At 46.9% G+C, this 144,179-nt stretch overlaps 1 long non-coding RNA gene across 2 annotated transcripts; it reads right to left on the bottom strand.

Annotated features, from left to right (window-relative positions):
- Positions 1–41,682: 41,682 nt before the first annotated feature.
- LOC141166316 (uncharacterized) lies at positions 41,683–92,961 on the bottom strand. 2 transcript variants are annotated; one of them, XR_012251276.1, is made up of 5 exons: positions 92,383–92,960; positions 60,530–60,582; positions 54,747–54,857; positions 53,796–53,880; positions 41,683–41,961 (listed from the first exon to the last, which is right to left on the bottom strand). It is a non-coding gene; the product is annotated as an uncharacterized lncRNA (long non-coding RNA). The 2 variants fall into 2 exon arrangements; XR_012251277.1 differs by lacking the exon at positions 41,683–41,961 and adding an exon at positions 51,963–52,052 and having other exon boundaries at positions 92,383–92,961.
- Between the last annotated feature and the right edge of the window lie 51,218 nt (positions 92,962–144,179).

Here is a 144,179-nt window from a genome sequence, read left to right as displayed (position 1 = left end):
CTCGCATCAGGTAAGCTGGTGTACAGTTGGTGGAATTCACTGGGATATGATTGTAGAGATCCACCAGGTCTGGCAACTTTTCTGGCCACAGGCTTCATTCCTCCAGGGGCAACGTCTTCAGTAGGTCTATCACCACCTGGTTCATCTTTTCACACATCCCGTTAGTCTGGGGGTGATAAGGCATTGTCCTGATCTTCTTGCAGCCGTACAGATTGCAGAACTCCTGGAACACTTCTGCTTCAAAGGCCGGACCTTGGTCAGTTAGCACACGTTCTGGGTAACCATGCGGACAGCAGAAGTGCTGCTGGAAAGCTCTGGCTGCTGTCTGAGCCGTTTGGTCCTTGACTGGCACTACTACCAGGAACCGGGAGTAGTGGTCTACGATGGTGAGAGCGTAGACATAGCCTGACCTGCTTGGGGATAGCTTCACATGGTCCAGGGCTACCAGTTCGAGTGGCTGCTTGGTGATGATGGGCTGCAGGGGGGCCCTCTGGCTGTCAAGTTCTTTTCTTCTCAGGTTGCACGGTCCGCATTCTCGACACCACCTCTCGACTGCTTTCCTCATGCCAACCCAATAGAACCATTCGCGTAGCAGGACTTCCAGCTTCTTCCATCCAAAATGTCCCGCTCCATCGTGGTACGCTTCCAGGACCATAGACGCATCTCGCCTCGGGACTACCACCTGCCAGACAAGCTCATGTGTCCGGGAGTTGACAGTTCTTTGACACAGATTCCCTTCATAGATGAACAGCTTGCTTTTTTCTTTCCACAGCTGTTTGGTCTCCTCTGGAGCATCTGAATCAGGGTATGAGTCAGCTTGTGTCAGCAACTCTTTGACTAGGCGGACAGCCGGGTCACTGTCTTGTGTTTCTGCCCATCCATAGTGGGGCAATGGATTGAACGTGGCTTCTCTGTTGGCAGAGCACCTGTTCTTCACACAATGGGAGCACTGCTATATTCCATGGCGGTGGAACGCGGGGATTTCTATCTCTTCCAGCTCCTCTGGGTCTTCTCCCCCGTCTGGCAAGTTAGGCCTTCTGGACAGCGCATCTGCGTTTGCATTCTTGTGCCCAGCCCAGTACTTGATGGTGAATTCGTAATTAGACAGTCGGGCCATCGATCTTTGTTCCAGGGCACCAAGTTTTGCAGTGTCCAGGTGTGTCAGCGGGTTATTATCCGTGTACATAGTGAATTTGGAGGAGGCGAGATAATGCTTGAAGCGATCAGTCACGGCCCAGACGATGGCTGTAGTTTTCTGGGTTTCTTTCGCTGGGCCGGAGCTTCCTGCTGGCGTAGGCTATTACCCTTTCTCTGCCTTGTTGGATCTGGGACAGCACCGCTCCCAGTCCCACGTTGCTCGCGTCCGTGTGAAGGATGAAGGGTGTAACATACCTGGCGGCGTCCTTGCATAGTGGTCCATCTCCCACTGTGCAAGAGCGCGCACTTGATTTCCAGTCAAGACTATCACTTTGGCTTCTTTCCATATGGTATGCTTTGCTCTGCTCTGTCTGCTTAGGGCGACGCCCGCTGAACTTCCTGTTTCTTGTAGCTGCTGCAGACACACCCCTGATGCTTCCTCAGCCTATTGCTGTCTGTCACCTGGTATTTAACCCAGCTCCTCCCTGGAATCCTTGCCTGAGCATCTTGTTTTGTCAGTTGGCTTCTTGTCACTGATGTGCCAGGTCCTGTCTATGTTTCCTGCCTTGCGGTATCAGTTCCCGTGTCTGAACTGTGTCCTGTCTGTGTACTCTAGCCAGCTGCCTTTCCTGGAGGCTGTAATTCCAGGCCCGTGTGAACACGCTCTTAGCCTGTTCCTTCTGCCCTCTAGGGGCCGCATACCTAGATCTGTTGTCTGTGTCTTTTCCCAGTGTCTGTTCCTGCCCTAACTATCTTCCAGCCTGTTTCCTGTTTCTCTCTACACCCATATCTCCCCTTTTTCTGCAGAGTCTGAACTCGTACCTACTCCTGCTCGTTGTCTCTGTACTTCCGTTTGTGAGTTTGTGGTCCACTCGCTACTTCACTGCAAGTACCCTGTGGGTATCTGGTTCTGCCTTTCCCTTCCTGTCTGTTCCGTGTGAACAGATCCCAGTCTCGCTCTGCTCTGACCCTTTGCTCGCTGCTCCGGCAGTCTCGCTCTGCTCTGACCCTTTGCTCACTGCTCCGGCAGTCTTGTCCTGCTCCACTCTTGCTCACCGCTCCAGGCGGCCTCGTCCTGCTCTACTCTTGCTCACCGCTCCATGTGGTCTCGTCTTGCTCTGCTCTTGCTCGCCGCTCCGGGCGGCGTCACTCTGCTGTGTTTGTCCATCGCATCTGCGGTTCTGTTCCTGAGTCCCAGTCTGTACTGGGTCCTATCTACTCTGTGCTCCAACCTGTCGTACCTGCCAGTACCTCCCTGGCATACCAGTCGTGCTTACCAACATCCACCTGCCTGCATACCGGCCGTACCTGCCAGTATCTCTCTGTCTGCATACCAGCCGTGTCTGCCTGTACCCACCAGTCTGTGTGCCAGCCTAACCTGCCTGTTCCTGTATTCCCCGGTGTGGGTCAACAGCCGTGTCCGGGGTCTGACCTGGAGTAGCACCTGGTCCCTCTGCTCGGTTCCTCCTTGGTGCACTGGCGTCGTATGCCGTCGTTCGACCTTGGTCGGATCGGGTGGATACACCCCTCCAGGCATTCACTCTCCGGTACGGTCCAGTGGAATCACTACATATACACGCACACGCCAGTCAGTCCGGGCGTGTGCATTACAGCATGCTCAGACCATGGTTCCCGTTGAGCCCCACGGCCTTCGCTCTCTGAGACGTTTTTCAGCGAATACGTGCATCTAGAAGAAATTTATTTTTTTTGCTACCAGCTGAGTTCCAGGCGAATTACGCACCCGTCCAGATGGATCTATCAGCACTCGTTCCTGCGGATCCGCCACGGTACTATGGGGATCCAAGACTGAGTCGTGCATTTGTGGAGCAATGCTTGCTACACTTCAAGTTCTACCCTCTTTGTTTTCCCACCGATCGGGTTAAGGTGGGGTTCATGATGTCTTACCTAGCGGGTGATACCTTGAAATGGATCACCCCCCTATGGGAAGCACAGGATCCTATTGTCCTGGACCTGCAGACCTTCCAGGTGGCCTTTCTAATGGTCTTCGATGACCCTAACCTGGAGGCTCCTGCTGAAGCTTCACTTCCCAATATCCCGGAGCAGCCCCGATGGGTAATGTGTGTGGGTAGCGCACTAGTCCTCCTGCCCGAACAGACTACTGCCCATCCAGAATCCACACAGGATGACTACGCTCTCCGGAATACTTCTCCCAACCTCAAGAGGCAGTCTAGACGTGCTAGGCGTAGAGGCAAGCCATCACGCCAGGGTCTGTCCTCCCAAAGACCTCCTGATCCCAACCTTGAAGTCCCGGCTGAAGCTTCATTTCCCTGTATCCCGGAGCAGCCCAGACGGGTAATTACGCGTGGGTAGCGCACCAGTTCTCCTGCCCGAAGAGACTTCTGCCCACCTAGAATCCACACAGGAGGACTTCCTGCACCCGGTATCTGATGCTTCACCCACTTTAACCGGTGAGCTTGTCCAAGGGTACTCCGAAGCAGTGATTACCTCCGAGTCTGTGCACCTCTACTACCTGGCGGAGGACCCCCTGTTGCCTCCTGAATCCTCCAGGATACCACCTGATGACAAATGGAGAGAGACTTCCCTACACCCGGTACCCGATACTTCGTCTGCTCCGTCCTGTGAGCCTGACAATGGGTACCTCAAAGCGGTAGTTAACCCCGAGTCTCTACACCCCTCCGACCAGGCGGAGGACCTCCAGTTGTCTCCAGAACCCTTTGGGGTGCTACCTGGTAGCGAATGGACAGAGACTTCCGTATACTCTGTACCTGATACCTCGCCAGCTTCGTCCAGTGAGTCCGACCTAGTGTACTCCGAAGCAGAGGTTACCCCCGAGTTTCTACACACCTCCGACCAGGCGGAGGACCTCTGGTTGTCTCCAGTACCCTTCGGGGTGCTACCTGGTAGCGAATGGACAGAGACTTCCCTATACTCGGTACCTGATACCTCACCTGCTTCGTCCAGTGAGTCCAACCTAGTGTACTCCGAAGCAGAGGTTACCCCCGAGTCTCTGCAGTCTTCCGACCCGGCGGAGGACCTCCAGTTGTTTCCTGAATCCTCCGGGGTACCACCAGATAACAAAGGGACAGTGACTTTTCTTCACCTTGTACCTGATACCCCGCCCATTTCTTCCTGTGAGCTTGACAAGAGGTACCCCAAAGCAGAGGTTACCCCCGAGTCTCTGCCACCCTCCAACCCGGCGGAGGACTTCCAGTTGTCTCCTGTACCCTCTGGGATGCCACCTGAAAATATGTGGAGAGAGACTTCCTTGTGTGCTGTTCCTGGTACTCCACCCGTTTCGTCTGTTGCGAAGGATGGCTGGATAGGAGGTAGCATCCTAGCTACCCAGATGAGACCAGTTTTTTCTGTGGACAGTAGAAGTAATCTCCTTGAAGTGAAGGATTGGCCCTCGAATTCCCTGCGAAAGATTTTGGCAGGCCTGAAGAAGAGGGGGCGTAGGGGGGGGTACTGTAACATACCTGGCGGCGTCCTTGCATAGTGGTCCATCTCCCACTGTGCAAGAGTGCGCACTTGATATCCAGTCCAGACTATCACTTTGGCTTCTTTCCATATTGTCTGCTTTGCTCTGCTCTGTCTGCTTAGGGCGACGCCCGCTGAACTTCCTGTTTCTTGTAGCTGCTGCAGACACACCCCTGATGCTTCCTCAGCCTATTGCTGTCTGTCACCTGGTATTTAACCCAGCTCCTCCCTGGAATCCTTGCCTGAGCATCTTGTTTTGTCAGTTGGCTTCTTGTCACTGATGTGCCAGGTCCTGTCTATGTTTCTTGCCTTGCGGTATCAGGTCCTCTGTCTGAACTGTGTCCTGTCTGTGTACTCTAGCCAGCTGCCTTTCCTGGAGGCTGTAATTCCAGGCCTGTGTGAACACGCTCTTAGCCTGTTCCTTCTGCCCTCTAGGGGCCGCATACCTAGATCTGTTGTCTCTGTCTTTTCCCAGTGTCTGTTCCTGCCCTAACTATCTTCCAGCCTTTTTCCCGTTTCTTTCTACACCCATATCTCCCCTTTTTCTGCAGAGTCTGAACTCGTACCTACTCCTGCTCGTTGTCTCTGTACTTCCGTTTGTGAGTTTGTGGTCCACTCGCTACTTCACTGCAAGTAACCTGTGGGTATCTGGTTCTGCCTTTCCCTTCCTGTCTGTTCCGTGTGAACAGAGCCCAGTCTCGCTCTGCTCTGACCCTTTGCTCGCTGCTCCGGCAGTCTCGCTCTACTCTGACCCTTTGCTCGCTGCTCCGCCAGTCTCGCTCTGCTCTGACCCTTTGCTTGCTGCTCCGGCAGTCTCGCTATGCTCTGACCCTTTGCTCGCTGCTCCGGCAGTCTCGCTCTGCTCTGACCCTTTGCTCGCTGCTCCGGCAGTCTCGCTCTGCTCTGACCCTTTGCTCACTGCTCCGGCAGTCTTGTCCTGCTCCACTTTTGCTCACCGCTCCAGGCGGCCTCGTCCTGCTCTACTCTCGCTCACCACTCCAGGCGGTCTCGTCTTGCTCTGCTCTTGCTCGCCACTCTGGGCGGCCTCACTCTGCTGTGTTTGTCCACCGCATCTGCGGTTCTGTTCCTGAGTCCCAGTCTGTACTGGGTCCTATCCACTCTGTGCTCCAACCTGTCGTACCTGCCAGTACCTCCCTGCCTGCATACCAGTCGTGCTTACCAACATTCACCTGCCTGCATACCGGCCGTACCTGCCAGTACCTCCCTGTCTGCATACCAGCCGTGTCTGCCTGTACCCACCAGTCTGTGTGCCAGCCTAACCTGCCTGTTCCTGTATTCCCCGGTGTGGGTCAACAGCCGTGTCCGGGGTCTGACCTGGAGTAGCACCTGGTCCCTCTGCTCGGTTCCTCCTTGGTGCACTGGCGTCGTATGCCATCGTGTGACCTTGGTCGGATCGGGTGGATACTTAGTTACGCCCCTCCAGGCATTCACTCTCTGGTACGGTCCAGTGGAATCACTACATATACACACACACGCCAGTCAGTCCGGGCGTGTGCATTACAAAGGGCTGTCCATAATCAGGGTAGGCCAGGACCTCGTCTCCTGTGAGAGCCATCTTCAGCCTGGTGAAGGACTCATCTTCCAGCTTGTCCCATTTGAATGGTGGTTTCTGGTTCTTGGCCTTTCTGGACTGGCCTATCAGAAGGTCCTGCATGGGTGCCGCCATCTTGGTGAAGCCTGGTATAAACCTTCGGTAGTAGCCTACCAACCCGAGGAACTGCCGCACTTCTTTGATGGTGGAAGGTCTCGGCCAGTCCTTGATTACGGTGATCTTGTCGGGGTCTGGTGCTACACCGTCAGCGCTTACCACATGCCCTAAGTACTGTACTTTGGGCTTCAGCAGGTGGCACTTTGATGGCTTCACCTTCAGGCCAAAGCTAGCCAGCGCTTCAAACACTTCCGCCAGGTGCTCCAGATGATCCTCATATGTCTTGGAGTATACTATGACATCATCCAGGTACAGGAGGACTGTCTCGAAATTCTTATGTCCTAGACAGCACTCCATCAAGGTTCCTGGGGCGTTGCAGAGCCCCAATGGCATGCAGTTGAACTCGCTGAGGCCTATCGGGGTGGTGAATGCGGTCTTTTCCTTATCCACCTCTGCTACAGGAACCTGCCAATAACCACTAGTAAGATCCAAAGTAGAGAAATAATTAGCAGATTTTAGAGCAGCTAGTGACTCCTCTGTCCTGGGTAGCGGGTATGCATCTTTATGAGTTATGCGGTTAATTTGCCTGTAGTCTACACACATTCTCATTGTGCCATCCTTTTTCTTTACAAGAACTAATAGAGCTGCCCAGGGGCTACAACTGTCTCTTATTACCCCAGCCTCCTTCATCTCTCGTAACATCCCTTTGGCATTTTGGTAGTGTGCTGGCGGTACAGGTCGGTACCTTTCTTTAATGGGTGGATGGTCTCCCGTGGGGATATGGTGTTGAACCCCCTTTACCTGCCCGAAGTTGAGTGGGTGTTTACTGAAGACCCTCTCATACTCCTGGAACACCCGGTATACTCCTTGTTTTTGATGTGGAGAGGTGGAGTCAGTGCCCACATGCAGCTTCTGACACCAGTCCTCCATTTGTCCCTTGGAGCCGTTATCCTCCACCTGTTGGGATGGAGGCAAGGGTTCCACTGTCTTTATAGAATTCTGGTTGACAGTGAACAGTTTGGCTAGGGTGGCATACCGGGGCAAATGGACTTCTCTCTCCCCAATGTTTAGGATGCAGACGGGTACCCTCCCATGGCAGACATCAACCACCCCCCGGGCTGCTAAAATGGTGGGCCTACAGTCAGAGTAGACGGGCTCTACCAGGGCCTGGTAATCCATACCCCTTAGACCGATGGCTGCCCGACACCATATCAGCATTTCACTAATTGGGGGCATGGCAATAGGGAATGGGTCACTCATCCTAACACTGCCAATCTCACCACCAGACAGTTCTACCTGTTGTCTTTTCTTCAGGGCTCTGATCTCTCTTTGTAGAACCCGCTGCTGGCTGGAACTGGCGGACTCTGCAACCTGCTGTAACAAGACAATTGTTTCTGCAAGACAATCTTCAATGACATTAGTGCCTAAGGTTATCAATGTTGACAATAATCAGTCCCTGTGCTGGCAGTTCCATTTTGCCAACCTTTATGGTCACTTCTTTGAACCCCACTTGAGGTACGGGTTGACCATTGCTGGTATAAATGCTCAAATGTTCATCTGGACGGCGGGTGATGGCAGAGTCAGTCCAGTACCGTTTGAAAAGAATGTAGGGGATGGTGGTCACCTGGGATCCAGTGTCCAGCAACGAGCTCATTGGAAAGCCGTCCAGCACGACAGGTAGAACCGGTCGTCCTCCCACATATTTGTCTCGCCAGCTTGATGGGCCTGGTGGTCTTATGCCTGGGGGTTGGCCCTCTGCCCCATGTTTTGCTCGTTTAAATGACAGTACCTTGCATAATGTCCGGGCTGGTTGCAGCGGCGGCAGGTGGGTTGTCCGTCCTGGTCATAGCGGTTGCTGTTCCTCCCTCTGGATGGTGGAATCCTCTTCTGTTGGCGCCACGGGATGTCCTCCGGACTGGAAGCCAGCTGGATCTTTCCTTTGGGAGACACCTGCAAGGACTGCACAGTTTTGGTTAATGCAGCTACACTTTTAGTTAGCTCTTGGACCTGATGGTGCAGGTCTGTTGACGGGGCATTGTCCAGAGTCTGTTCATCAGCTCCTACAGGCTCTGGGGAAAAGGGTGCCACCTCCTGGTGGTAGGTGATAGCTGGGCGGCGGTGAGCTGTAGCGCCACCTGGTGCTGGTTCTCGTAGCACCCGGATGGCCCTGTCCTTAAATTGAGCAAAGTCCAAATCAGGATTTTGCAGAGCCATTATGCGCAGCTGGGTTCGGTGGGCGCTGGACAGTAAACCCTCAATAAATTGTTCAGTTAACAGTCTGTTTTCATCACGCACACTGTCAGGGTCTACCTGTTTGATGGCCCTCAGCGCCTCCTGTAGGTTTAAAGCATAGTCCCGTACACTGTCCTGTGCCCATTGTTTGCACCCATAAAACTTCATCTTTATCTCTGCTGTAGTACGGGTGTTAAAAGTATCCTTTAGGCGGGCCAGTATCTCTTTTACAGTCCCTTTTTCTCTGGCTGACCAGGATTTTAGTTCTCTCTGGGCTGCACCAATCAACTGGCCTATTAGGATGCTCACTTTCTGTTCCTCGGACAGGGGTTATACTTTAAATAAGCTATTGAGTCTCTCCTTGAAGTCACTCAGGGTGTGCGACTCTCCTGAGTACTGGGGCAACCACGCTGCACCCGGTACAAAAGGCATGGTGAATGGCATTACCGCGGCAGCGGCCGCGCCGGTGGTTGAAGTTCCCTCCATATCAGGCGCCTTCCTCCCCCCTAGTGAATCGTGGCCTACCTTCATTCCGTAGGCCGCAGTTCTGCAGGCGATGGTCTCCGTCAAGGACCTGGAGTCGCACGCGTCTGACGTCAGCGTTCGCTGTGGCTCCTTCCAGGACCTGGCGCTGCGTCGGTGCGTGGGGCAGAGCTTGGGCTTTGCGCGCTTCCAGAGGTTACACCCCTCTTCTTCCTGCGCGGCGACCCGAAAATGGCAGAGAATGGCGGGAAAACGGCAGCAGATGGCGGGAAATCTTCACCACGGTATGCGACACAGTCTGTGAAGGCGCGCAGTACCCGGTGGTAGCAGGCACGTAATCCTGCCAACTATGCCAAAGTTGACGCGCCCCCTGCGCCGTGGGGATAACCGGAGCCGGGCCTTGTAGATGCTGGGGGTTGTAGTCACCGTGGCGGTGACCTGGTCCGTGACCCAGGGCGGTCAAACCAGGGTAGTCTATGTGTATCTGGTTTAAATAGTCCGACTTATCCACCTGTGGAATGCGGTTATTGGGAACCGCCGCTGCGGAGCAGTCCACTGAAGCTGGTGATATGCGCAGCAAGGTAGTGTAACTCCCCAGAGGAAGAGTGTAGCTTCAGGGCAGCATGAGGAGATGATGGTGGTGATAGTACCTGGATCAGTGCAGTCCTAGGGTCTTTACTGGTGGTAATTATATAGGCCTCAACGGGAGTACTTGCTAGGAATGAGGGCCTGGTCAGTCTGGGAGCAATCCTAAAATCCCCTGGCCAGGTGGAGTTGTAGGCTTGTCGTTCTGACTGTACACTTTTGGCTATCCCGTTTATAGTCGTGTTGTAGCCCACGTCCCTGAGTGTAACGTGCTGCTCACCCGTATGGCTGGCAACTCGGATCCCGTGTATTCCTCGCTCCTCTGTGGTGGTACTGGTCCTTTCGTGTGGCTGAGCCTCCGGGCTTCTGTTGGCCAGGAGACCTACAATCTCCTGCCGTGCGGTTTCTGCTGCTGGGCTTGAAGGGTCCCACAGCCTCGGACTCTGGTGTCCGGTTCTCGGTGTGTACCCTGGCTAGGACGAGCTCTGCCAGCTCCAGTCCTCAGCTCCTTGCTCCTTTGTGTCCTGCTTGACTCCTGACACTGACTAAACTAACTAACCCCGCCTCCAGACCCAGCTATAAAGGGCAGGATCCTCGCTCTCTGGTCTGGAGCAGGAGGTGTTGCATGTTGTGTGTTCCTGACCAGGAAACTCCTGTTTTGCTCCCAGACATGATATTACTACCACTGTGGCAAACAGACCCTCTGGGGTGCCACATTGTGACTTATGAAGGTGTTTTACACCGGAATTCTGGCACAAACACCTTAATGAATTGGGGCGTATGTGTCTTGGATGACGAGTCCGAGGTCGGTCCCTGGTAGGCTCTCCCTAAACCTGCTTACCTAGACTGGCAGGTCTCTCCCTATACATGCATGACTGCAGTAATGCAGCAAGTGCCTGATTCATGGAGCATGTGATTTGACTAGCAGTAATCTCATGTCAGGTTCCCTTTATAAATGCTAAGAGAAGTTGTTTAGTCATATGACATTGATAATCTACCCATTGCATAGGTCATCAATATCAGATTGGGGAGGTCTCATACTTATCACCCCCCATTAATTAACTGTTGTCAGCCACTGCCAAGTACTGCACTTCAACTCCAATTCAAGAGCTGATAGAAATTGTTTGGGGTGCCAGATGTCAGACCCCCAGCAATGTGATACTGATGATGTATCATACTGCCCTATCCTAAGGATAGGTTCTAAATGTTATATAACTGGACAACCCTTTTAAACAAGTTGGCCACAACTTTTGATTATGCCCCCAATGTATCCCCCCCAGGACCCATAAGTGTGTTTGTAATTACCTTCTGTTGCAGGTTCTGCCTGTGAGCGGCACTATCGCTGGCCGCTCACAGGCATCACGTGACCCGCCATTGAGGTCATGTCAAGTGAGGCATGACTCAGCGCTGGGGTCCCCGCGGTGGCTGCTGGGTTGTGGGCTGGGTTACCCCGTGCGTCACACCCAGCATCCACCGCGCTCTTTCCCGATGAATGAGGAGAGGAAGAGCACATGGTGGATGCCGGGTGTGACGTGCGGGGTAACTCCGCCCACAACCCAGCATCCACCGGTGGAACACGGAAGAGGGACCCTCGGCTGCAGCCTAGACTTGTCGTGACGTCAGCGGATGTCAGAGCCGGCTGCAGCCGGGGGTCACATGATGCCTGTGAGAGGCCAGAGATAGCCCCGCTCACAGGCAGTAACTGCAACAGAAGGTAATTACAAAAACAGTTACGGGCCCCGGGGGGATACATTGGGGATGGGATAATAAGTAGTGGACAACTCCTTTAAAGGGTTCTTTCCAAAATAGTAAGTTATCCCAGGTTACTTACCGATTGCTGGGACCTCCAATGATCCCAAGAACAGGACTTGGGTTGGAAACTCGGTCGTTCAGAGCACAGTCTTAAATTAAGTGGTGATGTGTATGTTCGACCTCCACTCCATTCATGGACTATGGGACTGCACTTGTGTATCCGGCAGTTACATACACAATGAAAAATCCTCAAACCAGAGACCTGACATCTAATGTGCCCCAAATTACAGTGCCTCATAAATGGTGTTCCCAAACACAGTTCCTTCATCAAAGATTGCTCCCTTATACACTGCCACAGTCATAGTAGCCCTATCAGTAGTATTCTAAAGTTATCTCATTCTATCATTTGTGGTGCACTTTAGAGCAGTGATTTTCAACCAGTGTTCCGTGGCACACTAGTGTGCCGCGACACATGGTCGGGTGTGCCGCGGGGAAAGTTCCCCAAACTATAGTGCCCCCTGTGTTTTGTTTCCCGGCAATGCGCTCGATGCGCAGTCATGCCTTCTTACAATGTAGGAGACGTGTACAATAACACATGCGCAAGCTTTGAACCTCGCGCGACTTAATGACGTCACCGAGGCCGGCGCGTCATCCTGAGAGCGGAGAGACTCTCGCATTTGCCCGCCGCCAAGGTAATGCCCGCCAATAATGCTGACTGTATGAGCTTTTGCCTGAGTATATGAACTGTTGGCAGAATACTCAGCATATGAGCTGGTACTTTTAGTACTCCAGCAGTATACTGCATATAACAATGAGAAATGTAAAATGAGAAATACTATAGTCATGAGGCTGGAGTACTACAAGTACTAGCTCATATGCTGAGTATATGAGCTGGTTCTTGTACTCTGGCCTCATGGCCATAGTACTTCTCATTGTACCCCTTTATATTGCAGTATATGAGCCACATAATAATCAGCACCATATACTGTGGCGCTGTACAGTGCACATCACCACAGTATATGATGCTGATAATCATGTGCTCATATACGTGGGACTGTATTTATGAGGTTACATGGGATTGAATATATGAGGGGGTTATCCTTTTTTATTTCACTTTTTTAAAATAAATAATTTATTGAAAGGACCTCTGCCAGGCATATTTCACTCTTGAGGGCTAAAAAAGTAGCTCTTGTGGTGGTAAGAAGCTGATTTAAAACCCCCAAGAGTGAACTCCGTGAGAGTTGTATGTATGGAATAATAAATGATATTAGTACCGTTCTTCAGCAGTCATGTCCTGCTTGAATTGACTCTAGTGGCGTAGCACTTGGCAGCCGGCTCTATTCTACTTATAGAGAAAGCTGAGTGCTACGTCACTAGTGTCAATTCAAGCAGGAAATGCAGACCGTAGTAATATAAGTTATTATCACACACATACAGCTCTCGCGAAGTTCACTCTTGGGGGGTTTAAATCAGCTTCTTGTCACCACGAGAGCTGCTTTTTAAGCCCTCAGGAATGAAATATGCCTAGCAGAGGTCCTTTAAGTGTGGCAGATAATGTAATACTCTTCTATTTTAGTGTGTGGCTGCGCACACTATCTCAGCAGTGATGGAGAAGTATTTGAGAATGGAAAAGGCAAATGCCGAACAGGACCCTGGACACAATTCTAACCCAAATGAAGGCCCTAGTATGAGAGTTCGACAAAAGAAAAAAGACAAGACGGTGAGCTCAAGGCAATACAGTGAAAGCTATCTTTTATTTGGATTTACTTCCACTAGGGATGCGACAGCACCAACACCACTGTGCTTGGTGTGTGGTGAGAAGCTTTCCAATAGCGCTATGGTGCCAAGCAAACTTAAACGCCATCTCCAAACGAAACACCCTTCCGTTCAAAATAAACCGATGGAGTATTTTGTACGCTTACATACAAACAATGAGAAAGGGGCAACTTTTTTGAGAAAAAGCACAAAGGTAAATGAGAGAGCCCTCAAAGCTAGCTACCTTGTTGCTGAACTCATAGCTAAATCAAAAAAGTCCCACACTGTGGCAGAAACATTAATACTACCAGCTTGTAAAGCTATTGTAAATGAGATGCTTGGCCCTGAAGCAGCTAAAGAGATAGCTAAAGTGCCTCTCTCTGATAACACAATTGCCAGACGGATTGATGACTTGTCTGCGGACATTGAAACAGTTGTTTTGGAAAAGGTGCGCATCAGTAAGAAATTTGCCTTGCAACTTGATGAGTCGACGGGTATCAGTGGACATTGTCAGTTGTTGGCCAATGTGCGTTTTGTGGATGGTGAAGCCATTAGAGAAAACTTCCTATTTTGCAAGGCACTGACAAAAAAATCAACAGGAGAGGCAATATTCCAAGTCACATCGGAATATCTTGATAAAAGTGGACTTACATGGGAAAACTGCACAGGTGTCTGCACTGATGGAGCCGCAGCCATGGTCGGGCGCATCAAAGGCTTTTTAAGTAGGGTTAAAGAAAGAAACCCAGATGTTCTTGCTACCCACTGTTTCTTGCACCGTGAGGCCCTCGTTGCAAAGACCTTACAAGCAGATCTATCTCCTGTGTTGGATGATGTTGTCCGCATAGTGAACTTTGTGAAGACGCGACCTTTGAGATGTTGCTTATTTGCGTCTTTGTGTACAGAAATGGGAGCGGAACATAAAATCTTATTGCTCCACACAGAGGTCAGGTGGCTGTCACGCGGCAAAGTGCTGGCCCGTGTGTATGAGTTGCGAAAGGAACTTAAAATATTTCTTACAAACGAGAGGTCCGATTATTCAAAGCTGCTTGCAAGTGATGAGTGGTGTGCAAAGCTGGCATACCTGGCTGATATATTTCAATATCTGAATGAACTAAACACACGGATGCAAGGTCGAAATGAAAACCTGCTTACAAGCACTGATAAAATGAACGGATTCCATTTAAAGGTGCAGCTCTGGCAACAACATGTGCAAGGTGGCAACCTTCAGATGTTCCCACTCACCGAGATACTGCATGATGACAATACTGCTGCAATGTGCGAAGCGATTGGCAGACATTTGAAAACTCTTGAGGAGAAGTTATCGTTCTATTTCTCTTCAGCCTTCACAGAATACCTTGACTGGGTTAGGGACCCATACAGCTCATTATCCGTTGCTGGAAAGGACATGACTTTAAAGGAGCAAGAGGAACTCGTTGAACTGAAACAAGATCGCGGTTTAAAGCTAAAGTTTGCTGATCTTCCTTTGGACAGTTTTTGGTTATCTGTTGCCAAGGTGTTCCCCATTCTGGCCAACAAAGCTATTTTGACATTGCTCCCATTTTCAACCACATATCTATGTGAGCTGGGCTTCTCAAGCTTGACTGCGATAAAAACTAAAAACAGGGAGAAAATGAGAACTGTTGAGGAAGAGCTTCGTGTGTGTCTTTCCACCATTCCTGCCAGGATATCTCTTTTGTGTTTATCGAAACAGGCCCAGGTTTCACACTGAGTGAGTAAAATAAATTTAGAATCTATATTATTAACTATATGTATAATATGACTGTTTTAGTGTCATTTTGTGCTATTTTGGTTGGTGGTGTGCCCCAGGATTTTCTAAGTATAAAAAGTGTGCCGCGGCTCAAAAAAGGTTGAAAATCACTGCTTTAGAGGACCATAGCATACTGTCTTCATGAGCAGCGAGACTGCAGAAGTCTCAGACTTTCCCTAGGAGACAGCGAGACTTCTATGAAGCAAAACAATGTCACCATGTGGCACTGACACTGCACATGGTGTCCATTGTGTTAAATAGGACTGCATTATCTGTACTCAGTTATCATTGTGTTATCTGTGGTGTTACATAGGACTGCAGGTAACATTACTACGTTATCAATACTCAGAAATATCACCGTTTTATCTGCGGTGTTATAAAAAAAAATGTAGAAGGGGGTTGGGAGTCTAATATTTGTCGTGGGGCTTGAACTCCTGATGTTTTCTGACCCTAGCAATGGTAAGCCCTGCATACAAGCACAGTTCACAAATTGTACATGTCACATAAGCATAGCGCACACATCAGACACATCACACAAGCAAAGTGACATCACTTAAACAGAGCGTACACCTCACACATATATCAGATAATCACATCTCACACATAAGAAATCACACAAACACAATGCACACATCAGACACATCACACAAGCAAAGCACACATTTCAGACACGTGACCCAAGCACAATGCTCACATCAGACACGGTACACAAGCACAAGCTCCAGGGGGACCTGGAATACATTTGAGTAAAAATGTAGCACTTTTTTGAAAAGTTACAATTAATGAATTAGAAAAAAACATCTAGAAGCCTCAAGCCTCACACACAATAACGAACATAAAAACAAACAGCTAAATGCATATAAAATGGCACAAATGAAAAGAATTAGTCACAAATGAAAAACACCAAAAGCTAGTTAAAGAAAGGTGCAAATGCAATGATGAATCGGGCTTGTAGAATATTTTTTTATGAAAGTCTATTTAAAATATACAGTATAAGAATCACAAGCAGCTTTTTGGTGTATTATAAAAAAAGAATTGTCAAAAAGTATTAATCAAAAAAGGGAGTCAAAACAGGCGAACATATATTCACTTAAAACTAGATTATTTATTAAATAGGATTAAAATCTCACCAACACAAAAAAACCCGTATGTGCATAAAATGTTAAAATATACGATATCTCCATAGTCAAGTTAACTTGAGATGTTGGTACGAGCTTTTGATGACTGCTGTATGTTCTATACTACAGAAAAGGAAAATGAATTGAAAGAGAAATAATAACAAGAAAAAGAAAGGATATCTTGGGGAATGGACAGAGAGATGATCATGGTAAGCGTGAGAGTGAGCAGAACATGATCGTCAGAATGACGAGTGGAGTGGGGTGAGAAGCTGCCACAAGGCCAAGAGATGACACTTTAAAATGGGAAACATCGCAAAAATGTAATGGTATTTACCAGCCAAGATCTCACTGAAAATGCACAACAGGATCCAGCAGACCTCCTTAATAGAGGTAGGTAACACAGGTGCAGAATGCTGATGAACAATCACTCTCAACCTCTCACTCCATGCCATGGAGGGGATGATTGCCCAGCATAAAAACTGCACACAGGTTAAACTTGCAATAAGTTACTTGCAATGTTACTTGCATGGGGCTGCATGCTGGAAGTCTGCATGGGGAAGGAGGGGGTCCTGTGACTTGCATGGGGCTGCATGCTTTGGGTCTGCGTGGGTAAGGATGGGGTCCTGTTACTTGCATGGCGCTGCGTGCTGGGGGTCTGCGTAAGGAAAGAGGGGGTGCTGGTATTTGCCTTGGGCTGCGTGCTTAGGGTCTACGTGGGGAAGGAAGGAATCTGAATGTTACACGCATGCTACTAGGTTCAGATAGGGGCGATACAGGTTACATGAATTCTTTGGAATCCTGGGGGAACCGTTACTCAGGGCGACCATAGACCATGTGCTGCAGCTTCTTTCAGGCACACAGGGGTATTGACCCTCAGACACAGACACGTAGGTTGTTTCACTTGCTGACCAGACACACTTGACAAGAGTCCTCATAAATGGTAGAACAGTAGAAATAAATAAGAAGCCGCACAGCCAGTGCAAGTTAAGTCTTATGAGCAACAAGCTCCAGTGACAAACAGTACAGTTTCCTTAGCAGCACAGCAGTTCACAGTCTTCCCAGTAGTACAGGACCGCACAGTTCTAATGGAAAGGCACGTTAATGAACACAGTATTCTTTACAGCACAGTGAGATGGAGGAGAGGGGAGGGTTTGCTGAGGGAGTTGATCCCTGTGACACCATTTCTTCCAGTCCTTATCTTTCTGCCTGACAATACTCTGCACTGTTAGTTCAGGAACTCTACCTGACCTGTGCTTAGCTTCACTCCTGACTTGAATCCTTTTCACTTGCAGGGGCGCTTCTGTGAGATACAGAACACACACCACCTTTCTCTTTGGTTCTAGCCAGACAGTAAACAGCTTCCCCACAATTCCCCTGGGGCTCTGCTAAAACACTCCCCTTCTCCTGTGACTGTGTTAACCCCTCTAGTTGCTGGATGCTTCTGGAACACAACACTTCCTGTCTCATGTGCTTATGTTCCTTCTATTAGTTGCTGAATGCTTTTAAAGCAACAGCACTACTTCTGCATGTCACACTCTTCCCTCCTTTTTGAATGTCGTCCTCAACATTCATCTTAATTGGTCAATCTGACCAATTGTGAGACAGTGGTGAAAGTTGGATAATTTTATATACAAATTGGCATTGCGAAATTTTTATATCGTTCATAAACATTGATAACAACCTAATCTTACGACCTTTTTCTTGTAGGACACATGTAAGAAATAAACAATTAACACAATTAAAACAATCACAATCTCTTCAGCTGGAGCTTTTCGTATGTCTTCAACCAGCTCTCTCTCTTTCTATGCTTTAACAGTTCTTTATTTCTACAAAGTCTTTTAAGGAAAATCAAAGCATGAAAGAGAGTCTTTCCACCAGACAACATCTTCCATACCGCCTCTCGGTGGTGGATACCACTCAAGTGGGCTTACCTGGTCCGCAGGCAGAGATACCTGATTCCAGTCGACAGTCCTTGGCACTTGACTCGGTTCACCAAGTGTCTCATATGTCAGCATCATAGGTCTCCTCACTTCTCCAGTCGATATCCTCCTGGTGGGTTATTCCTCAGAGACCACGGGTTCTTCAGTCACAGAAGTTTCTTCCGCTGCACTCATTTCCCGTGCTTCCTCAGATTCTCTTGGAGCTGCCTCTGTAAGTTCCTGTACTTGTCCTGGGTCGCTTGTTTCCACACAGTCTGGTAATTCTGCTCCTCCTGAGTGTCGATAGGTATCCTCAGGGGCCATTGTTTGATCATCAGATCTGAATTGGACTTCATCTGTACTCCTTGGTACGAACTCTGGAGCCTCTCACTCTCCTGAGGCTAGTACATCCTTCTCCTTGCCAGTCCGAGAAATACAACGGTGTGTTCTTCTCCACCGGAGCTTTCAAGGTCACTATCCACCTCCGGAGCATCAGTTTGTGGTGGTCCCTTAGTCGATCTCAGATGATGTCGGTCTACTTCTGGGAAGTCTTGTTGTGGTGGGAGATAATCACAGGGTAGTAGTAAATTCCGATGGACTTTTCTGGTTTTCTTGTCTCCCGTTTCCAATCGGATTTCATACACTGGGCTGTCATCAGCTTGCCTCCTTACGACCACATACACCTTGTCTTCCCAGTACGAACAAAGTTTCCTGGACCGCCTTTCTCACGTACGTTCTTGACTATCACCCGGCTTCCCGGTGCCAATTCTGCTCCATAACATTTTCGATCATGGTACTCCTTACTTTTGCTCTATCCTTGCATAACCACTTTGGACGCTATGTTGTATGCCTCTACCATCTTTTCCTTCCATTTCCGAACGTACTTCCGATATGTTCTGTAAGTCTCTGACACTGGTGTATCCAACATGATGTAGATTGGCAGTCTTGGCGATAGTCCATACAATAGGAAAAAGGGTGAGTAACCCGTTGCATCGCTCTTTGTACAGTTATAGGCATGTACCACTTTTGACAGAGAACTCTTCCAGTCTTTCTTCTCATCAGCTGATAAAGTGCGCAACTTCGACAATAATGTCCGGTTAAAACGTTCCAGTTGTCCATTACCCTCTGGGTGATAGGGCGTTGTGTGGGATCTCTGAATTCTACAGTACTTTCCTAGCTTGGCAAAGAGCTGGTTCACAAATTCTCTTCCTTGGTCGTGGTGTAACCTCGTAGGGTTACCCAAATTTGAAAGCAAAATCATTGAAAATCTTCTCTGCTGCTGTTCGACCTGATTTATTTGTGGTGGCATATGCTTGAGCAAATCGAGTGAAATGGTCCATCACCACCAAGATGTATTCGTAACCACCCTTGCGTGTCTCGAGACATAGAAAGTCTATTGAGACCATCTCAAATGGATACGTAGTTTGGATGTTGCCCATAGGTGCCCGGGTTGATGTGTTGGGACGTTTAATCTTTCAGACACCCACACTCCCTGGTCACGTACCTCTCAATATCTTTCTGCATGTACAGCCAGAATAAACGTTCATGGAACCAATTTGTTGTCCTTTCTACTCCCAGATGTCCCATGTTTTCATGGAGTTCTTTGAAGACCAACCTACGGAATACTCTGGGTAGTACCAACTGCCGGTTTTGTCCTCCTTTACGATGCAGGATACAGTCTTCACTGAGGTAGAGCTTCGTCCATTCTTTAACTAAAACAGATACTGCTGGTGTCTCATTGTCTCTATCCTGTTTACTTGGAAACCAATTTTGGTCCACATAAATTAGTATTCTACCAATTATCTGATCTTCCCATTGTGCTCTATGGATTTTCCCTTTTGGTAGTTGTTGAATAGACTGGGGGTGATCTTGTTCTCTCGCTTTTATGGTGGTTTCCACCGTCAACGGACACCACAATGGTGTGTCTTCCTCCTGATAAGCTTGTACTGCTTGGGTAGTGCTCTCAATTGCTTCCAGACTGACTTCCTCTGAGCATTCTTGCATGAACTCCTCAGGCTCTAGTGGCATTCTTGCATCCACATTGCATTTGCCTGGTCTGTACTTGATGCTGAAATTGAAGTCAGCTAGTTCAGCGACCCATCTCTGACCCATTGCATTCAGTTTGGCTATAGTAAGGACATAGGTCAAAGGGTTGTTGTCAGTGTATACCTCAAACTCTTTGCTGTAGTAGAGATAATCTCTAAATCGTTCACAGATAGCCCATTTCAATGCCAGGAACTCCAATTTTCCAGAATGTAGATGGTAATTCTTCTCGGCGTCTGTCAGTGTTCTAGAACCATAACCGATGACCCTCAATTTTCCATCTTGATGCTGATACAGGGCAGCTCTCAGTCCAACTTGAGAAGTGTCACAATGAAGAACAAATGGTAAATTGAAATCAGGATATTCCAAGATGGGTGGTTTTACCAGGTAATCTACTAGTTCTTCTAATACCTCCTGGTGATCTGCTGTCCAGAGAATGGGCATTGTTTCTTTTAAGCCCGGTCCTACCCGCATTCTTCTTTTTCTCCGTGGGTGTTGTACTCTCTGTCGTTGTCCCCCCAAGAGGGGGTATAGTGGGGCAATCCTGGAGAAGTTCCGAATGTAAGTACGATAGTAGGAGAGGTATCCTAATATCAGCCTCAACTCCCCGACGGTAGAGGGCCGCTTGTCTTTTAAGGCCAGTACTGGAGCGATTTCTGCTGGGTTCATGGAATATCCTTCTCCGAACACAATTTTCCCTAGAAATCGGACTTGCCTTTTGAACAGTTCACATTTCTTTGGGGTCAACTTAACTCCATGTTGTTGATACCGTTTTAATACGGTCCTCACGTGTTCAACATGCTCCCGGATGGTTTTGCTGTGTATCACACTGTCATCCTAGTACGGCTGACAGATATCATCCCTCAATCCTTCTAAACATGTCTCCATGCTCCTCTGGAATTCTGCTGGAGCTGAACTGAGCCCAAACGGTATGCAGATCAACTCATATAATCCTCACGGTGTGATGAATGCTGTCAAGGGTCTACTGGACTCTTCAACAAACCCTTGGTGGTATGCCTTACCATGATCGAGGACAGAGAACCAGGTACTTCCTGATAGGCTATCCAGCATATCTTGGATCTTTGGTATCGGGTGTCGATCAGGTACTCAGGTACTGACTTTCAGTTTAGTTCCCAGTAATCACAGCAGAGTCTCAACGTACCGTCCTTCTTCCTAACACAGACAATAGGACAGGAATAAGACGACATTGACTTTTGGACCCAACCTCTGTTGATGAGATCTTGTAAATATTCTTTCACTTCCCGGTGTAATGGTTTTGGCACAGACATGTAACTTCTGGTTACTGGGGTCGTGTCTTTCAAATTGATTTTCAATTGCAACGACGGGATACAGCCTATATCAGAGTCACCTTTAGAGAATGCATGACACTCTTCTCTCAGCATCTGTTTTGCTATCGCTAAATCTTCAGCACACAAGTGTTCCAGGGATACTGGGGGATCCCAGGACCCTGAGGTGGGTCTTGCAATTTCCTCCCCTGGGCAACTCCTGTTCCTTGGTGGGGAGACTGAATTCACTGTAGACCCCTGGGCTGGTCTCACACTGGCTGGATATACCGTTTTAAGGGTTTCGATGTGATCTAGCACAGTCTTTGGATTCAGTCTAATTTCGGGTTTCGTAGTATTCATCACAGGTACTGTCACTCGAGCAAACCCACCAGCAGGAATCGTAAGCACAGTCTCAACTTGAACTAGGCCTTCCGGAAGTTCTGAGGAGTCTTTTGGCACTAACAGTCTTTTCTGGACTTTTCTTGCCGGTTCTACCCGGACTCCACACCTCACCCCCACCATTTGGTTTGCAGGGATGATGGTTGGGCGCAAGCCTACCTTGACTTCCTTTAGGTCCATTGTATTCTGTGCTTTCTTTACTCTATGAATCACGTTTTCAGCCATGGCGTTGGGTATGACGAACGATGTGGCGATGCATCCACCACCATCGCCCCTGTCTTGTGTTTCGTGATGACCTCATTGATTACATTATAACCCAGGATAGGATGCTCTGCCACATTCTGATAACTGGTCACGAGAAAAGGTACCAAAAGCTCAATGGTGTTGCTGTTCTTTCTGGCCCTGAGTTGGAAAGTCACTTCCACCCAGCCTATGAAAGGGATTCTGGTCTGGTTGACGGCTTTGCCGTGGAGTTCCACTGGTCCCAAGAGTTCTTTTAGTGACCGAAGGCAAGTGTGTGGCAGGTAGCGCCTTCTCCATTCTTCATTTAAAAGGCTCGCTTGGGCTCCTGTATCCCACAGTGCTTTTACTAGGAGTCCATCTAGCTGGCACTGTATAAAGCACCTTTCACCAATTAGGCTGATGAGGCTATCTTTACTAACCGAGGAATCCTCCTACCAGGAGTAGATCGTTTGACCTCCGCACTGGGCATTAAGTAACTGATGCCCCTGTCTCCCTTGCAGCTGTTGTAGATGGGAACACACTTGGTTATAGTACTGACGCAGCCGTTTTACCTCATGTGCCGTTCTGGGGTTTGGTCAGATTTGGATTTACTTATGGGGCCTCCTCCGTGTCGCGGTTACCAGTCGCCCCACGCTGGTAACCTCCTGTCTTTTAACCCAAACAACCGTAACCATTGGCATTCCTTGGCATAATGTCCTTCCTCACCACATCTTAGACAGTGGACACCCACGGTACTCTGATTCGATGAACGGCACACTTCACAAGCCGGGTATCTTCTGTTTTGGAACCCACTCCTGGGTCTGAGGGATACCGGTTCTGGCCTGGAACAAATCAACTTTTTCACCTCAATCGACTTGGCTTGCAGTTCTCCTATTACTTCCTCCCCGTCAGCGCTGGCAGGCCTCTCTTTTGTTGGTGATTTAAGGTTCCCTCTCGGAGGTGGTACTTGAGGGTCTCTATGATGATCTTCGGACTGGCCACCGGGTGTCCCCAACTTCAGCTGACTCATTTTGGTGATTTTAGGAGCAGAGCCTTTCTGTAACTTCTGTTCGCTCTCTGACTCCAAACTAGCGGCCTCATTCATTTTTTCAATTAGGACTTCGTCCAAAATGCCAGGATCTTCTAGGTACTGTTTCAGCTGCAATTTGATATCTTTGCTGATTAATCCCGTTCCCAATGATCTCAAGAACTTCTTCTGGACTAGTCCAGCATCAAACTTCTCTTCCTCTTCTACATCTCTGGATGCAAGCAACAGTCTATCCTTCAGTGCAATTGCGCTGAACAAGAAATTTTGGGGTGATTCATTATTTTTCTGTGAGAGTCGGAACAATTCTGAAGTACTCTCTTCTTTATAGTGCCCTTTTAAAATTATCTTCAGCTGTTGCAAGGTCAATTGACTTTTCATTTCTAGCATACTACGGAGGTTCAGTCCTGGGCTGATCGTTTTCACCACCCTCTCAACGATCTCATCTGGCTGGTAGGCTTTCTGTAAGCCTGCATCGATCTGGTGCAAAAAGTTCATACAAGACAGTCTCTCTTTCTGTTCACATTCTCCAATCTGTTCCAGGATCTTGAATTCTTTCCTTATGGTGATTTGTGGTGTTAAAGAGGACTGTCTCCCTGATTTATCTAACCCGAGCAGGTTAAAGGTCCTTTCCGAGTCTATCACCCGTTCAGAGGATTTGGTCGATTCCTGCAGGGCTGTTGGGGCTTTGAACTGTTCTTTCAATTGCTGTAGTTCAGTCTGTGGATGGAGATTCCCGCTTTTGGTAATTGGTGCCGCCCCTCCATCCTCCAACTTCAACCTGGTTAGAAACTGCGTTAGTTCCTGGAGGAATGTCCCCATGACGTCTTCAGCTTGTTTCTCCCCCAGCTCATCCATTTTTGCATTAATGGCAGCTAACAGTTGCCTGCAGTTGTGTGGTTTGGAAAGCTGTTCTGCTGACATCTTTATATGTTCTGCTACTGTTCTCAATTCTTCACAGGTTAACTGAAGAAGCAGCTCACTAATTCTGTCAAATAGTATTTCCACATCCATTGCTGCTAGTGAGTTTTTCTTTAACTGGTGTAGCAGAGTTTAGTTGAGGTGCTGTGCTGCTGTGTTTTTCCAGACACTTTTCCTCTTCTCCCTCTACACGCTAATTCCCGCTCAGGATCAGATAGGGGCGAGTCAGGTTACATGAATTATTTGGAAAACTGGGGGAACCGTTACTCAGGGCGACCATAGACCATGTGCTGCAGCTTCTCTCAGGCACACAGGGGTATTGACCCTCAGACACAGACACGTAGGTTGTTTCACTTGCTGACCAGACACACTTGACAAGAGTCCTCATAAACGTTAGAAGAGTATCATTAAATAAGAAGCCGCACAGCCAGTGCAAGTTAAGTCTTACGAGCAACAGGCTCCAGTGACAAACAATACAGTTTCCTTAGCAGCAGAGCAGTTCACAGTCTTCCCAGTAGTACAGGACAGCACAGTTCTATTGCAAAGGCACATTAATGAACACAGCATTCTTTACAGCACAGTGAGATAGAGGAGGGGGGGAGGGTTTGCTGAGGGAGTTGATCCCTGTGACACCATTTCTTCCAGTCCTTATCTTTCTGCCTTACAATACTCTGCACTGTTAGTTCAGGAACTCTACCTGATCTGTGCTTAGCTTCACTCCTGACTTGAATCCTTTTCACTTGAAGGGGCGCTACTGTGAGATACAGAACACACACCACCTTTCTCTTCCGCTCCAGCCAGACAGTAAACAACTTCCCCACAATCCCCCTGGGGCTCTGCTAAAACACTCCCCTTCTCCTGTGACTGTGTTAACCCCTCTAGTTGCTGGATGCTTCTGGAGCACAACACTTCCCGTCTCATTGGCTTGTGTTCCTTCTAATAGTTGCTGAATGCTTTTAAAGCAACAGCACTACTTATGCATGTCACATGTTACTTACATGGGGCTGCCTTTGGGGGTCTGCATGGGGAAAAAAGGTGCCCTGTTACTTGCATGGGGCTACGTGCTTGGTGGTCTGCGTAAGAAAGTTGGGGTGCTGGTATTCGCCTGCAGCTACGTGCTGGGGTTCTGCGTGGGGAATGAGGGGGTGCTGTTACTTGCATGGGGCTGTGTGCTTGGGGTCTGCGAGGGGATGGAGAGAGTCCTGTTACTAGCATGGGGCTGCGCGCTGAGGGTCTGCGTGGGACAGGAGGGGGTGCTGTTACTTGCGTGGGCTGCGTGATGGGTGTCTACGTGGGGAAGGAGGGCTGCTGTTATTTGCGTGTGGCTTGGGGTCTGCGTGGGAAAAGAGGGAGTGCTGGTACTCACGTGGGGATGTGTGCTGGGGGTCTATGTGGGAAAGGAGGAGTTGCTAGTACTCACGTGAGGCTACGAGCTGGAGGTCTGCATGGGGGAGGAGAGGGTCCTGTTACTTGTGTGGGGCTGCGTGCTGGGGGTCCGCGTGGGGAAGGAGGGGGTCCTGTTACATGCATGGGGCTGTGTGCTGGGGGTCTGCATTGGCAAGGAGGGGGTGATGTTAATTGCGTGGGGCTGGGAGTCTGCGTGGGTAATGAGTGGGTGCTGGTTTTCGCCTGGGTCTGCGTGCTTAGGGTCTGAGTGGGGAAGGAGTGGGTCCTGTTATTTGTGTGGGGCTGCGTGCTTGCGATCTACGTGGGGAAGAGGGGGTGCTGGTACTTGAGTGTGGCAGCGTGCTAGGGGTCTGTGTGGTGAAGGAGGAGGCACCGTTACTTGCGTGGTGCTGGGGGTCCTATGTCTGTCCCCCCCACTTTCCCGTGTGTTTCCCTTCTTTTCCTGTGTGTTTCCCTTCCTTTCCCATGTCTATTTCCCACCCCTCTTTCCCGTGTCTGCCCCCCCCCCCTTCCCGGGTCTGTTCTCCCCCCTCTTTCCCGTGTCTGTTCCCCCCCTCTTTCCCTTGTCTATTCCCCCCCCTCTTTCCCACGTCTGTCCCCCCTATCCTTTCCACTGTCCTCGGCGTTTACCATTACAAAAGGAGGGGTGGGGCGGAGCAGGAGGAGTGAGGGAAACACAAATCTATATAGGGAGAGCAGCTGCCTAGGCAAATCAGGGATTAGCTTCTGCCCTATAAAAAGCCCCACCCTTGTGGATAAGCTGAAAGGCACGGCTGATATTAACCCCTCAAGTTGCTGACCTGCTTAATATAGTGCAAGGGATGAGAATAAAGGGGGGAGGACAGATCCCAAACTAAAATCACTGACAAATATCCCCAGTCCAGGACCCCGTCCCTATACTGTCTGTGGTCCATTAGACTGTTGATATGAACACATGTAGCCGATAAACATAAACTCCCTCTTTATAGAAAGAAACACTGACACCATGGAACTTCTTTATTCATATGAATGTTAACCAATACGCTAATTCTTTCTCTTTAACCAAACACTCCAGCTGAAATGGTATGCACCAGCGGACTCCGGGTGGGCAAGTCAGTCTTCAGATCGTTCAATAAACCTCCACTGGCTTCTGCTCCAAGGGTGCTGAGTTGCCTGGTAGTCTCTCAAAATGAGGCTTTTATCGCAACTAGATTGCAAATTTTGTTCTGCCTATAGGGTACCATGATACTCAACCTCCCCCACCCAGCTTGGGAGTCAGTGGGTAATGGGGGTTGGAGAGTGGGATTTGTGTCCCCTCAAGCAGTTTTCACAGGGTTTATTTTCCTGGGCTCCTGCCGTTGTTGGCATTGCTGCGGGCTCCCTTTCTGCCTGTTTTCTCCTATCCTTGCACTATTCCTTTCCTCGGCAAACATCCAGACAGAAGACCTAGGTGCCTTCTGTCACCATTGCCATTTGGGGACACCGCGTAGTTTCATATCTCCTGAATCTTTTCTGTTAGTAATATGCGCCCTCCTGAGCCCATTTTCATTTTTTACAGGCAACCCATCATCATGCTGGGAGCCACACAGGCCGCCTCCTGTGGTCATTTCAGCTTGGGGGGACATCTCTCCTTCAGGGAGATCTGGATGGCTCACATGGACACCACCTCCCTGACCCTGGTATATCTCGGGGTTACAAGTTGAAATGACCATGAGTGGCAGGGCGTATACTCACGCTCTTGTGTCTGATAATGTATTCAACCAGAAGGAATTTTATGGTAAATATAGAAATCACATTTTTCAACAATTTTTAAAACTAAAGCGCTGGGGACTCACCCTAATGTCCAACTTGGTTTTATTCTACATATTGTTTTGTAAAGTTCATTGTTCTACAGTTGTATGTATAAATATATTTATATCTGTCTCCTTTTTGTTATATAAATAATTCTATGTGTTTTAATAAAAATGTTTGAGAACTATGGGCTGAATTTTCATTTCTAGAATTATAAATCTTGGTATGATATTAGTGAAGAGAAACTGCAGGTGGATCTGTATCAGATCGTGTTCACACATTGCGATTTGTTGGAGAAATGATCTACAGCAAAGTCCTCACATGTAGAGCCGCACTAAATCCTTCAGATATCACCGACAATTTCTTTTGTCTTCAGCAGCAACCTTTAACCCCTTTCCGACATGTGCCGTACTATTAAGACACATGTCGGGCGCACCTTTCCGGGCACATGTCAGCTGATCTGTACAGCTATCATGTGCCCCTAATAGCCGCAGGTGGAGTCGTGATCCACCCGCAGCTGTTAACTAGTTAAATGTCAATCTCTGACAGCGGCATTTAACTCGCGCTTACAGGAAGTAAGACACTAATGCCACCCGTCGCCGCCCGTGTACATGATGGCAGGTCGTCGATGGGTTGGCATGACAACCTGGGGTCTGCAGGAGATCCCTGCGGTTGTCATTACCAGATTGCTATGAGCGCAGACCGCAAGTGAGCATTTCTGCTACACACAGGCGTTCTGATCATCGCCTGTGTGTAGCAGAGGCAATCAGAAAATTGCAGCTTCTATTGAAACATGCAAAATGTAAAAAAAAAAATGTTTAAAAAAAAAAAAAAGTTTAAATCACTCTCCTTTCGCCCCATTCAAAATAAAACAAACAAAAAATTAAATATACATATTTGGTATTGTCGCATTCAGAATCGCCTGATCTATCAATATATAAAAGGAATTAATCTGATTGGTAAATGGCGTAACAAGAAAAAAAATCAAAACGCTACAGTTACTTTTTTTAGGTCGTCGCAACATTGCAATAAAATGCAATAAAGGGCGATCAAAACATCGGATCTACCCGAAAATGGAATCAGTAAAAACATCTGGTCAGCGCGCAAAAAATAAGTCCTTCCCCGGACCCAGATCACAAAAAAGTGAGACACTACGGGTCTCGGAAAATAGCGCCATTTTTTTTTTTTACAAACTTTGGATTTTTTTTTCACCACTTAAATAAAAAAGAACCTCTACATGGCATCTACAAACTCGCAATGACCTGGAGAATCATAATGGCAGGTCAGTTTTAGCATTTAGTGAACATGGTAAAAAAAACACTTTGGAATTTCACTTTTTTTGCAATTTCACTGCACTTGGAATTTTTTTCCCGTTTTCCAGTACACAATATGGTTAAATCAAAAGTACAACTTGTCCTGCAAAAAATAAGCCCTCACATGGCCATAATGACCAAAAAATAAAAAAGTTATGGCTCTGGGAAGAAGGGGAGCAAAAAACTAAAACTGAAAATGGCCCGGTCATGAAGGGGTTAAAAAACAAACAAAAATATACTCGATTATGTTACTTGGCTTTCCATGTGGCCCATACAGCCTGGTGGGCCGTCCAGGTCATATGTGGGGCAAAACATTTTTTGACAGACTTTTTTTGTTTGTAATGAGGCATTTTCGTAAAGTTGCTTTTCGCTGAGGGTCTGACTGCTTGTGCTGCTGCTGTTCCATAGGACAGAATCTGTCAGAAGTCTCCTTACATATTTTACAGAGCGTTAAAATTGCACCTCTTACAAATTTTGAAGAGTATTTTTAGTCAAGGAGGAGGACATAATTTGCAGTTACTCAAATCTAGAGTACGTGGATACAAAATACTGTTTTATCTCATCAATAGTATCTTTACTCATGCTTGATAGCATTGTTATGAGTAGTGTTGAGCGAATTTGTTCGGCATTTCAAATTCGTGTTCGGGGTTCCGGCTTTTTCGGGCCAAAAAATCGACTCCGCCCACGAACATCCCTGATTTGCCACTTTGTCACCAGTACTTGTTCTCACTAGTAGAGAAAACTTGTTTTCACCGGATCACCCCCTTATCGCTCATCCTATCCGGCACAATGCAGCACTTTTATCTCATGTAGAATTGAGCAGCAGTGCACATGCTCAGTCTGACCTCCATTATCACCCTATGGGGATCTCCAGCGATGCTGTTTTTTTCTGGCAGCCACATAGCAATGGTCAGACATCCAACCTACTTCTTAAGGCGCATTTCAGACATCCGTGTTTCCAGTACGTTTGGTGTCCGTTTCCCCACGTACTGGAGACACCGACACACGTAGACCCATTTTAATGAATCGGTCTGTGCACATGTCAGTGTGTTTCCTCGGACCGTGTGTCATTGAGCAAAACACGCTGACATGTCCGTTTTTTTCTCGCAGCACTGGCCGCAAAACTTCCCGCACAAAGTGATGATGTGTGTCATCAGTGTGACACGTAGCGGCGTTTGGGAATCAGTGTACCGTTAGCGCTGTTCCCAAGCGCCGGGTGCTGAAAGCTACCCTCATCATTGTCCCCTGCTTGCTGTGATCAGTGCTTGCAAGGGACAATGATGAGAGTAGTATTCAGTCCCCGCTGTGTCCAGCAAGTGTTAAAATAAGAATATAAAAAAAACAACTTATACTCATCTGTCCTAAGTGTCCCACGCTGTAATCCACCTGATCGCTCACAACGAGGAGCCAGGGAGAATGACTCACTGCAGCGAGCGAGCTCCGAACCTTCACTTAGCTCAGTGAGTGATAGGACACCACTCAGTGAGCTCAGCGGAGGTCCAGGGCCCGCTCGCTGCAGCGAGTCATTCTCCCCAGCGTGAGCGGTCAGATGGATTACAGCGGGGGACATCTTCTGACAGGTGAGTATAAGGATTTTTTAAATTTGATTCTTATTTTTACATCAGGACACAGCGGGAGCAGAATACTACTCTCATCATTGTCCCTTGCTAGCGCTGATCGCAGCGCAAGCAGGAGACAATGATGAGGGCAGTGTTGAGCACCCGGCACTTGGGAACAGCGCTCACTGTATGCTGATTCCCAGGCGCTGATACTTGTGATACTGATGCGGCACATGGCTGCCACACGTATCACACACACGGACACTGATATCTCTAGTACTGTTTTTTCCAGTATCGGAAATATTCGGACGTGTGAAAGAGGCCTAATTCTGTAATTCCCCATTGTATTTCCCCTTTTTCCAAGCAGTGTGAGTTGGACACTCATTGATCAGCAAGTTTTCTCCTGTCTCTTGGATCAGTGGTAACTTGTTTTCACTACACAAACCCTGTAAGGCCATAAACACCCAATCCCTACAATCCTTTAGTGCAATGGTCTCTCAGGACAGGAGTGCTTAGCCAAACGTTCTTGTGCTCTGTATTAGAGAGCAGGTGTCAAGCTCCTCTGGTGGCAGCTTATCTTCAGAGAGAGCAAGAGGATCAACTACTGGAATTCCAATGCGCCAGATCCTTCTCTCCCCTGACATCAGTTATCAAGGGAGAGGCAGGAAGCCCCAATACACGTCAGATTGTTGGCTGATCCTGCTGACTTTAGCTTTGTGTGTATGGAAGCCTTAGGCTATGTTCACACATGTTGTATTTTGCTGCATATTTTGCAGCAGATTTTTCTGTAAATTTTCAGCTGCGTCTAGCAGTACCAGCAAAGTCTATGAGAAACCAGAATTCTCTGTTCACACATGTTGCTTTTTGTATGCTGCATATTTTCTGCCTTGCTTGCGTATTTGGAAAATAGAGCATGTCACTTCTTTCAGCGTTTCTGCAGCGGAAAACGCACCTGCGTTTTTGCTGCGTATTTTCACCAATAGGAAGTAATGGGTGGACAAAAATACGCAGCAAAAAACTCAACCAATACGCACGTTTTTTACTCAGCTGTTTTCCTGCCAGAGAAAAGTTAGCAGATTTGCAGCAGAAAAAAACACGTGTGTGAACATAGCCTTAGAGTAATCTGTGTAAGGGCTCATTCAGACGTCCATGCACCTCAGTCTGATCTCAGAATGCAATGCATGGACTTGCCGAGGCTCTGCCAACCAGAGCATGACAGCCTCATAGAAATATATGAAGGCTCATGCTTGAGTCGGGAGACCCGCGGCCAGTACGTGCATTGCATTCCGAGATGTGTATGGATATCTGAATGAGCCATGATAAACAGTACTGGCGGTGCAGAAATCATGAACCTCCGTGCAGTAACTCCGATCTAGTCATCTCTGTAGTGAGATAGCTAGAATGGAGTTGCTGTATGGAGGACGTCCTTATTCTGTGTGCCCAGAAATCTTGAACCTCAATGCAGTAACTCCATTCTAGTCATCTCTGTAGTGAGACAAACCTCAAGAAAAGAAACAAGTTGAGCCTATACCAGGTCCACACTGATGATCTGCCTTATCTGGCAGATGCCCGTTGGGTTGCTCTGGTAGGTCATAAAATGGGCCGCCTGGCTGCTGTTGTCAGTGTACCATTGTGTAGCAGTGAGTCCTGCATTCTGTGCAGTCTGAGGTCATCTGTTCATCTACTTATTTTTATGGTAGATAAATAAACAAAAATGTCTGGATAACTCAGTGTTCTAAGAGTTTAGGAAGGTCACTCCACAAAGCATCTGGACACAGATTTGACAAGCAAGTCTCCTATATTGTGCACTAATTAGTAGCTTCTAAATCTTCCTGGTTGCAGAGTTTGCCCTGAAGTTCATCATTGTCAGAACAGATATTCACACAGGTATATAAGTGCTAACTTCCTACAGTATTTACTGGAAAAATATTAATGTGGTCACAAAATGACAAGTGTCCATGAATCAGAGCTGAACAATGTTCAGTTGGCAGGGGTACCAGAAGTGACACGGTGACGGGATGAGACAATTTGAGATGGCCTCTTAATTTTATGGATGATGGGCTCAGAAATTTGGCACATTTACTGAGGCACCTCTGTTCACCGTGCCAGAAATTTTACTCCAGTCGTAGACTGGAGTAATATTTTTGGTGCAGGAAACGCTGCCAGTTTATATGAATTTTTTAATGTGTTTTCTACCACATCTTTAAAATACAAACATACCTGGTTTCACGGGTTTACCGCGACAGAGAGGAGCCAGAAGACCACAGCATCTGAGTTCACGTACTGCTGGATTTAATAGAAGCACGTTTCTGTCTTATTAAATGGTGCTGGCTTCTTTCAGCAGTGCAGGAGTTAAACTGCTCAACCTTGAGTCTCTGTAGCTTCCTTCTTGGAAGTTCTCAGCTGTGCAGTATCAGCCACTTCCCTCTCCTATATAGTCTCTGCTCTGGCAATCTGGATTGCCAGGGTTAAGTCTTGTACTGCCTGGTGAGGAGTGGAGGATTCGTTGTTCGGTAGAGACGTATAAGTAGAGTTGTACTGTGACTGTTTCTTGGTATTTTGGCTGAGTGCATAGTCCCATTGTCTTCTATTTTTGTTTTCCCTCTTAATCCCTTCAGTGTTTCCCTCTGTTGTCTGTGAGTGCATATTTTGTATGTTTGGTATTTTCCTTGTTTATCTGGTTTGTGTATTTTCATACACTATTCCTCCCCACTTCCCTGGGTGGGGAGGGGACAGATAAGGGTTGATTCAGGGGTATAGAAAGGTACGTGGCCCCGGCCTCTTCACCGTCAGAAGTAACCTGGGAAGCAGGGATAGCTAGGGCGCCCCTAACGTTAGGGACAGGGTAGAAGCCCCTAGTCCTGGGTTATCAGACAACAGTATTGTGACACCTGGAATCCTAATGAGATTGTTCACACAGCATTTTTGCTGCTTTTTCCATGCTTTTTTGTGTTTGAAAAAATGCAGCATTTTACAATAGTAGCAAAATAAATGTGATTTGTAAAATTTAATTTGCAGTTTTTTCTTTGCGTTTTTGAGCTACTATGCGTTCATCTTACAGCCACAGTGTTTAAATTCTTTCAGCGTTTTTGCTGGATTTTTTATCTATTCAAATGAATGCATCAAAAAAAGCACATAATGTATGCAGCGTTTTTCCTGCCAACATTGTTTTTTGTGCAGGAAACAATGCTGCAAAAAAGCACTGTGTAAACATTGCCTAAAGGCACATACATGGTTCAATAGCTCTGCATTCACATATTTATTTTTAGACCACGTTCACACGTTTAGTATTTGGTCAGTATACGACATCAGTATTTGTAAGCCAAAATCTGGTTTTGGTTTACAAATACTGATGTAAAATACTGACCAAACACTGATCGAGTAAACGTAGCCTGATGGTCATTCTAGCGATTGACCTAATAGTCCATGCAGTCGTGAAAGCGGTCACAATATAAAGGTTCAGTGATGAGTCTGGGTTTAGGGTCCTTGCTGACTGAGTCATGTAAGTTCTATGTGGGCCGCTGAGGTCTCCTTTTTATTTTAGTAGACTATTAGAAGTATAACATATAGGTCGATATCATGGTGTTTTTTTTTGTTGATAATGATATTTATTGCTAACAAGTATTTCTTCTTTGATTGTCTTTCATGCATATCATGTACAGAATTATGACGTTCTGAAACTTAATGTATAATGCCTGTGGACTCAGTGTTGTGCAGTTCCTCTGTTGTTACTCCTGGAAATGTGTGTGTATAGCATCTGGTGTAAGCAGTCACAACTACCTGATCTTACCTAATTGGCTTCAGCTGCTGTACAATGACATCTCCTAGAATGCATGTAATTCTCAGAAATGCAGCTGTCAATTAGTAGCGTTGCGAAATTAGCATCTCTGGCCTTAGTGACAACTAAGGCTGTGTGCCCACTATGCATTTTTCAAGCGTTTTTGCCGCGGAATTTCCACAGCGAAAACGCTTAAACGCTTGGTAATATGTGCCCCGTGGTTCCCAATGATAATCCGCATGTGCTGTGCACATGCTGCGGAAATTTCCGCTTCGGATTATCATTGCGGAAAAATACGCAGCATGTCCATTAATTTTGCGGACACGCAGCGTAATTGCCGCCATTGACTTGCATTGGACCGCAGAACATCCACATGACTAAACGTACAGATGCGGATATTAAGCGTTTCGATGTGCGGATGGTACCCGGGTCTGGAGAAGAGGAGACTCTCCTCCAGACCCAGGTACCATAGTACCTGTAAAAAGAAAAGAATTTAAAATAAAAAATAAAGATTATACTTACCTTCCGATGTCCCCCGGCCACCTCAGCGATGCGTCCGGTCTCTTGTACGGCTTGCGGTGGTGTGAGGACCTGCCATGACGTAATTTAGTCATGTGATGGGTCACGCGACCGATACACCATAAGGGACGCATCGCTATGGAGACAGGGGCCATCGGAAGGTATTTATTTTTTACCATTCTTATTCTTTTTTAACTATTACTTGGTCACATTATATAAATCCATGCCGGTTGCATGGATTTATATAGTGTGACAAAGTTGTCAAGCACTTTTCCAAGTGATGCTAAAATCGCTTGGAAAAGCGCTTGATAACCCCGCATGCAGAAATGCATGCAAAAACGCTTGACAAACGCTTCTACCTGGCGGGAAAAATGCATGTAAAATCCACATGTGTTTTTCCTGCCAGGGAGAAGCGTAAAAAATATGCAGCATTTCTGCTTCGTGGGCACATAGCCTAAGGGTTACCATTTTCCTTCTCACCTACAGTCTGGTACTACCAGCAATGATTAGGCAAGGTTAGACTGGGTAGGGACACACGAATGGTAGCAGCTATTTGTCAGTTTATTCATATATTTCCAGGAGGAATAACAGAGGAATGCCACAATCCAAGAAAAAAGTAACGTTCCATAATTGTTTTATAGGGAGCAAGTATTCACTAACAAAGACAAGTGAGGAAGCCACCAAAGGGCCCCAATCTTTCCATTCAGCAGTGGGACCTGCATTTATCGGACATACGCTATATGGCATATCCTTTCAATTTGCCATAAATGCCCCAAATGGGACAAACTGTGTACCCCACATGTACTGTTCTACTTGTGGGGATGGTGGGGTTTACATATTTAAAGGGAGGTGATCATCCCCAAATTGCATATTACACTAGTTATACAGGGGACTGATCCCCCTATAAAAAAAAAATCATACTAGCACAATTGTGGTACAGCTAATGAGAAACTAACTTACTTCAAATGCAAATGAGGGGATTTTGGTGCACCCTTGGTGTCGCTAAGTGCTCAGTGCACCATTACTCCAACACCAGAGAGGAGGAGAGGGCAGAGAAGAAATTTTACATATGCGGCTCCAGACTTCATTTGATCACTCTCTCTTTTGAAAGGCGGGAAGAGAGAGGCCAGCGGGCTTGTGTGACATAATGTCATATGAACCCTGGGAGAGTGAGTGCCAACATCGCTGGAATGGCGCCGGATGTGAGTATAAAGGTTCATACTCATATGTGAGAAAAACAGACAAGTGCAATCCGATAAAAAATCTGATTGCACTCTGACCAATGTTATTCTATGAGGCACATCTCATCTGCGATTTTTTTTCTCAGCTGAAATCGGAGTGAGAAAATCGCAGCATGCTGCGTCTAGCTGCGTATCTTGGACGAGACTCGCCAATGCAAGTCAATGGGTGCGAGAAAAAAAAACTGACGGCATATGGACCATCCGCATGTCATCCGATTTTTATGGATAAATTACCATTCTGAAGCATAGAACATTGTAAATGATTGCAGAATAATAGTTGCAGAGAAAAAAAAACGCATTGCATACGGATGACATATGGATGCTAGGTGTGAAAAATCGCATTGTCTTCTCATGAAAATCGCATGACACTTGTCCGATTTTTCCGTCCAGATATCGGAACGTTTTTTTTCACACATATGGGTATGAGCCCTAAGTGTTGTTATTTTAACAGGGGAAAACGTGCTGATTGAGAAAGGGTTGTCAAGAGTTGTGGACAACCCCTTTGAATGAAGTGGTGTTAACATTTTTTGTAATGTAGGAGTGGGGTGGGGGGACAATATTGTATGTGGGATCTATGTGCCAGGGCTGATTTTTAGTCCCAGTCCAGCGCTGGCCTATACCCTATAGTAAGTAAATAAATAATTAGTAATAGCACACTATATATTTATATAGTTACATAGGAAGAAAAAAGACCTAGGTCCATCAAGTCCAATCTTTCTCCACCAAATATACATTTTTGTCACATTTTTTTTCTTTTGTTTTCGCTCTGAAATGGCCATAGTGTGAACGTGTTCTTACACTTTCCACATGTATCAAGTTTATGCTTCGGCTCATTTAGGTTAAGTGCACACAGTTCGTTTTTGGTGCATTTTTTGTATGTTTTTTCAGGGCGGAAAAGGGCCAAAAACGCATTGCATACCTTATTCCATGACTTCCTATGACATTTTGCAAGTTCTGTGCACATGATCTTGCACCGTTAAAAACGGTGGTGCTCCTGGCCAGCACTGGTCTACATTCGTCAAAAGTTGAATTTGGGACAATCAGCACTGAGTGTAATTATTTGTATAATAAAATTGCTAGTTTTATTCATCACAAAAAACTAAATGTTGCTGATTTTTTATGGCTGCATCAAAATATATAAAAGGGTATTAAATTAATGTACAACTTTGGATGTTTACTCACTTAAAGGGAAGCTGTCACCCCCTGGGACTTATCAGACCTCTAATATGGGCATACATAACATAGGTGATAGAAATGTAAATCTATACATACCTGTATGGCCCGTATTAGAGGTCTGCTTGCTTTGAAATATCTTTTTATAAAATCTGTTTTGCTATGCCTATCTACCTACTTAATTTAAACATCCCCCCACCTCCCCGTCACAGGGCGCTGTGACGTGCAGTCTAGGTCTGCACATCCCGCACATGCGCAATGCTCCTATAACGCAAGGCGCGTTCTTTTTTCTCCCTGCCCTATTTTACACTGCTGGGCTCTAGTGCGCAGGTACCGGGGAGACACTGTGACTTCTGCTCCAGTGACCTCCGGGGTGCGCAACTATAAGGTTTGGTCCCACCTTCCTCCCGGCATCCTGATTTTATAAAAAAAAAAGTAAGCAGACCTCTAATATGGGCCATACAGGTAAGTATAGATTTACATTTCTATCACCTGTATGCCCATCTTAGTAGGTCAGATAAGTCCCAAGGGGTAACTGATTCCCCTTAATGACCAAGCCAAATTTTACAATTCTGACCAGGGTAAGTTTATGAGGTACTAACCCTGTAACGCTTCAACGGAGCTCACTGATTCTGAGACTGTTTTTTCGTGACATATTGTACTTCATGGTAGTGGTAAAATTTGTTCAATATGACTTGTGTTTATTTGTGAAAAAAACAGAAATTTGGCGAAAATGTTGCAAATTTTCAAATTTGAATTCTTATGCACTTAAATCAGAGAGTTATGTCACACAAAATAGTTATTCCCACATGTCTACTTTACATCAGCACAATTTATGAAACATTTTTTTTTTTTTTCTTGTTAGGAAGTTGTAATGGTTAAACGATGACCAGTGATTTCTCATTTTCCCAACAAAATTTACAAAACCATTTTTGTAGGGGCCACATCACATTTGAAGTGATTTTCAGGGGTCTATACGACAAAAAAATACCCAAAAGTGACACCATTCTAAAAACTACACCCCTCAAGGTTCAAAAAACCACATTAATATTATTATTATTATAGATTATTATAGCGGCATTTATTCCATGCCGATTTACATGTGAAAAAAGGGGTATACATACAAAAACAATTACAATGATCTTTAACAAAATGTGATGACGACTGGTACAGGAGGAGCGAGGACCCTGCCCGCGAGGGCTCACAGTCTACAAGGGATGGGTGAGGATACAGTAGGTGAGGGTAGAGCTAGTCGTGCAGCAGTATGGTGGAGCAATGGTTGCTGAAGGTTGTAGGCTTGTCGGAAGAGGTGAGTCTTCAGATTCCTTTTGAAGGTTTCCACGGTGGGCAAGAGTCTGATATGTTGGGGTAGAGAGCTCCAGAGTAGGGGGGACGCACGGAAGAAATCTTGTATGCGATTGTGGGAAGAGGAGATAAGAGCAGGAGATCTTGTGAGGATCGGAGGTTGCGTGCAGGTATGTACCAGGAGACTTGGTCACAGATATATGGAGGAGATAGGTTGTTGATGGCTTTGTATGCTGTGGTTAGGGTTTTGAACTGGAGTCTCTGGGCAATGGGGAGACAGTGAAGGGATTGACAGAGAGGAGAGGCGGGGAATAGCGTGGGGACAGGTGGATTAGTCGGGCAGCAGAGTTTAGGATAGACTGGAGGGGTGCAAGAGTGTTAGAGGGGAGGCCACAGAGCAGGAGGTTGCAGTAGTTGAGGCGGGAGATGATGAGGGCGTGCACTAGTGTTTTTGCAAATTAGTGGTTATGGAATGTGCGGATCCGGGAGATATTTTTGAGTTGGAGTTGGCAGGAAGTGGAAAGGGCTTGGATATGTGGTTTGAAGGAGAGATCAGAGTCCAGGGTTACCCCAAGGCAGCGAGCTTGTGGGACTGGGGAGAGTGAATAGCCATTGACGTTGATAGATTGGTCAAATGGGGGGGGGGGGTGAATGAGATGGTGGAAAGATGATGAATTCTGTTTTACCCTTGTTAAGTTTTAGAAATATAGCAGAGAAGAAGGATGCGATAGCGGACAGACATTGGTGGATTTTGGTTAGTAGGGAGGAGATATCGGGTCCATGGAGGTAGATCTGTGTGTCACCAGCATAGATGACACCAAGCTCAAGAAGTTTATTAACCCTTCAGGTGATTCACATGAACTAAAGCAATGTGACTTCCGCTCCAGTGACCTCCAGGGTGCGCAACAATAAGGTTTGGTCTCCACTTCCTCCCGGCATCCTGATTTTATTAAAAAAAAAGCAAGCATACCTCTAATATGGGCCATACAGGTAAGTATAGATTTACATTTCTATCACCTGTATGCCCATAGTAGAGGTCTGATAACTCCCAGGGGGTGACAGATTCCCTTTAAAAAATCAATTTACTTCAAATAAAAACACCATGAAATCAACCACTGGGATTTAGCTTTCTTATATAAAGCAGGATGAATCCTAGAGGGAGGAAGGACCTGGTGCATTGGGCCTTTAGTTATAGTATTAACCCCGTCACAACATATATGATGCAGTTACATCATATGTCATAAAAATATAAGAAAAAAAAAAAAAATATCCCTTTTGCTCCATTAAAAAAAAACAAGAAAAAAATACACAAACTTGGAATTGAGGTGTTCAGAAAGGTCTGACCTAACAAAATATAAAATAAATTAATCGGATCGCTAAACGGCATGACGAGAAAAAAATTGAAACGCCAGAATTAAGTTTTTTTGGCCGCCACAACATTGCAATAAAATGCAATAAGAGGCGATCAAAACACGGTAGCTATGCCAAAATGGTATCAATAAAAACATCCCACCAAAAAAAAAAAAAAAGCTCTCAACGCCGATGTGGACAGAAAAATAAAAAAGTTATGGGGAGGAAAAAAATTAAAATGAAATAAAAACGGAAAGTCACCCGAGGGTTAAAACACCCCTAGGTACATGCATGGAAAAAATCTGTGGCCGTGTGATCCACAAAAATGATTACCAGTAAATGAAACGGGATGTGGATGTGATCAGAGCAGGATATTGTACAGACTGAAATCAGGGGGAAAATTCCTGCGTATAAACGTCCCATAAAAATAAATATCTGTGATCAAACATCCTATCTAGTCCGCGCCTCAACATTACTGCGAAAAATAACATTACAGTATTCATATATATCTATATACAATAAGTGTCCTGCAGCCCAGTGGGATTCAGCATTGTTATATAGGGCAGTATAAATCCTAGTAGCCAGAAGGGCCTGGTCCCTCTGCCCAGTAGGAAATAGCCGGCTCTGTGTGAGAAAGCAAAATCCTAGTGGCCAGAAGGACCAGGCCCTTCACCGCACTGGGATATAGCCACAACCCTGATCCAGCCCCGGGTGCACCGCAGCCTCCGGCTCCTCTGCTATCAACGCGCTGCCCGACGTCCCCTGCGTGGCACTGTGGCGCCCCTGAGGGTTCAGTCGCCATAGGGGTACTGCACCTCAGATAGAGGTGTGGTATCTCCTCTTTCAGGTAAGGATGGATCATCACTCAGGACCCCACTTCACACTCAACACTACACCACTCCTGTCCTGTAGGGGGCCTAAATGCACCAGGGTGCTGCCCCGGCCCGGGATAAAGGAGATGGGGGGGAACCAAAGATAGGGGGAACCAAGTAGTGGGTGAGGGTGGAAGACACACTTACAGGAAGCACTTATGAATCTATATAACCTATGGCCATCTTAAGTTCAAGGTCTTTGATTGTGGTTTTCTGTCAGGGTCCAGCAAGAGTCTGTAGCTCGCTGAAGATTCATGGTCCTCGTTCTCTGGCCTTGAGACGAGGAGCGGGTCAGAGTTAACCCATGTCTCTGCCCGGTCAGGGTCCTGTTCTGAGAAGGCCTTGGAGGGGAGCAGAGGAGATAGGCTCCACAGGCAAAAGGATCCCAGGGAGATATGGACGGAGCGGAGTCGCCACCTGTATTCTTCATTTTGGCCTAGCCAGAGGGATTCCTGCTGCAAGAGGGGTGACCGGCCCCCGATATCTGACTTTGTCACTTCAAGTCTCAGTCAGAAAAGCCCGGAGGCTTAGTGGATCCCAGGGGGATACGGACGGAGCGGAGTCGCCACCTGTATCTCTCACACTGCGTTTATCCAGTGGGACCCGGCCTTACACCACGTTCAGACCACACACAGTGAGGAGAAGACTCAGTGGGAGAACAAACTAAGGAGAGGAACACACCAGCGGGGTCTCGACCGGTGCTCCTGATCTACCTGGAAAGTGCTGAACCCCCTACCCGGTGGCCACAGTATGCTGTGAGAAGCAGAGAGAAGCTTTGCGGCTGAAAGTTCATCTAAAGTGAGTAAAGACCTGGATGACTTCATACTTCGCCTCCGCTTGTTTATTCCTGCACGGAACTGCACCCACCATACTTCTACATAGTCCTCCTACCCACTGCCCTGAGGCCTGCTCCGCCTGTGGGGAGTAGTACCAACTGTGCTGCCAGAACACCGGCCTCAGAGGACTGCCGCAGCGCTGGTGGCCATCACCAGGAACCGCAGGTGGCGTAGTCGAATAACCACTCATCCTTGAAAGCCCAATACTTTTATGTGACAGCCCTGGGCACGGAACGGGTCGAGGCCACGACTGCATTCCCCCACCACATCTACACTGACCCGGCTCCGAGTAACCCCCAGCAAGCCCAGGGAGGGCGTCGCAGCACCGGATTCCAACTGCCAGAAGTACCCTGCGTGCTGCAGAGGTGACAGACGACGGCTTCTGTACCGGGCGACGCTGACCCCGCAGGGGGTACCGACGGCGGGGGGCAGGCATAGGGCGATGTTAGGGGCCGCCTGCCCACCCGGCCGTCACTGTGCTGGAGCTGGGGGAAGGAGCCTGGTGGCCAGCGACAGTTGATTTTGTTTACTCATGTTTTTAAAACGGCGCCATCTACCGCCAGGTAAATGTATTCACAGGACATGTAATGTGCGGCTTTATGCAGCTCGCTCCGGCGCTCCCTCTACTGGTGGTTGCAGGTAGTGGTCTTGTCACCATTTGTACCATGAAGTAAATATATAGATTATATCATGTGCACTATAGTAGAGATTCCGGGGCACATCCTGTGCTGGGTATATCGGGGGTGGTTGTTCTATCAGAGAGAAGTTTCTAAATAAATATTTATTCCAGATTACAAAGAAAATGAAGATGTTTTCAAAGCAGTGACAATAATGAATTGCTCTTCTGGTCCTGGGCTTCTCTCTTCACCTCATCGCCTTCTGCCTTATGACATCGCTTGATCCTCCACTCGCACCAGCTGCAGCCGATCACTTGAGCAGAGCAATCGTCTCACCGGCAGATGTGTCCTCCCCTTAGACGCCAAACAAGAGCAGCATTTTCTCCAGGCCACAGATGGAAGATTGTGATGAGCTTTTCCTGCGGAGCCTGAGATCAGTAAATCACAAAGTGACAGATAAGTGTCAATGATCCGTGTCCGTATTCCTCTCTCCACTACCTTCCCTGTGGTATAACTTTCTAGGACCCCAGTACAATGGCCGCAGTATACAAGGATTGCAGCAGGTGTCACCCCTCGCCCCTGGTATCACATCTGTTACTGTGCGGCTGAAGCTGCTGCAGGGACTGTGGGAGAAATCATAAAAACACTGTCCCATATTACTGCCGCCATCCTTTCACAGACAGATTTTGGCCTGGATTTGGGTCAGGAATTTGTAAGCCAAAATCAGGAGTCGGAACAGGTATCTCCAAGATAGATTTTATCTGTTTGTTTCACTCCTGGTTTTCTCTTAAAAAAATACTGATTTAATCCATAGAGTATATGTGGTGGTTGCATATCTGTAGTATAGATGTGCTGTCTATTTACACACAGAATGTGAAGTGTATGTGTTAGGCTACCTTCACACATCCACTTTTTAAGGACTGCAAATACGGACACACGCACACCCATTGTATTCAATGGTGGTGCATGAATGTCAGTTTTTTCACGTGTCCGTGTGAAAAACTTGCAGGCATGTAATTTTTTCTGGCAGCACGAAGGATATACGTGCATGCCGCACACATGCATACTAATGACACACGTGCACACTGATGACACACGGTTGACAGCTTGACCCAGGGGAATGCATTGGGGGGGGGGGTGATAAAATGTAGTGAACAACCCCTCTAAGGTCAAAATTGGCTTGCTCACTAAGGGGATAAAATATATGGTGGGAGTCCACAGTTTTTTTTTTTTTTTATCATCAGTGTTGCCTGGTCTTGCAGGTCGCAGGAAGACCAGGCAAGGCTGATGACAGTTGTCAGCACCCGGGGCCTGGTATTAGCGCTAACCAGGGCTGTGGAGTCGAAGTCGGAGTCTATTTTGGTGAGTCGGTATAAAATGGACCAACTCCAACTCCTAAACTATATAATAAATTGGGTACAGTAGTTCAATGCAGTTTATGGGGAATATTTTTTTTCGTAAGAATTTGGGAAAGTTATGAAATGTCCTATTCCTGATCTAAGGGTCTAGACTTTTAGCTGAGATGAATCTGTGCTACAGTAAATTTATCACTTAAACATGAGCCATGTATGAGGGAGTCGGAGTCGGTGTCATGGAAATTGAGGAATCAGAGTTGGAGTCGTAGTCAGAGGTTCGGCTTACCGACTCCACAGCCCTGGCAGAAACCCCCCCACAAGTGACCCCATTTTGGAAACTAATTAAGGAATTAATTTAGGGGTATACTGAGCATGTTTACCCTACAAGTGATTCAAAAAACTTTATAACATTTAGATGTGAGAACAAAAAAATAGTTTTTTTTCCACTAAAATACTGTTTTAGCACCAAATTTATAATTTACACGAGTGGTAATGGGAGAAATTGGACCCCATATTTTTTTATGCAATTTCTCCTGAATGTGGCAGTACCCAATATGTGGTTGTACACTACTGTTTGAGCACACAGCAGGGGTCGGATGGGAAGGAGCGCTACTTGGCTTTTAGAATGCAGATTTTGTTTGAATAGATTGTGGGCTCCATTAGCTGAGCCCTTGAGGTGCCAGAACAGCAGAATCCCCCACAAGTGACCCCATATTAGAAACTTCACTGCCTAAAGAATTCATGTAGGGGTGGAGTGAGTATTTTGAACCCATATGTTCACAGAATTTTATACGATTGAGATATGGAAATATGACATTTTAGTGGTAAAAATTACATTTTTGTATTTGCTGCAAATTTTTCAGGTACACAAGGGTTAATAGTTGAAAATGGACTGCATAATTTATTGCGCATTTTCTCCCTAATGAGGTGCTGCCCTATATATCGTCAGAAACTACTGTTAGGCCACACTACTGTTAGGGCTGATATGGAAGGAGCGCTATTTGGCTTTTGGAGCACAGATTTTGTTAGAATAGTTTGCGTGCGACATTTGCGGAGCCCTGAAGTGCCAGAATAGCACAAAAAAAACAAAAGTAACCCCATTGTAGAAATTGCACCTCTCAATGAATTCATCTATGGCTGCAGTTACTATTTTGTGACATCCACGCCAAGCTTTTTTTCTGGAGAAATGCAAATATGCCAGTTTAGTGCCCATACATTGTGCCCCCATATATTGTAGCGCCCCCATACATTGTGCCAAGCTTGTGATTCAGGAGACATGCACCCCGTAAATTAAGTGCTCTCTCCACACTACTTATTGGTAACATTTTGGGGTACATACTATTTTTATTATATTATAGAATATATTCTGGCATTTGGCAAATATTAAAATTTATGGTAATCCTAATTAACCTAAAACGGGAAAGGTTTATTCTGATTTCATGTCAGATATTGAGAAAAACATACACTATATAAAAAGACACATATGCATGTAAACTTCTTGTTTCAACTGTAGATAAGTTCCTTGAGGGGTCTAGTTTCCAAAATGGTGTCACTTGTGGGGGGTTTCCACTGTTTAGGCACATCAAGGGCTCCCCAAACGCGACATGGCGTCCGTTAATTATTCAAGCAAATTTTACATTCAAAAAGTCAACTGGCGCTCCTTCCCTTCCGTACCCTGCCATGTGTCCAAACAGTGTTTATCCCCACATATGGGGTATCGGCTTACTCAGGGGAAATTGCACAACAAATGGTATGGTGCAATTTCTCCTGTTACCCTTATGAAAATGCAAAATTGTGGGCTAAAAAACATTTTTTGGGGAAAAATGTGAACATTTTATTTTTACGGCTCAATGTTATAAACGTCTGTGAAGCAGCTTGGGGGTTCAAGGTGCTCACCACACATCTAGATATGTTCCTGAGGGGTCTAGTTTCCAAAATGGTATAATTTGTGGGGGGTTTCCACTGTTTACCTCTATGTGAACAGGCCAGCTGTACTGCATTAACCTTAGGGAGTTCACAGCAGAGTTTCTGTAAATTTGTCTTCAAATATGTATATGTACGTATGCCTGTATGTGTACTTATCTGTGTATATATTTGTATATGTGCGTGTCTCGTATTGTATGTGTACATATCTGTGTACCGTGTGCAAGCATGTTTGAGTGCATGTCTACGTACTGTGTGTGCATGTCTGCCTTCTGTATGCGTGCATGTTTGCGTACCGTACGTCATGTCTGCATCCTGTGTGTGTGCATAACTCTCACTCACTGACACACACATGTATGCACTCTCACACACTCCCCTCCACACTCTCCGACTCTCTTTTTCTCTCTTGCTCACACATTCTTTCACACTCTCCTACACACAATCTCACACACAGACACTCTCTCACACAAACTCACTATCACGTGCGCACACACACTGTCTCACACACATTATCTCACAGTCACAAAAACACACACATACACTCTCCTACACATTCTAATTCACATTGTCTCTCGCACATTCTCTATCAAACACTCTCATACACATACACTCACACACTCTCACATACACACCCTCTCACACACTCACTATCACGCTCACACGCACTCACAAAAACACATTCTCGCATACTCTAATACACATTCTCACAGACATACACTACCATGCACGTGCACATACATTCTCTCACACACACACATATTCTCTCACAGACACACACAAACACATTCACTCTCCCACAAACTCACTCGCACACACACATTCTCACTTACACAGTCACAAACCCACACAATCTTTCACTTAAAAACACAGCCACACACAATATCACACACACTTTTTCTATCACACTCACACCTACACTCAAACATTCTCACACATTCTCTCACACACACACATTCTCTCTCACACACATATTCTCAGGCTGCGTGCCGACTATGCGTTTTTCAAGCGTTTTTGCCACGGAATTTCTGCAGCGAAAACGCTTAAAAAACGCTTGGTAATACGTGCCCCATGGTCCCCAATGATAATCCGCATGTGCTGTGCACATGCTGCGGAAATTTCCGCTGCGGATTATCATTGCGGAAAAATACGCGGCATGTCCATTAATTTTGCGGCCACGCAGCGTAATTGCCGCCATTGACTTGCATTGAACCGCATAATATCCGTATGAACACATTTTCACAAGCGGATATCATACGGTCCAATGTGCGGATGGTACCCGGGTTTGGAGAAGAGGAGACTCTCCTCCAGACCCGGGTACCATAGAACCTGTTAAAAAAAGAATTTAAAATAAAAAATAAAGATTATACTTACCTTCCGATGTTCCCCGGTTTCCTCAGCGATGCGTTCGGTCTGTTGTATGGGTCGCGGTCGTGTGAAAGGACCTGCCATGACGTAATTTAGTCATGAAACAGGTCACGCGACCGTCGTTGGTTGCGTGACCTGTCTCGTGACTAAATGATGTCATGGCAGGTCCTTTCACACCACCACGACCCACACAACAGACCGGAAGAAGAGGAGAAAACACCGGGGGCCATCGGAAAGTAAGTATAATCTTTATTTTTTACCATTCTTATTCTTTTCTTTAACTATTACTTGGTCACACTATATAAATCCATGCCGGTTGCATGGATTTATATAGTGTGACCAAAGTTGTCAAGCACTTTTCCAATTGATGCTAAAATCGCTTGGAAAAGCGCTTGATAAGCCGCATGCAGAAATGCCTGCAAAAACGCTTGACAAACGCTTCTACCTGGCAGGAAAAAATCATGTAAAATCCGCATGCGTTTTTCCTGCCAGGGAGAAGCGTAAAAAATATGCAGCATTTCTTCATCATGGGCACTTAGCCACACACACACACACTCACACATACACTCACACATTCTCACACACAAACCGTCACACACTCACTCTCTCTGACATACTACACACACTCTCTAACACACACATTCTCACACACACACTATCTTTCGATCTCACTTTCTCTCTCACATTCTCTCACTCACAGAAACACTCACACAGGCACTCCACATACACACTCTCTCCTACACAAAGGCACTCACACACACACACGTTCACATATAAGTACTCTCAGACCAGACACTCTCACACTCATACACACACACTCTCACACACAGAAACCCTCACACAAAACATTCTCACATTCCACACACACCCACACTCTCCCCCACTCTCACACAAACACTTCTGCAGAAGCACACATGCTCAATCTCTCACATACACACCCTCACACAAACACACACACACGCTCCTACACCCACACACGCACTCTGAAACATGCACTCTCACACAAACACATTTTCACACATTCACTCTCACATACTCTCACATGCTTTCCTACACACACTCATCTACACACAATCTCCCCCACTCACAAACTTCTACACAAACACACATTCTCATACACACTCACTCTCACACTGTCTCACACACACACTCTCTCTCTCACACAAAAACACTCTCTCCCCCAATCTCACACACACTCTCACATTCACACAGACACACATTCTTAGACCAGACACTCTCTCACACACACTCTTTTTCTCTAGACACTCTCACTCTCTGACACTCTCCTACACACATCGATACTGAAAAACAAATGGGTGGATTCTGCGCTGTTGTAGGAAGAATGACGAATGCCACTCTAATTGTAAATGGTTTAATGATTTGACATTTGTTTTCTAGTATCGATGCTTTTATCTCCTCGTGGGTCTGCAGCAGCCTTAAGTGTTTTCAGTGGTTGTGTGTACAGAATGCAAACCAGGTGAGCGCAATTGTGCTATCTTTTCCATATCTGCGCTTTGTCTCCTTCCAGTCTCTCTCTTGGACTCTCCTACACACACACACTTCCCTTTGCACACTCCCCTCCACACACTTTCTCACACACAAAAAAACTTCTCACTCACACACACAGGCATACTCAAACGCACTCACATTCACACAAACATACTCTTTCACACACACATTCTCAGACCAGACACTCTCCTTCATACACACTCTCCCCTCCACACACTCTCACACGAAAGCATACTCTCACACACACTTTTATATACTCTCTCGCACTCACACACAATCTCACATGCACACTCACGAACACACTCTTACACACAAACACAATCACACACTCTCGCATGCACGCTCACATGTACACACAATCCCACACACACCCTTACACACAAAAACTCTTTGATACACATACACACACTCTTACACACTCTCACACGCACACCATCTCTCCTTCACTCACACACTCCTGCACAAACACATTCTTACACAATCACTCGCTCACACACTCTCCTACACACTCTAATACAGTCTGACACGCTCACACACATACACTCAAATACACTCTCATACACACACTCACTCTCTCACCCACATACTCACCCAATCTCACACAAACACACACTTACACAAACACACTCTTAACACACAAACTGTCAAACATTTTCTCTTACACACAAGCACACTCTCTCTCACACACACTATCCTACACCCCCACTCTCAGACACACACTCCACACTCTCTCATACAGACACACGTTCCTACACACATACTCTCTCTCACACAAACACACACAATCTCACACACACTGCTTCACACAATTATCACTGACACACACTCTCTCACACAAATGCTCTCTCATTCACACACATACGCACTCTTAAACACAAAAACTATCAATGTACTACTACCTGCTAAAAAATGAAGTAGTGTAGGTCAGGCATAGAGAAAATGGAAGTTTCGCAAATACATATTACAACTATTGTTTAATAGGCAAACATCACATGTAGGGTTTGCAAGCTATACCTTCTAGCTACTTTGTCTAAATTAGAAGCAAATTGTTTGAAGATTACTTCTACCTAAATGGCAGAAAACGCATCTATCTTGGTGATGGATAAGACAGCTTGAGTGGATATGGAGGAGGCTGTTTTTTTGATAGCAAAATGTTTAAATTACACCTAATAATTTATGGAAAGTATCAGATTTTTCTAACTATTGAACTCACATTAATTTAAAACAAACTCACATAAACACACTCAGACAAACACATTCTCACACTCTCCCACACAAACACTCTCCCACACAAACACTATCCCACACACTCACATAAACACACACTTTCTCTCACAAACACACTCACTCAAATACAAGCACACTCACATAAACACTCACACACAAAAACTCACACAAACACGCTGACAAAAACATGCTCATACATACACGCCCACACAAACACACTCATACAAACATGCCCACACACAAACACGCCCACACACAAACACGCCCACACATGCACACCCACACTATCCCACACACTCACAAACACACACTTTCTCCCTCAAACACTCTCACATAAACCTATAAGCACACTCACTTAAACACACAAACACGCTGACAAAAACATGCTCACACATACACGCCCACAAACACTCCCAAACACACTCCCACAAATATACTCAAACAGTCACATAAACACACACACTCACCCAGACACTCACACAAACGCTCTCACACAAACACTCACATAAACACACTCTCACACACACACTCACGCTCACACAGACACACTCAGACAAGCTCACACATACACGCTCACACACACTCACACAAACATGTGCAAAACCTGAGATGATGATAGGCCAAACCTGATGAGGGCGCGAGATTATGATAGGCCAAATCTGACAAGGGTGGAGATCATGGTGGGCCAAACCTGATGAAGGCGCGAGATGATGATAGGCCAAACCTGAGATGATGATAGGCCAAACCTGATGGGGGCATGAGATGATGATAGGCCAAACCTGATCAATGCGCAAGATGATGGTAGGCCCAACTTGATGATGGCGCGAGATGATTATATGCTAAACCTGAGATGATGATAGGCAAAACCTGATGGGGGCGCGAGATGATGGTAGGCTAAACCTGAGGAGATGATAGGCCAAATCTGATGGGGGCGCGAAACCTATCATCTCCTCAGGTTTGGCCTACCATCATCTCGCGCCCCCATCAGGTTTTGCCTATCATCATCTCAGGTTTAGCATATAATCATCTCGCACCATCATCAAGTTGGGCCTACCATCATCTCGCACCCTCATCAGGTTTGGCCTACCATCATCTCAAGCCCTCATCAGGTTTATCCTATCATCATCTCACGTTCTCATCAGGTTTGGCCTATCATCATCTGGCATTCTCATCAGGTTTGGTCTACCATCATCTCACGCCCTCATCAGGTTTATCCTATCATCTAGCGCCCTCATCAGGTTTGGCCTATCATCATCTCGCGCCCCCATCAGGTTTGGCCTATCATCATCTCAGGTTTGGCCTGATGGGGGCGCGAGATGATGATAGGCAAAACCTGATGAGGGCGTGAGATGATGTTAGGCCAATCCTGATGAGGGCGCGAGATGATGATAGGCCATACCTGATGAGGGCGCGAGATGATGATATGCCAAACCTGAGATGATGATAGGTCAAACCTGATGGGGGCGCGAGATGATGATAAGCCAAACCTGATGAGGGCACGAGATGATGGTAGGCTAATCCTGATGAGGGCAAGAGATGATGGAAGGCCAAGCCTGAGATGAAGGTAGGCCAAATCTGATAAGGGCGTGAAATGATAAGCCAAACCTGATGAGGAAGCGAGATGATAGGCCAAACCTGATGAGGGCGCGAGATGATGGTAGTCCAAACCTGATGAAGGCTCCAGATGATAGGCCAAACCTGATGAGGGCTCCAGATGATGGTAGGCCAAATCTGATGAGGGTGCGAGATGATGGTAGGCCAAATCTGATGATGGCTCCAGATGATGATTGGTCAAACCTGATGATGGAGCGAAATGATGATAGTCCATACCTGATGAGGACACAAGATGATGATATGCCAAACCTGAGATGGTAATACGCCAAATCTGATGAGGGTGCGAAATGATGATAGGTCAAACCTGATGGGGGCGCAAGATAAGCCAAACCAGATGAGGGCATGAGATGATAGGACAAACCTGATGAGGGCTCGAGATGATGGTAGGCCAAACCTGATGATGGCGCGAGATGATGATATGCCAAACCTGAGATGATGATAGGAAAAATCTGATGAGGGCGCAAGATGATGGTAGGCCAAATCTGACGAGGGTGCAAAATGATGATAGGTCAAACCTGATGAGGCCTCGAGATGATGGTAGGCCAAACCTGCTGAGGGCGTGAAATGATAAGCCAAACCTGATGAGGGGGCGTGAGATGATGGTAGGGCAAACCTGATGAGGGCTCGAGATGATGGCAGGCCAAATCTGATGAGGGTGCGAGATGATGATAAGCCAAATCTGATGAGGGTGCGAGATTATGGTAGGCCAAATCTGATGAGAGAGCGAGATGATGTTAGGCCAATCTTGATGAGAGAGCGAAATGATGATAGGCCAATCTTGATGAGAGAGCGAAATGATGATAGGCCAATCTTGATGAGAGAGCGAAAGGATGATAGGCCAATCTCGATGAGAGAGCGAAATGATGATAGGCCAATCTCGATGAGAGTGCGAAATGATGGTAGACCTAACCTGATGAGGGCGCGAGATGATGGTAGTCCAAACCTGATGAGGGCGCGAGATGATGGTAGTCCAAACCTGATGAGGATGCGAGATGATGGTAGTCCAAACCTGATGAGGGTGCGAGATGATGGTAGTCCAAACCTGATGATGGCTTCAGATGATGATTGGCCAAACCTGATTTGGGTGCGAGATGATGATAGGCCAAACCTGATGAGGGTACGAGATGATGGTAGGCCAATCCTGATGAGGAACAGAAAAAAACATGAGTACAAAATGGTATAAAAAGTTCAAGTTTTATTTAGTCAATCTGTAAATAACATATATTTATATTATGGATATATTAATGTAATACATGACAAAGTGCAATGTGCTGGAAGAAAAAAGCAGTCCTACCTGCAAAGGCATATCATACCCAAGCTAAAAAGATAGAGTCCATATACATAGTGTGGTATCTTTCTAGAGATATACTGGATAGAATAAGGCTGTATATTAGAAGTGGAGCACATAAAAATGTTTAAACCAAACCCAGGTTTACCAGATGCTTACCACAATTGTATATGGTGTCCAGGGTGACACGGAGGACAGGTGGCAAAGGTGTCTCGACGCATGTTTCGCTTGTAAAAAGCTTCATCAAGAGACAGGTAAATGAAAGAGAATGAACAGGACATTTATAAATACACCCACAATTGGTCACATGGTGCGTCATGTGATTGAAACACATAGCTCAAGATAAATAAGGATCTTAGACGGAGCATGCGTGGTAGTTTTAAACCCGCTCTGCCCCATGAATACTGAACATCATCATGCAAATCAGGATCAAATGAAGGCCTGAAGCGGCGCATGCGTGGCAGTACCAAACCCGTTCGGCCCCATGGATAATGGCCGTCACGCCCCCTGTATGCATCTCCAGCACGTGCGGTCACGCATCCGGAGACCACACACAGGGGATAAAGATAGCCAAATCCATGCGCGGAAGTCGGGGGGCAGCGGCGCAGGCGCACATCGGCCCGTAATAGCACAGGCAATCACCGAAAATCAAACATATGTCACCAACAAATATTACCTCAGCTGGTGTATACAGTATTTGGTGACATATGTTAATATATTAATGTAAGTTATTTACAGATTGACTAAATAAAACTTTAACTTTTTATGCCACTTTGTACTCATGTTTTTTTCTGTTCTAAATGCTATATGAGACTATTCTGGCTGACTCTGGATTTACCGAGGTTTCAGCCATTGTTTCCTTAAGATATGTTGGTCGTTGTTTGTACAATCCTGACCAGGGCGTGATATGATGGTAGGCCCAATCTAATAAGGGCGCGAGATGATGATAGTCCAAACATGATGAAGGCACGGTATGATGGTAGGCTAAACGTGATGAGGGCGAGAAGTCATGACATACCAAACCTGATGAGGGCGAGAGATGATGATAGGCCAAGACTGATGAGGGCGAGTGATGATGATAGGCCAAGACTGATGAGGGCGTGAGATGATGGTAGGCCAATCCTGATGAGGGCACGAGATGATAATAGGCCAAACGTGATGAGGGCGCTATATGATGATAGGCCAAACTTGATGAGAGTGCAAGATGATGATAGGCCAAACCTGTTGAGGGTCGCAAGACGATGATATGCCAAACCTGATGAGGGCAAGTGATGATGATGGGCCAATCCTGATGAGGGTGCGAGATAATGATAGGCTTAATCTGATGCGGGCGCGAGAGGATAATAGGCCAAACCTGAGATGATGATAGGTCAAGCCTGATGAGGGCGCAAGATGCTGATAGGCCAAACGTGATGAGGGCGCGAGATGATAATAGGCCAAACGTGATGAGGGCGAGAGATGATTATAGGCCAAACCTGATGAGGGCGCGAGGTGATGATATGCCAAACCTGATGAGGGTGCAAGGTGATGATAGGCCAAACCTGAGATGATGATAGGTTAGCGGGGGAGGGGGGGGGTCACATGCTGCCTGTGAGCAGCCAGTGATAGCGCAGCTCACAGGCAGAAACAGCAGTGGGTGGTAATTAGAAAGAAGCTGCTTTTCATCATAAAAACAAATTGGGCTATTTTAAATAGTAGTGGACAACTATTTTAAGGCGTTCCAGCTTCCCACTACTTTGGGATTGATAGGGAACATGGAAAGCCTGTTCGATCCCCAGAGTTGCCGTGATCTGTTTCATCAGTTTTCAAGTGAAGTGTCTGCCTCTGTCACTCTCTATGGTTTGGACACTCCATATCTGCAAACCACCTCACTTTTCAATTTTTTTATTTTTCCTTTTGCGTTAATTTTGGTCACTGCCCAAGCTTCAGGCAACCAAGGGAAGAGATCAATGAATACCAGGACGTATTCATAAGTACCCACCTTAAGTAGCTAAGAAGTTCTGGGTGAGCGGCTGCTTCATGATGTCATAATATCCAGGCAGAGGTGACCATGGTGCTGATCTGATCTAGAAAAAAATAATGATGTAGCAAGTTTGCTAGCTCTAGAGACCTGGATGTCGTCATGACAATGTCGGGTCATCATTACAACGATCGGGCCCATGCGATGACGTCGTGGGGCGCCAATCGGAGGGCAGAGGGGGCTTCCTCCTTCTGCCTATTCTCTAAATGCTGCAATCGATATTGACCGCAGCTTTTAGGGGATTAAAGCACCGGGAGCGGTGTGGGTACCGCTCCTGGTGCCGGGTGTCTGCTGTCAGAATCAACTGACATCCGGCGGCGATCGCACGCACACAACCTCTGTGCGCGCAAAATCGCCTGCATGTATACATACGTCCAAGGTTGGTAAGTACCAGGCGAACTGGACGTATGAATGCAGCCAAGGTCGTGAAGGGGTTAACTGCACAAACAATTTACTGTACATTTAAATGTATACCTATATATAGATATGTACAGACATCTAGAAAACAAAGGTCTACTGCATGCATTGCATAATTCTCACTTATCACACATTACTGTGTAAGTATATGCAATTAGAAAAGTTTTTTAGAAACTGCATTATGCAACAGATTTTTTGTTACTTCAATCAATCTAAAATAAAATGAAAATTAGAGAAAGTTTGCAGCCAGTCATCATTGTGGCTTCAATTTCTACAGAGACCTACAGTATGAGTTTTTCTGCATGCAAACTTTACATCATCAAGGACAAGGCCAAAATGGGTTACTGCCTCCGTGACAAACATATCTGAGCGAGCTAAAATTAATTTACCTTCTGGGTGACCCCCCTGAATAAATTACAAGGAAATGTTCCAATATTTTCTGCAGGGAATAACTGGTTAATTGATAATTTGTAGGTATGAAAAATCTTCACCTACCAACGTTTAGGAGCTTGGAAACAATCTTGTCAAAAACTCCTCTGTCATTCTCTTCATATATTCTCTTAGCAATCTTCTGAACAAGAACTTCTGCAGTGAGTGGAGTTCCATCTAATTGGTGAAGCCCATAGGGATCATCTAAAAGAATAAATTTCTGACCTACTTTCAGCCATCTAATTATGTAATTTCTGGAGAGCTGCACTTAATGTCTCCTTCATTAATGCTGAGTGCTTAAACTTAAACTCAATTAGGCATTCAATTCCATTCATAAAATAGTAACCTAAATAGTAGTGATGAGCGAGCACTAGAATGCTCGGGTACTCATTGCTCGAGTCGAGCAAATCATAATGCTCGGGTGCTCGACCCGAGCAACAAGCCCAATGTAAGTCAATGGCAAACTTGAACATTTTTCCGGCGGCCCCCTGGAAAAATTGGCCAAATCGATGGGAAAAGTGTCAAAATGATATAGGAACAGCATGGGGAAGACCCCTGGAAGCATCTCTGACTCCCAGGTCACTGCTGTGAACATGTTGTCAGAGTATTACGTCACTTTTAAGCTAAAATGGAAAAAATGTTAAGGAACATTCTTTCCAGGGTAATTACTTCTATATAAGGCAAAATAAATAACCAAAACCAAAAATGCTCCTCCATACCTTGGGCTATGTTCACATGTAGTGTTTTTTATGCGTTTTTGCACTTTTGCATTGCTTTCAACGGTGAAAAATACATTCACCCGTAAATGTCATTTTAACACCTTATCTGGCCATGTGGTGTGAGACATGATTAGACACATCATTTATGAAGGAGGGACTGTGAAAGTCACAAAGCCTATTTTTTCAAGGCCATCAGGTAGCTCTTACTATTGTTAGAGGGCCATCAGCCGGCTATGCTTTGTTGTTCCAATTATTAAGGAGTGGGTCTCCATCTACTGTTATTGCATATGCAGCAAGTTCGAGGGCTGCCAAAAATTAGGACGCACTCCAATACCCCCTTTGAAGAGACGTCAAGGAGGGCCTCATTAAAAAAATTGTTACCATTGTTAAGGAGTGGGTCTCCAAACTGGTAATGCCCATGCACTAAGTTCATGGGCTGAAAAACATACATGAACATTCTATATAACATACAGAATGTTAGAGGTAGACCTCTAAAAAAATTTCCTACGGGCATCATAAACACCCTTAAAAAAAATTATGTGGGTGTTGCATCACAGTCACCCTGGTGATATGGTGGTGGAGGATGAGGAGGAGAAGGAGGAGGACAACAGAAAATAGACAAAATCAAGAAGCGTATACCCATGTCTGGGTTTGAAGAGGTGCATGGGAATAGACCCCCCAAAAATGCCACTGGATTTGAGTTTATATTCTGCTGCTATCATCCGATGGTGTTGAGAAGTCTGGCCCAATCCAGCCCTTGTTCGTTTTGATGAGTCAGCCTGTTGGCATTTTCAGTTGATAGGTGGATGCGCCTATCAGTTATAATGCCCCCGGTGGCACTAAAAACCCGCTCTGATAAAACGCGAGCGGCAGGCTGGCCAGGACCTCCAAGGCATAGAGAGCCAGTTCATGCCCCATGTCCAGCTTGGTTACCCAATAGTTATAAGGCACAGAGGAATCACGAAGGACATTGGTACGGTCGGCAAGGTACTCCTTCAGCATCTTCCAAAACTTTTCCCTCCTTATCAGAATACCCCACGCATCAGGTCCTGGGCGCTGGGAGGGTCTGAGAAAACTGTCCCACACCTTTGACAGTGTTCCCCTGCCACTTCTGCATCATATTTGTGTCTCCCTCGCCTGTACTCCTTGGTTGTCCAAGGAACTGTGACCTCTGTCACCAGCGTTTTCAGATGGGAATTTTTTTTAATTCCTCAACAAGGGCCTTCTGGTACTGCAACATTTTATTAAACCTCTCCACCACGGGAAGGAGAAATAGAAAGTTCTCCTTGTGGCGTGGGTCTAGAAGTGTGACCAACCAGTAATTACGGTCGGTCAAAATGTGTACAACGTGAGGGTCATGGGAAAGGCAGTGTAACAAACTCAGCCATGTGTGCCAGACTGCCAACAGCCAAGTCATCCCTGTCCTGACCAAGAAGACGACTGTCCATGCTCTCCTCCTCTTCATCCTCCTCCTCATTCTCCCTCTCCTCAGGCCATCCACGCTGAACAGACGGTATGACTGTTGTGTGGATAGGACTGTCTGTAGCACAGGAAAACAGTTCCTATTCCTCCTCCTCCTTCTCATAATCACCCAATCCGAGTTGAGATGAGATGAGGCTGGGCTGTGTGGCATCACTCTGTATGGTTCCTTGCTCCATCTCATCGTGCTCTGCCGGCAACGCCTCCTCTTTAATTGTGAGCAGCGAGTGTTTCAGTACACAGAAAAGCGATATGGTGACGCCAATTATGGTGTCATCGCCGCTCACCATCTTCGTGGAGTCCTCAAAGTTTTGGAGGACGGCACAGATGTCAGACTTCCATGCCCACTCATCAGCTCTTATATGCGGAGGCTGACCTGAATACTGACGGGCATGTTGAATCTGGTACTGCCCTCTGCTGCTCACAAATGCTTCCCAACATATGCATCATTGAGTTCCAATGCATGGTGACATCACACACCAGTCGGTGAGCTGGAAGCTGCAAACGCTGGTGAAGCACATCGAGGGCGGCGGAAGCTGTAGGAGACTTTCAGAAATGGGCACACACGCAGCGTACTTTCACAAGCAAATCATGCAGATCTGGGTAGGTTTTGAGAAACCACTGAACCACTAGGTTGAGCACATGGACCAGTCATGGTACATGTGCAAGCTTGCCTAGCTTCAGAGCCGCCATCAGGTTCCAGCCATTGTCACACATGACCATGCCTGGCTGTAGGTTCAGTGGTGACAGCCACAGATCTGCCTGCTCTGTTACAGCTGTCAAATCAACAACTCTGCAGCGGTGTGAGGTTTGGCCCCTAAGCACATTAGCTTCAGCACAGCCTGTTGTCACTTGGCCGATGCAGCGCTGCAGTGCTTCCAGCTTCCAACTGATGTGGTCATTTCAAAGATGGAGGCTGAAGAGGAGGAGGAGCAGGAGCTGTGGAATGTGGGGGTGACCCTGATTGACCCAGGTCCAGCAATCCTCGGCGTTGGGAGGACGTGATCCATCCCAGGGTCCGACTGGGTGCCGGCTTCCACTATATTAACCCAGTGTGCCGTCAGCGAGATGTACCGTCCCAGCCCACAAGCACTTGTCCATGTGTCTGTGGTTAGGTAGACCTTCCCCGTAACTGCGTTGTTGAGGGCACGGGTAATGTTCTGGGACACTTGCTTGTGTAAGGCGGGGATGACAAACCAGGAGAAATAGTGGTGTCTGGGGACAGAGTACCAAGCGATGGCCGCTGCCATGAGGTTGCGGAAAGATTCCTTCTCCACGAGCCTAAAAGGCAACATTTCAAGTGCAAGCAGTCTAGAAATATGGTAGTTTAGCTCTGAAAGCAAGCGCAAATATGCAGCCAATGCCCCACAGTTCAGAAAGGACAGAGGTAGGGACAACTGAACGCTGCGCTGGGACAAGGACGTGGTTGCGAGTGGTGGTTGCGAGTGAGCAACGACAGGTGCAGGGCGGGAGGAATCTTCGCCTGCACCATGGATAGAGGATTGGCGTGCACGCACAACAGGCAATGGTGTTACCCGAAGACACTGATCCTGGACCCTGGTGTTCGACCCAACTAATCGGGTGCTTTGCTGTCATGTGCCTGAGCATGCTGGTGGTGGTTAGGCTGGTAGTTTTGCTGTCCCTGCTGATGCTGGCGTGGCAGATGTTGCAAATGGCCTTTTTGGGGTTATCTGAACAGTCTTTAAAAAAGAGCAAGACTCTGGAAGACCTAACAGTTGGACTGGCAACTTCCTTTGTGTTGGTGTTCCGGGGAACAGTTGCCCACCGTGTGTCCTGCCTGTTGTGGTGCTACGCCTCCCTCGCCCCCTGTGTTGCTGTCCTCGCTATGCATGTCACCTTGCCAGGTTGTGTCAGTGGCTTCATTGTCCACCACCTCGTCTTCCACGTACGCATCCTGGGCCTCCTCCTGACTTGCTGGCAATTGTGTCTCATCATCATCATTCACCTCTTGCAACACTAATTGCACTTTCCCACAGTCACCTTCATGTGACTGTGGCTGCTCAAATATTTGGGCATCACTACATGAAGTGGGCTGGGCAAGAGGCCCGAATCTATAAATGGAAAAGTGAACAGCTCTTCAGAGTGTCCTAGTTTGGGATCACTTGTCTCTGGGCACTCGGCATGCTGGGAGAAAGGAGGAACAGGGTGAGGAATATGTAGTCCAGACTCACGGCTACTGAGACTGGACCGTGTGGAAGACAGGGTGGTGGTGGTGGTGGCAAACTGACTGGAAGCATTATCTGCTATCCAACCAACAACCTTTTCACACTGCTCTGGCTTCAAGAGTGGTGTTCCGCGGCCCCCTAGAATTTGGACCGGAATGTAGTTCGACATGATGTGGGTGTTTGTTGTGCTCCCTCAGCAGGCACAGTTTAATCTTGCCAAAGGGCTCGGCCTCTGCGTGCACCATTAGCATCACATCCACTTCCCCGTCCCTTGCCCATTTTCAATGAAGTGTGATATTTGGCACGCTCCAAAAAAAGTGACGATTATTACGGCAGTAATATCGGATCACGTCTGATGACCACAGTTTTAGGCAGTGGCGATATAGATATAAATAATCAGGATTAAGAGCAAAAGAAATAAAAAAGTAGCCCTGATTTCTAGGGCTATGGATATCTGTAACAGCAGAAGACAGAACTTGCTCCTTTTCTGTTGTATACACTGTCCTCAAACTCTGCCTCCCTAACTCCTACTATCACCAGGAATAATATATGCAGCTGGATTAATCCTTAGAAGGACTGTTAGTTCAATTGTGTGTGTATATATATATATATATATATTTATTGCAGTAGATGTGGAATATTTATACCTAACTAATAAACTGCCAATTCTCTCCCTAGCTAAGCAGCACCTCTCCCTACTCTGACTGTCTGAAGGGTAGACTGTGACGTGCATAGGGTCACAGAGTCTAATATAGACCCGATAACGCTATGCAGCCAGCCAGTCACTGTAATGCCACAACCAACATGGCTACGGCATTACAGTGAGTGGCAGGCAATCTCTGCATGTTTATTCACTGTTAAAACAGCGCCAAACATGCGGGGCAGGGACTCGAGCTCCCGGCCGAGCATTTCGGAAGTAGTCGCGGAGCGCTGAGCAGTGAGATGCTCGGGCGAGTACAGAGCAGAAGTGAGCACGCTCGCTCATCACTACTAAATTGGGAAAAATCTATGCTATTAAATTGGTTATTAGAGGTAGTTATAAAAAGAAATACATTTACAGTATGATTTATAATAAAAGAAGTCTCATTAGCAATGAATGCCTGAGGTTAATACATTTTACCTTTACGTGTTCCTCTGTTTACTGTATCTGCTTCGGCAAGCTAATAGATCCCACTACCCAAAGTATCTATGCTCCTAAATACAAGTGTTTGTTTGCAAGAATATTACTGTGTCCGATAGTAGTGTAGTCTGTGCATCTGTTGCATGACATATTAGTCCATCTGTTTTAGAATCGATCAAGGTTGTACAATAATTATGGTAATTTATTAACAGTTACAGTACACATTATATGATATTATTAAATAATTATCGGCAGCCCACTAAGCACAACACATCTGTTTGGAAATGTTTTCTATAAATTCTCTGCACAAAATGCAGTAAACCATGTAAAAGTCTGGAAACTTGCCTGTTTTTCCAGTGGTCTCTCTACACTTAATGCTCTATTATGCAGCGCCTTGTCTAGAAGGGATAAAGAGGCAGAAATATTACAATTAACTCATCGCCGAGTTTATATATGTAAATTAAATATGAATAAATTCAGGAATAATTACTAAACATAAACTATAGAAGAATAATCCTAAATACACAACTACACGTTACTAAGACTGCTTTCTAAAAAAAAGGTGCTTTATTCCTTTAAGAGTTGATTTGTGAAGATGGATTTAGTTAAATTACTTTAATCGTTGGGTTACAGTGAACATGTCAGCTGCATTCTCCCCATATACAGTACAGACCAAAAGTTTGGACACACCTTCTCATTTAAAGATTTTTCTGTATTTTCATGACTATGAAAATTGTACATTCACACTGAAGGCATCAAAACTATGAATTAACACATGTGGAATTATATACTTAACAAAAAAGTGTGAAACAACTGAAAATATGTCTTATATTCTAGGTTCTTCAAAGTAGCCACCTTTTGCTTTGATTACTGCTTTGCACACTCTTGGCATTCTCTTGATGAGCTTCAAGTGGTAGTCAACGGAAATGGTCTTCCAACAATCTTGAAGGAGTTCCCAGAAATGCTTAGCACTTGTTGGCCCTTTTGCCTTTACTCTGCGGTCCAGCTCACCCCAAACCATCTCGATTGGGTCCAGGTCTGGTGACTGTGGAGGCCAGGTCATCTGGCGTAGCACCCCATCACTCTCCTTTTTGGTCAAGTAGCCCTTACACAGCCTGGAGGTGTGTTTGGGGTCATTGTCCTGTTGAAAAATAAATGATGGTCCAACTAAACGCAAACCGGATGGAATAGCATGCCGCTGCAAGATGCTGTGGTAGCCATGCTGGTTCAGTATGCCTTCAATTTTGAATAAATCCCCAACAGTGTCACCAGCAAAGCACCACCACACCATCACTCCTCCTCCTCCATGCTTCACCAGGCATGTAGAGTCCATCGGTTCACCTTTTCTGCGTCGCACAAAGACATGGTGGTTGGAACCAAAGATCTCAAATTTGAACTCATCAGAACAAAGCACAGATTTCCACTGGTCAAATGTCCATTCCTTGTGTTCTTTAGCCCAAACAAGTCTCTTCTGCTTGTTGCCTGTCCTTAGCAGTGGTTTCCTAGCAGCTATTTTACCATGAAGGCAAGCTGCACAAAGTCTCCTCTTAACAGTTATTGTAGAGATGTGCCTGCTGCTAGAACTCTGTGTGGCATTGACCTGGTCTCTAATCTGAGCTGCTGTTAACCTGCGATTTCTGAGGCTGGTGACTTGGATAAACTTATCCTCAAAAGCAGAGGTGACTCTTGGTCTTCCTTTCCTGGGGCGGTCCTCATGTGAGCCAGTTTCGTTGTAACGCTTGATGGTTTTTGCAACTGCACTTGGGAACACTTTCAAAGTTTGCCCAATTTTTCAGACTGACTGACCTTCATTTCTTAAAGTAATGATGGCCACTTGATTTTCTTTACTTAGCTGCTTTTTTCTTGCCATAATACAAATTCTAACAGTCTATTCAGTAGGACTATCAGCTGTGTATCCACCTGACTTCTGCACAACACAACTGATGGTCCCAACCCCATTTATAAGGCAAGAAATCCCACTTATTAAACCTGACAGGACACACATGTGAAGTGAAAACCATTTCCGGTGACTACCTCTTGAACCTCATCAAGAGAATGCCAAGAGTGTACAAAGCAGTCATCCAAGCAAAAGGTGGCTACTTTGAAGAACCTAGAATAGAAGACATATTTTCAGTTGTTTCACACTTTTTTGTTAAGTATACAATTCCACATGTGTTAATTCATAGTTTTGATGCCTTCAGTATGAATGTACAATTTTCACAGTCATGAAAATACGGAAAAAACTTTAAATGAGAAGGTGTGTCCAAACTTTTAGTCTGTACTGTACATTCTGTCTTCTTTCTAGAGGGCAATACACATTTCTAGCACACAGGATCTGGTTTATAATTGCTATAATAATTGCTTATAATAACTGCTTATAATCTGGCCCATAAACACTATCTAAGCGATGCTAAATTATAGCATTAATTGCATATTTAAGAGTAAGTTTACCTTGGCTACTTTCTGGTTTAGGAAGTCCATGAATAAAACATATCACTCTAATAAGGGCACAGAAGCAAATTACATGCTTAAGAGCCATTTCACACCAATACAAATAGCCTTGTCCAATCCTGCTGTATACTTGGATTCAGTCGCTGACTTATTCTTGTGCCAATAACCAGTGCATTGGTTTATAATTGAGGATATCAGAGAGGGGCAAGAGGAGAAGGACATTTTCTTCAAGGTAGAAGTGAAGCTGGAGCTGTCCTAGGCAGAAGTGCTGAAACTGTTGCAGCCAGAGGCACCAAAGAAGTCCACTAGTGTCATGCTGAATCTGGATGGCACTGCCCTCCGTGGTGTTGCACCAAAATTTGACTATAATGTCCAGCTGACCAGCTGCTCACTTACGTGGTGCTGAATCTAGACTGTGCTGCCCAGATCAGAGCTGCCCATCGGTGTGGTGCTGAATCCAGGACTGTACTGCCCAGAGGAGAGCTGCCCATTGGTGTGGTGCTGAGTCCAGGACTGTACTGCCCAGAGGAGAGCTGGCCACCACTATGGTGCTGAATCTAGGACTGTACTGCCCAGAGGAGAGCTGCCCATCGGTGTGGTGCTGAATCTAGGAATGTAGTGCCCAGAGGAGAGCTGCCCACCGGTTTGGTGCCGAATCTAGGACTGTAGTGCCCAGAGGAGAGCAGCCCATCACTGTGGTGCTGAACCAGTACTAAACAAGGGAAAGGACACAGGAGATTGCCCCAAATGCTAAGCAGAGATGCTAGATGTGCTGTAGCTGTCTTCTATTGTTCATCAGCAGATCGCATCAGTCTATAAATGGGATGTGCTCTGCTATATCCCTGCAGCTTACTTATAATTCTCAACTGGTGCATATTAAATGAGACAAAATAACTCACACCTGAGGATGCTAATAAGGGTAAATCGCCACCCATATAGACTCATAGAAGAAAAAAGCGATCAAGATCACCCAAAAGAATGTTTCTCAATATAAAAGACAAATTTTATTGTATGAATATAAAATACAAAATGTAATACACATACTTGACAAAAATGGTGCAAATACATACACTATAAAAAATCCATCGTAATGTAGGACCGACGGGGTCCGTTCTGTGAGAATCACAACAGCTCAGTGGCCATGTGCACTGTCATTAAGTGACCCACCAAGCCATACTAGAGTCCAGGAAAATAATACTGGTCTATAGTAAACAGTTCATTGAATGGTCACCAAATAGTTAAGCATCAAACTATCCACAAGAGATAGATGTATGAACAATTAATTCATACCTGGACACAGGACCATATGGTGTGGGAGCTCACAGGGGGGCCACGCGTCCACCCCAACGCGCGTTTCGGCGCTGCCTTCTTCAGGGGGCGTAAACCAACTCAGGAGGTGTGTCTCTTTAAATGATAGCCCAGCCAATGGGTGAAGATGGGAGGACCATGAGTGACGCATGTAGCGTTGCGGTTGCCAGGGCGACCCATGACGGCGTCATTCGGCGCATCGCGCGGAAGTCACTTGGGCCCATGTGACTCCGCAGGTCCTTGTAGGTAGACGCCGAAGACCACGGGGCGCTGTGCCAACCCGCGAAGCGCATGCGTTCAGGTCCTATTGGCCCCAAACACTATCCCAGTGCTCAAAGAATGCAGTACATAAACGGCATACCCGCCCAAGTTACATGTCACCTTTACCACAACTCATACAATGCGATCTGAAGGTCAGTTTAGCAATACATTTAAATCTGGATAATAATACATTATCATATAAAACACAATATATCAGATGTTATAATTAATAGAAAAGTTTCATACATTAACCAACCCAAAAACAACATGTACATACTTTATAATGTCTTCATTCATATAAATATAGATAGTTACCATATCAGTGTACAGACAATAGCTCACATATCTGGCAGGGTACTGTTGAAGCTTTATTTGAGTTCATGGAATCCCTCAAGAAGAATGATATGAACATTTTTATCACATTTACGTGGGATAGAAATGTAATTAATTTCTTAGATGTGACCCTTACTAGGGATCAAAATAATTTCTTACAGACTAGTATCTATAGGAAAGACACTTCTACAAATATGCTACTCCATGCGACAACCTCTCATCCCCCTCACATGATTCAGGCTATACCAACAGGCCAATTCCTACGTTTGCATAGGATTTGCTCTGACGACATGGAATTTGTTAGACAGTCAGAAGACCTGAAAAATAGATTCTACGAAAGGGGCTATAGCAGACGCATGGTAAAAAGAGCATATCATCGTGCCAAATACTCTAGTCGACATGAATTATTATATAAAAAAAAGAGCCCCAAGATAGATGGAGGACAAAGTGAGATTCATAACAAATTACCATGGGCAGTTTGGACGTATGAGGGAATGCTTGAGCAAGGTGTGGCCAATTTTATTGACAGATCCCACGCTGTCAAAAATTCTTCCTGATCGTCCATCTATCACTGTACGTCACTCCAAAAATCTACGGGACCAACTGATACACAGTCATTACCAGACTGAATCCGTGACTACAATTTTGGGTGTCTCAAGTCCTGTGTGGAAGCTTTCCTTGCGGTCGATGTGTTGCCTGCCCTAATGTGCAAAGAGTGAATACCTTCACTAATGCAGCTGGCACTAAGATATATGAAATCAGGAGCCGCATCACCTGTACCTCACGCTATGTCATCTACTATGCCACTTGTCCTTGTGGACTAATCTACATTGGCCTAACTACGCGCCAATTGAAAGGGAGAGTAAGGGAACATGTGTTGGGTGTTTTGGCAGCCACCGACAGCATGGACACTTCCACACTCAGGACAATACAACGACACTTCAAGCTATGTCATGGCTGTGATAGTTCCCTATTAAAGATCAGAGGGATTGATTTACTTAAGTACGGAATTCGTGGAGGAAAACTTAGTCAGCGTTTAGCTCAACTACAGTCACGATGGATTTGGAATTTAGGTACGGTACATACAAATGGATTGAACGAGAACCTCAGTTTTGTCCCTTTTATCTGATCCCTCTCTGCCTGCAACATACATCTATATTGTTTTTTAAATTGTTTTTAATTTTGATTTTATTTTTCACAGTGTGTATCCATCTATATTTGTTGCTAAATCTTCTTGGGATGGATGTGACCTAGTTACATCTCTTCTGATGCCTTTTATCTTCGACCATGGGTGGAGAGGAAAATTCACTTGATCTGGGAATGACAAGTGCCTTACTGTGCATCGATTGGCTTTCTGACCCGTTGATATTGTAATAATTTTTTTTGTACCCATTGTATGAGAGATTATCCATTGCAGTTTGGCCAGGTGTCTCATGCAGTGCAGGGGGTGTCCACGTCGAGTCATGTACGGACTCCTTTGGGGTTTTGTCATGCCAGGCGTGGACACCTCCTGTCTATGATATTCTGTCTATATTTGTGGGTGCGCACATGTTCCCCTATAGGGACACTTACATTCTTGTGGGATGTAGTGCATGATTATATATATATTTCGGACCCCATAATGACTACATCACATGTATGGATAATTTAGGAGTGAGGACTGTAGTGGTTGTGATGTTTGTCACTTTTATTATATGTAAGCTATTGTCTGTACACTGATATGGTAACTATCTATATATATATGAATGAAGACATTATAAAGTATGTACATGTGGTCTTTGGGATGGTTAATGTATGAAACTTTTCTATTAATTATAACATATCTGATATATTGTGTTTTATATGATGTATTATTATACAGATTTAAATGTATTGCTAAACTGACCTTCAGATCGCATTGTATGAGTTGTGGTAAAGGTGACATGTAACATATGGGGGTATGCTGTTTATGTACTGCATTCTTTGAGCTCTGGGACAGTGTTTGTGGCCGATAGGATCTGTACGCATGCGCTTCACGGGCTGGCACAGCGCCCCGTGGTCTTCGGCGTCTACCTGCAAGGACCTGCAGAGTCACATGGGCCCACGTGACTTTCGCGTGATCCGCCGCATGACGCCGACGTACCGGGTGGCCACGGCAACCGCGACGCTACGTGCGTCACTCATGGTCCTCCCATCTTCACCCATTGACTGGGCTATCATTTAAAGAGACACACCTCCTGAGATGGTTTACGCCTCCGGAAGGCAGTGCCAAAACGCGCGTTGGGGTGGACGCGTGGCCCCCTTGTGAGCTCCCACACCATATGGTCCTGTGTCCAGGTATGAATTAATTGTTCATACATCTATCTCTTGTGGATAGTTTGATGCTTAACTATTTGGTGACCATTCAATGAACTGTTTACTATAGACCAGTATTATTTTCCTGGACATCTTTAAATACTTGTACATTTACTTGGACTCTAGTATGGCTAGGTGGGTCATTTAATGACAGTGCACATGGGCACTGAGCTGTTGTGAATCTCACAGAATGGACCCCATCGGTCCTACATTACGATGGATTTTTTATAGTGTATGTATTTGCACCATTTTTGTCAAGCATGTGTATTACATTTTGCATTTTATATTCATACAATAAAATTTGTCTTTTATATTGAGAAACATTCTTTTGGGTGATCTTGATCGCTTTTTTCTTCTATGAGTCTATATCCCTGCAGCTTGTAGATCAGGAATCAGAGCTCCATTGTGCGTCACCTGAATGACAGCAGTCTGGCATCACCAATGCTGCTATGCGGCACATTGCGCCCTTTACTACTGTTTGCGATGTAAAACCCCTTCTAATTGGAGCGAGAGGATCTGTGATTGCTTATTGAAGACACACCCTCGTACATGGTGGACTTGTGTGTTCCCTTTAAAAATATGAGTGGTTCTCACATGTTGTGGCTGATGCCTGATAACATAAGTGCTATCCCCTCATTCTGCATGACTGCAGCTGTCGTCTCATGGGCGGCTGATGTATTCCGTCACTATAGTACAGGTGAGATCACAGCCATCTGTAGGAAAAAAACACCATCTTATCCGTGTCATGTACAGATTGTGGTAAATCGACTCTCTCGGCTTCTTAAAGAGGCAGACACAGGAACCGTTTCTATTTAAAGTGCGGCTGATTTATTGCAATCTTCATAAACCACGTCACCAGAAAACATAAATACAGCTTTTGTCTGGCAGAAGGGTAAACATAAAATAACAAGTCCATACAATAGTGCTGGTTAGCCAGCCCACCTGGCTTAGAGTCCAGCTTTCATGTCCTTTAACAAAGGGATTCAAACCAGGAGACCTGCAATCTCCATACATCCAGCACGTGTGAAAACAAACAGCTCAGAGCTTTCACCTCCAGGCCCTCCCCACACCAAATGCTCTGAAAGGCTGTGAATTATATCCTCAGAGTTCCTCCCTCTCTATATGTGTTCAATCATCCCAGCACCAAAGATGGCTGTTTAGCTCACTTGTGTGCTGGAACCTTTTTCCTATGTACAATTACTGCAGCTATCAATCTCAGTGCTACATATCTCCCCTCTAGTACTTTGCCAGTGACTTTGTCACAAGATGCATGTCACTATGCAAGTTGTCCCTGTATTCCTAAACATCAGCAATAAAGTAGGAAGGAGTGAGTCACTGAATGCAAAATGTGACAAAATAAAACCAACCTTGTAAGGCTGCATGTGTAATGGTCATAGCAACCTCCAGTTACAGTCACATAAAATCCCTGGTGCCAGTGATAAAGGAGGGGAGATCTCTGTAATACCATATATGTGTAGGTTTAGTCCACCAGTGTCTGGAAGGCATGTTGAGCTCAGCTATGTTGCTCATGAGAGCGCTGGGTCCTAATGTCCACCATTACCACTCCGTTCTTAGTCTAATTTTACATATCACTTGATCAATGTATTTCTTCCAACATTAGATATTAATAATAAAGTGTTTAATTGAAAATATAATGAATAAGGTTAAAGCTTTAAAAGAAGAGACGTGTATGATAAACTATACAGTGGGTACGGAAAGTATTCAGACCCCTTTAAATTTTTAACTCTTTGTTTCATTGCAGCCATTTGGTAAGTTCAAAAAAGTTCATTTTTTTTCTCATTAAAGTACACTCTGCACCCCATCTTGACTGAAAAAAAAAAAAAACAAATGTAGAAATTTTTGCAAATTTAGTAAAAAAGAAAAACTGAAATATCGCATGGTCATAAGTATTCAGATCCTTTCTCAGTATTGAGTAGAAGCACCCTTTTGAGCTAGCACTGTCATGAGTCTTCTTGGGAATGATGCAACAAGTTTTTCACACCTGGATTTGGGGATCCTCTGCCATTCTTCCTTGCAGATCCTCTCCAGTTCCGTCAAGTTGGATGGTGAACGTTGATGAACAGCCATTTTCAGGTCTCTCCAGAGATGACCAATTGGGTTTAGGTCAGGGCTCTGGCTGGGCCAGTCAAGAATGGTCACAGAGTTGTTCTGAAGCCACTCCTTTGTTGTTTTAGCTGTGTTCTTAAGGTCATTGTCTTGCTGGAAGGTGAACCTTCGGCCAAATCTGAGGTCCAGAGCACTCTGGAAGAAGTTTTCATCCAGGATATCTCTGTACTTGGCCGCATTCATGTTTCCTTCAATTGCAACCTGTCGTCTTGTCCCTGCAGCTGAAAAACACCCCCATAGCATGATGCTGCCACCAACATGTTTCACTGTTGGGATTGTGTTAGGCAGGTGATGAGCAGTGCCTGTTTTTTTCCCACACATACCGCTTAGAATTATCACCAAAAAGTTCTATCTTTGTCTCATCAGACCAGAGAATCTTATTTCTCATAGTCGGAGAGTCCTTCATGTGTTTTTGAGCAAACTCTATGCGGGCTTTCATATGTCTTGCACTGAGGAAAGGCTTCCGTCGGGCCACTCTGCCATAAAAGCCTGACTGGTGGATGGCAGCTTGACTTTGCGGAACTTTCTCCTATCTCCCTACTGCATCTCTGGAGCTCAGCCACAGTGATCTTGGGGTTCTTCTTTACCTCTCTCACCAAGGCTCTTCTCCCACAATTGCTCAGTTTGGCTGGACGGCAGGTCTAGGAAGACTTCTGGTGGTCCCAAACTTCTTCCATTTAAGGATCATGCAGGCCACTGTGCTCTTAGGAACCTTGAGTAATGTAGAAATTCTTTTGTAACCTTGGCCAGATCTGTGCCTTGCCACAATTCTGTCTCTGAGCTCCTTGGGCAGTTCCTTTGAGCTCAAGATTCTCATTTGGTCTGACATGCACTGTGAGCTGTGAGGTCTTATATAGACAGGTGTGTGCCTTTCCAAATCAAGTCCTATCAGTTTAATTAAACACAGCTGGACTCCAATGAAGGAGTAGAAACATCTCAAGGAGGATCACAAGGAAATGGACAGCATGTGACTTAAATATGAGTGTCTGAGCAAAGGGTCTGAATACTTATGACCATGTGATATTTCAGTTTTTCTTTTTTAATAAATTTGCAAAAATTTCTACATTTCTGTTTTTGTTAGTCAAGATGGGCTGCAGAGTGTACTTTAATCAGAAAAAATGAACTTTTTAGAATTTACCAAATGGCTGCAATGAAACAAAGAGTGAAAATTTTAAAGAGGTCTGAATACTTTCCGTACCCACAGTATATCTGTTGTGAATAAAAGTACTAGTAAATTCACTCTGCATCTCAAGTGTCATATCTACAGTGCCAAAGGTTTTCTATCTGAATCTTATTGCTATTCCTTCTGTGCACTACATCTTCTAATTAGGAGTGCAAAACTTCTAACGCTTTACAGTATGATAAACTGATTGTATATACGAGTACTTCTATATATCTCTTTGGACAAAACTATTGTGATACACCTTTAAATCATTGAATTCAGAGTTTTCATTCAGTTCCATGGCTGCAGGCGTATGAAATCCAGCCAGTAGTTATGTAGTCAGAGTTTACATATAAACATATGTGAATGCATTATTCTAAAGAGTTCACTGAATTCAAATCTGGTCCTGTAATAGGAGGTCAACATTGTAACAACTCAGTTTGTAAAAGTTCTTTGTTCCTAAATATTCCACAAGCAATCATCTGTGTATGATATTATTAAAAAGTGGAAGCAGTTAGGAACTACAGGCACTCAGCCACGAAGAGGAGACCACGTAGAGTTACAGAGCGGTGTCACCATGTGCTGGCACATGGTGGATCGATAAAAATCACCAACGCTCTGCTGAGTCCATAACTCCAGAGTCTAAAACTCCTTTGTCATGAACATCAGCACAAAATCTTTGCCCCAGTAGCTTCATGGCATGGGTTTCCAGGTACTACATCCCCTGGCAAAAATTATGGAATCACTCAATTCTGAGGAAAAAATTATGGAATCATGAAAAACAAACACACAAAAGAACACTCCAATACATCACTAGTATTTTTTTTGCACCACCTCTGGCTTTAATAACTCAGTCTCGGAGGCATGGACTTAATGAATGACAAACAGTACTCATCAATCTGGCTCCAACGTTCTCTGATTGCTGTTGCCAGATCAGATTTGCAGGTTGGAGCCTTGTCATGGACCATTTTCTTCAACTTCCACCAAAGATTTTCAATTGGATTGAGATCCAGACTATTTGCAGGCCATGACATTGACCTTATGTGTCTTATTTCAAGGAATGTTTTCACAGTTTTTGCTCTATGGCAGGATGCATTATCACCTTGAAAAATGATGTCATCATCCCCAAACATCCTTTCAATTGATGGGATAAAAAACTGTCCAAAATATCAATGTAAACTTGGGCATTTATTGAAGATGTAATGAGACATCTCCCCAGTGCCTGTACCTGACATGCAGCCCCATATCATCAATGACTATGGAAATTTGCATGTTCTCTTCATGCAGTCATCTTTATAAATCTCATTGGAACGGCACCAAACAAAAGTTCCAGCATCATCACCTTGCCCAATGCAGATTCGCGATTCATCACTGAATATGACTTTCATCCAGTCATCCACAGTCCATGATTGCTTTTCCTTAGCCCATTGTAACCTTGTTTTTTCTGTTTAGGTGTTAATGATGGCTTTTGTTTAGCTTTTCTGTATGTAAATCCCATTTCCTCTAGGCGGTTTCTTACAGTTCGGTCACAGACATTGACTCCAGTTTCCTCCCATTCGTTCATTTGTTTTGTTGTGCATTTCCTGTTTTGGAGACATATTGCTTTAAGTTTCCGGTCTTGACGCTTTGATGTCTTCCTTGGTCTACCAGTATGTTTACCTTTAACAACCTTCCCATGTTGTTTGTATTTGGTCCAGATTTTAGACACAGCTGACTGTGAACAACCAACATCTTTTGCAACATTGCGTGATGATTTACCTTCTTTTAAGAGTTTGATAATCCTCTCCTTTGTTTCAATTGACATCTCTCGTGTTGGAGCCACGATTCATGTCAGTCCACTTGGTGCAACAGCTCTCCAAGGTGTGATCACTCCTTTTTAGATGCAGACTAATGAGCAGATCTAATTTGATGCAGGTGTTAGTTTTGGAAATTAAAATTTCAGGGTGATTCCATCATTTTTTCCCTCTGTTCGGTCTGAAAAAAATTTACCCTTATTGAGTACCACATTTTTAATCTTGATTTCTTTGTGTTTCTTAAAGCCCTAAAGTTGCCATTTGAAATTACTTTAGTTTTGTGCCATGTCTGTGATCTGCTTTTTTTCAACAACATTAAACAGCTGAATGAGCATCCTCTGAGCCTGGTGATTCCATAATTTTTGCCAGGGGTTGTAGCAGCTGCATGCAAGCCGTACATCACCAAGCACAATGCCAAGAGTCAGATGAAGTGGTGTAATGATATCAGCCACAGGACTCTGCAGCAGTAGAAACTTGTTCTATGGAGTGATGAATCACACTTCTCTATCTGGTAGTCTGTTATATGAATCTGAGTTTGGAAAACATAGTAACATAGTCTTAATTCAACCTTAAAAACTATGTTACTAAGTCCATTTAGTTCAACCCATAGCCTAACATGTTGATCCAGAGGAAGGCCAAAAAAACCCATGTGGCAAACACTAAGCTCCACTTTGGGGAAAAAAAATTCCTTCCTGACTCCATACGGCAATCAGACTGGTTCCCTGGATCAACGCCCTATCAAGGAATATAGTAGATATAACCTGTAATATTAAAATAGCTAAATAACCCCAAGTGTAATAACCTGTCTTAGTATTGCAGAACCCCAGTCCTCTAATAACCTTGGTTGCTCTTCTCTGCACCCACTCTAGTTCAGCTATGTCTTTCTTATTCACCGGAGACCAGAACTGTACACAGTATTCTAAATGTGGTCGCACTAGTGTCTTGTACAGCGGTAAAATTATGTTCTCCTCATTAGCATCTATGCCTCTTTTAACGCATTCCATTATTTTATTTCCCTTTGCAGCAGCTGCCTGACACTGGCCACCAACAGTGAGCTTGTCGTCCACCAATACACCCAGGTCTTTTTCAGTGACAGTTTTGCCCAGTGTTTTACAATTAAGCATATAATTATACATTTTATTTCCTCTGCCCAAGTGCATTACCTTACATTTATCCCTATTAAAGCTCATTTGCCATTTATCAGCCCAAGCTTCTAGTTTACATAGATCCACCTGTAATATAAAATTGTCCTCCTCTGTATTGATTACCCTGCAGAGTTTAGTGTCATCTGCAAATATTGAAATACTACTCTGTATGCCCCCTACAAGGTCATTAATAAATATGTGAAAAACAAGCGGGCTCAATACAGACCCCTGTGGTACCCCACTGATAACTGTGACCCAGTCTGAGTGTGTTCCATTAATAACCACCCTTTGTTTCCTATCACTGAGCCAGTTCTTAACCCACATAAATACATTTTCCCCTATCCCCATTGTTCTAATTTTATGTATCAACATTTTGTGTGGAACCATATCAAAAGCTTTTCAAAAGTCCATATACACAACATCCACAGCATTTCCTTGGTCCAGTCCGGAACTTACCTCTTCAAAAAAGTTGATCAGATTAGTTTGACAGGAAGGGTCCCTCGTAAACCCATGTTGATATTGGGTCATGAGGTTATTCTTCTTCAGATACTCTATTATAGCATCTCTTAGAAAACCCTCCAGGATTTTAGCCACTGTTGAGGTTAAGCTTAATATCCTATAATTTCCAAGTTTGGTTTTTGTCCCCCTTTTGAATATTGGCACCACATTTGCTATACGACAGTCCTGTGGTACAGACCCTGTTATTATGGAATCTTTAAAGATTAAAAATAATGGTCTATGACTATTAATTCCTGCAATACTCGCGGGTGTATCCCATCCAGGCCCGGGGATTTGTCAACTTTATTGATTTTTAGATGCCGCTGTACTTCCTGCTGGGTTAAGCAAGTGACATTTAATGGAGAATTTTTGTTATTACTGATCATGTTTTCTGTCATGCGATTTTCTTGTGTAAAAACTGTTGAAAAAAATAATTTAGTATATTGGCATTATTCTCATCCTCATCCACCATTTCACCCAGACTATTTTTTAAGGGGGCCAACACTATCATTTTTTAGTTTTTTACTATTTATGTAGTTAAAGAATATTTTGGGATTATTTTTACTTTCTCTGGCAATGAGTCTCTCTGTCTCAATCTTTGCTGCCTTGATTTGGTTTTTACAGAATTTATGTAGTTTTCTGTATTTATTTAATGCCTCATCACTACCTACTTGCTTTAGTTCGCTAAATGCTTTTTTTGTCACTTATTGAGCCCCTTACAGCTCTATTTAGCCATAATGGTTTCTTCCCATTTCTTGCATGTTTATTCCCATAGGGTATATATTGTGCACAGGTCCTATTCAGGATGCTAATAAATGTCTCCCATTTGCTTTGTGTAGTTTTATGTCTCAGGATATCGTCCCAGTTTATTGCACTAAGATCATCTCTCAACCGTTGGAAATTTGCCTTCCTGAAGGTTAGTGTCCTTGTAACCCCTCTATTACACATCTTATTAAAGGATACATGAAAACTTATTATTTTGTGATCATTATTACCCAAGTGATCCCCAACTCGTATATTTGATATGCGGTCTAGCCTGTTGGTTAATATTAGGTCTAGCAGTGCCCCGCTTCTCATAGTTGTCAAAAACCTATTACCTTTGCTGGAACTAATGTTCCCCAATGTATTTCAGGGTAGCTAAAGTCCCCCATAATAATGACTTCTCCTTGAGTCGCTGCCACATTGTACTTATAAAAGTGATGGACTGTTCTGCTGCATTCCTACCCCTGAAGACAACAAATCGAGCTATGTGTACAGTGCCATGCAGTTTTACATGTGATGTGAATAATGATGTGCGTCTTTTATATTGTCTTATAGTAATGTACAGCGTATAAGTACTGTTCATATAGTTAAGTGGCTTAGCAAAGATACAAGACATATGATAAAGATAATGGGTTTAGTCTTTAGGAGAGGATAAAGTTAATGGATAGAGACTGCAAGAAGGCGGGGGAGTGGCGCGAAATGGTGAGATGGACCCATCCCATCATGGGCGTAAGAGAAGTGAAAGATATCTAAAATGCATCCAGCCTGGGAAGTGGCTTGTTTGGAGAGACTGGCCTGTAGTTAGTAGTGCCCGCCCCCAATGGGCGCCGTGGAAGAAAGAGAAACCACGCCCATTGTAGCAAGCCAAGGGAGAATGGGTGGAAACTCCCAGGAAATGGGCATGTGAATCAAAAGTAGCCTCACCCAAGAACAGGCGGAGCAATGGAAGAGCACACCCACTGCAGAGTGGGCCTGGATCATTGTTGGGGAGGAGGCGAAACGGCATGAGAAGATGGAGTGCTACAGCTAACCTACTGAAAGCGATGGCCGATGCAACGGCATCGCACTCTACGGTGGGCCTGGACAAGCCGAGTGGAAAAGGAAGATGGCGCAGCAGGAGCAAGAAGTGCGGCTGGGTTGACTGACTCAGTAAAGCCCCCCACCAAAGTCCAGGGAAGGCACAGGATCCAATTCCGGACCCCAAGACAAAAGGTTCTTCTGCAGGTCCCAAAACTGGAACCCAATTCCAAGGTGGAGGCAGCCGTGTAAGCATGACAGAGGTCCTGCGACCAGGCAGGGTGGCAGCCTTGGTGGTGAGTACACCACAGCCCCCTGGAGAGGTATCAGCACTCATCCCCTGGCCACAGCAGTACATGGAAAAGACCCCAGCCCCGGACCTCGCTATGGCCAGATGATGGTGAAGGTCACTGAGGGGAAGAAAGAGCGGGAGAAATGGGTGAGGGGTCAACTCGAGCGCCCAGGAGGAGGTGAGGTCGTTGACCGGATGACCAACTGTCACATCCACTATTTTAGCCCTCAATGGGGAGACCATGTCCAGCAATGACTCCTCCACATACAATAACACGGCCTTGGGCCTGACTGAGGCAGTGGGTGCTGCGACTGCAGTGTGCGTCTCCCAGGGCCCCTACTGTACATGCTGTGTGTCTACCAGGTTCCAGAATGGGCGAGGACAACCATGTCCAAAGTGGGAAGGAATATAAGAGCGATGGACTGTTCTGCTGCATTCCTACCCCTGAAGGCAACAATCATCCTATGTGTACACTGCCATGCGGTTTTACATGTAACGTGAATAGCGATGTGCGCCTCTTACAGTGGCATGTAAAAGTTTGGACACGCTAGTTTGGGCACATATTTTTGCTGCGTCCAAAGCGCTGCGTTCGAGCATGCAGGTAAATCCGGATGTGTTCATCGAACACATGCAGAGTTAATGCATCTGTGTCGATACATCTTATAATCTTAATCAGCCAGACGATTAGATTTGTTAAGCCAAGAGAAATACATTCATAAGTCAACAGAAACACAATAGTGTTTGTGTATTTCTGTGGCTGGTCAAGAAGAACAGACCAGTATTTGTATAAAACTAAATGTTGACTTCTCTTCGTTTGGAAACAATGAGGTTTGTTAATATGCTAATGACATACACTGTGTGCAGAATTATTAGGCAAATTAGCATTTTGAGTACATGATGCTTTTTATACATGTTGTCCTACTCCAAGCTGCATAGGCTTGAGAGCCAACTACCAATTAAGTAAATCTGGTGATGTGCATCTCTGTAATGAGGAGGGGTGTTGACTAATGACATCAGCACCCTATATAAGGTGTGCTTAATTATTAGGCAACTACCTTTCCTTTGGCAAAATGGGTCAGAAGAGAGATTTGACAGGCTCTGAAAAGTCCAAAATTGTGAGATGTTTTGCAGAGGGATGCAGCAGTCTTGAAATTTCCAAACTTTTGAAGCGTGATCACCGAACAATCAAGCGTTTCATGGCAAATACCCAACAGGGTCGCAAGAAGCGTGTTGGCCAAAAAAGGCGTGTCAGGAATTCCAACACATAGAGGGACGACACAGGGGAGATCACGCAATATCTCACCGTGCCGTCACGCTGTCCGTATTTTGTACGGAGTCGCGAACACGCGATCCAGACTACTCGCTACGTAGGTATCGGTAAGCGACCAGTGAGCATATGGCTCAACACCCTGGGTTCCACAGCCTGGAATCCGTGTTTAACGCCCTCCGTACGGTCACTGTCAGCGTCACGATAGCCCAATTATTAATACTCTCTGCCACCACCGGCCGAGTTTGAAATATAATACAGGCCTGGCCGGACGCCTGCATTTTGGTAGCGTATATGGCTTCGGGGAAGGGAATGATTAGTGAACAAAAGAAACAGAACTATTACATTTTATGTTTAATCCAAAAGGGAGGCAGTGTTTAGGAAAAATATATACATAAGGATGTTACAAAGGAGACATTAAAATACATACTAAGTTACATAAAATAAACAGGAGGAAAGAAGATAACATTACTTACACTATACGATCGCTGAGACGATTCAATGTAGGTGGAGGAGGGGCTCTCCAGTTAAATTATGCTGTTATTGAACAGGACCCGTTGCTTATAATTCTTATTCCCCCCTGGCAATGAGTGCTCCTGTCTTCTCCATGGATTCTCTTATACCTAAGGGGAGATCTGGCCACACGCCCCTTGTGGTGACACCATGTGGGCCGGTCTCCAGCCTGTACATTTTTATTAAAAACGCTAAATTCTGCGATAACACACCGCTCGTTGATTGCAGAAGCTTGCAAACTATGCCATTTTTTCCCTTATGATTTTATCTTTATTTAGAGACCACATATCGCATAGCTGCAGTCTGCTATTCTGGTGTTTTTGCGCTACAGCTCCCTGATTTTGGTTACAGCCCTGGAAAACTACCTATACATTCCTGGGCTGATTTGGTCACTAAACATATGGGTCCCGTTACTGTCGGACGTATGGAACTCATAATATTTCATAATTCATATCGGAGTCAGTTCGTCTGTAAATTCCCCTTTGAGGCTCGGGAAGCAGCCTCACGGGTACACGCAAATTAGTGCAAGCCAGCGTTTTAATTACCTCCTGTGTCTTTCAGAGACAAGATGCTTGCTTTCTAACAAAGTTATAACACTCCTTGCCTGGCATCGTTTGCATAAGCTATTTCCCAGGTGTGTGCTAATTGGTGCTTTTGTGCTGAGGAAAATGGGACAGCTCAGTGCTGACAAGTGGTAATAATTTGCAGTAGACACTGTATAATTGTCATCTCTGGACAAACACTACAGCAGAGGGCATGGGAGAAGGGGCTAATATTCTGTTAATATGTCCCTGACATTAATATTTTCCTGACAAGGCGCAAAATAACGGCCCATGAATTGAGGAAAATCAAGTGTGAAGCTGCCAAGATGCCATTCGCCACCAGTTTTGCCATATTTCAGAGCTGCAACGTTACTGGAGTATCAAAAAGCACAAGGTGTGCGATATTCAGGAACATGACCAAGGCAGGAAGGCTGAAAAAAGACCTCCTTTGAACAAGAAACCTAAGATAAAATGTCAAGAATGGGCCAAGAAATATCTTAAGGCAGATTTTTCAAAGCTTTTATGGACTAATGAAATGAGAGTGACTCCAGATGGGCCAGAGCTGGATCAGTAAAGGGCAGAGAGCTCCACTCCGACTCAGACGCCAGCAAGGTGGAGGTGGGGTACTGGTATGGGTTGGCATCATCAAAGATGAACTTGTGGGACCTTTTTGGGTTGAGGATGGAGTGAAGCTCAACTCGCAGACCTACTGCCAGTTTCTGGAAGACAACTTCTTCAAGCAGTGGTACAGGAAGAAGTCGGTATCATTCAAGAAAAACATGATTTTCATGCAGGACAATGCTCCATCACATGCATCCAACTACTCCACAGCGTGGCTGGCCAGTCTAAAAGAAGAAAAAATAATGACATGGCCCCCTTGTTCACCTGATCTGAACCCAATAGAGAACCTGTGATCCATCATAAAATGTGAGATCTACAGGGAGGGAAAACAGTACACCTCTCGGAACAGTGTCTGGGAGGCTGTGGTGGCTGTTGCATGCAATGTTGATCGAAAACAGATCAAGCAACTGACAGAATCTATGGATGGAAGGCTGTTGAGTGTCATCATAAAGAAAGGTGGCTATATTGATCACTAATTTTTTGGGTTTTTGTTTTTGCATGTCAGAAATGTTTATTTCTAAATTTTGTGCACTGATATTGGTTTACCTGGTGAAAATAAACAAGTGAGATGGGATTATATTTGTTTTTTATTAAGTTGTCTAATAATTCTGCACAGTAACAGTTACCTGCACAAACGGATATCCTCCTAAGATAGCGAAATCTAAAAAAAACCCCACTCCAACTTCCAAAAATATTAAGCTTGGATATTTATGAGTCTTTTGGGTTGATTGAGAACATAGTTGTTGATCAATAATAAAAATAATCCTCTAAAATACAACTTGCCAAATAATTCTGCACACAGTGTATTGTACTAAGCCAGCTGAATGTTGATTTATAGAGCCCCTACTATAGCAACTATGTAAATTTGATCGGTTCAAACAATGAGACCTGAGCCCTGTGAGTAATGCCCTCCCTAAACCCTTGACCTGTGGATGTGTACTTAAAAGGAGATATGCTTCTGTAGCAGTCAGACTTAAAACAGATTTAAAAGAGACTTTACAAAGAGAATCAAAGACTAGCAAAAGATCAGAGAGACTCTGTCACACCATCAGCTTAGGAGCATGGCTTTACCCAAAGAGACACAGATTTGGATTCTACATGATTCCGGCCTAAGGGTACGAGGCCCTGACTGGAAAAATACGGATCTGCTCCATTGACCATCGGAGAGCCCATGGATACATTTGGGACGACCAAGTTGGGACGATGAAGTCACCTGGCCCCATGGATATGTTGTTTGGGGTTGCCAGGTGGGACCCTTTGGTCGCCTGGAACCCATGGAGACATTCGGAGAAGCCAGATTGGGACCAATCGGTCATTTGGCCCCGGGGAAACTCTCGGAGAGGCCAGGGTGGGACCCTCAGGTCTCCTGGCCTTGTACCTCGATGGACTGCTAGCTTCCTAAGCTTGCGTCTACCTTTTCTCTGTGAGGGCCCGCCAGAAGCGGGGGGCCACTGGTTGAGGTAGTTGGCCCTGGAAGTCCTAAAGTCGCAGCTGTTCTATCCCATGCGGGCCAGCGGAAGGGTGAGGACTGAGTAATATTATACCATCTTGGGGATATGCTGGGACTGTTCTATGTGTTTATTGTCCACTTTGTGGTTCAATAAAGTATTGCCACACTGTTTTACCCTCACCCTGTGTTGTCTGAGTAGTGTTACGCCCACGGAAGACCCTGGGTCTTCACGGCATCTAATACATTGTATTGGGGAGATTTCTGTTGCGGAGACAGCATCTCCGCAACAGAAATTGACACGCTATAGCTCGTAAAGCCGTGCCACGGGCGAGTTTTTGCGGTGTCAAATAGAAGCACAGCGGGCATGGGATTTCTATAAATCCATCCACTGTGCTTCTAATGTAGAACGCAGCATTTTGAACGCAGCGCAGGTGATCTGCATCCAAACCGGTGCTATTACGGATCGTGGGCACGCAGCCTTAGGGTTATGGCTTGTTCACCATCATCGTTAGGAAAGGTTAGGTGATACACATTTCCCAACTTTATAAAAACCCAGCCTACTCTAACCTTGTGTTAAAAACAGCAGCTATGGTTTCTTCTCAGCAGCAGCCTAGCACTCTGAAAATGAAAATGATGGAGGCCCACAAAGCAGAAGTAGGCTGTAAGAAAATAGCAAAGCATTTTCAAGTTGCAAGCTTATTGACGTCACCGCTCGTCACTGCAGGCGTGTCCTCACGCTACTGTCAGTGAGTTCCAGCTGGCTTGCTGAGCAGACGCATTCTCATGCAACCGCTCAACACACCATCCGGATATAGCAGAGCTGGGGATCATTGTGCTACATCATGAGTATGGATTACCTGCGGACAGGTGAGGATTAGTTTGTTTTTTTATTTTTATTTGGATCTTAATAAATGGGTAAAAGAGGGTCCTCGAGTGTTTTGCTCAAATGACGGACTTTGTTCTGTGTGAGTTTTTTTACTTGAACTAAAGGAGTCAGTAATGGGGATGTCTTATTGACGCCTCTCCATTACTAACCCCTGGGCTTGATGTCAGCAAACATGAAATAGCTGACATCAACCCCAAAACCATTACTCCACTTGCCAACGCACCAAGGCAAGTGAGAAGAGTCGAGGCTAAGCACCAGAATTGGCCCATCTAATGGATGTGCCATTTCTGGGGTGGCTGAGGGCCAATATTATTAGTCTGAGAGGAGGCCAATATCCATGGCCCCTTCTCAACCTATTCATATCAGCCCGCAGCTGTGTGTTTAGCCTTTGCTGGTTATTAAAACTTGGGAGTACCCCAAGTAATTTTTTGGGGGATACCCCCTTTTAATAACCAGTAAAGGCTACACAAACAGCTGTGAGCTGTTATTTATAAGCTGGGAATATCCATAAATAGTGGCCCATTCCCAGAACAACACCACCAGCCCACTGCTTTCCCTCAGCTGGTTAAGAAAATGAGGGGGACCCCACCCGATTTTTTTTTTTAAATAAATACCCAAATTTGTAAGGAAGTAAAACAACGCCAAAATGTTGTAGACTAGACTACATATGAATAGACAATATAAGATCCCAAGTTCCTGGGCCAAGTCATCACTGCTATAGCCCTACTTATGTATTTGAAGCCCCCCCCTTTCTCAAAATCTTTTTAAATTTCCCCAAGATTTCTGTGAAATTCAGATATGCTTTAACATTACATTTAAACTACCATTTTGTATAAGGTAGCAAAGAAAAAAACAAGCAGATAAGAAAAAACAAAATGTATTAAAAATGATGAAAACATTAAATAAAACAAATATAAATATAAAACAAATAAACATTACAAAATTATAATAAGGTCAGAACTGTAATCAGGGCCAAGAGTGGGTGATCGGCAACAGGAGTGGAGACATAGGGGGTAAGTGAGGGAAGTGGACTAAAGGGTGGAAGCTCATCTTTTGGGACAAAGGATGATATAAAGTGAAAAAAAAAAAAAACACGCCTCTACAGAAACCAACAACATGGCTAGCACCATTGATGTCGAAATGATGCTGGTTCTGGTTCAGCAAAGACCAGAATTGTGGAACAGAAGGGATGATGGCTATGGGGACCAGAGTCACCTGCAGGCACCGTGGAACTATATTTGCTGCCAACTATATCCTAATTTGGAAGACAGCTCACAGCAGATTCAAGAGGATATAAGAACGGCAAATATGAACGGGATATTAGGATTGTCTGAATATGTGTTATTTTGTAGGTGAGGTCTAACAAATAACTATTGAAGCCAGAACATTAGGTGTGTAATTTTTGGTCCAAAAAATATCGCCAAACTCGAAAATTTGGCAACCCAGCATAAACACACAAAAAGACAAAGAAAAATAACCATTATACTAGCAGTAGTGATTTTAGAATACACATTATACATGTTATTGCATACAGCATCCTTTACCTATAAAAAAATTATATAATCTATTCCTATTTTCTTTCCAGTGGGTGTAGTGACAAGGTTATGTAGGAGTTGCTGGGACCAGTTCTGCTGTGAGCGACAACAGTGTAGGAAGAGTGGGTGTGGTCTTAAAAAAATGGCCATACCTATATTATGACCGGCTCCAGTTTTTGGCCCCAGTCCTAGATCTTCGTCCGTAAGTGGCTACCTTTTTCAGTTTGTTTGTGTAATGTTTTGATTAGGATTTTGCATAATAATAATAATAATAATAATAATAAATGCTTTTTACCCTTTCATCCCTGACCTTACAGATCTGACCGGACCAAAAAGGGAAATACCGCCAGCTCGGAAGAAGAAGAGCCTGTGGAGAGCACCAGCACACCCCAGCCCCTCGACACCTCCCTTCATGCACCAATAAGCCAGCTTCACTACTGCCGAAAGAGGGCCCCCCCATCACCACCACTGGCGTACACCACATGGGAATACCTGTGAATGAGGATGGGCAGGAGGATTTTTGTCTAAGCCTGGCCCATTATTTCAAGCATGTTCCCTTTTCTTTGAGGCTGCAGAACAGGGCCACCCTCCAAATTGTATTGTCCGTCACCATGCCACCAAATTTACCAATGGCCATTTTTGAATTCCTCGAAAGTGAGCAGCTTTCTGAGGTCAACAAAAACCGGTGATTAGACCCCCAAGAAGGTCACTCAGCAGACCCACCATCACGGCAGCCACCACCTCCATTGTCAGCATCACGGCAGCCACCATCACCTAAAGTGCCAGTATCACGGCAGCCACCAATACCACCTCCAGTCACAGCATCTTGGCAGCCATCACCACCTACAGTGACAGCATCATGGCAACCACCTCCAGTGCCAGCATCTTGACAGCCACCACCATCTCAAGTGCCAGCATCTTGGCAGCCACCTCCAGTGCCAGCATCACGGCCGCCAACAACCCCCTCACCAACATGTCTCTTGCCCCAAACACCCTTGTCTTGTTGACATGATGGCCAAAACACAGAAAACAAGGCCAGATGAAGATCGGAGACTCAGAATTTCTGCGCCGAGATGCCACCACAGCCACTGAAGGGTGTTACATAGGTGCGTATTATATGGATGCTATACATAGTTTTTAAGGTTGAAGGAAGACTATGTTACTAAGTCCATCTAGTTCAACCCGAAGCCTAACATATTGATCCAGAGGAGGCAAAAAAAAACATGTGGCAAACACTAAGCTCCACATTGGGGAAAAAAATTCCTTCCTGACTCCATACGACAATCAGACTAGTTCCAGGATCAACACCCTATCAAGGAATCTAGTATATATAACCTGTAATATTATACTTTTCAAGAAAGGCATCCAGGCCCTTCTTAAATTTTTATAGTGAATCACTCATTACATCATGCGGCAGAGAGTTTCATAGTCTCACTGCTCTTACAGTAAAGAATCCGCATCTGTGATTATGATTAAACCTTCTTTCCGCCAGACGTAGAAGATGCCCCCTTGTCCTCGTCTCAGGCCTCAGTAAAAAGATCAGTAGAAAGGTCTTTGTACTGTCCTCTCATATATTTGTACATAGTAGTAAGATCACCCCTAAGCCTTCATTTTTCCAAACTAAATAACCCCAGGTGTAATAACCTGTCTTGGTATTGCAGAACCCCAGTCCTCTAATAACCTTGGTCGCTCTTCTCTGCACCCGCTCTAGTTCAGCTATGTCTTTCTTATACACTGGAGACCAGAACTGTACACAGTATTCTAAGTGTGGTCGCACTACTGTCTTGTATAGTGGTAAAATTATGTCCTCCTCATGAGCATCTTTGCCTCTTTTAATGCATCCCATTATTTTATTTGCCTTTGTAGCAGCTGCCTGACACTGGCCCCCAAATGTGAGCTTGTTGTCTACCAATACACCCAAGTCTTTTTCAGTTACAGTTTTGCCCAGTGTTTTACAATTAAGCATATGTGGCACCCCAGAGGGTCTGGTTGCCACAGTGGTAGTAATACCATGTCTGGGAGCAAAACAGGAGTTTCCTGGTCAGGAACACATAACATGCAACACCTCCTGCCCCAGACCAGAAAGGGGAGGATCCTGCCCTTTATAACTGGATCTGGAGGCGGGGTTAGAGAGTCTGAGTCTAAAGTTCAGTGTGTGGAGTCAAGCAGGACACGAAGGAGTACAGAGCCAGGGACTGGAGCTGGAGCTAGCTCGTCCTGGCTAGTATCCACAGAGGACCGGAAGCCGGAGTCCGAGGCTGTGGAGATTGCATACCCAGCAGCAGATACCGCAGGGCAGGAGATTGCAGGTCTCCTGGCCCAACAGAAGCCCGGAGGCTCAGCCACACGAAAGGACCCGTACCGCCACAGAGGAGCGAGGAATACACAAGGCCCGAGTCGCCAGCCATACGGGTGAGCACAGCACGTTACACTCAGGGACGTGGGCTACAACATGACTATAAGCGGGATAGCCAAAGAGTATAGTCAGAACGGCAGGCCTACAACTTCACTTGGCCAGGAGGACTCTAGGATTGTTCCCAGACTGATCAGGCCCTCATCACTAGCCGGTACTCCCGTTGGGGCCCATATAATTGCCGACAGTAAAGACCCTGGGACTGCACTGCAAAGACTCCATGTTGTCATTACTGATACCTTGCACTACCACCACCATCATCCATACACGCTGCCCTGAAGCTCCACTCTTCCTGTGGGGAGTTACATCACCTTGCTGCACATACCACCAGCTTCAGCGGACTGCTCCGCAGCGGCGGTTCCCAATAACCGCATTCCACAGGTGGCGTAGTCGGACTATACATAACAGATATACATAAACTACCCTTAGATTGACCACCTGGGTCACAGACCGGGTCACCACCATGGTGACTACAACCCCCAGCATCTACAGGCCCGGCTCCGGGTACCCCACGGCCCAGGGGGCGCGTCACATATAGTTATACATTTTATTTCCTCTGCCCAAGTGCATTACCTTACATTAATCCCCATTAAAGCTCATTTGCCATTTATCAGCCCAAGCTTCTAGTTTACATAGATCCTCCTGTAATATAAAATTGTCCTCCTCTGTATTGATTACCCTGCAAAGTTTAGTGTCATCTGCAAATATTGAAATACTACTCTGTATGCCCCCTACAAGGTCATTAATAAATATGTGAAAAACAAGCGGGCCCAATACTGACCCCTGTGGTACCCCACTGTTAACTGAGACCCAGTCTGAGTGTGTTCCATTAATAACCACCCTTTGTTTCCTATCACTGAACCAGTTCTTAACCCACATACATATATTTTCCCCTATCTCCATTGTTCTCATTTTATGTATCAACCTTTTGCGTGGAACCGTATCAAAAGGTTTTTGAAAAGTCCATATACACAACATCCACAGCATTTCCTTGGTCCTGTCCGGAACTTGCCTCATCATAAAAGCTGATGGCATAAGCATGGTCCGTGTGCCGTGCATTTTTTTTTTCGCACGCATTGACTTGCATTGGTGAGCAGGGGTGAATTAAGAGTAACCAGGGTCCTGGGCAGTTTAGAAGGTGTGGGCCCCCTCCCCCAGGTACCCAATGTATCACGTGACATGTCACATAATCCTATTTTGATAGATTATGTGATAAGTCATGTGAGTAACATACAGGTGCTCTGGTGCACATCTGTAGATGGAAAAAGACAGACAGCGGCGCACATAGCGCACCGCACAAATTTTTTCCTTGTGTACAGCACTATGCATAACATAGCGCTATATGAAAAAGAGCAGGGGTGGGAGATTAATTTTCCCGAGGGGCCACATGAGACCGTGACTGTAGTGGAGGCCGAACCAATAGGCTGAAATTAATACTGCTCAATATTAATGCTAACATATTAATTATAATTTTTTTTTTTACATTAATTGTATGACTTTATAAGGGGATGTCAGCATAATTAATTGTGCTCAATATATACAGTATGAGCCCCCACATGGCCCCCTACATACAATAGGAGACCTTGTGACAATACAGCTTTTTTTCCTAATTATGCCAGACACATTCAGTAGGCCAGGAGCCATACACCTTTATGTTGACTTTTGAATGTGTTCTTCTTTGGTTGATCAACACAGACTATTATTTGTATAATAAATATATCATAGAATCATAGAATGTAGAGTTGGAAGGGACCTCCTGGGTCATCTGGTCCAACCCCCTGCTCAAAGCAGGATTCACTAAATCATGTCAGTCCAGCCTCTGTTTGAAGACGTCCATTGAAGGGGAACTCACCACCTCTCGTGGCAGCCTGTTCCACTCATTGATCACCCTCACTGTCAAAAAGTTTTTTCTAATATCTAATCTGTCTCCTCCCATTTAGTTTCATCCCATTGCTTTCCTTGTGCAAATGAGAATAAAGATGATCCTTCTACAATGTGACAGCCCTTGACATATTTGTAGACAGCTATTAAGTCTCCTCTCAGTCTTCTTTTTTGCAAGCTAAACATTCCCAAATCCTGCAACCGTTCCTCATAGGACATGGTTTGCAGACCAGTCACCATTCTGGTCGCTCTTCTCTGAACTTGCTCTAGTTTGTCTATGTCTTTTTTAAAATGTGGTGCCCAAAACTGTACACAGTATTCCAGATGAGGTCTGACCAAAGAGGAGTAAAGTCCGATAATGACTTCACGTGATCTAGACTGTATGCTTCTGTTAATACATCCCAGAATTGTATTTGCCTTTTTTGCTGCTGCATCACACTGTTGACTCATGTTCAGTCTATGATCTATTAGTATACCTAAGTCTTTTTCACATGTACTGTTGCTTAGCTCTATTCCTCCCATTCTGTATATGCTTTTTTCATTTTTATTGCCCAGATGTAGTACTTTGCTTTTTTCCCTGTTAAAAACCATTCTGTTGGCTGCTGCCCACTGCTCCAGTTTATTTAGGTCTTTTTGAATCCTCTCTCTCTCTTCTCTAGTATTAGCTATCCCTCCTAGCTTTGTGTCATCAGCAAATTTAATCAGTTTACCCTCAATTCCTTCATCTAAATCATTGATAAAGATGTTGAACAATACAGGTCCCAGGACGGAGCCCTGTGGTACCCCACTTGAGAAATTCATCCAGCTGGATGTGAAGCCATTTACAACCACCCTTTGAGTCCGATCACTAAGCCAGTTATGAATCCACCTAACAGTTGCCTGGTCCATTGCATACTTGGTCATTTTTTCAATAAGGATGGTGTGAGATACTTTGTCAAATGCTTTGCTGAAGTCAAGATATACTATATCTACAGCATTTCCCTGATCCACCCAGTCAGTGATTCGGTCATAGAAGGAAATTAAGTTAGTCTGACATGACTTGTTAGTTACAAACCCATGCTGACTCTGGTTAATCACTTCATTCTTATCCATGTACTTAACCTGATACGTGCCCTACAGGATCTGCAGACTGCATTATAATCTTCTTTAGATATGCCTCCCTCTTTCCATTTAATAAACATTTCTTTCTTTCTTTTTAGCATGTGTTTAAGTTCTGTGTTCATCCATCCTGGTTTCCTTAAATGCTTCCCATTCTTCCTACTTTTCGGGATTGTTAACGATTGTGCTTTGAGAATCTCATTTTTAAAAATTTCCCATCCTTCCTGGACATTTTTGTCCTTAAGGACATCCAGCCACTGGATCCCTCCTATTCTCTTTCTGAGTCTCTTAAAATCTGCCTTTCTAAAATCTAACCTTGAAGTTTGAGTCTTCACATGTCTTCCTCCTCTAATTATCCAAAATTCTATAATAGCATGATCGCTGCCTCCTAGGGTCCCAGCCACCTTTACCTCCTCAACCATTTCCTCCCTGTTTATAAGGATTAGATCCAAAGTAGCAGATCCCCTTGTTTTCTCCCCTACCTTTTGGAAGATAAAGTTGTCAGCAAGAGAGGATAAGAATTTGCTTGACCTGTTTTACTTGAGAGAGATTCCCAACAAATGTCTGGATAGTTGAAATCTCCCATGACCACTACGTCATATTTTTTTGAGAACTTGGTCATTTGATACATAAAGAGTTCATCCATATCTTCAGCTTGCCCAGGTGGCCTGTAGTAAATGCCTACAATGGTGTCCTTTCCGTTGTTCTCTCCTTGTATTCTTACCCAAACCGTTTCCACAGAACTCCCAGTCTCTGAAGCTTCAATCTCTGTGCAGATATACGCTTTTCTAACATACAATGCGACACCTCCTCCTCGTTTATCAAGTCTGTTTCTTGCAAATAAGTTGTATCCTTTTAGCCTTTTATTCCAATCATGTGTATCGTCCCACCAAGTTTCAGTGATTCCAATGACATCATATTTCTTTTCCTGCATTAGTAGTTCCAATTCTCCTTGTTTGTTGCCCATGCTTTGTGCATTTGTATAAAAACATTTTAGTTTGTGATTGGTTTCTCTTCCTCCCATATTTTTATTACTTAGATTTTTTTGTCTTTGTTCTTCCTTTCCACTTCCAATAGCAGAGATCTCAATAGTATTTGTCAGCTGTATGGCTTTTTCTGGCCTTTTGCTTCCCTTCCCACATTGTTCTAGCTTAAAACTCAAGATATGTTGATCACTTGAGTTTATATTTTGTTAATGGATGTAAATAACAGGCATTCATATTATATCAGCTCCTACAATGTATTATCTGCCAGTTTTGAAAGACAGAGACTCAGGATCTTTGAACAATGGATGTTTGCAAGATATGTTAAAGGAGTTGTCCACTCCTTTCACATTGATGCCTTATCCGTAGTGGCACCCCCGCCAATCAGCTGTTATCGGTGCTGGCAGCAGCGGCCGCCGGCCGGAAGTCCTTTCCTGTGGTGCTTGGCCGTTAAGTTGTAGGGGCTGGCACTTGTTACTGCACATCCGCCTCCTATTCAACTGAATGACTGAATGGGAGGCGGATGTATAGTAACCCCTGGCGGCCACTACAGATCGACAGCCAAGCACCACAGGTAAGGACTTCCGGCCGGCAGCCGCCGCTACCGATAACAGCTGATCGGCGGGTGTGCCACTTGCGGGACCCCGGCCGATTATACATTGATGCCCTATCCTGTGGATAGGGCATCAATGTGAAAGTAGTGGACAACCCCTTTAAATACCATTGTAGGGTGTTTGCCAGTAAACACTGGGGGGATGAGCTGTGGATACTCAAGCCCTGCGGATTAATATCATCATCCTTTATCCTTGACCTGTGGATGTGTGCTTGAAAGGACTATAGGAAACTATATAAAGGGGCATATGCCTCTGTATCGAGGAGATTATACAAAGAGACAGCCAAGAGAGACTATTCAGCATAGCAACCAGGACACATGGCTCCATCAAGAGAAATACAAATCTGCTCCATTGACTATCACTGAACTCTCAGAGCCGTTATGAGGAAATTCAGGTTGGGACAATCATGTCACTTGGCCACATACCTCACTGCTCTATTCCCGGCGGGCCAGCGGAAGGGGGAAACTCTGTAACTGGCACCATCTTGTGTATTTGCTGGGACTGTTCTATAGGTTTAATGTCTGTTTGGTGGTTCAATAAAGTATTGCCACACTGTTTTACCCTCACCCTGTGTTGTCTGATTAGTATTACACCCACGGGCGACCCAGTGTCCCCCAACCCCCTACATACAGTATGAGCCCCACATAGCCCTCTACATACAGTATGAGCCCCAACAAAATCCCCCTATGTACAGTATGAGTACTGTGAAGACACAGGGTCTTCTATGGGCATAACACTACTCAGATAACACAGAGTGAGGTTAAAACAGTGTGGCAATACTTTATTGAACCACCAAACACACAATAAACATATAGAACAGTCCCAGCAAACACCCAAGATGGTGCAAAACAACACAGTCTCACCCTTCCGCTGACCCGCTGGGAATAGAGCAGCTGCGACTTTGGGACTTCCAGGGCCAACTAACTCAACAAGTGGCACCCCGCTTTTTGTGGACACCAACAGAGAGAACATAGCGGCAAGCTTAGGAAGCTGACAATCCATTGAGGTACGTGGCCAGGAGACCCTCGGGTCCCAATCTGGCTTCTCCAGACATATCCATGGAACCAAGTGACCGGATGGTCCCAACCTGGATTTCTCCCGAATATATCCATGAGTTCTGTGATAGTCAATAGAGCAGATCTGTATACCTCTGGATGGAGCCATGCTGTCCTGTAGAGCTGTCCCTTAGTGTTCCTGTCTGCGGTTTTGTAAAAAGACTCCTGATACAGAGTCATAACCCCCTTATATGGTTCGCAACTGCCCTTCAAGACATTTTCTACAGGTCAGGGGGAGGTGAGATGAGTTTAACTCTCCATTGTTTGATCATTTAATTGATCTTAATAGCTTATACTCCTCTGCTCTGCGAGTCAACAAGCCACAGGGCCCACACAATGGTTAATCAACATATTTAACAAACATTCATTGTTCAAAGACCCCATGCAAAGATAACAGTACAATAAACTGTAGGAGCTGATATAAGATGTAAATAACAGCTATTCATCAGTTAACAAGGCTTAACTCAACCTACAAGAGAAGTCAACATTCAGACTTATGACAAAAGTCCATGTTTCTTGCCCTACCTGAAGAAACACATGAATTCAAAAGTCAACATAAAAATAATAGTGTATTTCTCCTGGCCTACTTAATTTAGATAAGTATTATTAATTATTATTTTGGATAATTAGGATTAAAAGCTGTGTCGTCACAAGTTCCCATATAGCTCCCTACCTCCAGCAGGAGGCCGCACGGAGCTCCCTACCTCCAGCAGGAGGCCGCACGGAGCTCCCTACCTCCAGCAGGAGGCCGCACGCAGCTCCCTACCTCCAGCAGGAGGCCGCACGCAGCTCCCTACCTCCAGCAGGAGGCCGCACGCAGCTCCCTACCTCCAGCAGGAGGCCGCACGCAGCTCCCTACCTCCAGCAGGAGGCCGCACGCAGCTCCCTACCTCCAGCAGGAGGCCGCACGCAGCTCCCTACCTCCAGCAGGAGGCCGCACGCAGCTCCCTACCTCCAGCAGGAGGCCGCACGCAGCTCCCTACCTCCAGCAGGAGGCCGCACGCAGCTCCCTACCTCCAGCAGGAGGCCGCACGCAGCTCCCTACCTCCAGCAGGAGGCCGCACGCAGCTCCCTACCTCCAGCAGGAGGCCGCACGCAGCTCCCTACCTCCAGCAGGAGGCCGCACGCAGCTCCCTACCTCCAGCAGGAGGCCGCACGCAGCTCCCTACCTCCAGCAGGAGGCCGCACGCAGCTCCCTACCTCCAGCAGGAGGCCGCACGCAGCTCCCTACCTCCAGCAGGAGGCCGCACGCAGCTCCCTACCTCCAGCAGGAGGCCGCACGCAGCTCCCTACCTCCAGTAGGAGGCCGCACGCAGCTCCCTACCTCCAGTAGGAGGCCGCACGCAGCTCCCTACCTCCAGTAGGAGGCCGCACGCAGCTCCCTACCTCCAGTAGGAGGCCGCACGCAGCTCCCTACATCCAGTAGGAGGAAGAAACGTAGCTCCCTACATCCAGTAGGAGGCACCACATAGCTCCCTAGATACAGTACACACATGCAGTCACACACACACATGCAGTCAGACACAAGCAGGCATGCACACACAGTCATGCACATGCAGTCGCACACATATGCACACGCAGTCATGTATACACATGCAGACTTGCACATATACGGGTCGCAGAAATGTGCACACACCAGGGGCATTGCTAGAGTTTGAAAAGATCAGGGGCCCAAGCCCCGAGGTTTAAGCTTTGCATCCTACCCCTCCCCTAAACAAAAAAAAAGGAATTCAGAAGTCAGCAGTCACACAGAATGACTGCAGACTAATCACAAACGTGGACAATATTTTTAATCCTCCTAACATAAATAAAAATATAAAAATGTCAGCATCATAAAAAACATTTACATCCAGGTACCTTATAGGTGACGCTGTCTCTGGAGTCGTTCTCTTTCTTTTCTTCCTCTTGTCCAGACACATGATGACTTTTCCCATCCACAGCTCGTCTCTGCAGACTTCCATCTTCTCCGGTCTTCCGCAGCACATCCCCACACGATGTCCTTAAAGATTAGCAGCGTCATTATAATGCTCCTGAATACAAATATCTGCCCTACATTGATCCCCTAAATAAATAATGGCCCCTCTCTATATTCCCTGCACAAAATATGACTCACACACTGTCCCTCTTATGACATATGCCCTCCATACTACCCTTTCCTTTCCATACTGGGCCCCCTCTTCACACTGTGTCCCCCCTATAGGTCCCAGTCTCTGTACTGTGCCCCCTCTTCCTCCTGGCTGTGACCTTACACTGTCCCCCCATGCTATCCCCCACCCACTACTCTCTCTATTCTGTGCCCACTCACACTTTTCTTCCCCCATAGTGTCTTCTCACACTATTCCCCTACCTCCTCATATTTCCTCCTCACACATCCCCCTAACTCCCCATACTGTGTTCGCACACATTTTCCCCCTCGCTACCAATAATGTGTCTGCATCCACCCCCACAGATTAAACCTCTCCCCCTCCACACTGCATAAATATCCCCCTGCACAATTAATAAATATCCCCCTGCACAATTAGTACATAGCTCCCCTGCAAAGTTAATAAATAGCCCCCCCCCCCTGCACAATGAATAAATAGACCCCTGTACAATACACAGCCCCCCAGGACAATTAATAAACAGTCCCCCTGCACAATTAACAATTAGCCCCCTACACAATTAATAATTGCCCCCTGACAATTAATGATTGCCCCCCTGTACAATTAATAATTAGCCACCCTGCACAATTAATAATTAGCCCCCTGGGCTGAATCTTCGTTGTCTACAGCTCCATAGCCACAGGAGCACTTATCACTAAGGCTCTGCTCTCTCTTGTGGGCACCGGCGAGTGACGTCAGTAGCACGATCACATGACCTGATCACACTGCTGACGTCGCTCTAAGCCGACGGTCAGAGCTCCAATTGTACTCGCGTCTACAATCACTGGGACCCGGCACGCCGCAGCTTCTCTGAGCGGGCTGTCAGCTAGAAAGCCCTCTCAGAGAACAGCCGAATCCCGGTCCAGGAGGCAGCAGAATGCTGCCACCGGGAGGAGGGCACCTCGGACCGATGCATTAAGCGGCTCGACGCCCCCCACCCTGCCCGCTGCACCTGGGGCACGTGCCCCCCGCCCGCCTAGATACGCCCCTGCATGACCTACACATATGCTCATTATGTATATACACATGTATACAGAGACAAGACCTGTATACACATTATACACATTATACTGGGACATGACATAGACATACTCTCTTCATCAGTAGTTATCAAGTGGCAGCATTGGAAGAGTCCTGACCTTGTGAATCAGCAGTAAGAGGGATGGTTGTAAACAGGAGACCCCCTGTCAGGCCTGCACTGTCCCTGCACACCCTCCCCCATCCCGACTGCTGAGCTGCCTGAAACATTAAAGGAGGGGGGATGTGCTGTGCAGCCACAGAGAGAGTTGTAATCTCCCTCTTATCTCCCCATGGCCGGCTGTATTCCCTGACAGACTTGGCCCCACTGACCTCCTTCCTCCCCCTTCCATCATATCCTCCCCCTAGGTGGCGCTGTACACTCGCTCTGCCCTGACTTCCCCGAAGAAAAGGATCAGCAGGGAGGAGGAGCTGCGAGATAATGACACAGAGCAGCCACACTGCCCGCAGGGATGCGTCAGGCAAACCCTGTGTGTTGCGCGGTGCCTGCACTCAGTGCACAGACAGTTAATAAAGTTTAATTACTTGAAGAAAAAAAACAAAACAGCTACAGCGAGTTTCGGAGCAATGCACTGGGGCCCAGGCCCCGGATATAAGTGCCTAGCGACGCCCCTGGCACACACACAAACATATACAAAGACACATACAGGCATAAACACATTTGAAGACATACACAAAAATACATATAAACAGACATATCACACATACATAGATAAACACAATCATATATGCACACACTGTCACACACACACATGTCACTCACCTTCCCCCGGCTCGCTTCCCGTCCAGCTTCTCTCCTATGGGAAGCAGCAGTGCAGGGCGCACTGTGTCCTGCGTGACGTGACTTTAGTAGACACGACCGCGCCCAGCCCGCCCCTGCCTGCCGGGATATGTGTGTCGCATTGGCGGCGCACACAACAATATAATGAGGGTAATCTGGCTATGGGCTCCCCGGACGGGGCGGCTTGGGTGATAGCCCAAATTGCCCTCATTTTAATCTGCCTACGTTGGCGAGTCTCATCTGATATACGCGGCCACTCGCAGCATGTTGCGATTATTTTTCTCAGTCCGATCCGAGCGGAGAAAAAAAAAATCACAGATGAACACAATCTTTCAATGACAATAGTCAGAGTGCAAGCAGATTTTTTATCGCATTGCACTCATCCGAGTTAAACGCTGATTAGCATGAGCCCTTAGACCAAAAGATTGTAGAAATAGAGATAATGTTACTAAAGTATATCTTATTGCTCTAATAGGCATCTAGTCATTCAACACAGTCTATTACCTATATATTCTACAAGCCGAGCTTATGAATATTAATAACAGTATGTAAAATAATCACAGGCTGCAATTATCCACCATGATTTTTTTTAAACAATGAAATCAACTTTTTTGTGGTTGTAAATTTGAAATAACAGTGACAGCTATGATGACATCACAAAGCACATGACATCATAGACATCACATGACATCACAATTGGAGTAGAATGTATAAAATTCTGCACCGGAGCCATCTTGTGTCACTAGAACCTGACAGCTGAAAGGGGACAGAGTCCAGGTAGGTAGCTCTTTATTTTAAGCTTTGGTATACTTATAGTGTATCCAACACATTTATCGGGAAAACTCGATCATAAGACATTATCAAGACAACCCTTCACTAAATGAGGAGTTGCTGATGATCAGTTGATCTTAAAGGGTATGGCAGCAAAAATCCTAGCAATTAGCTGCTATATTGCTGGGGAAGTAATGACCCCTACAGGACACCTATAGTAGGAGGATGACAATGTAATATATGTTTGTTGGGAGTCTTCCAGCTCTTTGCACTGGCTCCCCACTATGGAAGTCGTCAGTGGAGCTCGCCCTCTATGTCATCCCTATGCTCTAGTAAGGCATGTAGATAGAAAGTAGTCAAGTTGGGATATCTTTATGTGGCTCAATTTTTGGGTCGTTTTGCTATTTACGCGGACAAATTATAGTATCATTCTCTGTTGTCAGCTCTTTTATTCCTATAGAAGTAGAGGCTGACATTTGAGTTGTAGTTTAATGCGATCAGGAATGGTAGTAAGGAGTCCTGTGTTTTCTTTTAATACATAGAGCAGTAGGTAATAAAGATAAAAGGATCCCTTTAAATGGACGTCTTATAATTATGAAACAACGTAGAAGGTTATGTATTTTTATTAAATTAATTTCTTGTTAATGTTAAAATTTGGATACATAAAAAAAGCAGTGACAGTTCTGATGACATCACGGCTCACGTTACATAATTGACATTCCATGACATCACAATTAGAATAGAATGTACAAATTTCTAAACCTGAATCATTTTGTGTTTTAGACACAGGGCACATGACATCATAGACATCACAATTGAAGCAGAATGTATAAAGTTCTGCACCGGAGCCATCTCGTGTCACTAGAACTTGACAGCTGAAAGGGGACAAGTCCAGGTAGGTAGCTCTTTATTTTTAAGCTTTGGTATACTTATAGCGTATCCAAAGGATTTATCGGGAACACTCTGTAATAAGACATTTTCAGGACAACCCCTTCCTTAAATGAGGAGTTGCTGATGATCAGTAGATCTTAATGGGTATAGCGGCAAAAAACCTAGCAATTAGCTGCTATATTGCTGGGGAAGTAATGACTCCTACAGGACAAATATAATAGGAAGATGACAGTGTAATAAAACATGTTTGTTGGGAGGTTAAGTTGGGACATTTTTATGTGGCTCCATTTTTGTGTAGTTTTGCCATTTACGTGAACAAATTATATTATTATCATTCTCTATTGTCAGCTCTTTTGTTCCCATTGAATTAGGGTCTGACATTGGAGTTGTAGTTTAATGTGGTCAGAAATGGAAGTATAGGGGCTGACACAGAGGCGTAACTAGGGTTTTGATTCGGGGGGGGGGGCGAAACTTCTGAGTGGCCCCTAACCAGGTAACCCTGACTATAACTATGGTGGCGCGCGCATCCAGATAGTGGATGTAGGAGAACCTCAGCAGATGACCGAACGGTTGCTAAAAATAATCTCTATACAAAGACCAGCACTGATATTACCACCATATGGTGACATCAGTCCTGCAGAACATATAAGAGATCAAAGCACAGTTATATATAGTACCTTACAGCTGACTTTCTTTCTGATTAAATTGTACACTTTTCCCGTCTTTTCCATCTGGCCATGACCGACACAACGACTTCTCCATCCAGGACTCAGAGTCTCAGGTCTGCAGAGATCACAACAAAGACACATTTGACTCCTTACATTTCAGGCACCATCCACATCTATTCCCAACCTGCACAAACGCCTCATCCTGCTAATACCCCAATACTGAGCCTCTGTTGCTGTATGCGTCCCTTTTACTGCACCTTCTGTGTGGTACTGTGTGCTCTCTAGATGGTAAAACCAACCTCTAGTATATAGTAATGCCGTGTGTAAGTGCCCTAGAAAAACATTGCCCATATTGTGCCCCCTAGAAAGTAATAGTGCTCTCTGTGTGCCCCTTTGACAGTCATAATAACCTGAGTTCCCTTATAACGATAAGTGCCCATTTAACATTTAATAATGTCCTGAGTCTCCCCCCATGTACAGCTCCCCTCTACAGAATATGATCCTCTCCTATACATAGTATAATTCCCCCTCACCGTATAGTACCCCCCCCACAGTATACAACCCCTTAGTAGCCTCCAAACGGATGGCTCCCACACTGTACAAAGACCCCACATTATCTCCCACACTGTATGATGGCCCCATACTGTGCAAAGACCCCACATTATCTCACACACTGTATGACCCTAACTGTAATCCCCACACTGTATAAATAGCCTCCATATAGTATAATGCACCAGATGCTCCTCTATATAGTATAACCCCCCCCCATAGACAGAGTCTGTAGTATAATCTCCCCCCATAGACAGAGTCTGTAGTATAATCTCCCCCATAGGAGGAATAAATAAACACAATACTCACCTCTCCTCCACATTCCCCCGCTGCTCCGAGTGAACGCACACATCTCAGCACAGCGGGCCGGGCACCAAGTGATGATTTCACTGACGTCAGACTCAGAGGGGGACTGATGAGAGAGGGAGCGTCGCACTCCCTCTCTCATCATTGAGCTTGCGGTGACGGGCGGGGGGGCCTGATGCTGGCACCGGGCCCCCCCTCCTCCTGCTCAAGGGCCGCATAGCGGCCGCCGGGGAGTGCAGGGACATCCAGTCTCCCTGCTCTGCCCGGAGTGTAACTGTAAAGGCATGCTGCACACGACGATACAGTTACAATAGCGTAAATCCGGGTGGGCCCCCACAGTGCGCTGAGCCCGGGGCCACAACCCCCTCTGCCCCCCTCGGTAGCTACTGCGCTAACATTGGAGTTGTAGTTTAATGCTTTCAAAAATGAATGAAAGGAGTCTTTTCTTTTAAAATATAGAGCAGTAGAAAATATAGATAAAATAAAAGGATCCCTTTAAATGTATGTTTTATAATTATAAAAGGAGGTAGGGGCTTTTGACTTTTTATTAATTTATTTTTTTGTTGATGTTAAAAATTGGACCCATGAAAAAAAGACAGTTCTAATGACTTCACAACGGGAATAGAATGTACAAAATTCTAAACCTGAATATCATTTTATGTCTTCAGACACTGACCGTTGAAGGGGACAGGTCCAGATAAGCATCTCTTCTAATTGCTGTGATTGTGAAGGTGATGCCTTTACAGAAAGACCTATATAAGAAACCTCATGAGGGCACGAGATGGTGACAGGCCAAAACTGATGAGGGCGCGAGATGATGATAGGCCAAACCTGATGAGGGCACGAGATGATGATAGCCCAAACCTTATGAGGGCGCCAGTTGATGATAGGTAGTGTTGAGCGAGTATGTTCTATTAACCCTTTCGCCGAGTATGCTTGGGCCGAGCTCCGAGTATTTACAGCTGCTCGGTGATAAGGTTAAATCGCTCCCGTGTGCATGATTTGCAACTGTTTGACAGCTTTATTACATGGGAGGAATGTCTATTTCTTACACATTCCTCACATGTAATAAAGCTGTCAAACAGTTGCAAATCATGCACACGGGAGTGATTTAACCTTATCACCGAGCAGCTGTAAATACTCGGAGCTCGGCCCGAGCATACTCGGACAGAACATACTTGCTCGACCTTAATGTTAGGCCAAACCTGATGAGGGCGCGAGATGATGATAGGCCAAACCTGAGATAATGATAGGCCAAACCTGAGATGATGATAGGCCAAACCTTATGAGAGCGCGAGATGATGATTGGGCAAACTTGATGAGGGCGCGAGATGATGATAAGCCAAACCTGATGAGGGCGCAAGATGATGATAGGCCAAGTCTGATGAGGGGGCGAAATGATTATAGACCAAATCTGATAAGGGCACGAGATGATGAAATGCCAAACTTGAGGTGATGATAGGCCAAACCTTATGAGGGCGCCAAGTGATAATAGGCCAAACCTGATGAGGGCGCGAAATGATGATAGGCCACCCGATGAAGGCGCCCTGATGAGGTCGCGAGATGATGTTTGGCCAAACTTGAGGAGGGCGCGAGATGATCATAGGCCAAGGCTGATAGGGGTGCGAGATGATGATAGCCAAACCTTATGCGCGTGAGAGATCATGGTAGGCCAAACCATATGAGGGTGCGAGAACATGGTAGGCCAATCATCATGAGGGCGCGAGATGATGATAGACCAAACCTGATGAGGGCGCGAGATGATAGGCCATACCTAAAGAGGGCACAACATGATGATTGGCCAAACTTGATGAGGGTGCGAGATGATGATAGGCCAAACCTGATGAGGGCACTAGATGATAGGCTAAACCTGATGAGGGCGCAAGGTGATAATAGGCCACACTTGATGAGGGCGCGAGATGATGATAGGCCAAACCAGAAGAGGGCGCGAGATGATGGTAGGCAAAACCTGATGAGGGCGTGAAATGATGGTAGGCCAAACCTGAGATGATGGTAGGCCAGATCTGATGAGGGCGCGAGATGATGATAGGCCAAACCTAATGATAGCGCGAGATGATGGTAGGCCAAACTTGATGAGGGCACGAGATGATGGCAGGCCAAACCTGATGAGGGCACGAGATAAGGGTACGCCAAATCTGATGAAGTGAGCGCAAGATGATGGTAGGCCAAACTTGATGAGGGCGCGAGATGATGGTAGGCCAAATCTGATAAGGGCTCGAGATGATGGAAGGCCAAACCTGATGAGGGCATGAGATGATGTTAGGCCAATCCTGATAAGGGCAGGAGATGATGATAGGCAAATCCTGATGAGGGCGTGAGTTGATGATAGGCCATACCTGATGAGGGAGCTAAATGATGATAGGCCAAATCTGAAGAGGGCTCGAGATGATGAAAGGCTAAACCTGATGAGGGCACAAAATGATGATAGGCCAAACCTGATAAGGGCGTGAGATGATGGAATACCCAACCTGATGACTATGTGAGATGATGTTAGGCCAAACCTGATGAGGGCGCGAGATAAAGCTTTGCCAAATCTGATGAGGGCGCGAGATGATGGTAGGACAAACCTGAAGAGGGCGCGAGATGATGTTAGGCCAAACCTGATAAGGGCGCGAGATGAAAGGCCAAACGTGATGAGGGCAGAGATGATGATAGTCCCAACCTAATGAAGGCACGAGATGATGGAAGGCCAAACCTGATGAGGGCGTGAGATGATGGTGGGCCAATCATGATGAGGGTGCGAGATGATGGTAGGCCAATCATGATGAGGGCGTGAGATGATGTTAGACCAAACCCGATGAGGGCGCGAGATGGTGATAGGCCAAACCTGATGAGGACGCAAAATGATAATAAGCCAAACCTGATGAGGGCGCGAAATGATGGTAGGCCAAACCTGATGAGGGCGCGGGATAATGGGAGGCCAAGACTGATGAGGGCGTGAGATGATGGTTGGCCAAATCAAATATCAAACCTGATGAGCGCGCGAAATGATATGCCAAACCTGATGGGGGCGCAAGATTATGATATGCAAAACCTGAGATGATAGGTCACATCTGATGAGGGCGAGAGATGATGGTAGGACAAACCTGAAGAGGGCGCAATATAGTGGTAGTTCAAAACTGATAAGGGCGCGAGATTCTAGGCCAACCATGATGAGGACGCGAGATGATGATTAGCCAAACCTGATGAGGGTGCGAGATGATAGTAGGCCAAATCTGATGAGGGATCGAGATGATAATAGGCCAAACCTGATGAGGGTGCAAGATGATGATAGGCCAAACCTGATGAAGGCACGAGATGATGGTAGGCCAAACCTGGTGAGGGTGAGAGATGATGATAGGCCAAACCTGATGAGAGCGCGAGATGAAGATAAGCCATACCTGAGATGATAATAGGCTAAACCTGATGAGGGTGCAAGATGATGATAGGCCCAACATGAAGAGGGCGCGAGATGATGGTAGGCCAAATCTGATAAGGGCGCGAGATGGTAGGCCAAACCTGATGAGGGCGCGAGATGATGAGTGGCTTAACCTGATAATGGCGCGAGATGATGGTAGGCCAAACATGATGAGGGCTCGAGATGATGATAGGCCAAACCTGATGAGGGCGCGAGATGATGGTATGCCAAACCTGATGAGGGCGCGAGATGATGGGAGGCCAAACCTGATGAGAGCGTGAGATGATGATAGGCCAAACCTGATGAGGGCGCGAGATAAGGGTATGCCAAATCTGATGATGGCGCGAGATGATGATAGGCCAAACCCGATGAGGGCGCGAGATGATGGTAGGCCAAATCTGATGACAGTGCTAGATAAGGGCACGCCAAATCTGATGAGGGCGCGAGATGATGGTAGGCCAAACCTGAAGAGGGCACGAGATGATGGTATGCCAAACCTGATGAGGGCGCGAGATGATGAAAGGTCAAACCTAATGAGGGCGTGAGATGATGATAGGCCAAACCAGATTAGGGGATGCAAAATCTGATGAGGGCACGATATAATGGTAGGCCCAACCTGATGAGGGCACAAGATAAAGCTACGCCCAATCTGATGAGGGCGAGAGATAATGTTAGGACAAAACTGAAGAATGCGCGAGATGATGGTAAGCCTAACCTGATAAGGGCTCGAGATGATGGTAGGCCAAATCTGATGAGGGATCGAGATGATGATAGGCCAAACCTGATGAGGGCGCAAGATGATCATAGGCCAAACCTGATGAGGGCGCAAGTTGATGATAGTCCAAACCAGATGAAGGCACGAGATGATGGTAGGCCAAATCTGATAAATGCGCGAGATGTTGGTATGCCAAACCTGATGAGGGCTTGAGATGATGATAGGCCAAACCTGATGAGGGCGCGAGATGATGGTAGGCTAAACCTGATGAGGACGCGAGATAAGGGTGCGCCATATCTGATGACGGCGCGTGATGATGGTAGGCCAAACCTGAAGAGGACTCGAGATGATGGTATGCCAAACCTGATGAGAGCGCGAGATGATGGAAGGCCAAACCTGATGAGGGCGAGAGATGATGATAGGCCAAACCTGATGAGAGCATTTGATAACGGTGCGCCAAATCTGATGAGTGCGTGAGATGATGTTACGCTAATCATGATGAGGGCGCGAAATGATTATAGGCCAAATCTGGTGAGGGCTCGAGATGATCATTGGCCACACCTGATGAGGGTGCGAGATGATAATAGGCTAAACCTGATGAGGGCGCAAAATGATGATAGGCCAAACCTGATAAGGGCGTGAGATGATGGAATGCCCAACCTGATGAGTACGTGAGATGATGTTAGGCCAAACCTGATGAGGGCGCGAGATAAACCTACGCCAAATCTGATGAGGGCGCGAGATGATGGTAGGACAAATCTGAAGAGGGCGCGAGATCATGGTAGGCCAAGCCTGGTGAGGGTGAGAGATGATGATAGGCCAAACCTGATGAGAGCGCGAGATGAAGATAGGACATGCCTGAGATTATAATAGGCTAAACCTGATGATGGCACGAGATGATAATAGGCCCAACAGGAAGAGGGCGCGAGATGATGATTATAGGCCACACTTGAGAAGGGTGTGAGATGATGGTAGGCCAATCTTGATGAAGGCACGAGATAATGATAATTCAAACGTGATGAGGGCGCGAGATGATGATAGGCCAAACCTGATAGGGACGCAAGATGATGATATGATGATAGGCCAATCCTGATGAGGGCTCGAGATGATGATAGGCCAAACGTGATGAGAGAGCGAGATGATTGTAGGCCAAACCTGATGAGGGCGTGAGATGATATTAGGCCACTCCTGATGAGGGCGAGAGATGATGATAGTCCAAACCTAATGAAGGCACGAGATGATGGAAGGCCAAACCTGATGAGGGCGCGAGATGATAATAGGCCCAACAGGAAGAGGGCGCGAGATGATGATTATAGGCCAAACTTGAGAAGGGTGTGAGATGATGGTAGGCCAATCTTGATGAAGGCACGAGATAATGATAATTCAAACGTGATGAGGGCGCGAGATGATGATAGGCCAAACCTGATAGGGACGCAAGATGATATGATGATAGGCCAATCCTGATGAGAGCTCGAGATGATGATAGGCCAAACGTGATGAGTGAGCGAGATGATTGTAGGCCAAACCTGATGAGGGCGTGAGATGATGTTAGGCCACTCCTGATGAGGGCGAGAGATGATGATAGTCCAAACCTAATGAAGGCACGAGATGATGGAAGGCCAAACCTGATGAGGGCGCGAGATGATGGTTGGCCAAATCTGATGAGGGCGTGAGATGATGTTACGCTAATCCTGATAAGGGCACGAGATGATAGGCAAATCCTGATGAGGGTGCAAGGTGATCATAGGCCACACCTGATGAGGGCGCGAAATGATTATAGGCCAAATCTGGTGAGGGCTCGAGATGATCATTGGCCACACCTGATGAGGGTGCGAGATGATAATAGGCTAAACCTTATGAGGGCGCGAAATGATGATAGGCCAAACCTGATAAGGGCGTGAGATGATGGAATGCCCAACCTGATGAGTACGTGAGATGATGATAGGCCAAACCTGATGAGGGCGCGAGATAAAGCTACGCCAAATCTGATGAGGGCGCGAGATAATGGTAGTCCAAGCCTCGTGAGGATGAGAGATGATGATAGGCCAACAGGAAGAGGGCGCGAGATGATGATGGTAGGCCAAATCTAATTATGGCTCGAGATGATAGGCCAAACCTGTTGAGGGCGCGAGATTATGAGTGGCCAAACCTGATAAGGGCGCGAGATGATTGTATACCAAACCTGATGAGGGCGCGAGATGATGGGAGGCCAAACCTGATGAGGGCGTGAGATGATAGGCCAAACCTAATGTGGGTGCAAGATTATGATATGCAAAACCTAAGATGATAAGTCACACCTGATGAGGGCGCAAGATGATGGTAGGCCAAACTTGAGAAGGGTGTGAGATGATGGTAGGCCAATCCTGATGAAGGCACGAGATAATGATAATCCAAACCTGATGAGGGCGCGAGATGATGATAGGCCAAACCTGATAGGGACGCAAGATGATGATATGATGATAGGCCAATCCTGATGAGGGCTCGAGATGATGATAGGCCAAACCTGATGAGAGAGCAAGATGATTGTAGGCCAAACCTGATGAGGGCATGAGATGAAGTTAGGCCAATCCTGATAAGGGCGAGAGATGATGATAGTCCAAACCTAATGAAGGCACGAGATGATGGAAGGCAAAACCTGATGAGGGCGTGAGATGACTATAGGCCAAACCTAATGAGGGAGAGAGATGATAATAGTCCAAACCTAATGAAGGCACGAGATGATGGAAGGCCAAACCTGTTGAGGGCATGAGATGATGTTAAGCCAAACCTGATGAGGGCGTGAGATGATGTTGGGCCAATCCTGATGAGGGCGAGATATGATGATAGTCCAAACCTAATGAAGGCACGAGATGATGGAAGGCAAAACCTGATTAGGGTGTGAGATGATATTAGGCCAATCCTGATGAGGGCGCGAGATGTTAGTAGGCCAAAACTGATCAGGGCGCGAAATGATGGTAGGTCAAATCTGATGTGGGTGCAAGATGATGGTAGGCCAACCTTGAGGGGGGTGAGAAAGGATGGTAAGCCAATCCTGATGAGGGCACAAGATAATGATAGGTCAAACCTGATGAGGGCGTGAGATGATGATAGGCAAAACCTCATGAGGGCGTGAGATGATGATAGACCAAACCTGATGAGGGTGCGAGATGATGATTGGCCAATCCTCATGAGGGCGTGAGATGATGGAAGACCAAACCTGATGAGGGCGCGAGATGATGGTAGGACAAACCTGAAGAGGGCGCGAGATCATGGCATGCCAAGCCTGGTGAAGGTGAGAGATGATGATAGGCCAAACCTAATGAAGGCACGCGATGAAGGTAGGCCATGCCTGAGATTATAATAGGCTAAACCTGATGAGGGCACGAGATGATGATAGGCCCAACAGGAAGAGGGCGCGAGATGATGATGGTAGGCCAAATCTAATTATGGCTCGAGATGATAGGCCAAACCTGTTGAGGGCGCGAGATCATGAGTGGCCAAACCTGATAAGGGCGCGAGATGATGGTAGTCCAAACCTGATGAGGGCTCGACATGATGAAAGGCCAAACCTAATGTGGGTGCAAAATTATGATATGCAAAACCTGAGATGATAAGTCACACCTGATGAGGGCACAAGATGATGGTAGGCCAAACTTGAGAAGGGTGTGAGATGATGGTAGGCCAATCCTGATAAAGGCACGAGATAATGATAATCCAAACCTGATGAGGGCGCGAGATGATGATAGGCCAAACCTGATAGGGATGCAAGATGATGATAGGCCAATCCTGATGAGGGCTCAAGATGATGATAGGCCAAACCTGATGAGAGAGCGAGATGATTGTAGGCCAAACCTGATGAGGACGTGAGATGAAGTTAGGCCAATCCTGATGAGGGCGACAGATGATGATAGTCCAAACCTAATGAAGGCACGAGATGATGGAAGGCAAAACCTGATGAGGGCGTGAGATGATGTTAGGCCAATCCTGATGAGGGCGCGAGATGATAGTAGGCCAAAACTGATCAGGGCATGAAATTATGGTAGTTCAAATCTGATGAGGGCGCAAGATGATTGTAAGCCAACCTTGAAGAGGGTGAGAAAGGATGGTAAGCCAGTCCTGATGAGGGCGCGAGATAATGATAGACCAAACCTGATGAGGGCGTGAGATGACGATAGGCCAAACCTGGTGAGGGTGCGAGATGATGATAGTCCAAACCTAATGAAGGCACGAGATGATGGACGGCCGAACCTGATGAGGGCGTGAGATGATGGTAGGCCAAACCTAATGAGGGAGAGAGATGATAATAGTCCAAACCTAATGAAGGCACGAGATGATGGAAGGCCAAACCTGTTGAGGGCATGAGATGATGTTAGGCCAAACCTGATGAGGGCGTAGGATGATGTTAGGCCAATCCTGATGAGGGCGAGAGATGATGATAGTCCAAACCTAATGAAGGCACGAGATGATGGAAGGCAAAACCTGATGAGGGCGTGAGATGATATTAGCCCAATCCTGATGAGGGCGCGAGATGATAATAGGCCAAAACTGATCAGGGCATGAAATTATGGTAGTTCAAATCTGATGAGGGCGCAAGATGATTGTAAGCCAACCTTGAAGAGGGTGAGAAAGGATGGTAAGCCAGTCCTGATGAGGGCGTGAGATAATGATAGACCAAACCTGATGAGGGCGTGAGATGACGATAGGCCAAACCTGGTGAGGGTGCGAGATGATGATAGTCCAAACCTAATGAAGGCACGAGATGATGGACGGCCTAACCTGATGAGGGCGTGAGATGATGGTAGGCCAAACCTAATGAGGGAGAGAGATGATAATAGTCCAAACCTAATGAAGGCACGAGATGATGGAAGGCCAAACCTGTTGAGGGCATGAGATGATGTTAGGCCAAACCTGATGAGGGCGTGAGATGATGTTAGGCCAATCCTGATGAGGGCGAGAGATGATGATAGTCCAAACCTAATGAAGGCACGAGATGATGGAAGGCAAAACCTGATGAGGGCGTGAGATGATATTAGGCCAATCCTGATGAGGGCGCGAGATGATAGTAGACCAAAACTGATCAGGGCGCGAAATGATGGTAGGTCAAATCTGATGTGGGTGCAAGATGATGGTAGGCCAACCTTGAGGGGGATGAGAAAGGATGGTAAGCCAATCCTGATGAGGGCGCAAGATAATGATAGGTCAAACCTGATGAGGGCGTGAGATGATGATAGGCCAAACCTCATGAGGGCGTGAGATGATGGTAGACTAAACGTGATGAGGGCTTGAGATGATGATAGGCCAAACCTAATGATGGCACGAGATGATGGTAGGCCAAACTTGATGACTGCGCGAGATGATGGAAGGCCAAACCTGATGAGGGCGTGAGCTTATGTTAGGCCAATACTGATGAGTGCGCAAGATGATTATAGGCCAAACCTGATGAGGGTGCGAGATGATGATTGGCCAATCCTCATGAGGGCGTGAGATGATGGAAGACCAAACCTGATAAGGGCACGAGATGATGTTAGGCCAAACCTGATGAGGGCTCGAAAAAATGGTAGACCAATCCTGAGATGAAGATAGGCCAGATCTGATGAGGGCGTCAGATGATGATATGCCAAACCTAATGATGGCGCGAGATGATGGCAGGCCAAGCCTGATTGGTGCGCCAGATGATGGTAGTCCAAACTTGATGAGGGCACGAGATGACGATTGGCCAAACCTGATGAGGGTGTGAGATTATGATAGGCCAAACCTCATGAGGGTCTGAGATGATGATAGGCCAAACCTGATAAGGGCGAGAGATGAGAGATGATGGTAGGCCAAACCTGATGAGGGCTCGAGATGATGATAGGCCAAACTTGATGAGAGCACGAGATGATGGTACGCCAAACCTGATGAGCGCGCGAGATGTTGGAAGGCCAAACCTGATAAGGACGCGAGATAAGGGTGCGCCAAATCTGATGAGGTCACGAGATGATGATAGGCCAAACCTGATGAGGGCGTGAGATGATGTTAGGCCAATCCTGATAAGGGCACGAGATGATGATAGGCAAATCTGATGAATGCGCAAGATGATGGTATGACAAACCTGATGAGGACTCGAGATGATGATAGGCCAAATCTGATAAGGGCGCGAGATGATGGTAGGCTAAACGTGATGAGGGCCCGAGATAAGGGTACGTCATATCTGATGACGGCGCGAGTTGATGGTAGGCCAAACCTGAAGAGGACGCGAGATGATGGTATGCCAAACCTGATGAGGGCGCGAGATAATGGAAGGCCAAACCTGATGAGGGCGAGAGATGATGATAGGCCAAACCTGATGAGGGCGCGAGATAAGGGTATGCCAAATCTGATGAGGGAGCGAGATGATGGTAGGCCAAACCTGATGAGGGCGCAGATGATGGTTGGCCAAATCTTATGAGGACTCGAGATGATGGAAGGCCAAACCTGATGAGGGCCTGAGATGATGTTAGGCTATTCCCGATAAGGGCACAAGATGATGATAGGCCCAACCTGAAGAGGGCACGAGATGATGGTAGGCCAAATCTGATAAGGGCGCGAGATGATAGGCCAAACCTGATGAGGGCGAGAGATGATGATTGGCCAAACCTGATAAGGGCGCGAGATGATGGTAGGCCAAACCTGATGAGGGCTCGAGATGATGATAGGCCAAACCCAATGAGGGCGCGAGATAAGGGTACGCCAAATCTGATGAGGGCGCGAGATGATGGTAGGCCAAACCTGAAGAGGGCGCGAGATGATGGTGCGCCAAACCTGATGAGGGCGTGAGATGATGATAGGCCAAACCAGATAAGGGTACGTCAAATCTGATGAGGGAGCGAGATGATGGTAGGACAAACCTGAAGAGGGCGCGAGATGATGGTAGGCCAAACCTGATAAGGGCACGAGATGATAGGCCAAACGGGATGAGGGCGCGAGATGATGATTGGCCAAACCTGATGAGGGCGCGAGATGATGGTAGGCCAAATCTGATGAGGGATCGAGATGACGATATGACAAACCTGATGAGGGCGCGAGATGATGAAAGTCCAAACCTCATGAAGGCACAAGATGATGGTGGGCCAAACCTGGTGCGGGTGCGAGATGATAATAGATAAAATCTGAAGAAGGCTCGAGATGATGGTAGGCCAAACATGATGAGGGCACGAGATGATGGTAGTCCAATCATGATGAGGGCGTGAGATGTTGTTAGGCCAAACCTGATGAGGGCGCGAGATGTTGATAGGCCAAACCTGATGAGGACAGAAAATGATAATAAGCCAAACCTGATGAGGTCGCGAGATGATGATAGGACAAATCTGATGAATTTGCAAGATGATGATAAATCAAACCTGATGGGGCACAAGAATGATACACCAAACCTGAGATGATGATAGGCCAAACTTGATGAGGGTGCGGGATGATGGTAGGCCAAAACTGGTCAGGGCGCGATATAATGGTAAGCCAAATCTGATGTGGGTGCAAGATGATGGTAGGCCAAACTTGAGGAGGGTGAGAAAGGATGGTAGGCTAATCCTGATGACGGCATTAGATGATGGTTGGCCAAACCTGATGACGGCGTGAGATTATGTTAGGCCAATCCTGATGAGGACGCGAGATGATGATAGGCAAAACCTGATGAGGGTGCGAGATGATGATTGGCCAAACCTGATGAGGGCGTGAGATGATGGTAGGCCAAACCTGATGAGGGTTCGTGACTATGATAGGCCAAACCTGATGAGGCCACGAGATTATGGAAGGCCAAACCTGATGAGGCCGCGAGATGATGGAAGGCCAAACCTGATGGGGGCGTGAGATGATGTTAGGCCAATGCTGATAAGGGCACGAGGTGATGATAGGCAAATCCTGATGAGGACGCGAGGTGATGATAGGCCACACCTGATGAGGGCGCGAAATGATTATAGGCCAAACCTAAGATGATGGTAGGCCAGACCTGATGAGGGTGCGAGATGATGCTAGGCCAGACCTGATGAGGGCCCGATATGATGATAGGTCAAACCTAATGATGGCACGAAATGATGGTAGGCCAAGCCTGATTGGTGCGCCAGATGATGGTAGGCCAAACTTGATGAGGGCGTGAGCTGATGGCAGGCCAAACCTGATAAGGCCGCGAGATGATGGGAGGCCAAACCTGATGAGGGCATGAGATGATGTTAGTAGGCCAATCCTGATAAGGGCACAAGATGATGATAGGCCCAACCTGAAGAGGGCGCGAGATGATGGTAGGCCAAATCTGATAAGGGCACGAGATGATGAAAGGCCAAACCTGATGAAGTCATGAGATGATGATAGGCCAAACCAGATAAGGGTACGCCAAATCTGATGAGGGAGCGAGATGATGGTAAGACAAACATGAAGAGGGCGCGAGATGATGGTAGTCCAATCATGATGAGGGCGTGAGATGTTGTTAGTCCAAACCTGATGAAGGCACAAGATGATGATTTGCCAAATCTGGTGAGGGTGCGAGATGATAATAGGCCCAATCTGAAGAAGTCGCGAGATGATGGTAGGCCAAACATGAAGAGGGCACGAGATGATGGTAGTCCAATCATGATGAGGGCGTGAGATGTTGTTAGGCCAAACCTGATGAGGGCGCGAGATGTTGATAGGCCAAACCTGATGAGGACGGGAAATGATAATAAGCCAAACCTGATGAGGTCGCGAGATGATGATAGTACAAATCTGATGAATTTGCAAGATGATGATAAATCAAACCTGATGGGGCACAAGAATGATATGCCAAACCTGAGATGATGATAGGCCAAAGCTGATGAGGGTGCGAGATGATGGTAGGCCAAAACTGATCAGGGCGCGATATGATGGTAGGCCAAATCTGATGTGGGTGCAAGATGATGGTAGGCCAAACTTGAGGAGGGTGAGAAAGGATGGTAGGCCAATCTTGATGAGGGCATTAGATGATGGTTGGCCAAACCTGATGACGGCGTGAGATTATGTTAGGCCAATCCTGATAAGGGCGCAAGATGATGATAGGCCAAACCTGATGAGGGTGCGAGATGATGATTGGCCAAACCTGATGAGGGCGTGAGATGATGGTAGGCCAAACCTGATGAGGGTTCGTGATTATGGTAGGCCAAACCTGATGAGGCCACGAGATAATGGAAGGCCAAACCTGATGAGGCCACGAGATGATGGAAGGCCAAACCTGATGAGGGCGTGAGATGATGTTAGACCAATCCTGATAAGGGCACGAGATGATGATATGCAAATCCTAATGAGGGCACGACATGATAGGCCAGACCTGATGAGGGCGCGATATGATGATAGGCCAAACCTAATGATGGCACGAGATGATGGTAGGCCAAGCCTGATTGGTGCGCCAAAAGATGGTAGGCCAAACTTGATGAGGGCGTGAGCTGATGGCAGGCCAAACCTGATGAGGCTGCAAGATGATGGAAGGCCAAACCTGATGAGGCCGCGAAATGATGGAAGGCCAAACCTGATGAGGGCGTGAGATGATGTTAGGCCAATCCTGATAAGGGCACAAGATGATGATAGGCAAATCCTGATGAGGGCGCGAGGTGATAATAGGCCAAACCTGATGAGGGCGCAAGATGATAATAGGCCAATCCTGAAGAGGGCGCGAGATGATGGAAGGCTAAACCTGATGAGGGCGCGAAATGATGGTAGTCCAAACCTGAGATGATGGTAGGACAGACCTGATGAGGGTGTGAGATGATGATAGGCCAAACCTAATGATTGCGAGAGATGATGATAGGCCAAGCCTGAGTGGTGCGCCAGATGATGGTAGGCCAAACTTGATGAGGGTGCAAGATGATGGCAGGCCAAACTTGATGAGGGCACGAGATGATGGCAGACAAAACCTGATGAGGGTACAAGATGATGATAGGGCAAACATTATGAGAGCACGAGATGAAGGTATGCCAAACCTGATGATGGCTTGAGATGATGATTGGCCAAATCTGATGAAGGTGCGAGATGTTGATAAATCAAAGCTGTTGGGGCACAAGAATGATACGCCAAACCTGAGATGATGATAGGCCGAACCTGATGAGGGTGCGAGATGATGGTAGGCCAAAACTGATCAGGGCGCGATATGATGGTAGGCCAAATCTGATGTGAGTGTACGATGATGGTAGGCCAAACTTGAGGAGGGTGAGAAAGGATGGTAGATCAATCCTGATGAGAACGTGAGATGATGGTGGGCCAAACCTGATGAGTCCACGAGATGATGATAGGCCAAACCTGATGAGGGTGCGAGATGATGATTGGCTAAGCCTCATGAGGGCGTGAGATGATGGTAGGCCAAACCTGATGAGGGTTCGAGATTATGATAAGACAGACCTGATAAGGGCGCAAGATAAAGCTTCGCCAAATCGGATATTGGCGCTAGATGATTGGCCAAACCTGATAAGGGCTCAAGATGATGGTAGGCCAAACCTGATGAGGGCTCTAGATGATGGTAGGCCAAACCTGATGAGGGCACGAGATAAAGGTATGCTAAATCTGATGAGTACGTGAGATGATAGGCCAAACCTGGTGAGGGTGCGAGATAAAGCTACGCTAAATCTGATGAGGGCGCGAGATGATGGTAGGCCAAACCTGATAAGGGCGCGAGATGATAGGCTAAACGTGATGACGGCGCGAGATGATGATTGGCCAAACCTGATGAGGGCGCGAGATGATGGTAGGCCAAATCTGATGAGGGATCAAGATGATGATAGGCCAAGCCTGATGAGGGCACGAGATGATGATAGTCCAAACCTGATGAAGGCACAAGATGATGGTGGGCCAAACCTGGTGAGGGTGCGAGATGATGTTAGGCCAAACCTGAAGATAACGCGAGATGATGGTATGCCAAACCTGATGAGGGCGCGAAATGATGTTAGGCCAAACCTGTAGAGGGCGCAATATAATGCCAGGCCAAACCTGATGAGGGTGCGAGATGATGGAATGCCCAACCTGATGAGTACGAAAGATGATGTTAGGCCAAACCTGATGAGGGCGCAAGATAAAGCCTCGCCAAATCTGATAAGGGCGCAAAATGATTGGCCAAGCCTGATGAGGGCGCGAGATGATAGGCCAAACCTGATAAGGGCGTGAGATGATGGTAGGCCAAATCTGATGAGGGCTCGAGATGATGGTAGGCCAAACCTGATGAGTGCGTGAGATAAAGGTATGCTAAATATGATGAGTACGCGACATGATGATAGGCCAAACCTGGTGAGGGCTCGATATAAAGGTAGGCCAAACCTGATGAGGTTGCGAGATGATGGAATGTCCAACATGATGAGTACGTGAGATGATGTTAGGCCGAACCTGATGAGGGCACGAGATAAAGCTACGCTAAATCTGATGAGGGCGCGAGATTTATTTTAGGCCAAACCTCATAGGGCGCGAGATGATAGGCCAAACGTGATGACGGCGTGAGATGATGATTGGCCAAACCTGATGAGGGCGCGAGATGATGCTAGGCCAAATCTGATGAGGGATCGAGATGATGATAGGCCAAACCTGATGAGGGCGCGAGATGATGATAGTCCAAACCTGATGAAGGCACAAGATGATGATGGGCCAAACCTGGTGAGTGTGCGAGATGATGTTAGGCCAAACCTGAAGATAACACGAGATGTTGGTATGCCAAACCTGATGAGGGCGCGAGATGATGGAAGGCCAAACCTGATGAGGGCATGAGATGATAGGTCAAACCTGATGAGGGCGCGAGATAAAGGTGCGCCAAATCTGATGAGGACGCGAGATGATGGTGGGCCAAACCTGATGAGGGTGTGAGATGATGGTAGGCCAAATCTGATGAGGGCTCGAGATGATGGAATGCCAAACCTGATGAGGGCGTGAGATGATGTTAGACCAATCCTGATAGGGGCACGATATGATTATAGGCAAATCCTGATGAGGGCGAGAGATAAGGGTACGCCTAATCTGTTGAGGGCGCGAAATGATGATAGACCAAACCTGATGAGGCCTCGAGATGATGGAAGGCCAAACCTGATGAGGGCGTGAGATGCTGCTAGGCCAATCCTGATAAGGGCATGAGATGATGATAGGCAAATCCTGATGAGGGCGCGAGGTGATGATAGGCCACTCCTGATGAGGGCGCGAAATGATGATATGCCAAATCTGGTGAGGGCTCGAGATGATGATTTGCCACACCTGATGAGGTTGCGAGATGATGATAGGCTAAACCTGATGACGGCGCAAAATGATGATAGGTCAAACCTGATAAGGGCGTGAGATGATGGAATGCCCAACCTGATGAGTACGTGAGATGATGTTACGCCAAACATAATGAGGGCGCTAGATAAAGCTTTGCCAAACCTGATGAGGGCGCGAGATGATGAGTGGCCAAACCTGATAAGAGTGCGAGATGATGGTAGGCCAAACCTGATGAGGGCTCGAGATGATGTTAGGCAAAACCTGATGAGGGCGCGAGATGATTGTATGCCAAACCTGATGAGGGCTCGAGATGATGGGAGGCCAAACCTGATGAGGATGTGAGATGATGATAGGCCGAACCTGATGAGGGCACGAGATAAGGGTATGCCAAATCTGATGAGTGCGCGAGATGATGGTAGGCCAAATCTGATGAGAGATCGAGATGATGATAGGCCAAACCTGATGAGGGCGCCAGATGATGATAGTCCAAACCTGATGAAGGCACAAGATGATGGTGGGCCAAACCTGGTGATGGTGCGAGATGATAATAGGCCCAATCTGAAGAAGGTGCGAGATGATGGTAGGCCAAACATGATGAGGGCACGAGATGATGGTAGTCCAATCATGATGAGGGCGCGAGATGTTGATAGGCCAAACCTGATGAGGACGGGAAATGATAATAAGCCAAACATGATGAGGTCGCGAGATGATGATAGGACAAATCTGATGAATTTGCAAGATGACGATAAATCAAACCTGATGGGGCACAAGAATGATACGTCAAACCTGAAATGATGATAGGCCAAACCTGATGAGGGTGCGAGATGATGGTAGGCCAAAACTGATCAGGGCACGATATGATGGTAGGCCAAATCTGATGTGGGTGCAAGATGATGGTAGGCCAAACTTGAGGAGGGTGAGAAAGGATGGTAGGCCAATCCTGATGAGGGCATTAGATGATGGTTGGCCAAACCTGATGATGGCGTGAGATTATGTTAGGCCAATCCTGATAAGGGCCCGAGATGATGATAGGCCAAACCTGAAGAGGGTGCGAGATGATGATTGGCCAGTCCTCATGAGGGCGTGAGATGATGGTAGGCCAAACCTGATGAGGGTTCGTGATTATGATAGGCCAAACCTGATGAGGCTGCGAGATGATGGAAGGCCAAACCTGATGAGGCCGTGAGATGATGGAAGGCCATATCTGATGAGACCTGAGATGATGTTAGGCCAATCCTGATAAGGTTACAAGATGATGATAGGCAAATCCTGATGAGGGCTGGAGATGATGATAGGCCAGACCTGATGAGGGTGCGATATGATGATGGGCTAAACCTAATGACGGCACGAGATGATGGTAGGCCAAACCTGATTGGTGCACCAGATGATGGTAGGCCAAAGTGGATGAGAGCATTAGCTGATGGCAGGCCAAACCTGATGAGGCTGCAAGATGATGGAAGGCCAAACCTGATGAGGGCGTGAGATGATGTTAGGCCAATCCTGGTGAGGGCGTGAGGCAATAATAGGCCACACCTGATGAGGGCGCGAGATGATGATAGGCCAAACCTGAAGAGGGCGCGAGATGATGTTAGGCCAAACCTGATGAGGGCGCGAAATGATGGTAGGCCAAACCTGAGATGATGTTAGGCCAGACCTGATGAGGGCACGAGATGATGATAGGCCAAAGCTAATGATGGCCCGAGATGATGGTAGGCCAAGCCTGATTGGTGCGCCAGATCATGGCAGGCCAAACCTGATGAGGGTACGAGATGATGGCAGACCAAACCTGATGAGCGTACAAGATGATGATAGGGCAAACATGATGAGAGCACAACATGATGGTTAGCAAAACCTGATGATGGCGTGAGATGATGATTGGCCAAACCTGATAAGGGTGCGAGATTATGATAGGCCATACCCGATGAGGGCTCAAGATGATGATAGATCAAACCTGATGAGGGCGTGGTATAACGGTAGGCCAAACCTGATGAGGGTGCGAGATGATGAAATGCCCAACCTGATGAGTATGATAGATGATGTTAGGCCAAACTTGATAAGGGCGCGTGATAAAGCTACGCCAAATCTATTAAGGGTGCGAGATGATTGGCCAAACCTGATGAGGGTGCGAGATGATGGTAGGCCAAAACTGATCAGGGCGCGATATGATGGCAGGCCAAATCTGATATGGGTGCAAGATGATGGTAGGCCAAACTTGAGGAAGGTGAGAAAGGATGGTAGGCCAATCCTGAAGATGGCGCGAGATGATGATAGGCCAAACCTGATGAGGGTGTGAGATGATGATTGGCCAAACCTCATGAGGGTGTGAGATGATTTTAGGCCAAACCTGATGGAGGTTCGAGATTATGATATGCCAAACCTGATGAGGCCGTGAGATGATGGAAGGCAAAACCTGATGAGTCCGCGAGATGATGGAAGGCCAAACCTGATGAGGGCGTGAGATGATGTTAGGCCAATACTGATAAGAGGACGAGGTGATGATAGGCAAATCCTGATGAGGGTGCGAGGTGAAAATAGGCCACACCTGATGAGGGTGCGAGATAATGATAGGCAAAACCTAATGATGGCATGAGATGATGGTAGGTCAAGCGTGATTGGTGCACCAGATGATGGTAGGCCAAACTTGATGAGGGAGTGAGATGATGGCAGGCCAATACTGATGAGGGCGTGAGATGATGATAGGCCAAACCTGATGAGGGCACGAGATAAGGGTACGCCAAATCTTATGCGGGCGCGAGATGATGATGGGCCAAACCTGACGAAGGCATGAGTTAAGTGTACTCCAAATCTGATGAGGACGCGATATACTGGTGGGCCAAGCCTGAAGAGGTAGCGAGATGATGGAGTGCCCAACCTGATGAGTACGTGAGATGTTAGGCCAAACCTGATGAGGGCGCGAGATGATGATAGGCCAAACCTGATGAGGGCGCGAGATAAGGGTACGCCAAATCTGATGAGGGCGATATAATGGTAGGCCAAACCTGATGAGGGTGCGAGATGATGGAATGCCCAACATGATGAGTACGTGAGATGATGTTAGACCATACCTGATGAGGGCACGAGATAAAGCTACGCCAAATCTGATGAGGGCGCGATATGATGATAGGCCAAACCTAATGATGGCACGAGATGATGGTAGGCCAAGCCTGATTGGTGCGCCAAATGATGGTAGGCCAAACTTGATGAGGGCGTGAGCTGATGGCAGGCCAAACCTGATGAGGCTGCAAGATGATGGAAGGCCAAACCTGATGAGGCCGCGAAATGATGGAAGGCCAAACCTGATGAGGGCGTGAGATGATGTTAGGCCAATCCTGATAAGGGCACAAGATGATGATAGGCAAATCCTGATGAGGGCGCGAGGTGATAATAGGCCAAACCTGATGAGGGCGCAAGATGATAATAGGCCAAACCTGAAGAGGGCGCGAGATGATGGAAGGCTAAACCTGATGAGGGCGCGAAATGATGTTAGTCCAAACCTGAGATGATGGTAGGACAGACCTGATGAGGGTGTGAGATGATGATAGGCCAAGCCTAATGATTGCGAGAGATGATGATAGGCCAAGCCTGAGTGGTGCGCCAGATGATGGTAGGCCAAACTTGATGAGGGTGCAAGATGATGGCAGGCCAAACTTGATGAGGGCACGAGATGATGGCAGACAAAACCTGATGAGGGTACAAGATGATGATAGGGCAAACATTATGAGAGCACGAGATGAAGGTATGCCAAACCTGATGATGGCTTGAGATGATGATTGGCCAAATCTGATGAAGGTGCGAGATGTTGATAAATCAAAGCTGTTGGGGCACAAGAATGATACGCCAAACCTGAGATGATGATAGGCCGAACCTGATGAGGGTGCGAGATGATGGTAGGCCAAAACTGATCAGGGCGCGATATGATGGTAGGCCAAATCTGATGTGAGTGTACGATGATGGTAGGCCAAACTTGAGTAGGGTGAGAAAGGATGGTAGACCAATCCTGATGAGAACGTGAGATGATGGTGGGCCAAACCTGATGAGTCCACGAGATGATGATAGGCCAAACCTGATGAGGGCGTGAGATGATGGTAGGCCAAACTTGATGAGTCTGCGAGATGATTGAAGGCCAAACCTGATGAGGGCGTGAGATTACGTTAGGCCAATCCTGATGAGTGCGCGAGATGATGATAGGCCAAACCTGATGAGGGTGCGAGATGATGATTGGCTAAGCCTCATGAGGGCGTGAGATGATGGTAGGCCAAACCTGATGAGGGTTCGAGATTATGATAAGACAGACCTGATAAGGGCACAAGATAAAGCTTCGCCAAATCGGATAAGGGCGCTAAATGATTGGCCAAACCTGATAAGGGCGCAAGATGATGGTAGGCCAAACCTGATGAGGGCTCTAGATGATGGTAGGCCAAACCTGATGAGGGCACGAGATAAAGGTATGCTAAATCTGATGAGTACGTGAGATGATAGGCCAAACCTGGTGAGGGTGCGAGATAAAGCTACGCTAAATCTGATGAGGGCGCGAGATGATGGTAGGCCAAACCTGATAAGGGCGCGAGATTATAGTCTAAACGTGATGACGGCGCGAGATGATGATTGGCCAAACCTGATGAGGGCGAGAGATGATGGTAGGCCAAATCTGATGAGGGATCAAGATGATGATAGGCCAAGCCTGATGAGGGCACGAGATGATGATAGTCCAAACCTGATGAAGGCACAAGATGATGGTGGGCCAAACCTGGTGAGGGTGCGAGATGATGTTAGGCCAAACCTGAAGATAACGCGAGATGATGGTATGCCAAACCTGATGAGGGCGCGAAATGATGTTAGGCCAAACCTGTAGAGGGCGCAATATAATGCCAGGCCAAACCTGATGAGGGTGCGAGATAATGGAATGCCCAATCTGATGAGTACGAAAGATGATGTTAGGCCAAACCTGATGAGGGCGCAAGATAAAGCTTCGCCAAATCTGATAAGGGCGCGAAATGATTGGCCAAACCTGATGAGGGCGCGAGATGATTGGCCAAACCTGATAAGGGCGTGAGATGATGGTAGGCCAAATCTGATGAGGGCTCGAGATGATGGTAGGCCAAACCTGATGAGTGCGTGAGATAAAGGTATGCTAAATATGATGAGTACGCGACATGATGATAGGCCAAACCTGGTGAGGGCTCGATATAAAGGTAGGCCAAACCTGATGAGGTTGCGAGATGATGGAATGTCCAACATGATGAGTACGTGAGATGATGTTAGGCCGAACCTGATGAGGGCACGAGATAAAGCTACGCTAAATCTGATGAGGGCGCGAGATGATTTTAGGCCAAACCTCATAAGGGCGCGAGATGATAGGCCAAACGTGATGACGGCGTGAGATGATGATTGGCCAAACCTGATGAGGGCGCGAGATGATGCTAGGCCAAATCTGATGAGGGATCAAGATGATGATAGGCCAAACCTGATGAGGGCGCGAGATGATGATAGTCCAAACCTGATGAAGGCACAAGATGATGATGGACCAAACCTGGTGAGTGTGCGAGATGATGTTAGGCCAAACCTGAAGATAACACGAGATGTTGGTATGCCAAACCTGATGAGGGCGCGAGATGATGGAAGGCCAAACCTGATGTCACGCTGTCTCTGTATACTGGAGGTAGGGGGCCTAAGCTGACCCTAAGCTGGGGCCCTGACTAATCCCTCAACCTGGAGGTACTGTTAAAGGTACAGAGGTCCAGGCCGCCAGCGTAACCCCTACCTCCTGAGGATCCCTGCACCTAAGTAATCTAGTCCTGTGAAGGACCCCGATCACAACAAAAGAGGACAAGTAATAATATGCCCACACACAGTACTTAGACGAACGAGACAGTACAAGGGAAAAACCAAAACCACCTTGCATACAAAAACTACACAACTACAACAGAGGGAACACCAACGAGAAAGGAGATAAATGATAAAGCGAGGAAGGGAAAAAACACTCCAAATACACTTATCTCAGAAACTCCAAATACCACGATCCGCTCTGTAAGTCTGTATGAAATGCTTTCACCGACACTTCCCAAACAGACCAGCAGGCATTTGAAGGAGACTCACTACAGCAGCATTGATTGCAGCTGGGCGAGGCTGGACCTCGTCTAGCACAGAGAGAGAGAGAATTAACTCCCTCACTGCCGAAAACACAAAGCACCAAAAAGTCAGCTGCGAGAAGTCAGGCTGTGTAATCGTGACGATCTTCGTGGCGACACACCCGTGACACCTGATGAAGGCGTGAGATGATAGGCCAAACCTGATGAGGGCGCGAGATGATGGTGGGCCAAACCTGATGAGGGTGTGAGATGATGGTAGGCCAAATCTGATGAGGGCTCGAGATGATGGAATGCCAAACCTGATGAGGGCGTGAGATGATGTTACACCAATCCTGATAGGGGCACGATATGATTATAGGCAAATCCTGATGAGGGCGAGAGATAAGGGTATGCCTAATCTGATGAGGGCGCGAGATGATGATAGGCCAAACCTGATGAGGCCTCGAGATGATGGAAGGCCAAACCTGATGAGGGCGTGAGATGCTGTTAGGCGAAACCTGATGAGGGCGCGAGATGATTGTATGCCAAACCTGATGAGGGCTCGAGATAATGGGAGGCCAAACCTGATGAGGATGTGAGATGATGATAGGCCGAACCTGATGAGGGCACGAGATAAGGGTATGCCAAATCTGATGAGTGCGCGAGATGATGGTAGGCCAAATCTGATGAGGGATCGAGATGATGATAGGCCAAACCTGATGAGGGCGCGAGATGATGATAGTCCAAACCTGATGAAGGCACAAGATGATGGTGGGCCAAACCTGGTGATGGTGCGAGATGATAATAGGCCCAATCTGAAAAAGGTGCGAGATGATGGTAGGCCAAACATGATGAGGGCACGAGATGATGGTAGTCCAATCATGATGAGGGCGTGAGATGTTGTTAGGCCAAACCTGAAGAGGGCGCGAGATGTTGATAGGCCAAACCTGATGAGGACGGGAAATGATAATAAGCCAAACATGATGAGGTCGCGAGATGATGATAGGACAAATCTGATGAATTTGCAAGATGACAATAAATCAAACCTGATGGGGCACAAGAATGATACGCCAAACCTGAGATGATGATAGGCCAAACCTGATGAGGGTGCGAGATGATGGTAGGCCAAAACTGATCAGGGCACGATATGATGGTAGGCCAAATCTGATGTGGGTGCAAGATGATGGTAGGCCAAACTTGAGGAGGGTGAGAAAGGATGGTAGGCCAATCCTGATGAGGGCATTAGATGATGGTTGGCCAAACCTGATGATGGCGTGAGATTATGTTAGGCCAATCCTGATGAGGGCCCGAGATGATGATAGGCCAAACCTGAAGAGGGTGCGAGATGATGATTGGCCAGTCCTCATGAGGGCGTGAGATGATGGTAGCCCAAACCTGATGAGGGTTCATGAATATGATAGGCCAAACCTGATGAGGCTGCGAGATGATGGAAGGCCAAACCTGATGAGGCCGTGAGATGATGGAAGGCCATATCTGATGAGACCTGAGATGATGTTAGGCCAATCCTGATAAGGGCACAAGATGATGATAGGCAAATCCTGATGAGGGCTGGAGATGATGATAGGCCAGACCTGATGAGGGTGCGATATGATGATGGGCTAAACCTAATGACGGCACGAGATGATGGTAGGCCAAACCTGATTGGTGCACCAGATGATGGTAGGCCAAAGTGGATGAGAGCATTAGCTGATGGCAGGCCAAACCTGATGAGGCTGCAAGATGATGGCAGGCCAAACCTGATGAGGGCGTGAGATGATGTTAGGCCAATCCTGGTGAGGGCGCGAGGCAATAATAGGCCACACCTGATGAGGGCGCGAGATGATGATAGGCCAAACCTGAAGAGGGCGCGAGATGATATTAGGCCAAACCTGATGAGGGCGCGAAATGATGGTAGGCCAAACCTGAGATGATGTTAGGCCAGACCTGATGAGGGCGCGAGATGATGATAGGCCAAAGCTAATGATGGCCCGAGATGATGGTAGGCCAAGCCTGATTGGTGCGCCAGATGATGGCAGGCCAAACCTGATGAGGGTACGAGATGATGGCAGACCAAACCTGATGAGCATACAAGATGATGATAGGGCAAACATGATGAGAGCACGAGATGATGGTTAGCAAAACCTGATGATGGCGTGAGATGATTTGCCAAACCTGATAAGGGTGCGAGATTATGATAGGCCATACCCGATGAGGGCTCAAGATGATGATAGATCAAACCTGATGAGGGCATGATATAACGGTAGGCCAAACCTGATGAGGGCGCGAGATGATGGAATGCCCAACCTGATGAGTATGAGAGATGATGTTAGGCCAAACTTGATAAGGGCATGATAAAGCTACGCCAAATCTATTAAGGGTGCGAGATGATTGGCCAAACCTGATGAGGGTGCGAGATGATGGTAGGCCAAAACTGATCAGGGCGCGATATGATGGCAGGCCAAATCTGATATGGGTGCAAGATGATGGTAGGCCAAACCTGATGAGGTAGCGAGATGATGGTTGGCCAATTCTGATGAGAGCTCGAGATGATGGAAGGCCAAAGCTGATGAGGGCGTGAGATGATGTTAGGCCAATCCTGATAAGGGCACGAGGTGATGGTAGGCAAATCCTGAGGAGGGCGTGACGTGATGATAGGCCACACCTGATGAGTGCGCAAAATGATGATAGGCCAAATCTGGTGAGGGCTCGAGATGATGATTGGCCACACCTGATGAGGGCGTGAGATGATAATAGTCTAAACCTGATGAGGGTGTGAGATGAAGCTACGTCATATCTGATGAGGGCGCGAGATGATGGTAGGAGAAACCTGATAAGGGGGCGACATGATCAGCCAAACGTGATGAGGGCGCGAGATGATGATTGGCCAAAACTGATGAGGGCGCGAGATGATGGTAGGCCAAATCAGATAAGGGATCGAGATGATGATAGGCCAAACCTGATGAAGGCACAAGATGATGGTGGGCCAAACCTGGTGAGGGTGCGAGATGATGTTAGGCCAAACCTGAAGATAACGGAAGATAATAGTATGCCAAACCTGATGAGGGCGCGAGATTATGGAAGGTCAAACCTGATAAGGGCGTGAGATGATGATAGGCCAAATCTGATGAGGGTGCGAGATAAGGGTACGCCAAATCTGATGAGGGCGCGAGATGATGGTAGGCCAAACCTGATGAGGGTGTGAGATGATGGTAGGCCAAATCTGATGAGGGCTCGAGATGATGGAAGGCCAAACCTGATGAGGGCGTGAGACGATGTTAGGCCAATCCTGATAATGGCACGAGATGATGATAGGCAAATCCTGATGAGGGCGTGAGGTGATAATAGGCCACACCTGCTGAGGGCGCGAAATGATGATACGCCAAATCTGGTGAGGGCTCGAGATGATGATTGGCCACACCTGATGAGGGTGCGAGATGATGGTTGGCTAAACCTGATGAGGGCGCGAAATGATGATAGGTCAAACCTGATAAGGGCGTGAGATGATGGAATGCCCAACCTGATGAGTACGTGAGATGATGCTACGCCAAACATAATGAGGGCGCTAGATAAAGCTTTGCCAAACCTGATAAGGCCGCGAGATGATGAGTGGCCAAATCTGATAAGAGTGCGAGATGATGGTAGGCCAAACCTGATGAGGGCTCGAGATGATGATAGGCGAAACCTGATGAGGGCGCGAGATGATGGTATGCCAAACCTGATGAGGGCTCGAGATGAAGATAGGCCATACCTGATGAGGGCGCGAGACAAGGTATGCCATATCTGATGAGGGCGCGAGATAATGATAGGCCAAACCTGATGAGGGCGTGAGATAACAGTATGCCAAATCTAATGAGGGCTCGAGATGATGTAAGGCCAAACTTGATGAGGGCCAGAGATGATGTTAGGCCATTCCTGATGAGAGCAAAAGATGGTAATGGGCCCAACCTGAAGAGAGCGCGAGAAGATGGTAGGCCAAATCTGATAAGGGCGTGAGATGATAGGCCAAACCTGATGAGGGCGCAAGATGATGAGTGGCCAAACCTGATAAGGGCGCGAGATGATTGTAGGCCAAATCTGATGAGGGATCAAGAAGATGATAGTCCAAACCTGATGAGTGCGCGAGATGATGATAGTCCAAACCTAATGAAGGCACGAGATAATGGTAGGTCAAATCTGATAAATGCGGGCGATGTTGGTTTGCCAAAGCTAATGAGGGCTCGAGATGATGATAGGCCAAACCTGATGGGGGCGCGAGATGATGGTAGGCTAAACCTGAAGAGGGCGCGAGATAATGGTACGCCATATCTGATGATGGCGCGAGATGATGGTAGGCCAAACCTGAAGAGGACTTGATATGATGGTATGCCAAACCTGATGAGAGTGCGAGATGATGGAAGGCCAAACCTGATGAGGGCGTGAGATGATGATAGGCCAAACCTGATGAGAGCGCGAGATAAGGGTACGCCAAATCTGATGAGGGCGCAAGATGATGGTAGGCCAAACCTGATGAGGGTGCGAAATAAGGGTACGCCAAGTCTGATGAGGGCACGAGATGATGTTAGGCCAAACCAGATGAGGGAGCGAGATGATGATTGGCCAAATCTGATGAGGGCTCGAGATGATGGAAGGCGAAACCGGATGAGGGCGTCAGATGATGTTAGGCCAATCCTGATAAGGGCACGAGATGATGATAGGCAAATCCTGATGAGGGCGTGAGGTGATGATAGGCCACACCTGATGAGGGCATGAAATGATGATAGGCCAAATCTGGTGAGGGCTCGAGATGATAATAGTCTAAACCTAATGAGGGCGCGAAATGATGATAGGCCAAACCAGATAAGGGCGTGAGATGATGGAATGCCCAACCTGATGAGTACGCGAGATGATGTTAGGCCAAACCTGATGAGGGCGCGAGATAAAGCTACGTCAAATCTGATGAGGGCGCGAGATGATGGTAGGACAAACCTAAAGAGGGCGCGAGATCATGGTAGGCCAAACCTGGTGAGGGTGAGAGATGATGATACGCCAAACCTGATGAGAGAGCGAGATGAAGATAGGCCCAACATGAAGAGGGCGTGAGATGATGGTAGGCCAAATCTGATGAGGGCGCGAGATGATAGGCCAAACTCGATAAGGGCTCGAGATGATGAGTGGCCAAACCTGATAAGGGTGCGAGATGATGGTAGGCCAAACCTGATGAGGGCTCGAGATGATGAAAGGCCAAACCTAATGAGGATGAGAAATGATGGTATGCCAAACCTGATTAGGGCGCGAGATGATGGGAGGCCAAACCTGATGAGGGCGTGAGATGATGATAGGCCAAACCTGATGAGGGCACGAGATAAGGGTATGCCAAATCTGATGAGGGCGCGAGATGATGATAGGCCAAACCCGATGAGGGCGTGAGATGATGGTAGGCCAAACCTGATGACTGCGCTAGATAAGGGTACGCTAAATCTTATGAGGGCTACGAGATGATGGTAGGCCAAACCTGAATAGGGCGCGAGATGATGGTACGCCAAACCTGATGAGGGCGCAAGATGATGAAAGGCCAAACCTAATGAGGGCATGAGATGATGATAGTCCTAACCAGATTAGGGGGTGCAAAATCTGATGAGGGCGCGATATAATGGTAGCCCACACCTGATGATGGCGCGAAATGATGATACGCCAAATCTGGTGAGGGCTCGAGATGATGATTGGCCACACCTGATGAGGGTGTGAGATGCTGGTTGGCTAAACCTGATAAGGGCGTGAGATGATGGAATGCCCAACCTGATGAGTACGTGAGATGATGTTACGCCAAACATAATGAGGGCGCTAGATAAAGCTTTGCCAAACCTGATGAGGGCGCGAGATGATGAGCGGCCAAACCTGATAAGAGTGCGAGATGATGGTAGGCCAAACCTGATGAGGGCTTGAGATGATGATAGGCCAAACCTGATGAGGGCGCGAGATGATGGTATGCCAAACCTGATGAGGGCTCGAGATGAAGATAGGCCATACCTGATGAGGTCGCGAGACAAGGTATGCCATATCTGATGAGGGCGCGAGATGATGATAGGCCAAACCTGATGAGGGCGTGAGATAACGGTATGCCAAATCTGATGAGGGCGCGAGATGATGGTAGTCCAAACCTGATGAGAGCGCGAGATGCTGGTTGGACAAATCTAATGAGGGCTCGAGATGATGTAAGGCCAAACCTGATGAGGGCCAGAGATGATGTTAGGCCATTCCTGATGAGGGCAAAAGATGATAATGGGCCCAACCTGAAGAGAGCGCGAGAAGATGGTAGGCCAAATCTGATAAGGGCGTGAGATGATAGGACAAACCTGATGAGGGCGCAAGATGATGAGTGGCCAAACCCGATAAGGGCGCGAGATGATTGTAGGCCAAATCTGATGAGGGGTCGAGATGATGATAGGCCAAACCTGATGAGGGCGCGAGTTGATGGTAGGCCAAACCTGAAGAGGGCACGAAATGATTGTACGCCAAACCTGATGAGGGCGCGAGATGATGGTAGGCCAAACCTGATAAGGGGGCGACATGATCGGCCAAACGTGATGAGGGCGCGAGATGATGATTGGCCAAATCAGATGAGGGATCGAGATGATGATAGGCCAAACCTGATGAAGGCACAAGATGATGGTGGGCCAAACCTGGTGAGGGTGCGAGATGATGTTAGGCCAAACCTGAAGATAACGCTAGATGATGGTTTGCCAAACCTGATGAGGGCGCGAGATGATGGAAGGTCAAACCTGATGAGGGCGTGAGATGATGATAGGCCAAATCTGATGAGGGCGCGAGATAAGGGTATGCCAAATCTGATGAGGGCGCGAGATGATGGTAGGCCAAACCTGATGAAGGCACAAGATGATGGTGGGCCAAACCTGGTGAGGGTGCGAGATGATGTTAGGCCAAATCTGAAGATAACGCGAGATGATGGTATGCCAAACCTGAAGAGGGCGCGAGATGATGGAAGGTCAAACCTGATAATTGCGTGAGATGATGATAGGCCAAATCTGATGAGGGCGCGAGATAAGGGTAAACCAAATCTGATGAGGGGGCGAGATGATGGTAGGCCAAACCTGATGAGGGTGTGAGATGATGGTAGGCCAAATCTGATGAGGGATCGAGATGATGATAGTCCAAACCTGATGAGGGCGCAAGATAAAGCTACGCCAAATCTGATGAGGACAAACCTGAAGAGGTTGCGAGATGATGGTAGGCCAAACCTGATAAGGGCGCGAGATTATGGTAGACCAAATCTGATGAGGGATCGAGATGATGATAGTCCAAACCTGATGAGGGCGCAAGATGATCATAGGCCAAATCTGATGAGGACGCAAGTTGATGATAGGCCTAACCTGATGAGTGCGCGAGATGATGATAGTCCAAAGCTAATGAAGGCACGAGATAATGGTAGGTCAAATCTGATAAATGCGGGCGATGTTGGTATGCCAAAGCTAATGAGGGCTCGAGATGATGATAGGCCAAACCTGATGGGGGCGCGAGATGATGGTAGGCTAAACCTGAAGAGGGCGCGAGATAATAGTACGCCATATCCGATGATGGCGCGAGATGATGGTAGGCCAAACCTGAAGAGGACTCGATATGATGGTATGCCAAACCTGATGAGAGCAAGAGGAGATGGAAGGCCAAACCTGATGAAGGCGCAAGATGATGGTAGGCCAAACCTGATGAGGGCGCGAGGTAAGGGTACGCCAAATCTGATGAGGGCACGAGATGATGGTAGGCCAAACCGGATGAGGGAGCGAGATGATGGTTGGCCAAATCTGATAAGGGCTCGAGATGATGGAAGGCGAAACCTGATGAGGGCGTGAGATGATGTTAGGCCAATCCTGATAAGGGCACAAGATGATGATAGGCAAATCCTGATGGGGGCGTGAGGTGATGATTGGCCACACCTGATGAGGGCGTGAAATGATGATAGGCCAAATCTGGTGAGGGCTCGAGATGATAATAGTCTAAACCTGATGAGGGCGCGAAATGATGATAGGCCAAACCTGATGAGGGCGCGAGATGATGGTAGGACAAACCTAAAGAGGGCGCGAGATCATGGTAGGCCAAACCTGGTGATGGTGAGAGATTATGATACGCCAAACCTGATGAGAGAGCTAGATGAAGATAGGCCATACCTGAGATTATAATAAGCTAAACCTGATGAGGGCTCGAGATGATGATAGGCCCAACATGAAGAGGGCATGAGATAATGGTAGGCCAAATCTGATGAGGGCGCGAGATGATAGGCCAAACTCGATGAGGGCTCGAGATGATGAGTGGCCAAACCTGATAAGGGCGCGAGATGATGGCAGGCCAAACCTGATGAGGGCTCGAGATGATGAAAGGCCAAACCTAATGAGGATGCGAGATGATGGTATGCCAAACCTGATGAGGGTGCGAGATGATGGGAGGCCAAACCTGATGAGGGCGTGAGATGATGATAGGCCAAACCTGATGAGGGCACGAGATAAGGGTATGCCAAATCTGATGAGGGTGCGAGATGATGATAGGCCAAACCCGATGAGGGTGCGAGATGATGGTAGGCCAAACCTGATGACTGCGCTAGATAAGGGTACGCTAAATCTTATGAGGGCTACGAGATGATGGTAGGCCAAACCTGAAGAGGGCGCGAGATGATGGTACGCCAAACCTGATGAGGGCGCAAGATGATGAAAGTCAAAACCTAATGAGGGCGTGAGATGATGATAGGCCTAACCAGATTAGGGGATGCAAAATCTGATGAGGGTGCGATATAATGGTAGGCCAAACCTGATGAGGTCGCAAGATAAAGCTACGCCAAATCTGATGAGGGCGCGAGATGATGGTAGGACAAACCTGAAGAGGTTGCGAGATGATGGTAGGCCAAACCTGATAAGGGCGCGAGATTATGGTAGGCCAAATCTGATGAGGAATCGAGATGATGATAGTCCGAACCTGATGAGGGCGCAATATAATCATAGGCCAAATCTGATGAGGGCGCAAGTTGATGATAGGCCTAACCTGATGAGTGCGCGAGATGATGATAGTCCTAACCTAATGAAGGCACGAGATAATGGTAGGTCAAATCTGATAAATGCGGGCGATGTTGGAATGCCAAAGCTAATGAGGGCTCGAGATGATGATAGGCCAAACCTGAAGAGGGCGCGAGATAATGGTACGCCATATCTGATGATGGCGCGAGATGATGGTAGGCCAAACCTGAAGAGGACTCGATATGATGGTATGCCAAACCTGATGAGAGCGCGAGATGATGGAAGGCCAAACCTGATGAGTGCGTGAGATGATAATAGGCCAAACCTGATGAGAGCGCGAGATAAGGGTACGACAAATCTGATGAGGGCGCAAGATGATGGTAGGCCAAACCTGATGAGGGCGCGAGATAAGGGTACGCCAAATCTGATGAGGGCACGAGATGATGGTAGGCCAAACCTGATGAGGGAGCGAGATGATGGTTGGCCAAATCTGATGAGGGCTCGAGATGATGGAAGGTGAAACCTGATGAGGGCGTGAGATGATGTTAGGCCAATCCTGATAAGGGCACGAGATGATGATATGCAAATCCTGATGAGGGCGTGAGGTTATGATAGGCCACACCTGATGAGGGCGCGAAATGATGATAGGCCAAATCTGGTGAGGGCTCGAGATAATGATTGACCACACCTGATGAGGGTGCGAGATGATAATAGTCTAAACATGATGAGGGCGCGAAATGATGATAGGCCAAACATGATAACGGCGTGAGATGATGGAATGCCCAACCTGATGAGTACGCGAGATGATGTTTGGCCAAACCTGATGAGGGCACGAGATAAAGCTACGTCAAATCTGATGAGGGCGCGAGATGATGGTAGGACAAACCTAAAGAGGGCGCGAGATCATGGTAGGCCAAACCTGGTGAGGGTGAGAGATGATGATAGGCCAAACCTGATGAGAGAGCGAGATGAAGATAGGCCATACCTGAGATCATAATAGGCTAAACCTGATGAGGGCGCGAGATGATGATAGGCCCAACATGAAGAGGGCGTGAGATGATGGTAGGCCAAATCTGATAAGGGCGCGAGATGATAGGCCAAACTCGATCAGGGCTCGAGATGATGAGTGGCCATACCTGATAAGGGCGCGAGATGATGGTAGGCCAAACCTGATGAGGGCTCGAGATGATGAAAGGCCAAACCTATTGAGGATGCGAGATGATGGTATGCCAAACCTGATGAGGGCGCGAGATGATGGGAGGCCAAACCTGATGAGGGCGCGAGATAAGGGTATGCCATATCTGAAGAGGGCGTGAGATGATGATAGGCCAAACCTGATGAGGGCGCGAGATAAGGTTATGCCAAATCTGATGAGGTCGTGAGATGATGGTAGGCCAAACCTGATGAGGGCGCGAGATGATGGTTGGCCAAATCTAATGAGGGCTCGAGATGATGGAAGGCCAAACCTGATGAGGGCTTTAGATGATGTTAGTCCAATCCTGATAGGGGCAAAAGATGATGATAGGCCAAACCTGATAAGGGCGCGAGATGATGGTTGTACAAACCTGATGAGGGCTCAAGATGATGATAGACCAAACCTGATGAGGGCGTGAGATGATGATAAGCCAATCCAGAAAAGGGTGCGCCAAATCTGATGAGGGAGTGAGATGATAGGACAAACCTGAAGAGGGCGCGAGATGATGGTAGGCTAAACCTGATGAGGGCGCAATGATGATAGGTGAAATCTGGTGACGGCTCGAGATGATGATTAGCCACACCTGATGAGGGCGTGAGATGATAATAGTCTAAACCTGATGAGGGCGCGAGATAAAGCTACATCAACTCTGATGAGCCACGAGATGATGGTAGGACAAAACTGAAGAGGGCGCGAGATCATGGTAGGCCAAACCTGGTGAGGATGAGAGATGATGATACGCCAAACCTGATGAGAGCGCGAGATAAATATAGGCCATACCTGAGATTATAATTGGCTAAACCTGATAAGGGTGCGAGATGATGAAAGGCCCAACATGAAGAGGGCGTGAGATGATGGTAGGCCAAATCTGATAAGGGCGCGAGATGATGGGAGGCCAAAGCTGATGAGGGCGTAAGATGATAATAGACCAAACCTGATGAGGGCGCGAGATAAGGGTATGCCATATCTGATGAGGGCGCGAGATGATGGTAGGCCAAACCTGATGAGAGCGCGAGATGATGGTTGGCCAAATCTAATGAGGGCTCGAGATGATGTAAGGCCAAACATGATGAGGGCTTGAGATGATGTTAGGCCATTCCTGATAAGGGCAAAAGATGATGATAGGCCCAACCTGAAGAGAGCGCGAGACGATGTTAGGCCAATCCTGATAAGGGCTCGAGATGATGATAGGCAAATCTTGATGAGGGCGCAAGGTGATGATAGGCCACACCTGATGAGAGCGCAAAATGATGATATGCCAAATCTGGTGAGGGCTCGAGATGATGATTGACCACACCTGATGAGGGTGCGAGATGATGATAGGCTAAACCTGATGAGGGCGCGAAATGATGATAGGCCAAACCTGATAAGGGCGTGAGATGATAGAATGCCCAACCTGATGAGTACGTGAGATGATGTTACGCCTAACATAATGAGGGCGCTAGATACAGCTGCGCCAAACCTGATGAGGGCGCGAGATGATGGTATGCCAAACCTGATGAGGGCGCGAGATGATGGGAGGCCAAACATGATGACTGCGCTAGATAAGGACACGCTAAATCTTATGAGGGTACGAGATGATGGTAGGCTAAACCTGAAGAGGGCGCGAGATGATGGTACGCCAAACCTGATGAGGGCGCGAGATAATGAAAGTCCAAACCTAATGAGGGCGTGAGATGATGATAGGCCCAACCAGACTAGGGGACGCAAAATCTGATGAGGGCGTGATATAATGGTAGGCCAAACTTGATGAGGGCGCAAGATAAAGCTGCGCCAAATCTGATGAGGTCGCGAGATGATGGTAGCACAAACCTGAAGAGGGTGCGAGATGATGGTAGGCCAAACCTGATAAGGGCGCGAGATGATGGTAGGCCACATCTGATGAGGGATCGAGATGATGATAGTCCAAACCTGATGAGGGCGCAAGATGATCATAGGCCAAACCTGATGAGGGCGCAAGTTGATGATAGGCCAAACCTGATGAGTGCGCGAGATGATGATAGTCCAAACCTAATGAAGGCACGAGATGATGGTAGGCCAAATCTGATAAATGCGCGAGTTGTTGGTATGCCAAACCTGATGAGGGCTTGAGATGATGATAGGCCAAACCTGATGAGGGCGCGAGATGATGGTAGGCTAAACCTGAAGAGGGCGCGAGAAAAGGGTACGCTATTTCTGATGATGGAGCGAGATGATGGTAGGCCAAACCTGAAGAGGACTCGAGATGATGGTATGCCAAACCAGATGAGAGCGCGAGATGATGGAAGGCCAAACCTAATGAGGACGTGAGATGATAGGCCAAACCTGATGAGAGCGCGAGATAAGGGTACGCCAAACCTGATAAGGGCGCAAGATGATGGTAGACCAAATCTGATGAGGGATCAAGATGTTGATAGTCCAAACCTGATGAGGGCACAAGTTGATGATAGGCCAAACATGATGAGTGCGCGAGATGATGATAGTCCAAACCTAATGAAGGCACAAGATGATGGTAGGCCAAATCTGATAAATGCGCGAGATGATGGTAGGCCAAACCTGAAGAGGACTCGAGATGATGGTATGCCAAACCAGATGAGAGCGCGAGATGATGGAAGGCCAAACCTGATGAGGGCGTGAGATGATAGGCCAAACCTGATGAGAGCGCGAGATAAGGGTACGCCAAATCTGATGAGGGCGCGACATGATGATAGGCCAAACCTGATGAGGGCACGAGATAAGGGTATGCCAAATCTGATGAGGGCACGAGATGATGGTAGGCCAAACCTGATGAGGGCGCGAGATGATGGTTGGCCAAATCTAATAAGGGCTCGAGATGATGGAAGGCCAAACCTGATGAGGCCTTGGGATGATGTTAGGCCATTCCTGATAAGGGCAAAAGATGATGATAGGCCCAACCTGAAGAGAGCGCGAGAAGATGTTAGGCCAATCCTGATAAGGGCACAAGATGATGATATGCAAATCTTGATGAGGGTGCAAGGTGATGATAGGCCACACCTGATGAGAGCGCAAAATGATGATATGCCAAATCTGGTGAGGGCTTGAGATGATGATTGGCCAATCCTGATAAGGTCACAAGATGATGATAAGCCCAACCTGAAGAGGGTGCGAGATGATGGTAGGCCAAATCTGATAAGGGAGCGAGATGATGAAATGCCAAACCTGATGAGGGTGCGAGATGATGATAGGCCAAACCAGATAAGGGTACGCCAAATCTGAAGAGGGAGCGAGATAATGGTAGGACAAACCTGAAGATGGCGCGAGATGATGGTAGGCCAAACCTGATAAGGGCACGAGATGATGGTAGGCCAAATCTGATGTGGGTGCAAGATGATGGTAGGCCAAACTTGAGGAGGGAGAGAAAGGATGGTAGGCCAATCCTGATGAGGGCATTAGATGATGGTTGGCCAAACCTGATGATGGCGTGAGATTATGTTAGGCCAATCCAGATGAGGGCCCGAGATGATGAAAGGCGAAACCTGAAGAGGGTGCGAGATGATGATTGGCCAGACCTCATGAGGGCGTGAGATGATGGTAGGCCAAACCTGATGAGGGTTCGTGATTATGATATGCCAAACCTGATGAGGCCGCGAGATGATGGAAGGCCAAACCTGAGGAGGCCGCGAGATGATGGAAGGCCAAACCTGATGAGAGCCTGAGATGATGTTAGGCCAATCCTGATAAGGGCACAAGATGATGATAGGAAAATTCTGATGAGGGCTCGAGATGATGATAGGCCAGACCTGATGAGGGTGCGATATGATGATAGGCCAAACCTAATGATGGCACGAGATGATGGTAGGCCAAACCTGATTGGTGCACCAGATGATGGTAGGCCAGAGTGGATGAGGGCATTAGCTGATGGCAGGCCAAACCTGATGAGGCCGCACGATGATGGAAGGCCAAACCTGATGAGGCCGCGAGATGATGGAAGGCCAAACCTGATGAGGGCATGAGATGATGTTAGTCCAATCCTGATAAGGGCACGAGATGATGATAGGCAAATCCTGGTGAGGGCGCGAGGCAATAATAGGCCACACCTGATGAGGGCGCGAGACGATGATATGCCAAACCTGAAGAGGGCGTGAGATGATGTTAAGCCAAACTTGATGAGGGCGCAAAATGATGGTAGGCCAAACCTGAGATGATGTTAGGCCAGACCTGATGAGGGCGCGAGATGATGATAGGCCAAAGCTAATGATGGCCCGAGATGATGGTAGGCCAAGCCTGATTGGTGCGCCAGATGATGGCAGGCCAAACCTGATGAGGGCACGAGATGATGGCAGACCAAACCTAATGAGCGTACAAGATGATGATAGGGCAAACATGATGAGAGCACGAGATGATAGTTAGCAAAACCTGATGATGGCGTGAGATGATGATTGGCCAAACCTGATAAGGGTGCGAGATTATGATAGGCCATACCCAATGAGGGCTCAAGATGATGATAGATCAAACCTGATGAGGGCGTGATATAACGGTAGGCCAAACCTGATGAGGGCGCTAGATGATGGAATGCCCAACCTGATGAGTATGAGAGATGATGTTAGGCCAAACTTGATAAGGGCGCGTGATAAAGCTACGCCAAATCTATTAATGGTGCGAGATGATTGGCCAAACCTGATGAGGGTGCGAGATGATGGTAGGCCAAAACTGATCAGGGCGCGATATGATGGCAGGCCAAATCTGATATGGGTGCAAGATGATGGTAGGCCAATACTGAAGATGGCGCGAGATGATGATAGGCCAAACCTGATGAGGGTGCGAGATGATGATTGGCCAAAACTCACGAGGGCGTGAGATGATTTTAGGCCAAACCTGATGAAGGTTCGAGATTATGATATGCCAAACCTGATGAGGCCGCGAGATGATGGAAGGCAAAACCTGATGAGTCCACGAGATGATGGAAGGCCAAACCTGATGAGGGAGTGAGATGATGTTAGGCCAATACTGATAAGGGGACGAGGTGATGATAGGCAAATCCTGATGAGGGCGCGAGGTGAAGATAGGCCACACCTGATGAGGGCGCGAGATAATAATAGGCAAAACCTAAAGATGGCATGAGATGATGGTAGGCCAAGCCTGATTGGTGCACCAGATGATGGTAGGCCAAACTTGATGAGGGAGTGAGATGATGGCAGGCCAATACTGATGAGGGCGTGAGATGATGATAGGCCAAACCTGATGAGGGCACGAGATAAGGGTACGCCAAATCTTATGCGGGCGCGAGATGATGATTGGCCAAACCTGACGAAGGAATGAGTTAAGTGTACGCCAAATCTGATGAGGACGCGATATACTGGTGGGCCAAGCCTGAAGAGGTAGCGAGATGATGGAGTGCCCAACCTGATGAGTACGTGAGATGTTAGGCCAAACCTGATGAGGGCGCGAGATGATGATAGGCCAAACCTGATGAGGGCGCGAGATAAGGGCACGCCAAATCTGATGAAGGCGTGATATAATGGTAGGCCAAACCTGATGAGGGTGCGAGATGATGGAATGCCCAACATGATGAGTACGTGAGATGATGTTAGACCATACCTGATGAGGGCTCGAGATAAAGCTACGCCAAATCTGATGAGGGCACGAGATGATGGTAGGCCAAATCTGATGAGGGCACGAGATGATGGTAGGCCAAACCTGAAGAGGGCGCAAGATGATAAGCCAAACCTGATGAGAGCGCTTGATGATGATATTCCAAACCTGATGAAGGCATGAGATGATGGTAAGCCAAACCTGATGAGGTCGCGAGATGATGATAGGCCCAACCTGAAGAGGGTGCGAGATGATGTTAGGACAAACCTGATAAGGGCGCGAGATGATAGGCCAAACGTGATGAGGGAGCGAGATGATGATTGGCCATATCTGATAAGGGCGTGAAATAATGGTATACCAAACCTGATGAGGGCGCGAGATGATGGTAGGCTAAACCTGATGAGGGCGCGAGATAAGGGTACGCCAATTCTGATGAGGGCGCGAGATGATGGAAGGCCAAACCTGATGAGGGCGTAAGATGATGGTAGGCTAAATCTGATGAGGGCTCGAGATAATGGAAGGCCAAACCTGATGAGGGCATGAGATGATGTTAGGCCAATCCTTATAAGGGCACGAGATGATGATAGGCAAATACTGATGAGGGCGCGAGGTGATGATAGGCTACACCTGATGAGGGCGCGAGATGATGATAGGCCCAACCTGAAGAAGGCGTGAGATAATGGTAGGCCAAACATGATGAGGGCACGAGATGATGGTAGGCCAATCATGATGAGGACGTGAGAAGATGTTAGGCCAAACCCGATGAGGGCGCGAGATGTTGATAGGCCAGACCTGATGAGGACGGGAAATGATAATACGCCAAACCTGATGAGGTCGCGAGATGATGATAAATCAAACCTGATGGGGCACAAGAATGATACGCCAAACCTGGAATGATGATGATAGGCCAAACCTGATCAGGGTGCGAGTTGATGGTAGGCCAAAATTGATCAGGGCGCGATATGATGGTAGGCCAAATCTGATGTGAGTGCAAGATGATTGTAGGCCAAACTTGAGGAGGGTGAGAAATGATGGTAGACCAATCCTGATGAGGGCGCGAGAAGATGTAAGGCCAAACCTAATGAGGACTTGAGATGATGATAGGCCCAACCAGATTAGGGGACATAAAATCTGATGATTGCGCGATATAATGGTAGGCAAACCTGATGAGGGCGAAAGATAAAGCTGCGCCAAATCTGATGAGGTCGCGAGATGATGGTAGGACAAACCTGAAGAGGGTGCGAGATGATGGTAGGCCAAACCTGATAAGGGCGCGAGATGATGGTAGACCAAATCTGATGAGGGATCAAGATGATGATAGTCCAAACCTGATGAGGGAGCAAGATGATCATAGGCCAAACCTGATGAGGGCACAAGTTGATGATAGGCCAAACCTGATGAGTGCGCCAGATGATGATAGTCCAAATCTAATGAAGTCACGAGATGATGGTAGGCCAAATCTGATAAATGCGCGAGATGTTGGTATGCCAAACCTGATGAGGGCTCGAGATGATGATAGGCCAAACCTGATGAGGGCGCGAGATGATGGAATGCCCAACCTGATGAGTACGTGAGATGATGTTACACCAAACATAATGACGGCGCTAGATAAAGCTACGCCAAACCTGATGAGGGCGCGAGATGATAAGTGGCCAAACCTGATAAGTGCGCAAGATGATGTTAGGCCAAAGCTGATGTAGGAGCGAGATGATGGATGGCCAAATCTGATGAGGGCTCGAGATGATGGAAGGCCAAGCCTGATGAGGGCGTGAGATGATGTTAGGCCAATCCTGATAAGGGCACGAGATGATGATAGGCAAATCCTGATGAGGGCGTGAGGTGATGATAGGCCACACCTGATGAGGGTGCAAAATGATGATAGGCCAAATCTGGTGAGGGCTCGAGATGATGATTGGCCACACCTGATGAGGGCGTGAGTTGATAATAGTCTAAACCTGATGAGGGCGTGAGATAAAGCTACGTCAAATCTGATGAGGGCACGAGATGATGGTAGGACAAAACTGAAGAGGGCGCGAGATCATGGTAGGCCAAACCTGGTGAGGATGAGAGATGATGATACGCCAAACCTGATGAGAGCACGAGATGAAGATAGGCCATACCTGAGATTATAATAGGCTAAACCTGATGGGGGCGCGAGATGATGATAGGCCCAACATGAAGAGGGCGTGAGATGATGGTAGGCCAAATCTGATAAGGGCGCGAGATGATAGGCCAAACCTGATGAGGGGGCGAGATGATGAGTGGCCAAACCTGAAAAGGGCGCGATATGATGGTAGGCCAAACATGATGAGGGCTCGAGATGATGAAAGGCCAAACCTAATGAGGGCGCAAGATGATGGTATGCCAAACCTGATGAGGGCGCGAGATGATGGGATGCCAAAGCTGATGAGGGCGTGAGATGATGATAGGCCAAACCTGATGAGGGTGCGATATAAGGGTATGCCATATCTGATGAGGGCGTGAGATGATGATAGGCCAAACCTGATGAGGGCACGAGATAAGGGTACACCAAATCTGATGAGGGCACGAGATGATGGGAGGCCAAACCTGATGAGGGTGCGAGATGATGGTTGGCCAAATCTAATGAGGGCTCGAGATGATGGAAGGCCAAACCTGATGAGGGCTTGAGATGATGTTAGGCAATTCCCGATAAGGGCAAAAGATGATGATAGGACCAACCTGAAGAGAGCGCGAGAAGATGTTAGGCCAATCCTGATAAGGGCACGAGATGATGATAGGCAAATCTTGATGAGGGCGCAAGGTGATGATAGGCCACACCTGATGAGAGCGCAAAATGATGATATGCCAAATCTGGTGAGGGCTCGAGATGATGATTGGCCACACCTGATGAGGGTGCGAGATGATGATAGGCTAAACCTGATGAGGGCACGAAATGATGATAGGCCAAAACTGATAAGGGCGTGAGATGATAGAATGCCCAACCTGATGAGAACGCGAGATGATGTTATGCCTAACATAATGAGGGCGCTAGATAAAGCTGCACCAAGCCTGATGAGAGCGTGAGAAGATGAATGGCCAAACCTGACAAGGGCGCGAGATGATGGTATGCCAAACCTGATGAGGGCGCGAGATGATGGGAGACCAAGCCTAATGAGAGCGTGAGATGATGATAGGTCAAACCTGATGAGGGCACGAGATAAGGGTATGCCAAATCTGATGACGGCACGAGATGATGATAGGCCAAACCCGATGAGGGCGCGAGATGATGGTAGGCCAAATCTGATGACTGCGCTAGATAAGGGTACGCTAAATCTTATGAGGGTACGAGATGATGGTAGGCCAAACCTGAAGAGGGCGCGAGATGATGGTATGCCAAACCTGATGAGGGCGCGAGATGATGAAAGGCCAAACCTAATGAGGGCGTGAGATGATGAAAGGCCAAACCAGATTAGGGGACGCAAAATCTGATGAGGGCGCGATATAATGGTAGGCCGAACTTGATGAGGGCGCAAGATAAAGCTGCGCCAAATCTGATGAGGTCGCGAGATGATGGTAGCACAAACCTGAAGAGGGTGCGAGATGATGGTAGGCCAAACCTGATAAGGGCGCAAGATGATGGTAGGCCAAATCTGATGAGGGATCGAGATGATGATAGTCCAAACCTGATGAAGGCGCAAGATGATCATAGGCCAAACCTGATGAGGGCGCAAGTTGATGATAGGCCAAACCTGATGAGTGCGCGAGATGATGATAGTCCAAACCTAATGAAGGCACGAGATGATGGTAGGCCAAATCTGATAAATGCGCGAGATGCTGGTATGCCAAACCTGATGAGGGCTCGAGATGATGATAGACCAAACCTGATCAGGGCGCGAGATGATGGTAGGCTAAACCTGAAGAGGGCGTGAGATAAGGGTACGCCATATCTGATGATGGCGCGAGATGATGGTAGGCCAAACCTGAAGAGGACTCAAGATGATGGTATGCCAAACCTGATAAGAGCGCGAGATGATGGAAGGCCAAACCTGATGAGGGCGTGAGATGATAGGCCAAACCTGATGAGAGCGCGAGATAAGGGTACGCCAAATCTGATGAGGGCGCGACATGATGATAGGACAAACCTGATGAGGGAACGAGATAAGGGTACGCCAAACCTGATGAGGGAGCGAGATGATGGTTGGCCAATTCTGACGAGGGCTCGAGATGATGGAAGGCCAAACCTGATGAGGGCGTGAGATGATGTTAGGCCAATCCTGATAAGGGCATGAGGTGATGATAGGCAAATCCTGATGAGGGAGTGATGTGATGATAGGCCACACCTGATAAGTGCGCAAAATGATGATAGGCCAAATCTGGTGAGGGCTCGAGATGATGATTGGCCACACCTGATGAGGGCGTGAGATGATAATAGTCTAAACCTGATGAGGGCGTGAGATAAAGCTACGTCAAATCTGATGAGGGCGCGAGATGATGGTAGGACAAACCTTAAGAGGGTGCGAGATCATGGTAGGCCAAACCTGATGAGGGCGCGAGATGCTGGTTGGCCAAATCTAATGAGGGCTCGAGATGATGTAAGGCGAAACCTGATGAGGGCGCAAGACAAGGGTATGCCATATCTGATGAGGACACGAGATGATGATAGGCCAAAACTGATGAGGGCGTGAGATAAGGGTACGCCAAATCTGATGAGGGCCCGAGATGATGGTAGGCCAAACCTGATGAGGGAGCGAGATGCTGGTTGGCCAAATCTAATGAGGGCTCGAGATGATGTAAGGCCAAACCTGATGAGGGCTTGAGATGATGATAGGCCCAACCAGATTAGGGGACGTAAAATCTGATGATTGCGCGATATAATGGTAGGCAAACCTGATGAGGGCGAAAGATAAAGCTGCGCCAAATCTGATGAGGTCGCGAGATGATGGTAGGACAAACCTGAAGAGGGTGCGAGATGATGGTAGGCCAAACCTGATAAGGGCGCGAGATGATGGTAGACCAAATCTGATGAGGGATCAAGATGATGATAGTCCAAACCTGATGAGGGAGCAAGATGATCATAGGCCAAACCTGATGAGGGCACAAGTTGATGATAGGCCAAACCTGATGAGTGCGCCAGATGATGATAGTCCAAATCTAATGAAGTCACGAGATGATGGTAGGCCAAATCTGATAAATGCGCGAGATGTTGGTATGCCAAACCTGATGAGGGCTCGAGATGATGATAGGCCAAACCTGATGAGGGCGCGAGATGATGGAATGCCCAACCTGATGAGTACGTGAGATGATGTTACACCAAACATAATGACGGCGCTAGATAAAGCTACGCCAAACCTGATGAGGGCGCGAGATGATAAGTGGCCAAACCTGATAAGTGCGCAAGATGATGTTAGGCCAAAGCTGATGTAGGAGCGAGATGATGGATGGCCAAATCTGATGAGGGCTCGAGATGATGGAAGGCCAAGCCTGATGAGGGCGTGAGATGATGTTAGGCCAATCCTGATAAGGGCACGAGATGATGATAGGCAAATCCTGATGAGGGCGTGAGGTGATGATAGGCCACACCTGATGAGGGTGCAAAATGATGATAGGCCAAATCTGGTGAGGGCTCGAGATGATGATTGGCCACACCTGATGAGGGCGTGAGTTGATAATAGTCTAAACCTGATGAGGGCGTGAGATAAAGCTACGTCAAATCTGATGAGGGCGCGAGATGATGGTAGGACAAAACTGAAGAGGGCGCGAGATCATGGTAGGCCAAACCTGGTGAGGATGAGAGATGATGATACGCCAAACCTGATGAGAGCACGAGATGAAGATAGGCCATACCTGAGATTATAATAGGCTAAACCTGATGGGGGCGCGAGATGATGATAGGCCCAACATGAAGAGGGCGTGAGATGATGGTAGGCCAAATCTGATAAGGGCGCGAGATGATAGGCCAAACCTGATGAGGGGGCGAGATGATGAGTGGCCAAACCTGAAAAGGGCGCGATATGATGGTAGGCCAAACATGATGAGGGCTCGAGATGATGAAAGGCCAAACCTAATGAGGGCGCAAGATGATGGTATGCCAAACCTGATGAGGGCGCGAGATGATGGGATGCCAAAGCTGATGAGGGCGTGAGATGATGATAGGCCAAACCTGATGAGGGTGCGATATAAGGGTATGCCATATCTGATGAGGGCGTGAGATGATGATAGGCCAAACCTGATGAGGGCACGAGATAAGGGTACACCAAATCTGATGAGGGCGCGAGATGATGGGAGGCCAAACCTGATGAGGGCGCGAGATGATGGTTGGCCAAATCTAATGAGGGCTCGAGATGATGGAAGGCCAAACCTGATGAGGGCTTGAGATGATGTTAGGCAATTCCCGATAAGGGCAAAAGATGATGATAGGACCAACCTGAAGAGAGCGCGAGAAGATGTTAGGCCAATCCTGATAAGGGCACGAGATGATGATAGGCAAATCTTGATGAGGGCGCAAGGTGATGATAGGCCACACCTGATGAGAGCGCAAAATGATGATATGCCAAATCTGGTGAGGGCTCGAGATGATGATTGGCCACACCTGATGAGGGTGCGAGATGATGATAGGCTAAACCTGATGAGGGCACGAAATGATGATAGGCCAAACCTGATAAGGGCGTGAGATGATAGAATGCCCAACCTGATGAGAACGCGAGATGATGTTATGCCTAACATAATGAGGGCGCTAGATAAAGCTGCACCAAGCCTGATGAGAGCGTGAGAAGATGAATGGCCAAACCTGACAAGGGCGCGAGATGATGGTAGGCCAAACCTGATGAGGGCTCGAGATGATGATAGGCCAAACCTGATAAGGGCGCGAGATGATGGTATGCCAAACCTGATGAGGGCGCGAGATGATGGGAGACCAAGCCTAATGAGAGCGTGAGATGATGATAGGTCAAACCTGATGAGGGCACGAGATAAGGGTATGCCAAATCTGATGACGGCACGAGATGATGATAGGCCAAACCCGATGAGGGCGCGAGATGATGGTAGGCCAAATCTGATGACTGCGCTAGATAAGGGTACGCTAAATCTTATGAGGGTACGAGATGATGGTAGGCCAAACCTGAAGAGGGCGCGAGATGATGGTATGCCAAACCTGATGAGGGCGCGAGATGATGAAAGGCCAAACCTAATGAGGGCGTGAGATGATGAAAGGCCAAACCAGATTAGGGGACGCAAAATCTGATGAGGGCGCGATATAATGGTAGGCCGAACTTGATGAGGGCGCAAGATAAAGCTGCGCCAAATCTGATGAGGTCGCGAGATGATGGTAGCACAAACCTGAAGAGGGTGCGAGATGATGGTAGGCCAAACCTGATAAGGGCGCAAGATGATGGTAGGCCAAATCTGATGAGGGATCGAGATGATGATAGTCCAAACCTGATGAAGGCGCAAGATGATCATAGGCCAAACCTGATGAGGGCGCAAGTTGATGATAGGCCAAACCTGATGAGTGCGCGAGATGATGATAGTCCAAACCTAATGAAGGCACGAGATGATGGTAGGCCAAATCTGATAAATGCGCGAGATGCTGGTATGCCAAACCTGATGAGGGCTCGAGATGATGATAGACCAAACCTGATGAGGGCGCGAGATGATGGTAGGCTAAACCTGAAGAGGGCGTGAGATAAGGGTACGCCATATCTGATGATGGCGCGAGATGATGGTAGGCCAAACCTGAAGAGGACTCAAGATGATGGTATGCCAAACCTGATAAGAGCGCGAGATGATGGAAGGCCAAACCTGATGAGGGCGTGAGATGATAGGCCAAACCTGATGAGAGCGCGAGATAAGGGTACGCCAAATCTGATGAGGGCGCGACATGATGATAGGACAAACCTGATGAGGGAACGAGATAAGGGTACGCCAAACCTGATGAGGGAGCGAGATGATGGTTGGCCAATTCTGACGAGGGCTCGAGATGATGGAAGGCCAAACCTGATGAGGGCGTGAGATGATGTTAGGCCAATCCTGATAAGGGCATGAGGTGATGATAGGCAAATCCTGATGAGGGAGTGATGTGATGATAGGCCACACCTGATAAGTGCGCAAAATGATGATAGGCCAAATCTGGTGAGGGCTCGAGATGATGATTGGCCACACCTGATGAGGGCGTGAGATGATAATAGTCTAAACCTGATGAGGGCGTGAGATAAAGCTACGTCAAATCTGATGAGGGCGCGAGATGATGGTAGGACAAACCTTAAGAGGGTGCGAGATCATGGTAGGCCAAACCTGATGAGGGCGCGAGATGCTGGTTGGCCAAATCTAATGAGGGCTCGAGATGATGTAAGGCGAAACCTGATGAGGGCGCAAGACAAGGGTATGCCATATCTGATGAGGACACGAGATGATGATAGGCCAAAACTGATGAGGGCGTGAGATAAGGGTACGCCAAATCTGATGAGGGC

This window comes from Phyllobates terribilis, unplaced genomic scaffold (genome assembly GCF_046119375.1).
Source record: "Phyllobates terribilis strain yellow unplaced genomic scaffold, ASM4611937v1 Scaffold_11__3_contigs__length_659146591, whole genome shotgun sequence".
NCBI classification, from domain to species: Eukaryota; Metazoa; Chordata; class Amphibia; order Anura; family Dendrobatidae; genus Phyllobates; species Phyllobates terribilis.
The sequence above is the reverse complement of the archived record's forward strand: the minus strand, read 5'-3'. Positions and strand labels throughout refer to the sequence as shown.